The sequence below is a fragment of the Talpa occidentalis genome, unplaced genomic scaffold, assembly GCF_014898055.3.
Source record: "Talpa occidentalis isolate TD23 unplaced genomic scaffold, MPIMG_talOcc4v2.1 talOcc4.11, whole genome shotgun sequence".
Classification (NCBI taxonomy): Eukaryota; Metazoa; Chordata; class Mammalia; order Eulipotyphla; family Talpidae; genus Talpa; species Talpa occidentalis.
The window spans coordinates 71,750,061-71,894,239 of NW_023601104.1; the positions used below are offsets into that span (position 1 = coordinate 71,750,061).

Consider the following 144,179-nt stretch of genomic DNA (forward strand, 5'->3'; position numbering starts at 1 on the left):
AATGAACTCAATCACTCTTTGAGCTCCCTCCTGACTGAACTCTGATGCTGTTGAGGAACGTTGGTACTATCAGGAAATCCTTCAGAAGTGTACTGTCAGGAGAGAGCTTACAGGGTTTTGTATGCAGTTAAGTTCTAAGCCTCACAAACCAAATCTATCAGATTTATTTAAATGTCTGTGAGGCATAGAATCTAATAGGGCAGCATACAAAAAAGATGAGGCTGTTTGGCATCTCTCTCTTTTATTCTCTACTACCTACTATTTGATTCTTTTTTTTTTTTTTTTTTTTTTTTTTTTTTTTTTTTTTATAGAGGCATGTTTATTTATTTATTTGTTTGTTTGTTTGTTTTTTTTTGTTTATACATGCACTGGGTACAGTCAGAAGCGAGGGAGGGTGAGAGAATTCACCAGAGCCAGAGCGGGGAGCAGAGCAGGCAGAAGGACCGAAGTACACTGCTGAGGGGAGCAGCGGGCCGCAGGAGAGGTCTGCGCGCCATGTGGGACCCTCCTCCTGTGGCCGGGGAGCAGCCGGGGATTGAACCGGCGTCGCAGAGGCTGCGGGCAGGTTCGCAACCCAGCGCTCAACCGCTGCGCCACCAGGGAGGCCCTACCTACTATTTGAAATTGAGACATTTCAGAAATAACTTAGATCTGTCCTTTGTGATAAAGTTCGACCAGCTATTTCCCACCTACACAGAACAAGAGAATTACCATTTAATATATCAATTTTAATTTTTCTGGGGTTTTAGCTTTGTAAATTTTACTATTAAGAGGAGGTTAAGTTTGCCTACAGAGGGAAAGTTAGGGACTTTAAACATAGTTCTAGAACACTGACTACATGTACTCTGCTGGTTTTATGGACCAGAAAAAAAGTGAAAACTGTGCACTGAAAAATTATTTTCAAATGATTGTTAGAAAATTAACATCAACTCAGAGGGCCTAGAAATTCCTCTGACACTAAAGGTAGAAAGATAATTTGTATTTTATCATTTTCTTCTTTAAACTCACATAAACTTTGGTCATAAAAATCTCAAATAGCTTTCAAGGTTTTTAAAAAACACTCCCAATTAATGTATTAACACTGGGACATTAGACAACACAGGGCTATCTGAATCTGTCTCTGTATGCTTATCTATGTTTATGTATCTTACTGTTACGCTAAGATTTTTTTTGTGTGTCTGACTATACTCCCTTTTTAGTAAAAAATGAGGTGGTTCAAAGTTAAAAAATAAATAAAAACCATAAGATATTGTAGCGCTAGTAAGTAAAAAGTAATTTTAAGACTACTCATGATTTGGTATAGCTAGACCTTAAAATAAACTTTTTATACATTATAACTGTAGTTATACATTAAAATAACTATTGATTTCCTATGCGGCAGAAAATATTTTAAAATAATTCTCAGAAGGGCTCAATTCATGTGAATAGTTAGCCAAAAGTTATAGTCTAGAATATTCTTTAAAAAAGATTTCATTTATTTTATATTCAATTTGATTTTACTGATTATTCAACCTGGAAAAACCTAGAAATTCTATTAACTATTCACTCTAAAGTTCCACATTTCTACACTGATTTCTAAGTTACAATTTAATTTATGAAACATTCACAACTCCAACTGAAGGTTCACTTTTAACAGCCATGTATTAATATATTTTACAATAAGACCTAATATGTACATTTGTAACACTATGGATAATAAAAGCCAATAGAATGTGGGGAGGAAAATAATTTATAAATGAAAATATGCAGATGAATTTTCTATTTCAGAATTGATATAAAAATTCTGAAGGAGAAACTGCTATTCAACTAGGATAGTGTCCACATTTTCTTGTGTGAGTTCTGACTCTAAGGCACAAGATGAGTCTAACTGTTCTTGCGACAAACGAGAACTTTTTAGGGGGATATCAGACCAGCTGTCACAATAAGGTTGAAATCTCTGTGCTAATGCATTACCAAACCTTTGGCATCGATTATATTTATAAGGTTTACCTTTGTGTGTATACATGTGTTCTAGCAATTGGCTCTTTCGCAGAAATTTATGACCACAGATGGTACAGCTGATTTTTCTTTTCCTTGAAAAAGAAAAATTACAGTTTAATTCTACTGGTTCAGTGTCTTTGGAGATCAAAGACACTTGACTAATCTGCAAAGGTTCTGTGGTACCCCGGTTTGAGTGGTCAGGTTGCTGTTCATTCTCCTTGACGATGAAGGAGCTTAGCCTGCGGCATTCAAGAGCCTCACTGTTTTCATTAAGTGGATGCACTTCACCAAGGTCATTACTTTCCAAGATGGAAGCAGGGACACCAAATGGGAGGGATCCAGACACATGTGTATGGAGATGTTGTCTTAGGTTGTTACGGGAATCAAAACGTTCCCCACAGTAATGGCATAAGTGTATTTTGATGCTGCTTTCGGTAAAAGTAGAACCTGTCACTTCCGAAGAAGGTGAAGGGTGGCTCTGAGAGATCACAGATTCTGGGTCGCATCTTTCCTGCTTGATGGACACTGGGGGCTTCGGGTGCTCCTCCAAGGCCTGGGTGGCAGGATGGGCCCTCTGCTGGTCTGTAGTGCCATCATCCAGCCCAATTGCAAGAGAAAGCTGCAACTGGGGGTGGTCACCCTGAACAGCAGCTCTGTTTCCATTGTTACTGGAAGGAGCTTCTTTGACCTCTAGTCCTTGCTTGACAGCCGTTTTTTGGGTTGTTGAGATCTGAATGCCATACAAATTTGAGGACTGTACAGTCTCCGGTGAGAACACTTGATTCATTTCAGTTGCAATGTGAGAAAGGTAGTCCGCATGAAGAAATCGAATCCCTTCCTCCAAACGACTATGATCCACAATCTGTTTCGGCCCTTTCCCCGTGTACATAATGTGCAACAAATAGCTGAATATGTCAGGTTGGATGTCAGTTGGTTGTATTTTTATGCATTCACTGTTAAAAACAAACAAAAAAAGACCCACAGAAAATGAAATAACCCAGTTGGCCTTCTAGTTAACAGAATGGTCTTAGGCTAAAACAATTTCTTACTAGGAGGTTCAAACTTAGCAACCTGCCTTGATGAAAGAGAGCAAATAAAGCTTGAACTTTCATGGTATATCTGTTTTGTGATCCAGCAACAAGTCTTTATATATTCAATCTACCGTCTACAGTTAGGGAACACAGGCATTTTGATGAGCTCAATGACTCCTAAGTTATATGTATCATACTAGATGGCCAGGGGGCAGAAAAACAATGAATAGGTACCCTGTTCTTGAGGAACTTAACAATCTACTGCATATATTTATCAAAAGAATTGAAAACAAATACCTGTACACCAATGTCCATTACATTAGCCAAAAGGTGGGAACAACCCAGTTATCCATCAACAGATGATGTATAAACAAAATGTGGCACATATAATGGGGTATTATTCAACCACCAAAAAGAAGGAAATTCTGACACATGCTACAACATGGATGAGGCTTGAAATCATTATGCTTAGTGAAATAAGCCAGATACAAAAAGAAAATTTTTTCGTAATGCCATTTATAAGAAATATCTAGAACAGAACCAGAGGAAAGAAGCATGAGCTAACATGGCGGCGAGGAGACGCTGCGAGTAAGATCTCCCATTAAAAAAAGTTAATAGGGAGGAAAAGCGGCAGGTCCCAGTGAGAACTGGGACACGGAAGATAAACGGACGACTCCAGCAAACTGCCCGAAAAAGAAAGTTGCCATAAAAGAGGACGAGAAGGGAGGGAAGCGCAGAACCCTGCTCCCCTCCCCCGCCCACAAAGTCGGCACTCTCCGACCGGCAGAGAGGAGGAAACAACAAACCAAAACGGCCAACAAGAAAAACGGACACAGCAAGCGGGACTGTGAGTGGAAAGGAACTATTGCAGCCACCACACCCCGTGAACGGGAGCTGAGGCGAACTCTGCAGGATCCGCCGCGGAGGTGAGCTCCAGGCGCCATTAAAGAGAGCTCCGCCCAGGAGGAGACCAGCCCCAGCACACAGCCCCGGCCGCCCGGCTGCTTGAAACTGACAGATGACTCCTGGAAGAACCAGAGGGGAACAGAGAAGCCCACCCAAGATGCCGGCCAGTCCCAACAACACAGTGTCCCAACGCATACGGCAAATTAGAAAACAGACAGTAGGGAGGAGAAGAACCACACGCAACCTAGCAACTCTCCAGAGAAAAAGCACACCACAAAAAGAAAGCCAGCCCCCAGATTGCAAAGACAATAACTTGGAAGAATTTCTGAGCCTTCCAGAAAGAGAATTTAAAATTGCCGTGATTAAAAAACTGACAGAAGTCATAAAGGAAAACAATGATAAGGGAAAAATAATCAACGATCAGAAGAATGCAATTGAGTCCCTAGAGAGGGAAAACAATGGTCAGAAGAAAGAAATTGAGTCCCTAAAGAGGGAAGTAAAAGAAATGCAGGAGATCAAAGAATTAATGGAAGAACTAAAGAATTCTGGGAAAAGCAATGAAAGCAGAATAGATGAAATGGAAGAACGAATAAGTAATCTTGAAGACACAGAAATAAAAAGAACCAAAACAGAAAAGGAAAGAGAAGTACGAAGGAAAAAGAACGAAGAAAGACTTCGGGAACTATCTGACTCCATGAGGAAAGGAAATATAAGAGTTATAGGAATACCAGAAGGAGAGGAGAGAGATGTAGGAACAGAGAAAATATTCAAAGAGATAATTGAAGAGAACTTCCCAAATGTGAAGAAGGAGCTGAAAATTGATATACAAGAAGCAAGAAGAACACCAAACTTCCACGACGAAAGGAAAAATACAGCAAGACACATAATAGTAAAGCTCCCAAGAATCCAGGACAAGGAAAAAATAATGAAGCTGGCAAGAGGGAAGAAACAGATAACATTCAAAGGAAAACCAATCAGGCTGACATCAGACTTCTCCGAAGAAACACTACGGGCAAGGAGAGAGTGGAGGGACATAGTCAACAGACTCCAAGAAAACAGATGCCAACCAAGAATACTCTATCCCGCAAAGCTCTCCTTCCTCTTTGAAGAAAGAATATGGACCTTCCCAGACAAACAGAAACTCCGGAATTTCATTGCAACTAAACCCCCACTCCAAAAAATACTACAAGGAGTCCTAAAGCCAGAACCTCAGAGGGACGAATAACAATGAAAGAAGGCCAAAAAAAAAAAAAGTTATTAAAAGAATAAATAAATAAAATCAAAGGAAAGACAAACACAATGGCAAATACAGATGTTAACATATCAATATTAACTCTAAATGTAAATGGACTAAACTCTTCAATAAAAAGACACAGAGTGGCAGCCTGGATTAAGAAACAAAACCCAACCTTTTGCTGTCTCCAGGAAACACATTTAGCTACAAAAGATAAAAATAGGCTCAAAGTTAAAGGATGGAAAACAATCCTACAAGCAAATGGACCAAAAAAGAAAGCAGGAACAGCTATACTTATATCAGATAAAACAGATTTCAAACTCAAAAAGATAAAAAGAGACCCCAATGGTCACTACATTATGATCAAGGGGACAATACTTCAAGAAGAAATAACACTCATTAACATATACTCACCAAACGAAGGAGCACCAAAATATATCAGACAACTGTTGTCCTCTCTGAAAACAGACATCAGAGAAAACACATACGTAGTGGGAGACTTCAACACACCACTATCAACAATGGATAGATCAACAAGACAAAAAATAAGTAAAGAAACCAAAGCTCTAAATAAGGACCTAGAGCAATTAGGCTTAACAGACATCTATAGAACACTAAACCCCAAAAAAACGGAGTACACATTTTTCTCAAGCGCACACGGATCATTCTCCAGGATCGATCACATACTGGGGCACAAGACAAACATCAACAGATACACCAAGATTGAAATCATATCAACCATCTTTTCTGACCATGAAGGCATCAAACTAGAAATAAACCATAAAAAGAAGGCAAGGAACTTTCCTACCTCATGGAGATTAAAAACCACACTACTGGAAGACCATTGGACTAATGAGGAGATCAAAGAAGAAATTAAAAAATTTTTTGAATTGAACGACAAGGAGGACACTAATATCCTAAATGTATGGGATGCAGCAAAAGCAGTAATAAGAGGAAAATATATAGCAATAGAAGCTCACATCAAGAAACAAGAAAGAACGCAAAGAAACAACCTCATCTCGAAGCTCAAAGATCTAGAAAAAGAACAACAAAAAAACCCCAAAACCAGTAGAAGAAAAGAAATAATAAAAACCAAAGCAGAAATAAATGAAATTGAAACTAAAAAAACAATCCAAAAGATCAATGAAACCAAGAGCTGGTTTTTTGAAAAAATCAATAAAATAGACAAACCCCTAGCCAGGCTCACAAAGGAAAAAAGGGAGAAAGCACAAATAAACAGGATCATCAATGAAAGAGGAGAAATCACAACGGACACAGCAGAAATCAAAAGAATAATCAGTAACTACTATGAACAGTTATATGGAAACAAGTTTAACAATCTAGAGGAGATGGACAAATTCCTACAACTCTACAATCACCCAAAGCTAGATAAAGAAGAAATAGAACACCTAAACAGACCAATTACAATTAGCGAAATTGAAATGGTAATAAAAAACCTCCCCAAAAACAAAAGCCCAGGACCTGATGGATTTACAAATGAATTCTACCAAACATTCAGAGACGAATTAGTGCCTATCCTTCACAAACTCTTCCAAAAATTGAGAAGGAAGGGACAATACCAAACACGTTTTATGAAGCCAACATTACACTAATACCAAAACCGAACAAGGACAACACAAAAAAGGAAAACTACAGGCCAATCTCCCTAATGAACACTGATGCAAAAATCCTCAATAAAATTTTAGCTATCAGAATCCAACAATGTATCCATAAGATAATTCACCACGACCAAGTTGGATTCATTCCAGGGGCACAAGGATGGTTTAACATCCGAAAATCAATCAACGTTATCCAACACATCAACAAAAAGAAATATAAAAACCATATGATAATATCAATAGATGCTGAGAAAGCTTTCGACAAAGTGCAACACCCATTCATGATAAAAGCCCTTGAAATTCTGGGGATACAAGGAACATACCTCAACATCATAAAGGCCATCTATGACAAGCCAACAGCCAGTATCATTCTCAATGGTGAAAAGCTGAAAGCAATTCCATTAAGATCTGGAACAAGACAAGGATGTCCACTCTCACCATTGCTTTTCAATATAATACTGGAAGTCCTAGCCAGGGCAATAAGACAAGAGAAAGACATCCAAGGAATCCAAATAGGAAAAGAAGAAGTCAAACTATCACTATTTGCAGACGATATGATATTATACATAGAGAACCCCAAAAACTCCACAGAAAAGCTAATTCAACTCATCAATCAGTTCAGTAAAGTGGCAGGATACAAAATCAACACGCAAAAGTCAGTAGCCTTCCTATACACAAACAATAAATCTGAAGAAGAAGAAATCAAAAAGACCATCCCTTTTGTTATTGAAACAAAAAAAATCAAATATTTGGGAATAAATCTAACAAAAGAGGTAAAGGACCTATACAAAGAAAACTATAAAACACTGTTAAAAGAAATAGAAGAAGACACAAAGAAATGGAGAGACATCCCCTGCTCATGGATTGGAAGAATAAACATTATTAAAATGGCCATCCTACCAAAAGCAATATACAGATTCAATGCTATTCCAATCAAAATTTCAATGTCATTCTTCAAAGAAATAGAACAATTATTGATGAAATTCATATGGAATCACCAAAAACCCCGAATAGCCAAAGCTCTCCTGAAAAAAAAAGAAGGGAATGGAGGCATCAGACTCCCAGACTTCAAACTATACTACAAAGCCATAATCATCAAAACTGCATGGTATTGGAACAAGAACAGACATACAGACCAATGGAATCGAATAGAAAATCCAGAAATAAACCCACAGATTTATGGTCAACTAATCTTTGACAAAGGAGCAAAGAATATGCATTGGAGCAAAGAAAGTTTGTTCAATAAATGGTGCTGGGAAAACTGGGTCGCTACATGCAAAAGAATGAAGCTTGACCACCACCTCACACCATACACAAAAATCAACTCAAAATGGATTAAAGAACTAGACATAAGACCTGAAACCAAAAAAAAAATATATATAGAAGGAAATATAGGAGAAACACTACGTGATTTGCACATCAAAGACATCTTTACAGACACATCACCCAAAGCAGTGATAGTGAAGGCAAAGATAAACAGCTGGGACTACATCAAATTAAAGAGCTTTTGCACAGCAAAAGAGACAATAACAAAAACAAAGAGAAACCCCACCAACTGGGAGAACATTTTTGCACCCAACACTAATGATAAAGGACTGATCACAAAAATCTGCAAAGAGCTGATGAGACTCAACAACAACAAAGAAAATAATCCAGTCAAAAAATGGGCAGAAGAGCTTAAAAGAAACTTCTCTGAAGAGGAAATGCAAATGGCCAACAGGCATATGAAAAAATGTTCAACATCACTTGTCATCAGGGAAATGCAAATCAAAACTACCATGAGATACCATCTTACACCAGTGAGAATGGCACATATTAAAAAAACTAGCAACAACAAATGTTGGCGAGGGTGTGGAGAAAAAGGAACTCTTCTGCACTGTTGGTGGGAGTGCAAACTGGTCCAACCACTGTGGAAAGCTGTATGGAGATTTCTGGACCTACTAAACATAGAGCTTCCATATGATCCAGCAATTCCACTCCTAGGTATTTACCCAAAGGACACAGAAACATCAATTCCAAAGAACACCTGCACCCCTATGTTTATAGCAGCACTGTTTACAATAGCTAAGCTTTGGAAACAACCCAAATGCCCAAAAGTAGATGACTGGATCAAGAAGATGTGGTACATATATACCATGGAATATTACTCAGCATTCAAAAAAGATAAACACATGCAATTTGCAGCAACATGGATGGCGCTGGAAGGGATCATGCTCAGCGAAATAAGCCAAAAAGAAAAAGAAAAATACCGGATGGTCTCACTCATAGCAGGAATCTAGAAAACTTAAATAAGGGACCAGGAAAATGAATAACTATAAGAAAGTGAAAATCAAAATCAACAAAAAACTATGAACCAGAGACACTTTTAGGGGGGCGGGGGTGGGAGGGGAGGGATTGGGGTCAGAATGGGGGGGCTGCAATTGTATGGGGAATATAACAATAAAATTTATTTAAAAAAAAATTAAAAAAAAAAAAAAAAAAACAATGAATTTAAAAAAAAAAAAAAAAAAAAGAAATATCTAGAACAAGCAAATTTCACAGAGACAGAAAGCAAATTAGAAGCAAACAGGAGTTTTGGGGACAGAAGTTAATGGGCACAGTCTATGTTTGAGGTAATGAAAAGTTTCAGAAATGTACAGTTGTAATGGTTGCATGGCATTGTGAATTTAATTATCACCACTGAACTGTACAATTAAAAATGGTTAAAATGGCAAATTATGTTATATATATTTTGCCACAATAAGAAATATTATGAAAATGTAAAAGATCCCCTGAAATTGATTAATACTTAGAATTTAAATTATGATTACCTTATTTTGGCTTCCAAACTATATTGAAACATCTACTCTTTAAATCACAGATGAATGCAAGCATAACTTTGAAAAGCTTTAAGATAACCCAAAAGCCCAATTTTTACATATGAATTTAGAATTCAGATAATAGATGGTAGATATTATTATAACAAGAAATCAGGAAACACCCTACAAAATGAAGATTAAGTCTACCTGAGAAAGTGCTGGATGTCAAAGAACAATAGAATCAGTCAATGGATCTACCTTTCCTGAGGTAGAAGTTTGTGTCAATGCACCAGCATGAAGTGGGTGGCAGCATGCTGGCAATCCATTTCTTCAGTCCTGGTATCACAGGATTCCCTCTTGGGTTCCACTCTTAGTACTGAACCACCTACTTCCACGTCTATGGCAAGTTTTTTTTTTTTTTTTAAAATATATGTATCAGCACACAATTCTGTTAACTGAGGGGTTTTTTAGATGCTCAACAGAGATACCACGGAGCGGACCTGCCACTTCTGTACCTCCTGGATACAGTTAAGCATGGTGCCTGGTACACAGAGGGTGCTTTGATGGGAAACCAACTCACAGTTCTCGGATAACACTGATGTGAAAGTAATGTTTCTAATCCAGTTTCTACACTGACACTTAGGTTATACAGGAAACTCTTTTGCATGACAGAAAATGCTACCCATGGCCCATCCCTCACTCCAACCTCCTCTCCCCTTGTAACACATATTCAGCCATTCTAACTACTCTGTTTTCCAAATGTGCTAGTCTAGTTCATATCTGCATGTTTTCATGCATTTTTGTCCCCCTCTTTATGCAATGTACCTTTTTTGCATTTCCCTATACCTGAAAAATTCCTGATCCTTTAAGACCCAGGGCTGCTATAAAATTTGTTCCAATAGGGCTACCGACTCTCCACTCTACCTTGTATAACATTTCTATTATAGACTTATCACATTAATTATTAACAATAGCAGTTAACATCATAAAGTTCTATTCTAAGCATTTTATTCATTGTTTTTATTTTTAAAAGAATTATTTATTTATACAAGAACCGGGGTACAGGCCAGAGGGTGCGGGAGGGTGAGAGGATTCACCAGAGACAGAGTGGGGAACAGAACAGGCAGACTGATGGAAACACACTGGTGAGGGGATCAGCACGTGAGACAGGAGAGGTCTGCCGCGCCATGTGGGTTGCGCCGCGGCTGGTGGGGATCAAACCGGCACTGCAGAGGCTATGGACAGCTTTACAGCGCTGCGCTCAACCACCTGCGCCAGTAGGGAGGCCCTATTCTAAGCATTTTAATATTAAACCATCTAATAGTCTCAATATAATGGGGTGGGTGCAGTGTTTTACAGAGAAGGAGACTGAGGCACAGAGAGATCAATTAAACTACTATGAATTTTTTGAGGGCAGGGAATATAACATAACCTGTAAAGGAGATCCTGTACAAGGGATGACAAGTATGTACATAAAAAACATTTGAAGTAAAGAACAATTAAATAAAAATGTACAATGGAGGCTGTCTCTTAAGTATTTTATGTAAGGTCTTTAAAAAAAAGTGTTCTATCACTGTCAATCTAGGACGGATGAAAACTATTCTTACTATAAGTTCAGAATCTGAGTAACACTTTCTTGCCCTCTCTATATATACTTATCATGTTTGGATAACCCAAATTCAAAAAATTTTTAAAAAAATGAAACAAAGACCTATGACACTGAATATAAGGTGGGCAGAATTATGGTACTGAAATCTTCCTGTGAAAGTGAATACAATAGAAATCAACAACTTAGTGACTAAGAGCACAGACCTTTAAGACCATAAGACCTGCATTTGAACTTATTAGCTGTATATAACTTATTAACTGTATAATCCTGAATGGGTAAGTTACTTAACACTCATTCTTAGTTTCCTTTTTTCTAAAACAGAAAAAATTACAGGAGAATTTACATTAGGTAAATTCTTTACTGTGGGATAAGCGTTCAATAAATTTTAGTTGTGTTGTTTTCATTGTTATCTTCCACCATAGATCCTATACGCCTAGTTTAATTACTCATGTGTAAAGAAATTAATAAAAAATGTTTTGTTTATTAGTGACCCCATAACAAAGAATCCCCAAAATGATGTGTTATAATAGGCTAATAACACAATATTAAAAATACTTCTGATTTATAAAAGCACATCCTTACCTTGTTTGGTGAATAAATATCATCTTGAAATAGTTAGAAAAAGCAGCAAGCACTGCTCTGTGGGCTTTGAAATAAACATCTCCGATAGCAACTGTGCAATCACACAGAAAACCAAATTCTCGTTGCATGTTGAGCTGTTGCAGAAGGACAAGGCTATGGCTAGCTGTGTCCATTGTGGCTCTAAGAAAAAAAACAAAATACGTATTTTTTTGTTTTTGTAAAATTGGCTACAGTTCATACAGACCTAGAGTACAAGGAGATCTAGTTTTAAATGAAATCATTCAACAGTTTTCAGTATTGCTGATTTCAACTTATACCTAGCACTTAATCCATCATGACAACTGATATCAACTCTGCTTAAAATATAAAATATGCTCTTCTTTATCTGGTAAGAGGGTAACTTGATATGAGTGATATAAGGGAACGCCTGTCACTTTTTATCTACACAATTACAAAGTTTCTAGTTCTTAGTTTCCTCACTGGAAAAATAGGAATGAGATACTGATCACTGCCTCAGAGTTAAATGTGGTAAGTTACAGGAAAAGCACCTTATAGTGGAAACTCTATTCAAATATTAGCTATAAATGTTAATAACACAACAAAGTGTTCTGGCTGGGCTATGGTGGTCAGTGATCCTTACGGATCATCTGTGTAATCAGGCAACACCAGCCTTCTATCATAAAATGTCTCAGAAACTTAGCAGACACACTAAGTTCAGGAACCCTCAAAGTAGATGCTAAGCCTCATCCAGGGGTCTCATGGGAAAGAATCTAAATCCTGAATTAGACATATATAAACACGGAGGTTCCTGAAGGAAGCAGAATATAGGTTGGTACCAAATGGTTTCATGGGGAAAAAAATCATGCATGAGAAAGAACGCACAAAGAATTCTGCTAAAGTCTAGTGTGACAACCAATGACATCTAAGAGAGCCATGGTTTCAGGCAAATGGGAGGTAGCTATACTCACTACCCACCCATCCTGTGCAGAGAGCCCTGATGATTTAGGAGAGATGGGGGTTTTGGTATAAAGGGCAATAATGGATGGAAGAGGGAGGGTTGGGAGAACCTCCTCTGAAAAAGCAAATCCTAAAAAAATTAAATTTCCTCAGTAGACAGAGAGGCCAAGGTCTACAGAAGTCACTAATGAGAGTGTGGGGTTATTTGTAAGGAGAATGGCAGCAGTGTAAGCAGCAAACTGCTTGAGTGATTAATAATATAAAAACAGCTAACACTTGATAGTACTTCCTATGTGTCAGAGACTTTGTGTCATTTAATCTTCAATACAATTCTATGCAAAAGGAGGGCCTCCTGGGTGGTAGCGGTTGAGCACTGGGCTGCGAGGCTGTCAGCAGCCTCTGCAGCGCTGGTTCAATCTCCGGCCACGGGGTGAGGGTCCTCTCCTGCCGCCCGCTGCTCCCCTCAGCAGTGTACTTCATCACTCTGCCCATTCTGCTTTCCACTCTGGATCTGGTGAATTCTCTTACCCTCCCGCGACTCTGACTGTACCCAGTGCTTGCATAAATAAATAAATAAATATTTAAATAAATAAATACATAAATAAATACATAAACAATTCTGTGCAAAAGGGACTATTCAATGCATTTTACAGATGAAGCAATGAATCAGCACAGAGTTAATTTACCCAAGTTCACAATGCTAGTAAGTGACAGAAAAGGGGATTCAAAGCAAGGCACTGGGCTCAAGAGCCCAAATGTCCTTCCTCTCCACCTCCCAGAGGGAACATAACCCACAAACCAGAGGACCCTGTCTAGTTACACATCAAGGCCTCTGTAATATTTGGAAAGAGGAATCAGAGAGAAACCCAGGTTTCCTGCTGGTTAAGCAAATGTCACAGAGGAAAAAAATATACTTATTAGTGGATAGTCAAGAATATAACTGATAAAGATAAATGTAGTTATTACTAATAAAAACTTAAATATATTTTTATTGAAATTATGTATCTAGTATTCTGATATGAAATAATCCCCAAAATACATTAATTTAAAAAAGAGGGCCTCCCTGGTGGTGCAGGAGTTAAAGTCTCAGCACTATCAAGCTATCACCAGCTACTGTGGCATGAGTTCGATCCAGGGAGCTGACCCACATGGCACAGCACACTCTCTCTTGTCTTGCCTGCTGTTCCCCTCGGCAGTGTATTTCAGCAGATCTGCCTGTTCTGTTCCCCATTCTCTCTGGTGAATCCTCTCACCACCACCCCTCCTCAGCACCTTTGGCCTACACCCCAGTTCTTGTATGCATATATAAATCTTTAAAAAAAAATAATAATTTTAAAAAGTATACAATTGCATAAAAAGTACTGTTTATATAAAAGATTGGTTATTTTATTTTTAAAGGTGGGGTAAGAATTTATGTAAGAATATACTCTTGTTTATATATAGTTCTCTGGAAAGCTTCAGAGAAATGAGTAAAATGTTTGTTTCTGGGAGTGCAAACAGGGAGCAGGGTGTTAAGGGTGGGACTAACTATGCCGCTTGAACTAAAAAAAAAAACCCTTTTATTGAAGTTTAACATCATAAACCATAAACACATATTCCTTTTTCCCTTCTCATTTTTTAAAATTATAAAATATTTCAGACAGATAAGTAGGTTCAAAGAATAATGTAACAAATGTCCACACTTGACCACAGAAAGTAAACATTACAAATATAGCAGAGATCCCCCGACATCTCTTTCTCATTTACTCCCCTACCACCACCACCCATCTTGCCTCCCAAGGCAACCATCACCCAATATGTGGTGTTTATGGCTCTCCTATATATCATCACATCCTTACTTACGTTTATATCCTTTTTTTTTTTTTTAAATGCTCGCCATCTCTTTTTTTTTTCCTTTAATATTTATTTATTTATTTATACAAGCACCGGGTACAGTCAGAAGCACGGGAGGGTGAGAGAATTCGCCAGAGCCAGAGCGGGGAGCAGAGCAGGCAGAAGGACCGAAGTACACTGCTGAGGGGAGCAGCGGGCGGCAGGAGAGGTCTGCACGCCATGTGGGACCCGCCTCCGGTGGCCGGGGAGCAGCCGGGGATCGAACTGGCGCTGCAGAGGCTGCGGGCAGCTTCGGAACCCAGCGCTCAACCGCTGCGCCACCGGGGAGGCCCTACGTTTATATCCTTTTACAAGGTGTAAGATTATTTTGCATGTTTTAAAATTTTATGTGAATAACATTGTACTTGAGAAATTCTACACTCGTGCATTAATTGAAAAAATTCTACTCATTCAAACATAAGTTTCTCCTATTACTCCCCCACAAAAAACAAAACTTTCACATGTCATTCTAAAAGCCTTTAAGCAACAAAGAAATAAGGTAACAAAACCTAGAGAAACTTAAGACTATCTTCTAAAAATATAAACAAAAATCCAAATTGTTGGTATTGCTCCAAAAGGCCCTTTAACAAATTCACCATTTGTTGTATTTACCACATTCCCCAGACCCTAAGATACTACCAACTTATAGGGAAATTTAAAAAACCAAAATAAAATTCTATATTAGAGATTTCTGTCTGTGAAAAATGTGTATCTTAGACTCAGAAATGTTCAAATTGAAGTACCTTAACCTAGCCAGCCTTACAAAATTATGTTCAAAACCCCCATTATATCATAAACATTTCACCAGTTCTTTCCATGTATATGTTGTGTATTAGTCTAATGAACTACTGAACCACATGGAAGTGAGAAATGGCACACTAAAACGCTGCATATACAAAAATCTTGTGGCTAATGGTCTATGACTAATAGTTAAATTCTTCATTTATTGAACAAATATCTCTTGAAAAGGAATTTAACAAAGAAAAATCACTGGAGAACATGCACTGTATAAGGTACGGGGACAGAAAAAATTACATTGATGCTGCAGTCAAGATGATTACAGGCCAATAGGAGAGATAAAACATGAAACAGGAAGTAGAAGCGGTAAGTGCTGTAAGAGCAGTTCAGAGAACATGCTACAGAGGAAAGATAAATTACAGGCAACCCAATGGAATATAAACCATTTGAACTGAATTTAGATAAAGAAGGGAACACAGCATTCCCGGCAGGAAAAAATGAATAAAATTACAGGGAGGAGCATGAACATATAAATATCAGAAGAATTCCTTTTGGCATAGAGAAACAAATGGGAATAATGAGGGGGGGGGGTGTCAGCTCACCTAGGGTGCTGAATGTAAAAGTAAAAGGCACTCCAGTTGTGTTGACAGAATTATTTAAAATGTTTTCTGTGGGAGGGAGAACACTATAGTAGTCAAAGCTTAGACAACCTGGGTTGAAATTCCAGCTGTCATTTGAAAAACTGTGTTAACTTCACAAGATGCTTAACCCTCTGGTTAAGTATGGGTCTTGGTTTCATTTATAAAATATGAATAATTACAGTATTTACAGGTTGTTATATAGATTTAGTAAGATAATGCATAGAAACACGTAGAAATAGTGGGGCCATAGTAAGTGTCCAGTAAATACCAGTTATCATCTTCATCACCATTATCAGGCCTGTGAATCAAGACTGCTCTAGCAGCAACATATGTAAAAGATTAGCAAGGGAAAGACATGGAGAAAGGAGGACTAGCAAGATATCTACAGCAATATCCAAGCAGCAGCAGTGGGAAGAAGGAATACAAGATACCCTCCGACATGAATTGGCAGACTGAATGTGGTTGGCTACAGAGATCAAGTCAAAGGTGTCCCAGAATTTCAGCTCAGGTAATTCGAAGAATTTATTCTTTCCTTCAGGTCATGGCAGACTAACTGCCATGTGCTGGGTAATGAAATAAAGGGAGAGTTCCAGAATACCAGAGAAGCAGCATAGTAGCTGGCTTGGTAAGTGACATTTCAATTTGGACACAGTGAGTTCAAGGTATTTACTCTAGAATATCTGAGTAGAAAGGTCTAGTTATCAGTGGAGACTATGCAGGACTGGGGCTCCAGATAGTGCAGGACTAGAGAGGGAGGTGGCCCTCTGACATGAACCGACTGTAGAGTGAAATAAGAGGAAAAAGAAGCTAAGAATGAATCCTTGAAGAACACAGAAAAGATACAATAAGACAGAAGAGGGGAAATAAGTAAACAATAGTGTCACTGAATTTAAGGGAGATGAAGGAAAGAACTTTCGTCGGAGGTGGCAATGGTGTAGAATGTTACAGAGGATGACATCTATTACAAATAACCCTAAGTGTGGTGACTAAGAGGTTTCTGGTGACCTCTGACAAGTTTGGGAAAGCAGCAAGAACAAAACATATGACTCCAAGAAGACGTTAAAAAGTAGCTGCAGATAGGACAGTACACAGTGAGCTGCATATCTAAGACTCAGGCTCAGGAAGGGTAGAATCTCTAGAAACCAGAAAAAATACAATTAAAAGTTTAAGTGCAGCAGTTAGCCATGGAGAAAAGAGAGCTCTTTCGACAGTGGACAGGAAATGGCTGAGGTGAAAGAATGAGTACTATTTCAGATGGCATTGACTCACAACTATTAGGTCAGTCCACATGCAGGGAGAGGAGGTAAATTCAGTCCTCGAAAGAAAGCTGAAATAACCATCCCTGACACTAATATAGGACATTAAGGTTTATGGATAACTTGGTTGGACCAAATTTATTTGTATCAAATGATACAGTTTCTACTAATCCTTATTTTAACTGTCACCATCGCTAATCTATTAATCTGTTCAGTCTATTCAGTGCATTTATTTTAGGTATGATTTTTGGTCTAAATTTTCATTTCGCTTTTTTAAAAATATTTTATATAATTCTTACATCATTTTTCATTTTTGCACAATGTATGCATTTTCATTTTGGCTATATTCCCCATACAATTGCACCCTCCCTTATTTTGACCCTAATCCTTCCTCTCCCCACTCACCACTCCCCCTCTGCCCCCGCCGTAGTATATCTTTAGTTTACAGTTGCTTGTTGATTTTGATTTTACTTCGTATTAATCAGTCTTTTTCCTGGTCCCTTATTTAGGTTTTCTAAATTCCTGCTATGAGTGAGACCATCCGGTATTTTTCTTTTCTTTCTGAGTTATTTCGCTGAGCATGATCCCTTCTAGCTCCATTCATGTTGCTGCAAACTGCATGGGTTTATCTTTTTTGATTGCTGAGTAACATTTCACTTTTTTTTAGCATCTCTCTGTTGAGATTTCCTATCTGTCCATACATTTACAACCTTATTTTGTCCTAAATCTACTTTAAATCTTCTCCATTAGGGGCCTCCCTGGTGGTGCAAGGGTTAAGCATAGCACTGAGAAGCTATCTGCAGCCTCTGCAGCTCAAGCTTCATCCCTGGCTGGCCAGGGAGCTGCCCACATGGCACAGAAGACTCTCCTGAGTTGCCCCCTGCTCCTCTCAGCAGTGTATTTCAGTAGATCTGCCTGTTCTGCTCCCTACTCTGTCTATGGTGAATCTACTCACACCCCTCCCCCCCACATCTCTAGCCTGTACCCCAGTTCTTTTATGCATAAATAAATAAATCTCCACTGAATCCTACCTCTGAGTCATCTTGGGGTCAATCTCCATTGATCAGAGTGATCATTACTGTTTCTTTACATATCTAGTAGTCTTTTTGGGTCATAGCATGGACATTGTGATGACTACAATGAAGATTCTACATTTTTTAATACCCAAGAGAATTGATGCTTTTGCAGATACCTAACTTGGCTGGACTTAAAATTCCAGGCTCAGTATTTTTTAGCGTTAAGGGTGTTCTCTGGAGGCTGCTCAAACAAATGTGTGAGTTTAAGAGGTCAGCAAGAGATTTGATGTGAGTTTATATATGTATTTGGGGTCCAAGATTGACATTTTTTTCCAGAATTTTTCTCTTTACTTTCTAGCTGTGTGGTCACTCTAAACTCTCTCCTCTTCCTTAGGCAGGTAAAATTAGAGGTTATCATCCCAGTTTTAGGCATTTTGTCATGTCACCAACTGGAGCCTTCTCTTTGGCTCAAAGTCATACAAATGGAAATGCAATTACTGCTGTTGCCTTCTTCCAAGTGTGGACGGCATTCCAGTTTCTGCTGGCTATCTCTCCAATGTCCTCTGCTAGTTTAAAAAAAAAAATCCCCATTTTTTTTTTTTTAAAGATTTATTTCTTTATTTATACAAGCACTGGGTATAGTCAGAAGCACAGGAGGGTGAGAGGATTCACCAGAGCCAGAACAGGGAACAGAACAGGCAGACTAACGAAATACACTGCTCAGGGGAGCAGCGGGTGCGGCAGGAGAGGTCTGTCACACCATGTGGGACTCTCTCTGGGGGCCAGGGATCAAACCAGCACTGCAGAGGCTCCGGGCAGCTTTGCAGCCCAGCGCTCCACTGCTTGCCACCAGGGGAGGCCTTTCCCATTTTTTTAATCTGCAGAATTGTCCCAATAGGAACTACTCAGCAATTTATCAGCAGTTCTAAATGTTCTGGTCTTGAGATCTATTTACACTTTTAAAAAGATTTATTTCTTTATCCATAGAAGAACAGGGGTGTAGGCCAGAGGTGTGGGGCGGTGAGAGGATTCACCAGAGTCTGAGTGGGGATGTATAGGAGGATGTACTGAAATACATTGCTGGGGGGAGCAGGGGATGAGGCAGGAGAGGTCTGCTATGCCATGTGGGTTAGCTCCCTGGCGGGGGATCAAACTCATGCTGCAGTGGCTGGTGATAGCTTGCTAGCACTGACACTTTAACCCCTGAACCACCAGGAAGGGCCCGTCCTTTTAATATCTTGCTCTAAAAAGTAGAGCTAGGTTTTCTCTACTTCTGCTATTAAATTTGTTACCACATATTATTTTGATTCAAAAGATTTTGGCTTTGCAAGAGGAAGGTCCTTGCAGACCCACTGAAAGGGTTTCAGGAACCTCTAGGGGGTTCTTGGATCACACTTTGATGACCTGTGCCCTACACTATCTTTTCCAAATCCCGAGAGATAGTAAAGGAGGAATCGCAGGATCAAAAAAGTCAGGAAAGGCACCCAAAATTGTAGTCTACTAGGTATTAAATGGTATTGGTAGTATACTACTTCAAGTCTGACTTTAAACTTCGTGCCCTTTCTACAAAACCCCAATGTAGAACTTCCAATATATTTGTCAATTGCAGATTTTGCAGATATGTTGGATCAAATCGGGGTGGGGAGAAAGGTGCAAATTTTCCAAGTTTATAAAAAGAAACAAATTCAGATATGTTTAAAAAACACAACTTATAATAGGTTCATTAAACTCATTTACATAATAATAGGCCTTTGGTATTTTCATCAAATTTTACCTCAGGGCAATAGAGCCAATCCATCACAAAGTTAGTAAAAAGACTTTCTAATACAAACTACTTTGCAAATCATTAGCCAGCCTTTTTATGTAGCTTTTGCTCAGCAATTCTGTTTTCACTGGTAAGTGAAATAACTAAAATCTTCTATGCCTAAAAATCTTACAAGTTTGAGAACTTTTGGTGGAAATGTTGAGATGTATGAGAGGTTATGGAAAAACAACCTTTTTATTTTAATAATTTATAGTAAAATACCTATTAGAGCCAAAATATAAGAGTATTACATCTTAAAACTTCTTATCTATTATCAAAGTGGTATATTATAATAGGGCTACTGATGATATTTAAGAGAGACTACAAAAACCCTGTTTATTGACTAAATCAAAGTAACTGGATTAGCTCAAATTAAGTTAGGTAAAACAACTTTGTTTCTATATTTAACTCAATGTTAGCTTGATATTCAATATCTTTGATTTTTATTTTAAAAAATCTATTCTAGGGCCTGCGTGGTGGCACAAGGGGTTAAGCACTGCACTATGAAGCAATCCAAAGCCTCTGCAGCTTCAGAGCAGCCCACATGGTGCAGCAGACCTTTCCTGCCGCCCACTGTTCCCCTCAGCAGTGTATTTCGTCAGTCTGCCTGTTCTGTTCTCCGCTCTGGCTCTGGTGAATTCTCTCCCGAGCTTCTGACTGTACCCAGTGCTTGTATAAATAAATAAATAAATCTTAAAAAAAAAAAGACTATGAGACAGGAAAGTTGGCAGAGGGAATGTGTACAGCTTTTTTGAGATACTTACTCATGGCTATAAATACAAACAAATACTCAAAGTGCCATAAGATAAAAGATTTTTATACAATGATTAAAACTTTTTAATGATACTTTCATACAAGATTGTGGTATTGCCTAGACAAAAAATGTTTGCAGAAGCCATTTATGTGAATGGGGTTCTTATTACTGACTGTATTGTAAAGCTTTCCTTGTAGAGTTGTACTGATGTCTGAGTCCTACTCCAGACTAACCTAAATAGAATTGTTGGAGGTGAGTGTTTAAAAAATTCCTCAGGAGATTTGAATATGACGCCTCAGCTATGAAACACTGAGTGAGGAGGACACAAGAATATTTCACACACTAAAATTACAGAAAAAGAAGCAATGTTACAAGTCTCAAAACACGAGAATTATACTGATTACATTCAATGAAAAAAATCAACAACTATAATTTTAATTGTAAACTAAACTTAAAATTAGCCACCTTGAAGAAAGGAAGACACCACAGGCAGAGAAGGAACACACCATTTTCAGGCTTCTGTTTAAAAAGTAATTAGAATCAGAGGTATTTATTCTTATACTCCATTACACCTAAAAATGATATGGAAAATCCAAATCTGTAAATACTATGAGGTAAAATCGGCAACAACTCTAGGCATCTGCTTATGAAAATCACTGAGAATGTTAAGAAAAGAGGTTAACAAGTAGATGTGGTAGACGATACAGGAAGAGCAGTTATGCTCTAGAAACCCTTTACGGAACAGGGAAACATTAGGTTGTGGCCCCCTCCCTATTGGCAGTCAGCCTACTACACCTCTAACCCCCATCGAAACAAGAGGGATGCCGGATAAAACCACAGCAAGGCAAACAACAATGTTAACACCAGTGAATGTAAATTGCTAGTGGGTCTTAAAAAAAATCAGAACTCTGTGAAGAAGTATTTCTTCTTTTTGTCCACTAAAAAATAAAGATTGTATTTCTCAAAGGTCAGGAGAAAGACATAGAATACAATACAGACAGGAATGATTATAAGTGAATACAGGTGAGCCAATACTTCCTGTGCCACAGAATGTTGCAGAAATATGGGCTGAGAAAATCTTTTGCTAACAGTGCCTAGAATTTTTCAAAAGAAAAAAAAAGTTGTATGATTGATTTGTGACCAAGGAAGACATGAAATAGAAAAAAATTAAAAAACAGTAATTCTATAAACATTTTTTTCTACATATGGTTAAAAGAAAAAAAAATCCTTCTAGTGAAGAGAAAGTAAATAGGTTTGATCAATAATTCTGAAACTGATGTTTGCTTCATTTTTCCTCTTCTTCCACTCTCCCTAAGCAAGTTCAAGCTGCAGCCTTTCATATTCTAGATGTTATATGTTCTACTCCTTAGCGATAGTTACTATTTTATTGAGGAGACAATATGCAAGGCCTGATGTCAAGTGCTCTATGTACAGTCTCCTTTCATCCTCACTATGTTTCCATTTTACAGATGAGGAAAAACCTAGGCTTAGGACACGCTACTAGGAGATAATATAAAGTGGGTCTAACTCCATAGCCTATGCTGCTGGTAATCACAAACCGGAACAGAATTTTTCTTAGTATTCTCTTAAAAGAATGAAGCTCATATGTTATTTTGGATAAATAAGCAGAAAGGGGGCACAGGAAGTGGTGGGGAAGTACTTCATAGTTTATCAAGATAAGAGCACCTGCACTGCTTTTTTAACACAAGGAAAAAAACCTGTAATAATATAAAATCCCCAACTCTTTCTGGTCATTATTACTAAAATAGACAGATTTTTTCCCCAACAATATGGTCCAGCACCACCTTACAGACCATAGTAAATAAATCACTTTAGTTCAGTGGCGGGAGGGCATTACCCAACACTTCCCAGCATAACCCTCGCAGGATATTTTACAGCCAAGGCTCTTGGGCTCCTCCTCCATAGCCAGACAGCTTGGCTCCTTTGCATGCCCCTCAGGAGATAGGGTGGAAACACACAGCTCCACTTTCTAAGGCATAGAGGGCAGCTGAAAGTCCTGCTCAGCCTCTCTGGGCAACCACAGGCGCCAATAAATCAGCCACAGGCGATTCTCTCATCCCCATCCTGACTTCAAGTGGTAGCAAGATATAATGCAGAAGAGCACTGACTGGACTTGAGAGATAAATATCTAGGCTCAAATTCTACTGCAAATGACTGCATCTAAGCCAGGTAAATCACTGAGACCAGTTTCTTCATTTGTAACATGGAAACAATACTACTTCCCTATTGGCAATTCGAAATTCATCTATAAAAAGCAGTGAGTCTCTATAGGTACTCAACAAAGAGCAAACAAACCTCGGTAGAATCCATCTGCACTATCTCCAATTAAGACGTTCAGTCAGGGCAAAAAGGTATAGCAAATCACATGAGGCCCCTTCCTTCTTTCTTGTTGATCATCCCCGCAATGTTCCATAGCTTTCTGCGACAGAACTAACCTACACCATGTCCTATGCGATCGGTATTCTGTTGCCTATTTAGGAGTCGATTTCTCATAATGGATTAATAGTTCATTCTTAATTAAAACATCCAGATTGCTAAGGACTTTGATGCCTTAACTTAAGGAAGCAACCGATACTGCAAACATTGGTCATTCTTGCAGAGAACAGGGCTGAATCCGTGTGGTGACAGAGCTCCAAAGTCTATCAAGGAGGATCTATTCCACTTAGAAATCGTGCCAACCTCACTCCTTAAAATACCAGAGGCATCACACAGGCCAAGTCTGCTTTCTTAAAAGCTGAATATAATCACCTCTGGTGAACAGTCTCTACAGAGTGGGTCAAAATGGCACGGTAGTTCTGCAGTGTTGGGACTCAAAAAGACCAAGGCACCCGGAATCTGGCAACCAGTTCAAGACATGTAAGATCTCCATCAAGCTATGCGTTCTTTAGGCCTGGTGTCTTCATCTGTAAAATGAGAAATGAACTGGGTTTTCCATAAAGCCCCTTTTAGCTCTAAAATCTGTGATTCCCAAGTGCATTTTACACACTTGACAAAATCCAGAGTGAATCGATAGCTTTGCCAAGAGAATGATGCCCAAATTAATCCTCTGAAGGAAAACAGGCCTTAATTTATGAGACAAGTTAGCCGCCCTGACGTCGCAGGTACAGTATGCTAGGGGATGCCTAGGTCGCTTGGTGTCTCCAAAGAAAGAGTGCCAGGGGAAGACAGTGAAAGACGAAGCAAGTTTTAAAAAAAGATAAACTGGGTTTGCTTTAGATGCGATTAATATAATGTGAAAAATAAAGAAATGGAAGAATTGTGCGAGGACTGAAAAATAAAATATGCGGGGGCCATTAGACCAGAAAAGGGGTAATCACAAATTGGGATGACGGGAGGGGAGACGGCAGCCCGAGCACCTCGCGGGCGGCACCTGGAGACCCGCCCCGTGACTGGAGGAGTCGGCGCTCGAGCTGGGGAAGGCCGACGGCCCCGGGGGCTTCCCGCTCGAGGCCGCACCCGGGCCGGCAGCGGAGGGCTTCCAGCCCGTCTCGGCCCGTGCGGGCAGCGAAGGGTGGCTCTGGAGCTCCTCGGCCCAGCGCTCACTCAGGGTTGCCATTTTCCTCCGGCGCCCTGATTGACATGTCAAACGGACCAAAAACAACCCTCTCCCCAGCTACTTGCATCTAAGCCGCGACCGCCTCAGCTGCCGGCCGCCGCCCCGGGCGGCTGGCGGCGGGAGGGACTGAACCCGGAGCAGCCCACAAGGGCTGGGCCGCGTCGCTTACCCAGACGCCGCCGCGGCGGCCGGCCGGATCCTCCGTGCGGGAGGGGCGGCTCCCGCGCCGTGCACGTCACGCGGAGGCGCCGGCTCACGCACCCCGAGGCCCGCTCTCGCGCGGCTTCCCGCGCCGACCGGCCCGCGATGGGCCCACGTGACCGCGCGCCGGGTCGCCGGGGAAGGAAGGGCGCGGGGGCCGGAGTGTGCGTGCCTGCGTGCGTGCGTACGTGCGCGCCCGTCCGCCCGCCCGCTCGCTCGCTCGCTCACTCGCGCTGGTGGCGGGGCGGGGGTCGGCCCGCGCTCCGGGCGCCTCCGCGGCGGTCCCCAGTCGTGACTCTGTAGGCGGAAGCGTGGAGACCAGCTAGAGCGTCACTGGCGTCCCACACACAACCGCGTGACCCGGGGACTTTCCCCAGGGTGTGCAAAAGCACGGACACCCCCTCAGATCAGGGGTGGGGGCGGGGAAGGGTGCGCCCGCGTGTTGGAGGGGCGACGGCTGAGGGCGCGGGGCCAGGGCGGCCGAGCGGCGGGAGTCTGGGGGTGGAGGCGGGCGGCGCGGGGTGGGGCGCGGCGGGGGAAGTGACTCAGGGCCAAGGGGGACAGGCCCATGGCAGGCAGGGTGGGGGGGCGCGGGAAATGGGCGCCCCTGAGCGGGCGGGCCGCGCACGGGACGGGGCGCGGGGAGCGGCGCCCCCGGAGCGCTGGAGCCGTGCCGCGAGGGCGGGCGGGGCAGCCAGGCCCTGGGGGTCGGGGTCTGACATCTGCACGGAGTGGGAGCGCCGCATCCCGCCCTCGGGGCGTCGGGAGGAGCCGGGTCCTTTCCAGCTGTGCAAACAGGAGGAGGAGGTCCCGAGCCTGCCCTGGGGAGAGGGGCGCGAGGGGCGGTCAGGCCGCCGCCGCGCCGGCCCCGCGGTGCGGGTTGCGCCAGCCTCCCCGGAGCCCGACGCAGAAACTTGTTGCAACAAACAGGCGACCGCGGGTGCCCCTAGCAGCCAGCGGCGGAGTGGGTGGGCGGGCGAGAGGGAGGGGAAGGCTGGCGGACGCCGCAGCGAACTGGTGGGCAGACCCGGAGTCGCCGCGTAAGCGGGGCCGGCTCAGTGCGGTGCGGCAGGCGCGGCTGTGCGGCAGCGGAAGTCCTTTGTTGCAGCGCAGTCCCTGGCAGAGCCGGAGCCTCTCCGCGCAGCCCAGCCCGAGCGCCGAGCGCCGCGCGCCGCCGCCACTGCAGCCCGCGGCCCCTTCGCCTCCGCCCGCCTTTCCCGCGGCTCCTTTGCCTTAAACTCCCTAAAACCTCCGCAGCCCGGGTCCCCGCGGCGGCCGGTGAGTATTTGCCAGTTGTGGGGCTATTTGCGCAACTTTGGCCCGAGCCGGCGGGCCGCGGGCCTGGCGAAGTGCGGGGCCGGCGCGGCGCCGACCCGTGCGGGGAGCCGGAGCGCGGCGGGCGCGCCGCGAGGACCCGGCGACGGGCGGCTGTCGGGCCGCCTGCTCGACCCCGCCGCCCGCCGCCTGGGGCGAGCGGCCTCCTCGGGCCGAGGCGAAGCCCTCGCGGGGACTCGCTCACAAATTAGTTACCTTCTTTTCCCTTTCTTTCTCTGTATTTTTTTTTGGGGGGGGGAGGAGGGAGGTGTAGACGGGAGGCGGGAGGACCCGGGTGATTGACGTGCCCAGAGCCCGCTTCTCTCAACTTGCAGCTGCGGCTCTTCGGCGGGTGGGAGGGGAAGTGTCCCGGAGCCCGAGGCCGCAGACTTGGGCGCGCTCCGAGGGAGGAGGCGTAAGAGCCGTGCAAATTCTTGCCACGCTTTCCCACCCCCTCTTGCCGGCACACACGCTTTTTGTTTAGCGAAAAGTGATAGAGCTCGGGTTTGAACATTTTCTCTGGAAAAGAGCGGTTTCCTGGGAAGAAAGTGCTTTCAGTTCCCGTGGTGGGCGCTTCGTAGAAGTTCTGTTAGTGTCCGACGAATGTGTTGGGTGTAGATCTGGAGTCGTTAGCAGGAGAATATGTAGACTTGGCTCTGAGCTGAGCCACCCTCCCAGTTTCTCTTTCTGCCTAAGTAACACGTCTGTACGATCTGAAAGGTTAACGTGACAGCTTCCAAATTGGGAGCGTCAGGGAGAGGTTATTACGAGTCCTTGATGTTTTCTGGGGACAGTAGGGTATTTGTGTGTGTGTAATAATATTCCTAAATCGAGCTTGAGCTTGGTAAGCACGCGCAGATTCTCCACTAGCCGGAGTGTGTTTCCTACACAGTACATATCACGGCAGAGAAAACTATTCCAGGAACAACTTTCCCTTTGAACTCGAATTCAGGGAGTGGTCCTAGGCTTTTTGAAAAGGCGACTACTCAGAATCAGTTTCTTGAACTGAAGTTCAAGGTATCCTGGGGCAGATTTGGTGAAATATGCAGTTCTTTTAAGTTCAAAGCAGTCACGGCCTTCTTTTAAATGGAGACATTAGAGTCTGAAATTTTCTTAGTGCAAATGGATATGATGTGGAGAAAGGGGGAGCATTGGGGCGCAAAAAGATGAAGATTGAATGATGGCTGGCTATTAGAACCTCAGAATTTCCCTTTTGAATTAGTCGCTGGTTGTCTAATAAAGTCTCAGTAATAACTGAATGGCTTCAGGAACTAGGTGGGGCCTCACTCATCTTGAGCAGAGAATTGAAGCATAGGGGAGGTGATAAGACTTTTTCCCAAAGATTAATAAAGGGAAACTGCACGAGGTTTTCAATAAACATGCTCGTTTAAAAAGCAGGATTTCTCCATTATGACCACATATTCATGGTATAAAATAACTCAGATTGAGCAGTCTTTACTAAAGCCTTTCTATTCTTCCCACCCCTTGTATGATAAACTACTTTGGAGGGGAGGGGATAACCCTAGTATATCATTGTCAGAGAAAAAAGAAACCATATCTATCCAGGGCCTCCCTGGTGGTGCAGCGGTTGAGCGCTGGGCTGCGAAGCTGCCCGCAGCCTCTGCAGCGTGGGTTCGATCCCCGGCCGACTGCGAAGGTCCCACATGGCGCGCAGACCTCTCCTGCCGCGCCCGCTGCGCTCCTCAGCAGTATATTTCGTCAGTCTGCTTTTTCTGTCCCCCACTCTGGCTCTAGTGATTTCTCTCACCCTCCCGCGCTTCTGACTGTACCCAGTGCTTGTATAAATAAATAAATACATCTTTAAAAAAAAAAAAAAAGAAAGAAACTATTATCTCTCCAGGACCTTAGCAGGGTATGAACAGCCTCGACCACTTGCTTTTGATCTTGTGCTTTGATTTTGCTTTAACATTACTAAATTTTTGTGCTGCTTTCTCATTCTCCTTTTTTGCCAGGCTCTGATGAAAGTAAAGTTCATGGATCTTTTTAAAGGGTGTCTGTGTGTTCCTTGCAGCAGTATTTCCCATTCTAATGTGCAGAAGATAGGAAGTGCCTGCTTTCAGGCCTCTTCTCCAGCCAAGGAAAATGTTAAGCCTTTGCTGTTAACCTTCTGGCCCAAAGCGGGAAAACATTTGGGATAAGAATGTAGAAAAATGTGTACAAATTTTTATTTGTAAGGCACAGTGTGTTGTCTTCCCAAAAATTGAGGTATATTTGAAAAATATCTGCTTGTAAAGTTAACTTTGGCCTCTCTCAGATGTGTTCTCTTGATATTTTCTTCATATGCCAGTATTTCGTACCATAACATACTGAAATTAATTTGAGCCATATTAAAAGTTAATTCATGTCTGATTTTTCTCAAAAGGGAAGTAAAATCCATGCTTTGTAAAAATTCAACTGACAACTGAAGTACATAAAATAACAAAAATGAAAGCCCTCACTCCCACTCCCCAAAGAGATAATCACTGTTTCAGAGGAGAGAAGGCAACATTTGATCATAACTACTGCGGTGTGTCCCTCACCCTGCTTAGATATGGACTGTCATGCTTCATGGGCTCATGTTCTCTGTGTACTACTCAGGCTGGTGAGAATTAGCCAGGTAAAGAAAAAATGTTTTTTGCCTTTAGCTAGTTTAAAGTTCTAAGATTAAGGAACAGATGTGAGAGTTTAAAGCAGCTATTTTAGGTGTGTCCTTATGAAGTACTATATCTTGGTGGGCTAGTACTCATGTTTTTTTAATGTTAATGTTGCTGTCCAGTCTGATGGATTGATTTATACAGGCCAAACTCATTAAAACTAAACAAAAACCCTCACATTTGTAAAGAGCTTAATAATTTACAGTTGAGAAGGAGTGGGTGTATACTTCCTATGAAGACCACAGCCAAGATATCCCTGTGCTGGTAGGGGAATGAGGGCTTCCTCATATCAGTAATCAGAGGTAGAGTGGCCAACATCGAATGGAAATTAGAGAAGGGGATTAATGGCTGTTTTCAGCTATGGTGTGGAAGGACATGGTACATATTTTAGATTCTAAGTATACGTAGTTACTTGTAAGTACAAGCGATGACAGTCATACAGAATCACTCCTTACCCTGGTATATTCAAGAATGAGCTGTGAAGTAGTTAATATTCTGAAAACAAAGGCCCAAAATTTATGTGGAAGTTAATTACAACATTGGCTATTTGTGGGTGGTGGGGCATGAGTTTTTTATTCTTCACTGTTTGAGTTTATAATCACTTTCAAAATAAAATTGGAAAATTAAATCACCAACCAGATTTTGTTTTTCCATGTAAAATACACAAACTCCTTTTTAGACATAGGTGAACAGCCACATTCCTATTTTAAATCTTTAGTATTAGGGGAGGGCTTGCTCTAGTGGGCATGGGAGTCAGCAGGTTGAAGGAGGAGGTGGGGAAGAGAGGGTATTCTGCTTGCAACATGAGGCAGTGAGAATGGGGTAACTCTAGGATGCTTAGAATGTTCCAAAGGGACACTCCAGTCAACAGTCATTGCCAGAAAGGGTGTTATCTGTTTTATAAAAAACTGAAACTTAGGGTTCTCAAAACAGAGTCAGAGTTTGAATTTCATCTTTTGCTTACAAAATGAGCAGTTTGGGGCATACCCACCACTGACAAAAAAATTTCATTTTTCACAAAATGAAAGTAATAAAAAGCCCTGCCTCAGGACTGTTGTGAAAACCAGTTGAATAATGTGTGGAAAATTGCATGGTAAAAATTTGACCACCTGGTTGAAATAATGCAAAAAATTGATGCACAAACTAAAACTTGCCTACTGCAATATTTATTCATTCAAAAACTGACCAAATATCAACTGAATGTCAGGCAACTATTAGAGGCGTAGGAATACAGTGATGACTAAGAATGTCTTGGTCTAGTGCTTATGGCAAAGCAGGGGAGCCACATAATATAATCCCTTCCATGAGCGTGGTAAGAGATCTAGATAACATCCCAGTTTGGATGGATGTATGTATGTGCTTTTGGAAGCACAGAATAGGGGAAGTTGCCTCACTCTGGGATCAGAAAGGTGATTCTTTATGAATCATCTAAGGATGAAGTATGGATTAAAAGTTAAGCCAGTTGCACTCACTCAGTGCTGGACAATGAAAAGGTTCTAAGAGGGAAGAGCATGTGGGAAAGCAGGAAGGGTTCTGCTGTGTCAGATGCTTTAACGAGGGGGAATCTTCGATCTTACGTAGATCTAAGGTTTAGAAATGGAGTTGCTCTTAGATGAACATATTTGTGATATTTTTTTTTCCATTGGTTTCATTTCATTGACTTAATTAGACAGGAATGTGAAGTTTTCAGCATTTGGGTTAGAATTACTAAAAAAAAAACATTGCAGCCATAAAATTGGAAACAATGCAATTTCAAAACGTGACTCTACTAGGAGGAGGAATCTGGTGATCCCTCCCAGTGTAGAGCTGTCTCATCATTTAGTAAATGCTAATATTGCAGAGAAATGACGAAACCATATTTCTCCCTTTGAAGTTGCTCATAATCTACACCAACACAGAGATAATTGTGGTAGCTGATTCTTATTCAGCTTTACTTCATGACAGACACTATCTTTTTTTTTTTTTTTTTTTTTTTTAAAGATTTATTTATTTATTTATTTATACAAGCACTGGGTACAGTCAGAAACGCGGGAGGATGAGAGAATTCACCAGAGCCAGAGCGGGGAACAGAACAGTCAGAAGGACCAAAGTACACTGCTGAGGGAGCAGCGGGTGGCAGGAGAGATCTGCACGCCATGTGGGACCCTCCTCCGGTGGCCGGGGAGCAGCCTAGCAGCCGGGGATCCGGGGATCGAACTGGCGCTGCAGAGGCTGCGGGCAGCTTCACAACCCAGCGCTCAACCGCTGCGCCACCGGGGAGGCCCGACAGACACTATCTTGCAATAACTAAAGGCTAGGAAGGATTACCATTTCCATTTTCAAATGAGAGAATTGAGGCACAAATTGGTTAGTCAAACTGCTCAAGTCCACACTAATAAGCAGAGTTAGAATTTGAATCCAGGCAGACCTGTTAGTCTGTGGTTTACTACCGATTTTGTGTTGCTGTTCTGATGACTAAAATGTAGTGTGGTCAGTTTAAAATGAGATAATACACAGTAATATCAAAACCTGAAATAGTGGAAGAGGGTTTCCAGAGACTTTGTGGAGAAGATCTACTCTTAGATGACAGGCAGGCGGTTCAGACAGGAGAACCAATCAGCACTGAGTAAGAAATACAGGGTTGGGCGGGGGGAGGAGGAGGTCAGTTTATGTTGCTTGTTTTATGTTGCTTGAACACAACTTTTGAAGCAGGAAGTAGCTAGACAAAAGACTGGATGGGTGGGCTTGGAGGCCTTTGCCTGGCTTGCTGAGGGGTTTGTACTTTAGCCTGAGGCTGTTTGAAGGGACCCAGTGAAGGGTTTAAGCAGGAGACAGACAAGGCCTGATTTTTGTTTGTTTGTTTGTTTTTTAAGATTTATTTGTTTATACATGCACTGGGTACAGTCAGAAGCATGGGAGGGTGGGAGAATTCACCAGAGCCAGAGTGGGGAGCAGAGCAGGCAGAAGGACCGAAGTACACTGCTGAGGGGAGCAGCGGGCGAGTCAGGAGAGGTCTGCGCGCCATGTGGGACCCTCCTCCGGTGGCCAGGGAGCAGCCGGGGATTGAACTGGCGCCAGAGGCTGCGGGCAGCTTCGCAACCCAGCGCTCAACCGCTGCGCCACCGGGGAGGCCCAAGGCCTGATTTTTGTTCTTTATGAATCATCTAAGGGTGGAGGATGGATTAAAAGTTAAGAAGCCAGTTGCACTAACTCAGGAATGACGGTAGAGCCGTCTCTAAGGCAAGAAAGATAGGGATGGAATAGAGGGGTAGATTTGAGAAATATTTTGTAAGACATAATTGTTTTATTTATGAGGGAAAAAAAGTCCTTGACGCCCAAGTAGCCTGGCTAATTGGCGCATGGCATGCCCACTGAGAGAGGATACAGGGAGAAGAACAGTTTTAGATGGGTCCCAGACAATATCTGGATCCACACAGTGAGTACTTTACAATATAAGTGACACAAAATGAATCCTGAGAATATAAATGCCACGTGCAAAAAGGGACTTCCTGGTGAAGCAGCTTTTGCTGAAAGAAACCTCTGTTTACATTGCGCCCTCTGGTGGTCAGAAGATGCTATGTTCCCTCTAGGATGAGCCCATCAAAATGTAGAAACTACCTGGAGTAAGTACTTTTTCTCTTCTACTCCTGGAGAAAGAGGACTATTCCAGAAGCCACTATGTTCCATTTGTTTTCTCTGTGGATAAATTCATTTCCTACACATATAATACAGCTAAACTATAGAAACACCCCACTTACTCAAAAGTTACTTGGCTGGCAACAGCTATTCTGTTCCCTGGTCTGAAGCAAAAGAGTAAGGAAATTTGTTGCCTATGGACGATTAAAGTAGATGAAATAAATTTCAGGAATTAAAATCTTATCTTACTTACAGAGCCCTTCTCTAGGAAATTTTGTAGATTCAGTTTCAGTGAGTTTTTGACTAATTTCATAACCCATAACAAATTGAAATAATGGACAGCAGATCAGTAAAACCCTTTAAAAGGGACAGATGTTGGCTTGACCAGCCAGGAGATAGAAGAATACTAACCAACCAAGAAACAGCAATCTCCAATAGCATAACAGTCGGAGGCCCTTTTGCAAATAACCCTTACAAATTTGAACAGCTCCACTATTTCAGCAAAAATAATTGATGCAGAGGAGAAAGCAGTCAGGTGAGGCTGACTGTCTCCCAGTATACATTGAGGGTGTGAACAGTAGGAATATCCATAGACCAGGATAATCTTATCAGCTACTAAAACTAGATGTGACTTTGAGCATATCCCTTAACCAGCCTCAGTTTATTTTCTCATCTATAAAGTATAATAAGGTTGAACTCGATCACTTCTTAAATTCTTGAATTCTTAAATTCATTCTATATTCACAATGATGACATTCATATTTAAAATTGTTTTATGCCCAGAATGAAAAGACAAACATTTGTGAGGAGTATGATAATCCCTATTTTATTGATGAGAAAAGCAGGTTTAGAGAGGGGAGAAGTTTCTTTGTAACAAAATAAGTATCAGCTGGTATTCAAGTTTATCAGTGTCTGCTTAATTCTTCCATTTAACAAGCGAGCATTAAGTGCCAGCTATGTGGGAAGAGTGTGCTAGGCACAGGGAACACAGAGGCCATTAAGCCCCATTCCTGTTCTTGAGAGTTCAGTTGATAGGCATCGCTGTACTGTAGGGCTGCCTTGGGTCTCTTAGCATTAATGACACAAATAACACTACAGGACTAATAGTTCCAACTAATGTACAGTGACAAGAGAGTTTTTAAAGATTTGAGCGTGAGCATGGAACTGAGATACCATTTATAGCATTGTTTCTATGGGAATATGTGTTTCAAGTTCTAAATAACTAACTTAAAAATAAAGTTTTGAAACATAACTCAATTATAATTTCAGAACTTTCTGTACTAAGTACTGAATTTGCAGTCTAATAACTAGCCAGAATGCCTATTTGAAAAAGTAACATTTATAATCTGATCATGTCAGTCACTTAAGTGCTTTGAAGTAAAACCTTTTATCTTTAGGAGCCTCTGCCACTGGTCATTCCTGGAAGCATCAAGAATACCAAAAGAGTTTAATTAAATATAAGTGTATAGATAGGACTGTATACCCTGGAAAATGGTATTCTAGGAAAGCATTTTGCTGATGTCTTACTTTTATTTTTATTTTTTATTTTTTGAGGTCTTTTATAGGTAGAAGAATTGTCAAGACCATGATCTCAGACTCAAGAATTGTACTGCTTGTGTTCTAGTCCCAAGTCTTCTATGGCCTTAGAGAGTTTCAGTATGGATTGCTTCTGTTTCCTTATCTGGAAAATGGGACTTAAAATAGTACCTACTTTGTAGGGTTTAGTATGATGATTTATTAGATGGTAAAGTGATATTTATATGTATACATCCATGCATATGTATGTATAATGCATATATGTGAAATGTGTGAGGATATACACAGGGAGAAAGACTACTGCTTAGACTAGAGAGCCTTGCCTGTACAGTGTCAAGGTGCACGGGAAATGCCCCACCCCTGTGGGTTCTCAGACTGGTTGAGCAAATAAGTCAACACCAGATACCAGTAGAAGAAAAAGATCAAATTTAATTACATATGGAGGGAGAATTTACATGGGTGTAAATCCTAAATTAAATGGAGCAAACCCAGGGTTTATATCCTGAGTAAGGAATGGGATAGGAGCCTGGGTTGTCAAGGAAAAAGGAGGGTTTTCACATGTCGAGGAGATGATTTCGTATGACAAACCTTGCCTCTACATGTTTGCCCTGCCTGATAGGTTTCTTTGATAAAAAGCTTGTTTCTGGAGATGGACCTAAATCTAGGTGATCTGCATTCTTTAATGCAGTTTCTCAATCGGCCTGGACTTTGATTCACCTTACTTCCACATATCAAGATGACATGTATTGGGGAAAAGCCTGCTCTGAGCATTTAGGAAAATGCCTGTCTGGACATTTTTGGGGAGTTAGATAAATAATGTTAGCTAATTAACAGTTGTCATGTACTCTACCTTCTGTAACCTTCCATCTACCAATCTAGTAAAGCAGATCTACCTTCACTCCCATTATATGTCCAGGCTTTTGTTTATGCTGCAGTGTTCCCCTACCCAATTATTTACATACATACCTATACAAATGTCTGAAATGCCTTTCCCTTTATTTTCTCCCCGACTCATTTGTCAAGGCTTCACACAAAAGCCTACATCATTCCTAAAGCCTACTGTTTTAGTACAAGTCATGGTTTTTTCCCCTAAATACCTGATGAATATTATTCAATATAATTGAGCACTTAATTACTCTTAAATTGTTTTAAATTTAATGTGTCACGTGTAATTAGCTCTATTATATATCGCCCATCTCTACCCTCCACCTCAGTGCTTTATGTAGTGTTAGGAACATTGTAGATGTTCAAAATATTCTGATATTCTGATTGATAAACATGAGAGAAATCCCTTCATTACATTTCAGACTTCTTAAAAAGATAGCTAATAATCCTCAATTTAAATCCACATTTACATTCAATCAAAGACAGAAAAGGTAGGAAGAAATTAATATATACTTAAGTGTCCTTTTGAGATCCAGAGGTAATGGTAATAGTTCAGAGATTGGGGCACTGAATTGGTAGTCTAATGCCAGACTCTGTGGCAGTCTCTCAACCAGGCTGCTCCTGTTGTTGGGCCTCTTTGCAGTCTGTGACACAAATGGGGGTGGAGAGGGGATTATTTGCTTCCAGAAGGACTTATTCCAAAATCCCTTTAAGTTAATTTATAAACTTATAGACCTGTATGTGACATTTGACCAAGACTGGGGCAAAAGAAACTTCCAACAAAACTTATTTCCAGCTTAAGAGATTTAGCTATGAAGAAAAAGTATTTCTGGAAACCTTAGTGTGTCAGTGAGAAATTTACCGAAATAGCTTACACAGTGTAATTTAGGGAACAAGTTTACTGAATAAGACTAGATGTACCTATACAGATAACCATGTTGCTGATAGAGTTCAGATGGGGGTAGTCATCTGTGCAGCTAAGTGCTGAATAAAACAACTCCATGCCCAGTCCTTGTTGCGTGTTCTTTATATAAGGACACACTGCCTAGTATCAAGTGGTTTGTACCACCTGGGTGGTCAGGTGTCCTTGTTGTGTAGTCTTCTTACTTAACCACAGTTAGCTATAACCCGATACATTTTTAAATACCCATAGGTTTTTGCCCTGCTATGAAATAAGAATGTTGGACTAGATTAGATCTTTCTAAACTCTCTAAGTCTGTGAGTATCTAAATTACTCAATGTGCTTAATGTGCTTGGTGGCTGTTTTTAATTTGAGAGGAACTGGTAAATTTTTTCAAACTAAAAATTTTTGCCTCATCTAACTATTTCCTACTGGAAAACTACCTACGATTCTTCTAGGAGGACTCTTGGCTTTGATCACATTTGAAGTTTCTGCTCTCAGCCTCAGCCCTTGACTTCTAATTGTAATAAACTTGTTTTGCCAGTGATACAGCTAGTAACACAAAAGCAATTATAGGTTTCAATTGTAATTTGCATGAAATTGTCTAATAAAAATGAATTATAAACAAGCTAAAATCTCACAGAAATTTAAATCCCTTACCTCTACCGTATCTCCTGCCCTCTTTTTTCTTTCTTTTTTTTGAGGGGGGTGGGGGTGTGTTACTAAGCGTTCTGAATAACTGAATGAGGTATAACTAGAATAGGGGTTTCTGAATGAGGTATAACAAGAACAAAAATGCGGGTACTAATGTGTGTATTACAGCTGTTAAAAGTTACTCTGCCTAAAACCAGTTTTACTCAGAACTTGGATATTTGCATAATAACACTGAGGAAACTACAATTCTAGGTCAGCATAGAAGTTGTAGTGTTAGTATTTTATACACAGTATTTAAACTTCCAGCTCTGTGAGAAGAAAACAGAGAAACATGGAGACATGGGGTACAGACCTAGGCTGACACGGTGCCCTTGTTCTCTTCAGCACAGCATGATGCCTTTTCCATAGAGTCAGGTACTTTACTGGGTGCATGCAGATGAGAGCAATGATTTTTTTAAAAGTCATGATTCTGGGGCCTCTCTCGTGGCACAAGGGGGTTAAGTCTCAGCACTAGGAAGCTATTGGCAGCCACTGCATCACTGAGTTTGATCCCTGACAGAGCTGGCCCACATGGCGCAGCAAACCTCTCCTATCTCACTTGCTGCTCCCCTCAGTAATGTATTTCAGTGAATCCACCTGTTCTGCTCCCCACTCTGTGTCTGGTGAATCCTCTCACCACCCCACACCTCTGGCCTACACCCCAGCTCTTGTATGCATAAAAAAATAAACCTTAAAAAAAAAGTCATGATTCTCCTGAATCATCCTTGAGATGACAGGATATCCAAGCTATTGCTGATTCTCAGTACTTTATATAGTACCTGGTACACAAAAATACTCAGTGCTTGAAAAATAAGCACTAAAATGCCATCAATGCCCTTGTTTTAGTATTTTATGTTAACACAGAGTGTATGTACTTTTTGTGACTATAGCTCCAGATGTGCCAATCATGTTGGTTGTCTATCTAGTTGTATTAATTGAGCTTGCTGGCCATGAAGCTGCTAGTCATGTAGATTAGAAAAGTCCTTAAGGGTCTCCCCTGGTGGTGCAGCGGTTGAGCGGTTGAGCGCTGGGCTGCGAGGCTGCCTGCAGCCTCTGCAGCGCCGGTTCGTTCCCTGGTCGCTGGCGAGGGTCCCACAAAAGAAAAGTCCTTAAGCCGTTTTCAAAGCACAGGGTATTTATTTATTTTTTGTTCTTTTTTTAATATATATTTTTACATCATTGTTCATTTTTATACAGTGTCTGATTTTGATTTCTCCTCTCGGGTGTTGCCCCATGAAATTACCACCACCAAGACCCCATGAACTGTCACCATTGACACTTGTGCTCTTCCCTCCTGTTTTGATCCCTCCTCCTCCCCCTTCCCTGCTGAATATCTCCGATTTATAGTTTGCCTGCTAGATTTTTTTTTCCTTCTGATCCCTTGTACGGTTTCCCTATATTCCTCCTATAAGTGAAACCATCCAATATTTTTCTTTTTCCTTCTGACTTATTTCACTGAGCATAATCCCTTCCAGCTCCATCCTTCCAGCTGCCATCCGTTGCTGCAAATGGCAAAGTTTACCTTTTTTGATTACTGAATAGTATTCCATTGTGTATGTATACTACATCTGCTTGATCCAGTCATCTGTTTTGGGGCATTCAGTTTGTTTCCATATTTTAACTATTGTAAATAGTGCTGCAATGAACATAACAAACATGGGATATTTAAAATCTATAACTTTTTACAAAGTAACTGGTGGCTATCATACTGCTGGACTCCTGTTGGAAGGAAACTTTAAAGTTATTAGTAAAACTTACCTCCTGATATTTAAATAAGCATCACCACCACTTCTAGGGCACTGTCACTCCCATTAATTATCACATGCCAAGCACTGCCCATTTTACACATGGCTTCTATGAATCTTTATGCTTGATGTTATATGTTGTTATTATTTGATATGATATTGAGGTATTACTGTCCCCACTTTGACTGTTCAGGTCAAACATAAGACTGGAACTCAGATCAATCATCCAGTGTTATCCACTATACTGCCCTCAGTAGCAGTCCAGCCCTGCTCCATACAGGGCTCTCCTTATCCTCTGAGCCAGTTTGTTTCATTTTTGAACAACTCTTATTGCCAGAAAACTTTTTTGTGATATAATATTTATCCCTCTCTTTGTTTTTATTCACAAAGTTCTCTCTGAATCTTACATAATAACTATTGACCTAGAAATCTCATCCTCCATAGAACAGGCTTAGGGATAAACATTTGTATGTATGTTTCTTTTTTTCATCCTCTGAATAATATTTTGGGTTTTTTTGGATTTGTTTTATATACTTGTTGCATAATTTTGTATCAGGGTTTATTTACTTGACTTTCCATCCTGAAAACCTTTCTTAGTTTTCTTCTGTAATCTTCATAAGTAAAACATTAGTGGATATCTTTGTGCATATGGTGCATTTTGTGTTTAGGTACATAGTTAACATGATTCCTCACAGTTTTGGTACAAGTATCTGAGTTACACAGTTGAAGTATTGACCTATCTTACAGTCCTTGCAGTTTGCACACATTCCACCAGACCCACCTCCCTGGCTGTGCAACTTTTTTTTGTCTTTAGGCAGGAAAGCTGGGAAGATCAGGAAGGAGGAGACAAGATGGGTTTTTAGGTAGTGGGGAAAGGGTGTATGATCCACATGTTATCTGTGACAAATGGCTAAAAAGCAAGTGGAAATAAGTAACCTTATATACTGTCTTAATTATAGGGATTGAAGGGTTTGGGGATTGAAGAATAAACATTTCTCTGAGGAGTTTGTTAAAGGTTCTTTTTATGTTCAAATTTTATAGGAACTTGTTTTTAAGTAGAAGCTAGATTCTGAAGCTTAATGTATATAGATTATAATTGAAACTAAAAGTGAATTTTATTTTAGGTTAGTAATAATTTTTAAAAGTCAACTCCCTACATTAAAAATACTTAAGGGGGAAAAAAAATACTTAAGGGGCCTCTCTGGTGGCGCAAGGGGTTAAGACACAACCTATGAAGCTACCAGTAGCCACTGCAGCATGAGTTCAATCCCCAGCAGGGAGGTGACCCACATGGCAAAGCAGACCTCTCCTGACTCGCCCGCTGCTCCCCTCAGCAGTGTTTCCTCGGTCAATCGGTCAGTCTGCCTGTTCTGTTCCCCGCTCTGTCTCTGGTGAATCCTCTCACCTCCCCACACCTCTGGCCGTACCCCAGTTCTCACATGCATAAATAAATAAATCTTTAAAAAAAATACTTAAAATGTCTACCTTAAGAAAACTAATTTCATGTATGGGGAATATAACCAAAATGAAAATGCATACATTATGCAAAAATGAAAAATGATGTAAGAATTATATAAAATAAAATATTAATAAAAAACTAATTTCAGAAGGTATATTTAATATGATAGATCTGATTTAGGTTAAAAAAAAAAACATTTGCCTAACACATAGTAGGTTCTCAACACCTGTTGACTCTGAATGTATACATACAAACAGATCTGAAGATATATAGGTATATAATGCAGTGTTTGGAGTGGTTACTTCTGGAAAGAGCTGTGACTTGAGATGTGTTTTAATTTTATATACTTTTATGTTTGAATTTTTGCAATGAGCATGTATTCTTTTGTATACTTTTTAAAGGATTAACAAATGGAAGAAAAATGTGTGATTTAAGGATAAATAACTCCTCAAATAGATCTACTGCTTTATACCTAAAAGTGCATTGGAGTAATAGAATACAGGTATTCTGACTTTACAGAATTATTGCTTCTTCAGTAATCAAGAAGACAAAAACAATTATCAAACCTACTGGTAAACATTTTCATATAGCCTATTAAGGTTTTTTAGATTTCTTCTATGGAAACTTTCAAGAATACCAAAATAGAATTAAACCTGCCTCACAGCTTCAATAGTTATCAACACATGACCATCTTGTATCATCTATAACCTATACCCACCCCATTGGACTACTGTAACATATATGTTAGATACAGAATTTCATCCATAAATGCTTCAGTTTGAATATAAAAAAGATACGGACTCTTTTAACATCACCAAAATATCCTCTCACATTTTTTTAAAAAAGAAAGAATAATTCCTTAAGATCAGTCATCTAAGATGTTTTTAATACTCTACAATCTAGTTATTAACTTTCAGTTTAAGTTGCTATTTTACTTTCATTGTTTGTATCCTTTAGTCCTTTTAAACTACTGACGTTATTCCTTTAAAATTTAATATACGAATTATTTCCCTACCCCAAGCTGTAATGAAACCAAAATGATGGCTTTTGCTCTTAATATCTGTGCTTATATTTCTCAAAATTGAAATGAGAAGTTTGGCAGGGTATGTTCAACTTCAAATTGAAAAATGATTGAGGTATATATTACTGCATATTGCTACAGTAGAATGGAAAACTGTTCATACCTAGATTATAATAGCAAAGTCATACAAGTCACAAATCAAGATCAAAGTCATTCTTTTTTCAGAGCTTTTCTGATGTCTTGTCTGACTTTAATATTTCTGTTTCACATAGGTCTCTAATTAATAGAAGATGGCAAAGCCCAGCCACAGCAGCTACGTCCTTCAGCAGCTAAACAACCAAAGGGAATGGGGTTTTCTCTGTGACTGTTGTATCGCAATTGATGACATTTACTTTCAAGCACACAAAGCAGTTCTAGCTGCCTGTAGCTCCTATTTTAGAATGTTTTTCATGAACCATCAGCATAGTACTGCACAACTGAATCTCAGCAACATGAAAATCAGTGCTGAGTGTTTTGATCTCATTTTGCAATTTATGTATTTAGGGAAAATCATGACGGCTCCCTCCAGTTTTGAGCAATTTAAAGTGGCTATGAACTACCTACAGCTATACAATGTTCCTGACTGTTTAGAAGACATACAAGATGCAGATTGTTCTAGTTCAAAATGTTCCTCTTCTGCTTCTAGCAAACAGAACAGCAAAATGATATTTGGGGTAAGAATGTATGAAGATACTGTGGCTAGAAATGGCAGTGAAGCCAACAGGTGGTGTGCAGAGCCAAGTTCAACAGTAAATACACCACACAATAGAGAGCCTGATGAAGAGTCTTTACAATTAGGTAATTTTCCTGAACCACTATTTGATGTATGTAAAAAAAGTTCCGTGTCCAAATTATCTACTCCAAAAGAACGTGTGTCACGACGCTTTGGACGGAGTTTTACTTGTGATAGTTGTGGTTTTGGCTTTAGCTGTGAGAAATTATTAGACGAGCATGTGCTAACCTGTACTAACAGACATTCATACCAAAACACAAGGTCTTACCACAGAATAGTAGATATTAGAGATGGAAAAGACAGTAATATCAAAGCTGAGTTTGGTGAAAAGGATTCTTCTAAAACATTTTCTGCACAGACGGACAAATACAGAGGAGACCCAAGTCAGGCTGCTGATGATTCAGCTTCAACCACTGGAAGCAGAAAAAGCACGGTAGAGTCTGAACTAGGAAGTGAAGAAAAAAGCAGAGCAGCAGAGAGAAAAAGAATCATCATCAAGATGGAGCCAGAAGATATTCCTACCGATGAACTGAAAGATTTTAACATTATTAAAGTGGCTGATAAGGACTGTAACGAATCCACTGACAATGATGATTTAGAAGATGAACCTGAAGAGCCATTTTATAGATACTATGTTGAAGAAGATGTCAGTATTAAAAAAAGTGGCAGGAAAAGTCTGAAACCAAGGATGTCGATAAATGCTGATGAAAGAGGAGGTCTAGAAAACATGCGGCCCCCTAACAACAGCAGTCCTGTACAAGAGGACGCTGAAAATGCATCTTGTGAGCTGTGTGGACTCACTATTACAGAAGAGGACCTTTCGTCTCACTACTTAGCCAAACACATTGAAAATATCTGTGCATGTGGTAAATGTGGACAAATACTTGTTAAGGGTAGACAGCTTCAGGAACACGCTCAGAGATGTGGAGAACCCCAAGATCTGACCATGAATGGGCTAGGGAATACTGAGGAGAAGATGGAGATGGAGGAGAATCCTGATGAGCAGTCTGAAATTAGAGACATGTTTGTAGAAATGTTGGATGACTTTAGGGACAATCATTTCCAGATGAACAGTATGCAAAAGAAGCAGTTATTTAAACATTCTGCTTGTCCTTTTCGATGTCCTAATTGTGGCCAGCGTTTTGAAACAGAAAATCTAGTGGTCGAGCATATGTCTGGCTGCCTAGACCAAGATATGTTTAAGAGTGCCATCATGGAAGAAAATGAAAGAGATCACAGGCGAAAGCATTTTTGTAATCTGTGTGGAAAAGGGTTCTATCAGCGATGTCACTTGAGAGAACACTATACTGTTCATACTAAGGAGAAACAGTTTGTTTGTCAGACATGTGGAAAGCAGTTTTTAAGAGAACGTCAGTTGCGACTGCACAATGATATGCACAAAGGCATGGCCAGGTATGTCTGTTCCATTTGTGATCAAGGAAACTTCAGAAAACATGACCATGTACGGCATATGATTTCGCATTTATCTGCTGGTGAGACGATATGCCAGGTCTGCTTTCAGATATTCCCCAATAATGAACAGTTGGAACAGCACATGGATGTTCATCTGTATACATGTGGAATATGTGGAGCAAAATTTAATTTGAGGAAAGATATGAGATCACATTATAATGCCAAGCATTTGAAAAGAACATAAGTGATTTTCTACTGTACTAATGTTTAGTTGATAGCAGACAAAACACCAAAGCAAAAGATATGAGCTATTTAGAAATTGTTTTTATAAGATGAATTGTTGGAAACAATTTCAAGGCCCTTTTATCTTAAATATTTTTGTTTAGGATCTTAAGTATCTATATCTTAGGTGTTATTAAACGCTTATTCTTTTTGTTATTTCTTAATAGAATTCTTTGTTTTTAGTTTGTTTTAGCTATGATTAAAATTACTTTTAAATGTAGATTACAAGTGGTTGTTACCCCTTCAATGACTATTAAACTTTAGTTTTTTATCAATAAGGTGATGACTTCAATATTTCTAAGTGTTTTTTTAGGATTATGTGAAATTTTAAACCCAACATTGTCCATTCCTGACTAATTTTAAATTTTAAGTAAGTACACACTCCTATTCACATTCAACTTTTATTTTATTTTTTTATATGTTGAACAGTGATTTAACCACTGTTTATTCCCCCTGCTCAGTGAAATTCATATTCTTAAGTTGAGAAGCTTATTAGGCAGGTTAGGTGCAGTGAATCTAACCTTGAAGGTTGACATGGGCTCAAACTTAGCCTAAAACATTGATGGACCTAAGGAAATTCCTATAAATGAATATTTCCTATAATTGATAAAATATTATCATTTAATAATCATATTTAAAACTTATATTAAGTGTAAAACCCAATGACTTTACCCTACTTGAGGAATTAGTGGGGACAAGTCATTTTGCTTTGTGATGTTAAATTTAACTATGATAGTTAATTAAAAGACATATCTTGTATTCATTTAAAATAATTTAAAATATTCTGATTTCTAAAGTGTGTTAGTTTATCAATTATTTTTGTTTATAAATAGACTAATAGCTTTCTAGGAGTATGACATCTGAAGCAAACTGATTTTTCACCTTTAAAATTACATACTTTTGGAACTTACTTTGAGACTTGAGAAAGCTGCCGTGTATACTGATAAAACTAATAAAGAAATCAATTACAAATCTGGTTGTTCTATAAAAGTAGAGTGTGCAAAAAAATGTCTTGTGTTTTACATTATCTGAGATTTGGAGGAAATGTGTTGTAGCAAATTACAGTTTATCACCATGTCTTTTTCTTTTTCTATAAAGGACTACAAAATTTAAGAACTATAAAAAAAAATCACAGAGCATACAATGAAAAAGGTTTATCATTTTTTAGTGAAGTAGCTGACACACCGTTTACATAAATTACATATAAATTAACACACTGGCAATACTGACCCACCTATAAGCACATTTATTAACTAGATGCCTTTTAATATGAATGGCTAAATACCTTTCTCATAATGAAAGGGATTTTAAATAACTCACTTAGAAGTATAATTTTCTGACTATGAAGAGTAATTTAATAGTATTAATCTTTGTTTACATCAGATTTTTAAAATATGCAATTCATACTTTTGTAGACAATGTACATAAAAGAACAAGTTGCCGAGAAAATTGACTTACACAGATTTAGTTGAAAGAGAAGCGTTAGAAAAATGTGAACTTAGCAATTTATGGGGATACATTGAAGGTATTAAGAATAGAAATAGTACAGGAGCCAGTACAATATTAAAATGAGAAAGTACAGATTGGGAGAAACAAACAAGAACAAAATTGAGAAATAGAGAATTATTTTTAAGAACCCATGTAGCAGAACAAGCAAAAACAGTGATTCATCTTAGTTTTGGATACATTAAGTTATCTGAAATGCCACTTAAGATGAGATATATATACATTACTAATGGAATGATAAAAGTCCAGTAACCCAAAAACCAGCTACCAAACTATACAGTATCTTAGTGTATTCTTTGGATTTGTTTTTTTTTTTTCTGATGGAAAAAAAACCATCATGCCATCCTCATCAGAATGTATTGAATGGCTTTCCCACTTTTAGGGAACATATTTCTTCCTAAATACTACCTCTTTGTAGAAAGGATTATCTATTCAAATAGGAAAGGAGGCTTTAATTTAGTATTTTGATAAACATTAAACATTATCACTAGTTTTAGATAACAGATGTTTATAATTCACATACCACACCTCACATTTTCTCTAAGCTGTAAGTCCCTAATTCTTGCCCTCCAGTGCTGTGAAGGCAATGAAGACTCTCAGAGATTAATAAAGCACACATAAGTAAAATGGCTAATATTGGGGCCTCCCTAGTGGCCTATGGGTTAAGTCTCAGTGCTATCTCCCTATCATCACTAAGGCCTGAGTTTAATCCTTGGTCTGAGTTCGCTCCCTGGCCAGGAAGGTGCCCCACATGGCACAGCAGACCTCTCCTGTCTCACCCGCTGCTCCCCTCAGCAGTGTATTTCAGTCAGTCCACCTGTTCTGCTCCCCACTCTGACTTTGGTGAATCCTCTCACCCCTCACGCCTCTGGCCTAGACCCCAGTTCTTGTATGCATAAATAAATTTTTTTTAAAAATAAAAATTTGAGAAAAATATGGGCAAGATATAAAAATTTAAGAAAATAGACATTAAAATTCTCTAGGTGAGATGAATAGATGAGATGATTTCTTAGGTTAAAATAATTTAAGATGATTGAATTAGAAGTAGAAAATGCCTCATAGAACAATTGTTATGAACATACCAAGGATATGTCTAGATAATATACCAACTTTGTATTCTAAAACAGGTGGAAGAGAGGCTGTTGGTGGTTGGGAACTTTCTATCCAGTTAAACACGTTCTACATTAGTTAAGAAGCTTCCATATTTAATAGATCTCTGGAAAATCCCTTAAAGAACCAGTGTAACAACTATAATATTTAAACATAAAACTTGTCATTGTTAGTAAAATGGTAAGTCAGTACCAACCAAAAGAAAATCTGAATGGTAGGTAAACACATAATTGAAATTTGGTGTATTTTTTAATTTTTAACAATTGTATCATGAATTGCAATTCTTTTTCTTTTGCCATTAATCTACTTTGATCAGTTCCTCATCTTTCCACCCCACCCTCCCCACCTCCTCTGCGACAAATGCTTCTCACTGATAAATGCCTGTGCTCTGCTGGCATCCTGCGACTACAACTAGGTTTCCAGGGTACCAAAAAGCTTTGTGGGAACATGGCCTTGTGGAATGTCTCCCATCTCCCTGATACCTGAGGTGCAGCACAAACTGGGGTGGCAGGATAAATTCTAGGGAATGAAAGTAGTTATATTTGGTGTCAATAAGAACTTGAAGCTGGAAGCAGCACCGATTTGGAAACCAATGCCCCATTCATCCTAAGGGTCTCGGTTACCTCAGCATTGCACTCTATACATTTTTAAGTACTTTACACATGTAATTTTAATTAAATTTCACAGCCTTATGAGGTAAGTATCTAATTTTCCAGATGAGGGACTCATTTCAGAGAAATGAGTATTTTTCCTAAGATCACACAGAAACTAAATTATTAGACTGATTTCTACATTCCTGTACTTAGCCACTAAGCTATATACTCTACCTACCAAGAAGTACAAAAGAAGGGCCTTTTCAGCCTAGGGACACATGCAATAAAACAATCTGCTTCTTGGTCATCTGTCATCTGCTGTGCCTGGTAAGGTAGCTGTTACCTAATGAACATGTCAAATGTGAAATATCAGTCAAATACAAAACTTTACTTGAAATCGGTCATTCAGAATGATGTTTTAGAAATAAGTATTAAAGCTAACATGTTTTAATTTTCCTTTATTTAAACTTAAAACATTCAGTGGTACTGTCAGCCATTCCAGGATGTGACTCCCCCACTGCACCACTTTTTCCCTATTCCTGGCCTCTTTTAATCTCCCCCACCAATGATCATTCATTTCCTTTTATTGGGCATGAGACTGATGAATAACTGAAATCATTTGAAAATAAATATTTCCAAGGAAAACCAGGACCCTAGAAAAACATGCTGCTGCTTTTTGCTTTAACAGATGATGTGGATAAGAAAATTTTCATTTCCTTGGCTAAAAACCAAAATTCCTAATTACTATATTGTGATTTATTTGATTGAAGTTTATAGAGCACTATAAGTTTGCCTAAAAACAAAAGTTGGTTATTCTAGCCGCTTGTAATTCAATTTACCAAAAATACAAATTGCTAGTGTAAACTAAACTTTCTTAAACATGGTTGAGTGGTTTAAGTGAAATAACTTCCCTCTCGAGTGAATCTGATTTTAACTTTTCACATCAATTGCCTGATTTCTATGCTAAAGGTACCACTGTAATAATCTCTATCATCTGCCAAGTGTTACTTTTCAAGTAAGATTAAAAGAAGATGGTGAAGATTCCATGGATAATGTCACCATTTAGGTGGCCCTCAGTCATTGCCTACTGTCCAACTCAAGGACATTACTTGGTAACAGGGGTATAGTCCCATACAATAACCAGCTGGAATTCAACTATTGATAGTTATAAATTTATAGCTGGCAAGAAACAAAAATGCAAGGATATAGAATGTATCTCTGACTATTAGTAAATATTCATATTAATGACAATAGTGGCTTGTAAGCTCATGCTAATTTTGAACAACATATGCAAATGTTCGGTTGACTTTAAGTTTAAACTTTTTAAATATTTTACATTAAAAATCCAAGCATACAGAATTTAAACTATTTAAGTTCCTTATTATTTTCAGGAGCACCAAACACTGAGGTCCATTAGTACTGACATAATTGTTCATCCTTTCTATCAAAATCCAACACAGATCACTAGGGGGCAGGAATTCATTATAATTTCTCATCCTCTTATTTCAGCAAGATTGTGTGAAGATTACAATTCAGTAGTTGGTTTACAAGTGAATATGTCAGTCATGAGTGTAATAAAATACTGGAAACTCTAGGATTAAAGGAGAACAAAAGTATAAAAGACATGATTTCACTGTAAGAAATATTAATTTTACATGAGAAAATATACAAAACTTTCTGTATTTACCTATTTGAGAAAGAAATACAGCAGGTTAGACAATCTATAAAACTCCTTTTAAACTTTCAGAAGTTACGTTCATTTTATTCTTGACCCAACTGCTTATGCCAACCAAAATCAGCAACTCATTTCAGGATGAGGACTAAACATCAGGACTATGAAAGTAAAATTTTTTCCCAAATAGATTATATGTTCTCTAATGTGGGGAGAAATATTTTAAGAGATGATCTCAAAAAATTAAAGATCATTATTATAAGGATAAAGATTTGCTATAAAAAGTATTCTTATACCTAGAATAACGGGCAGATTAGGAGAGTTAAGATTCGGAGAGGTTTAAAGAGATTAGGCGAGGTTTGACATGAGGGAAAATTCCTCCTCCGTGTGTACTTTATTTTCATTTAAGTATATACAACACTTATTATTTGAAGAAAACATTGTGAATGGCTAAAGGCACTCAGTAAAAAGAAAATGAACTTTTAAATTTGTTAGATTTAGGATTCAATCATACTTGCAATTAGCTTTAAGTAAGTTACTTTGTACAATTATTTTATTTGAAGGAAAACACTTCTTAACTGTCTTCCCTAAACACTTTGTTTTACCTACTGACCTACCTATTTTATGTTGCATACTTATGTACCCTCCCCACTCCAGCTTGGATCAAGCAAGAAAACAGGGTCACAAAAGCTGAATAGTTAAATTAGTAGTAAGACCACCTCACATTTGAAGGGTACAGTAAGTTACACTGGGGAAGAAATTAAATAACTTTAAGTTCAACTGAACTATGCCTTTGATCCCATTCCTTGTTCTATTAACAGCATGCTGGCAGGGTGCTATATACCATGAAATTCTAAACTAAGAATTGTTTTGTCTTGTAGAGCAGTCAACTTGTAATATTATTTTTCTTGAGTTTTGTCTTTTTCTGTGTGGCAGTGGTGAAATAGGGCCTTCTAAACCTCTGGAGCAGTGAGATCTGAATTTGGAGAGGACATGGGGAAGAATCAATCTTCAACAGATAATCTTTAAGTCCAGACCCAGGAATATCAGATCTGAAGTGGCACCATCTTTTCTGTCCTCCCGACAAATCTCATCAACCCCAAAAGTTCCAGTTGCAAGGATCCAAGAAAACTCAGTAAAGATCACTTTGAAGTCACTCTGTGTGACAAAATTGATTCATGGCGACTCTCCTAGTATTTATGGAAAATCTGCCAAAGAAAAGTAACCAGATTATTTATGTGACATCAGTGATTAAAGCTACACTAAAATGAAACTTCATATGTTAATTATCTTCAAGGGTCCCTTCTCAAATAAAAGGGCTTGCTAGGTTACTGTAAATCCATTATAGAGAGAATCACATATCTGTGTAAACATATAATTTTAAGCTTAGAATAATCTGTTAGAGTTTACATATGAAATATAGTAGAACAATTAAAAACTATATACCAAAATCTGTAGCTTAGCATATAACTATAGAGGTAGGTAAAGAGAAAAACATTTAAGACCATTATTTTAATTGAGAAAAGAGAATCTAGTTATTATTGTAAAGTCACATTTGTCTTCCTTTTTATGTATATCAGTCACAAATTTAATTTTTAATATCAATGACGCTCTCTTTTAAGTCTGCTAACTTGAAGGGGAAACAGAAGTGGTTTTACTTCATTGGGATTTTTCACAAAACACAACCAAAATAAATGTATTTTAAGACACTGTTTTCTCCTGAATCTAACAATCTAATCTAATGAAGCAGAATGAGTTTTGTTAAACAAATAATATTCTCAGTATTAATGTGTAACATCATGCTTCTCAGCTTTCAAATTTCAAGACAGCATTCAACTAAGTATTGAATGAAACAATGGTTAACATGTTTTTAAAAATCTTTCATGGGGAAATGAAATCTTTCATAGTACGTTTTGGTTAATTCTGCACACAATTCCTTATTATCATTTCCTGGCAATTTCAAGGTGTTGTGCATTTTCAGAAATGCTTATTTTGTTTTTATGCTTATTTCTTCAAATGTTTTAATGAGGTATTGCACAGACATCTAAGAGTAAATGGGGTATGTACACGATGGGGTATGTAGAAGTTAAACCATTTAAAATCTCTAGTGATAACATAGGATGATAACTTGAATATTCATTGTAATCAAATTAACAAAAAAATCAGAGTTAATTGCAATGTGATAGTTGGTACGTGGGTGGAGAAGGGAGAAGAGAAATCCATTTGAAGATTCAAATTCATATGAATAGAACTACTTTAAGAGAAATAATACAGATTTAGAGAAATGTTAGATTCTTTCTAACAAATCTAAAATTAATCTCTTTTGGGAACATAAAGCTTATGGAAGTACATACTTCTAACAAATAGGATTTAAAAAATTAAAGAATATTACCAATAATTAAAGGTGCTAGATCAATATAATGAGTAATTTGTGATTGGTGGATTTAGACTTAAAAGAATATGGCTTAAATTTTGACTGTTCTAACAACATCAAATGTAATGAATTATAATTACAAGTGATATATATGCATTCTATAATGTGATTTTCTGTAAATCAGTATAAAATAGAATTAGTTATTGAATTATATAAAGAATTTTTGTTATATTTTTTAATTCATTGCTTTTATTTAATAAATTTCTTCCTCTATGTTCAGAACTTAAACTGTCTGTATATTACTTTTATATTTTTTTCAACCTGGCTCTTTCAAAAAATTATCTGAAATGTCATCAACTCTTTTCATTCTCTAATACCAAAATAATAAAGTATCTGACAGATAAATACAATATTCCTGGGCAGTTTAAGAAGTACACAAAGACAATTAACTAAAATTCGTATTGCCAAATTCTGATTTCTTTCAATATAGAATGATAGAACAAGTACTATCTCATGACAAACTACAAATTGGGTATCCTCATCAAATATTTATAAAATCTACTGATGTAAAACTTAGCTTTTTCAGAACACTAATTCATTCTCCAAAATGAAAAACAATTTATTCAGAGAAATAACTTTCTTACCAGTACAATTCATTTTATTTTTAGTTTAAGAGCTTAATCCCCCACCCCCACCCCAAAGTGATCAGCAATGATTATTCTCTTCATTCATTCAAGGTCAGTCCCCAAACTGCCACAATTTTGCAGAATTTAGTAAATATTAACAATAATGGCATACTGAATCAGACTGTCCATGTATAAGACAGTCTCACTTTCAGATTATTTCAGACTATTCCACAGGAGTCTATCCTCAAAGTTAGCACCCTATATAACTGATGTAGGCCCGGTTTGTCTGATACTGTCATAATTTCAGTTCTCATCTGGGAAAGTTTATTCCAGGTTCCAATCTCAACCTTTCATACCAGATAAGGTAGTGTTTTACCACCAGCTACTGTGTATCTACAATTTAACTATACTCTTTAAAGGCCATTTTTAAGGACTCAAAGAAACAAGTGGTACACATTTTCTTAGAATGACTGGTGAAGAGAAATATTTTGGGACAGGGTATTTCCAAAGAATTATAAAATGGCAGTATTTATAGAGATCTTAAATATAGCAAACTAGTTCAAGTCCAATTTGCTCATAGGTTCTCAAATTATAGGCTGCTACTTACTCCACCTTCTCTTCAAGCCAATATCATCTCCTCAAAATAATCCACTGCCTTTTTATGAAGGTTGTCTCTGAGTAGGGATTGAGAGTTTCCAGAAAATCCATAAATTGTGTGTCCTATTAATTCTGGAAAAATTTATTCTCACCAAGTTAGTCTCCTAACAACCCATGTAATTTTGGACCTAATCTTATTCGCATCAGTATCTCTAGTACAAATATTTTTAGATGAATTTGTTTCAACTTTTGGTTTCTATAGTGTTATTTAGTACAGAAATAAAACAGGGAGAGAATCTTCCTCTTACACAGGAAAAAATGAAGTTATTATTCACAGTGTTAAATAATGTGCCTCAGGTCCCTTTTAATAAACATTGAGCTAATGAATCACTCCTGTGTTCCAGGCACTTTCCTGGTGCTAGGGATTAATTAGAGATGGTTTGACATATGTTAGAGCTCTTCCTTTTTCCATAGTGTGTAGAATCTAAATCTCTGGATTTTAAAAGTACTTTTATACTCCCTAGTATTTATAATCTGCCAAACATATTTCACTTGTTGAAAATCAGAATTTCTGTGCAAAGTAGTAGAATTAGCAAACTTTGATTTACTGGATGTTAATAAACAAGTTTTGAAAATCCATTATAAAAGTATAAGGAAAGTTTAAAAAAATTGTTGATAATCCTACAATTGAGAGATGACCAGTTTTGATGTAACTTTCATATATGTAAGAAAATACCAAAGTCTTGCATCTCATATTTCCATTTAATTATATGAAGAAGTTTCCTATGTCATTAAAAATCTTGTAAACAATTTTTATTTCTATATAATTCATCATAGGATGTGCTACATGTAATCATTTTATTGTCAATGTTTATGTCATTTCCTTTGTATAGATTATTAACATTTATGTATTTCATATATTCTACCTACAGGTTCTATCATTAGGATGAATTTCACAAAGAGTAATGTTAAGTGAAGGGTATGACAAATTTAAGATAAAGAATATTGTCACATTGCCCTCCAGAAAAATTGTACTAATTTACATTCCCACCAGTAGGGTTTATCTGCTTTGCTGGAGCACTACTAGCACAGCTGAATATTATTTGATTATAAAATTGCTAATTTGGTAATTTTTAATGGGCTATGCTTTTAATGAATTCTGAGCTATCTTCAGCAAAGAAAACAGAACAAATTACTTTAAAAGTGAATACAAATAAAGAAAAATGTAAAAATTCCAAGAATGGTCAGTATAATATTCTAGAACTGCAAAAGCTTATTTCATATGAAAACACTGTCTTTTTAGAAAAGGTTCAGGTTATTATTTCAAACAATTCACTAGGTAAAAAGTTTGAGAAAAAAATATAGTTTATGAAAATGTAGATAAAATTGCTACTTTGGTTTCAGAAAGTGTGTTAAAGAAGAATGTAGTGGCTAGCTGCATATAGGTACACGGCTATTATAGTACTATGCAAACAAATTCCTTTCTGAAGCTCTAATTTTAATGTTTGTATGTCAGAATTTGGCCAGTTTGCCTTCTTGCAACCTTAATTTGCATGAGTTAAGTGAGGGCAGTGTGAATATAAGAAATCTGAAGACTTTCTCAGTTATTTATGCTATCAGTTGTAGCTGGGGCCTTATCTCTGACCATATTTATCAGTTGCACTGGCAATTTGTACTGCCTCTAGTCCACTAGTTCCCTTAAAAAAAAAAAAACAAAAAACCTAGGGCCTCCCTGATGGTGCATGGGGTTAAGACACAACCTATAGGGCCTCCCCGGTGGCGCAGCGGTTGAGCACTGGGTTGCGAAGCTGCCCCAGCCTCTGCAGCACCAGTTCAATCCCCGGCTGCTCCCCAGCTACCAGAGGAGGGTCCCACATGGCGCACAGACCTCTCCTGCCGCCCGCTGCTCTCCTCAGCAGTGTACTTCGGTCCTTCTGCCTGCTCTGCTCCCCGCTCTGGCTCTGGTGAATTCTCTCACCCTCCCGCGCTTCTGACTGTACCCAGTGCTTGTATAAATAAATAAATAAATAAACAAACAAATAAATAAATAAATCTTTAAAAAAAAAAAAAAAAAAAGACACAACCTATAAAGATATCTGCAGCCACTGCTGCATGAATTTTATTCAATCCCCAGCCAGGGAGCTACCCACATGGTGCAGCAGACCTCTCCTGTCTCACCCACTGCTGCCCTCAGCAGTGTATTTCAGTCAATCCACCTGTTCTGTTCCCCCACTGTGTCTCTGGTGACTCCTCTCACCGCCCCGCCCCCGCCCCCCCATCCTAGTTCTTGTATGCATAAATAAATAAATCTTAAAAAAAAAAAACCTACATAAAAGACAAGAACTTCCAAGAACAAATTCAAAAGATCTATACTCACAATTGAAGACAACTTCAATAGAAACTTTTTTGTTTTATCTGTTTTCCTGAAAAGGTTCCCCAGGTCAATTATTTTTCTTTAGCTTCTTTTATAGGAAAGGAGATGGGAATTTTGGTTAAAATGAACTGTTTAGCCAATAAGATTAATAATAGCAAATGTATTTTTTAAAAATTGGAAGTTACACACACTAGATAAAAGGAACTTCAACATTTTTTGATCATAGGTAGCTTTTGTATTCTCAGACAAAAACATTTCTCCAGCACTGAGTCACACGAAGTTGCTGTTACAAGTGCACTGAAAGGATGCCATCCCCGCTCACCGCTCCCCACCCCAACACCTCCGGAAAAAGACCATGGCATAAAAAACCCTTAAATATATCCTGTCCACCTGACCAAACTATTTCTTGCTCGCACTCCGCCTTCCGAGTGACACTAACCTGTATGGAACTTGTAGTTGTCCCAGCGCACACACCACTCTTACCAATGTTCCTCCTGCAGCCTCTGCAAATGCCTTTCCTTCCCTCAATCTGAACTGCACCTCCCCTGCGTCCCCACACACTGCTCTTTCAGGCTTCTCTGGAATTAGGTTTAACTCTTAGACTCCCAACACCACGCCACTTTATTTGTCTGCACTCTCTCACTTCCTGTACTCTCCACTAAAGCTCACTGAGTGACTGTCTCTGGCTCTGTCCCCCTACCCCTTCCCTCCCCGGCCCCCATGGGAAACAGCAAGGCTTTCTGGTTACAGGTTGGGCGTCTTCAGGAGCTCATTTAAAGGACTCGGTTTCAATATCCCATCACCTGGCTCCAGGTATGTTGGGGTTTATAGGGTTAAAAGCTCAGCCTCTACACCGCCCAACAGACCTGGACGGAGGTTTTAAACTGGGAGGGGAGGGGGGCCTCCCTTGTGGCGCAAGAGGGTTAAGGTGCAACCTGTGAAGCTACGGGCAGCCACTGCAGCACCAGTTCGATCCCCGGGCAGAAAGCTACCCACATGGTGCAGCAGACCTCTCCTGTCTCGCCCGCTGCTCCCCTCAGCAATGTATTCAGTCAATCTGCCTGTTCTGTTCTCCATTCTGTCTCTGGTGGATCCTCCCACACCCCCCAAGCCTCTGGCCTGTACCCCGGTTCTTGTATGCATAAATGAACTTTTAAAAAAATTAAAAATAAACTGGGAGGGGACACTGAAGAGGTACCCTGGGAACCCTGCTGAGGCTTTAGGCGGATGAGGGAGCCAGCTGACGGTTACTGAAGCAGTACCCAAGCAAGCATGAAAGCGCCGTGCAGCCCGTTGGGCCCAGTAAAGGCTGATGTTAATTTCAGAGGAACGCAGGGACACTTCAGGACCTGCACGTCAGTGGGTCTCAGCCAGCGCGGCTGTCTCTTAAACCTTAGCCTTAGCCGCCACACTCAGAGCGTGAAGTAAGAAAGAACCAAACTTTTTTCAGCGGCCAGAAGGGCACTTTCGCCTTCCACCTCTGCTTCTCCGCAGTAATTCGATAAATCTGCCTTTTCTACTTACCCCACTGTTCAGACACATCCTTCAGTTTCCCTTAAACACGCTGCTTTTCCCCTACCTCTCTGTGGGTTTATGCCTCTCACCCACCTTTAAATTCTACCCCCGAGGGGCGCACTCACCCACCTGCCTGGGCCTTAAACACCACCGCGCGCCTCCGCGGGGATGATCGTGCGGGGCGGGGCGCGGGGTCCCCAAGTCGCTCCTCAGCGCCGCTTGGAGAATACACACCTTCGCCGCGCACGCCAACACACACACACATACACACACACACACACACATACACACACACGGAGCACTGGAGACCGAAACGAGGAAAAGTCATGGTGGGAACACGGCGATGAAGCCGGGAGGTTTAAGCGGCGGGATGAGCAAAATGGAAAAGTGCAGGAGAGGAAGCTACAGGCGGGCGCGAGGGAGGCGTGGCAGCCGGTCCTCCGAGCCCCCAGCGGCCGCGGGGGCCGCTCCCCGCTCCAGCACTCAGGCAGTTTTTTATTTATTTTTATTTTTTCTCTTTTTTTAAAGATTTTTTTTTTTAATACAAGAGTAGGGGTACAGGCCAGAGGTGTGGGGGGTGGTGAGAGGATTCACCAGAGACGGAGCAGGGAGCAGAACAGGCAGCAGGACCGAAGTACACTGCTGAGGGGAGCAGCGGGCGAGCCCGGGGAGGTCTGCCGCGCCGTGTGGGTATCTCCCCGGCCGGCCAGGATTCAAACCCGCGCTGCGGAGGCTGTGGGCAGCTTCACAACCGCCTGCGCACAACCGCCTGCGCCACCGGCGAGGCCAGTCAGGCAGTTTTTATGGGGCGCTCGCCCCGCTGAAACGCTAGGAAGGCAAAATTCCAGGAGGCGGACACCAGCGCTAGTTTCCGCCCCCGCCGGGGGAGCGTCGCCCTCACGCGCAGGCCGCGCCAACGCCCCATGCCCTCAGTTCTCATGGCGCGGGCGGAGGGAAAAACCCGGCTGGGGCCTGATCCCTTCGCGCAACCAACTCGGCGTGACCTGTCCCGCCCCTGCGGGCTGGGTTATGTCGAACAATTGGCATCAAATCGCTTCGGGAATTCAGCGTCCAGCAGGGGCAGCGCTGCTCCCTCCCCGCCCCGCTCCCCGTCTCCGCGCCCTCCCCGCGCCGCGGACTTTCCTTCCAGAAGCCGCTTGGGCATCCGCGCTGCTCATTGGCCACGGGCACTGCCAATCCGGTCGACTCGAGCGAATCCCGCCTTAAGCAACGCCAAGCGCCAGAAAAGGCGCGCACCTGACCCCCGCGCGCGAGCCTAACGCCCCCTCAGCCGCACGCGGCGCCACAGGCGCGCGGCTCCCCGCAGCGAGGGGCCGTGGGCGGGCTCATTTGCATAACGACCGCCCCTCGCGAGCTCCCCGCGCCCCGCCCCGGTCCCGCCCCTCGCCCAACGCGAAATCTGTTGGGCCACGGGCGGGTCACTCCGACTCAGGCAAGCCTGTAGCGGGCGATCCCGGGAGCGGATTGGTTCTGGGAGTTTCCAGAAGGCGGCTGGGAGGCGGCTATAAGAGCGGGGGAGCGAGCGGGGGGAGCGGGGAGACGCTGGTGGCGCTCGCGGTGTGCGGTGCGAGGCGACCGTTAGTTGACGCCGCGGAGTTTCTGTCCTTGGTGCTCTCGTCTAACGCCCCTTGCCTTTCAGTCAGGATGTCCGCCCGCGGCCCGGCCATCGGCATCGACCTGGGCACCACCTACTCGTGCGTGGGGGTCTTTCAGCACGGCAAGGTGGAGATCATCGCCAACGACCAGGGCAACCGCACCACCCCCAGCTACGTGGCCTTCACCGACACTGAGCGCCTCATCGGCGACGCCGCCAAGAACCAGGTGGCCATGAACCCCACCAACACCATCTTCGACGCCAAGAGGCTGATCGGGCGGAAGTTCGAGGACGCCACGGTGCAGTCGGACATGAAGCACTGGCCGTTCAGGGTGGTGAGCGAGGGGGGGAAGCCCAAAGTGCAGGTGGAGTACAAGGGCGAGATCAAGACCTTCTTCCCGGAGGAGATCTCCTCCATGGTGCTCACGAAGATGAAGGAGATCGCCGAAGCCTACCTGGGGGGCAAGGTGCAGAGCGCCGTCATCACCGTCCCGGCCTACTTCAACGACTCGCAGCGCCAGGCCACCAAGGACGCGGGCACCATCACCGGCCTGAACGTGCTGCGCATCATCAACGAGCCCACGGCGGCGGCCATCGCCTACGGCCTGGACAAGAAGGGCTGCGCGGGCGGCGAGAAGAACGTGCTCATCTTCGACCTGGGCGGCGGCACCTTCGACGTGTCCATCCTGACCATCGAGGACGGCATCTTCGAGGTGAAGTCCACGGCCGGCGACACCCACCTGGGCGGCGAGGATTTCGACAACCGCATGGTGAGCCACCTGGCGGAGGAGTTTAAGCGCAAGCACAAGAAGGACATTGGGCCCAACAAGCGCGCGGTGCGGCGGCTGCGCACCGCCTGCGAGCGCGCCAAGCGCACCCTGAGCTCGTCCACGCAGGCCAGCATCGAGATCGATTCGCTCTACGAGGGCGTGGACTTCTACACGTCCATCACCCGCGCCCGCTTCGAGGAGCTCAACGCCGACCTGTTCCGCGGGACCCTGGAGCCGGTGGAGAAGGCGCTGCGCGACGCCAAGTTGGACAAGGGCCAGATCCAGGAGATCGTGCTGGTGGGCGGCTCCACCCGCATCCCCAAGATCCAGAAGCTGCTGCAGGATTTCTTCAACGGCAAGGAGCTGAACAAGAGCATCAACCCTGACGAGGCGGTGGCCTACGGGGCTGCGGTGCAGGCGGCCATCCTCATCGGGGACAAGTCCGAGAACGTGCAGGATTTGCTGCTGCTCGACGTCACTCCGTTGTCGCTGGGCATCGAAACGGCTGGCGGTGTCATGACCCCACTCATCAAGAGGAACACCACCATCCCCACCAAGCAGACGCAGACCTTCACCACCTACTCAGACAACCAGAGCAGTGTGCTGGTGCAGGTGTACGAAGGGGAAAGGGCCATGACCAAGGACAATAACCTGCTGGGCAAGTTCGACCTGACGGGGATTCCCCCGGCGCCCCGCGGGGTCCCCCAGATCGAGGTCACCTTCGACATCGACGCCAACGGCATCCTCAACGTCACGGCCGCTGACAAGAGTACCGGTAAGGAGAACAAAATCACCATCACCAACGACAAGGGTCGTCTGAGCAAAGACGACATTGACCGGATGGTGCAGGAGGCAGAGAGGTACAAATCGGAAGATGAAGCCAATCGTGACCGGGTCGCAGCTAAAAACGCGGTCGAGTCCTATACCTACAACATCAAGCAGACCGTGGAAGACGAGAAACTGAGGGGCAAGATTAGCGAGCAGGACAAAAACAAGATCCTCGACAAGTGTCAGGAAGTGATCAACTGGCTCGACCGAAACCAGATGGCAGAGAAAGATGAGTATGAACACAAGCAGAAAGAGCTCGAAAGAGTGTGCAACCCCATCATCAGCAAACTTTACCAAGGCGGCCCTGGCGGCGGCGGTTCTGGAGCCTCCGGGGGACCGACCATCGAGGAAGTGGACTAAGCTTGCACTCCAGTCAGCGTAAACCTCTTTTCCTTTCTCTGGTTTTTCCCTTTTGTTTTTGTTCTTTGAATGTCTTTGTGCCAAGTACGAAATCTATTGTAGGAGTCTTTAAGCGCTGTGTACGCATATGAAAGGAAAGGTGCAATAACTTAGTTTCATTATAAAAGCTTAGTTCTAAAGTTTGGTTTTTAAAAACATTATTTGAGGTTTCTCTTTAATGCAGTTTGCGTGTTTGCTGAATTGAGCATTTTTTGTTAGCTTAGTTTGTGCATGGAGATTTGTTTGAGATGAGTGAGAAACCTGAAGTTTGCACACGTTCTGTGGAAGCTTGGTAACAATAAAATATATAGAAGCTTGAATTGTTTATTTTTATGTACTACTTTAAGAGTAAAGTGAACGCAGCAGAATTGTTAAGGACAGGCATATCTTTTTGCAAACAAATGCATAAGTACAAACTTAAAGTAAAGCTGAAATTGATCTCAAAATTAGTCTTGGAGTCTTCAATTTCCCCTTCTCAATTTACCCATATAGGTCGTTAAATAAGATATTAGCATGATGTGAAATTTAACTCAATCTTGTCTCATTCCCAGATGAGGTTCCTGCTTTGAATTACCAGCAACTTAAAGGGAGAAGGTACGGGTAACCCCCCCCCCCAATCCTTTAATGCAGAACCCACACTTGGGTCTTCCATTGTATACAAAATCCTGAAGTTTGGCGTAAGTGTTCAAATGACATTCCACCTGAATATTCACAGAGTACAGCACAATCAAGCAGTATTCTGGGTCACTGTGTACAATGACACTTTCTCTTAACCAAAGCTGGGACAGGAGTTGTCTTTGGTAATTGCTCAAGGTAATGCGAAACAAATTGTAAGCAAAACAGAGAGGGAGAAAAGGCTAGCACCTGACCCTGGGGGCACAAGGTAATAAGAAACAAAAAACACAGGCCCTTGAAAAAAGAGCCAGAAGGCAAGCTTAAAAGCCTCTTGATACCAAGTCTCCAAATTTAGTCCAAGTTGTTTTAACTTTAACTTTCTAATAAAACAGCTCAACTTCTGAGCTAATTCAGATTTCATAATGGTGTGTTTCCAGCAGTTATAATTACTGTTGGGGGAGAGCAGACAATATAGATTTTTTTTCTGGTTTGAGGACCATAATGTTTGTAATACCAGCTTTCAAGTCATTTTTTAAAAAGACAAACTACAAGATAGTCCTGTGATTTGATAATACACAATTTATTTCAAAATTTGTACAGATAGGAATATTGGGATCCTTAATGGAATCCACTATCCTGCACTTAAGTTTTCAAATCCACATCTTTGGGAGAAGGGGTTTCATGTTTTATTTTTAGTGGAATGGCACTTCTGTTTTGTTTGGACTTCTTTAGGGGGAACTTGGGAGAAATTCAGTAATCCTGAATGGAAAATGAACAGTTAAACTAATGTTTTCACAGCACAAACATTTTGATACATCTTTCCATCTGATTTACTTCATATTGTTCACAAGATGATAGTGAATTATAGATGTTATATTTTAAATTTAGTAATGGGCCCTTTTGTTTTGTGCAGAGATTAATTTTCAAAATAATAGTATGAATCATTTAAAAGCTAGAGAACAAATTAACTCAAAAATATTGGACTTTGGTAATTAATGCCCTCTCACAGGGCCTGATTCTTAGGTACATATTTTTTTTTTTCTCTTTTTTAGCAACTTTCACTTGGATGGGAAGGAAGATAAGGCAATTGTGAAATTGCTTCAAAATAAACTTTAGCACATTGTAAAGGTAATTGCTATTTACCTTCTGAAAAGCTGAAGACAACTTGTGTTTTTCAGTGCTGGTTCCACGTTGGAGGCATTAGGGTGTTTCATTGACAACAGATAGCATCACATTAATATTTGACAAACTCCCCTGGTTCTGACAGAATCAGGTGAAGAGTAACTTAGAGATGTTTAACATACATCTTTTAACAAGATAATACCCATTCTATTAACCTTTTATTAGTCTTGTTAATAATGTTAATCCTTGCTCTGGTTGCAAAAAAAGAATGGCGTCTTTCTTTTTTTCTCTTTTAAGTGCAACTTGATATTGGTATGACTCATTTTAGACCTCACTTCAGAAGGATTAGTTTCTAAAGAGCCAGGAAAATGACCAGTGTTAGTCTCTTTGATCCCATGCCTGTCCTCTGATCACTTGCTGTAATATCCATGTAGATATTTAATTTTTGTTACCTTGAAAGTCATTTGTAAAACTACCATCCTCGTTGAGTGCTTTTTATTTAGTTTTGTCTTCTCAAATTTACCTATGTTTGAATATTACTAAGATAAAGCCACCAAAGTAGCCATTCATTGTTTGCTGGGTTGAATTGAAATGTAATCAGATAACTCCTGGGAACTTCTTTGCAGATGTTAGATCAGCCATAGTCGAATGACAATGGAAAAGGTATTTGATGTTAAGAGGAGGCTAAATTACAGTTTAAGAAATAATTACTGTAGCATCACTTGAACTTGAGGTAGAGAGTTATGCTAGGGACTAGTAGTGGTCCTGACTAAAGCAAATGCAGTAGGTACAGAATGCTAAGTGATTGAAAAGTAGATTACTTAAAATAGGAATTTAAGTTTTTACCTGAAAGTTTGATAACCATAATTGCTCCTGTTTTGAGGTAATAGACACCTCTCGAAAGAAGGCATAGTAGATTGTTCAGTGTTAGAAATATGTGAAATTTTAAAACCAGCTCAACTCTAAATTCTTACAGTATTTGATATGTGTAAAGGATATTCATTAAAACTTGTACATTAGGAGACATTAATACTACTTACATATTTAAACAACATACATTATAGATATTTAATGTATCACCTATTCAATATGTTAAGGAGACTCAAGAATTTCTTTAAACTACATAATATTAAGCAGGAATATAATTTGGCTGTCTAGCGAAATCAAAAGATCTCTGTGAAGTTCAAATACTAGCCTCATGATAAGGCATTCAAGTCACCTATTTTAAATTGAATGCAGTTTATAAAAGTTGTGTTGTGAGACATGTTCCCTTGCCTTTGGGAAATTCACCTACTTCAATTCACCTACTTTAAATTAAATGTAGTTTATAAAAGTTGTGAGGCATGTTTCCTTGCTTTTGAACATTGGAATAAAAAGAAGTTTTTTTTTTGTTGTTTTTTTTTTTAAAGTTGGGTATTTTTTTTTTATATATAGAGGCATGTTTTATTTATTTATTTGTTTGTTTTTTTGTTTTTTATACATGCACTGGGTACAGTCAGAAGCACGGGAGGGTGAGAGAATTCACCAGAGCCAGAGCGGGGAGCAGAGCAGGCAGAAGGACCGAAGTACACTGCTGAGGGGAGCAGCGGGCAGCAGGAGAGGTCTGTGCGCCATTTGGGACCCTCCTCTGGTGGCCGGGGAGCAGCCAGGGATCGAACCTGCGCCGCAGAGGCCGCGGGCAGCTTCGCAACCCAGAGCTCAACTGCTGCACCACCGGGGAGGCCCAAAAAGAAGTTTTAATATATCTCAAATCCATATATCAGAAGACAGTTGCTAAAGGAATTTTTGGTTTAAAGAGCAACAAGATTATTCATTTGCTTCCCTGTATTTATTTAGGTATTAGGAAACTATTTTGAAGGACTATCCTTAGCATTAAAATTAGATACAAAATTTCATTTCTTGAAGAAAAATTATAAATCTTTAGAAAACACAATATTCTTGATACATCTCTAGAAATGAAAATATTTTAGAATATATTTCTGAAATTTGATAAGGTGATGTTGAAATGTCTTTTTTTTTTAAGTCTTTTTTGTTTTTTTTAAGATTTATTTATTTATACAAGCACTGGGTACAGTCAGAAACACGGGAGGGTGAGAGAATTCACCAGAGCCAGAGTGGGGAACAGGACAGGCAGACCGACGAAATACACTGCTGAGGCCAGCACCGTGCTGCTGGACAGGTCTGTGCGCCATGCGGGACCCTGGCCCGGTGGCTGGGGATCAAAACGGCGCTGCAGAGGCTGCGGGCAGCTTGGCAACCCAGTGCTCAACTGCTGCACCACCAGGGGAGGCCCGAAATGTCTTTTTCTTAAATCAAGAAGTCATAGGCTCCTTCATCTCTTTGACTGTAGATTAGTTTATGAATTGAAGGTTGGGAAATAACCAAAAATGAAGTTACTAATTCAAATATTGGCACTGCTGTTTTCTTACGTGATGATTATTAAAGGTAGAATAATAACACTATAAAAACCTATTATGACATTTTCATAGTATAAACATGCATTATATACAACTAATGTGTAAGGACTAAAATCTGTGACCAGTCACTTAGTTATGTGCTCTTATTTACAGGAGCTTGGAAACTTTCTCTTAATTAGAAAAAAACAAAAAAACAAAAAAACACATTCCCTAAGAGCGTAATTGGAATTCTTGTAATTTTATCCCTACTTTATAACATCATGAACTTTTTTTTTTAAAGATTTACTCATTTATGCATGTGAGAGCTAGGGTGTAGGCCAGAGGTGGGGGGAGGTGAAAGGATTCACCAGAGACAGAGTAGTGAGCAGAACAGGCAGATGTACTGAAATACACTGCTGAGGGGAGGAGAGGTAGGGGAGACAGGAGAGGTCTGCTATGCAATATGTGGGTTAGCTCCCTGGCCACGGATCTAATTTGTGCTGCAGTGGCTGCTGATAGCTTCATTGTGCCACCAGGGAGGCCCCACATCCTGAAGAAAAAATTTTAAGGGAAACTTGTATTTCCATTTTAGGCTATGAGTTTCTGATGCCATTTAAAAAACTTAATTGGTGAAAAATCTAACCTAAGAAATGGATGGGTCACTTTTAAATAATGATTTAGAGCAATAAAAATCTCCCTCTCCCTTTTTGCTAAGGTGTGGTGACAAAGCAGTTGTAAGATGGTCCCTTCAGAGTTATCAAAGGTTTCCTTTATTACGTCCCTTATGTACATGTGAAGAACTTGTCATGTAACTTTCATGTAGGTTATTGTTTTGGGTTCTCCTGATCGTTAACTTAGTTTTGTACATTATCAGCCTGAAGTTAAACTGGTGAGGTATAAAAGACCTTTGTTTTTCTATTTGAATTTCTTTACCAATTAAGATAAATTGAAGCAGTTGACTGAAATGTGAATTCTGGGTTTCATCCAGATTCCTTGGTCTTTCTCAGGCATATTTGTAGCTTGAACTCATTTCTCCCCGATGTCTCTACCCCAAATTATATACACTGTTTGGTGAAATGCTGTTGGTGTGACTGGGATATTCTTAGTCCTCTTGAAGTGAGTCATAGTAAGTCAGCCTTGATACCACTGCCTCAACAGAGTGCCAGTTTCCATATAACTGCACCAAATGGAACAGCTATCAGCAATAGAGTCAAGTGAGTAGAACATGAATCTAGATGATTGCAATTTTTTGTCACGATAGCCTGTGATTTTGTATTACCAAGTAGTGAGACTGGGAGGATGGGGGTAGGTGGAAGCAGTGGGATGTCTATTGCTTGCTCTCTACACACATATTTTTAATGCCATTATTTTAAAGTTTATGGGTACATACTATGACTGTTTACTGAGCATTCACTGTCAAGCTGTGGGAATTAAAAAAAAAAAAGATGATGTAGGCATTCACAATCAGGTATCATTTATCATTGCTCACATTAGTGGTAGAAGGAAAACAACCAGAATCTGCATGTGAACTCAGCTGTAAAAAGGAGTTACAAAACACAAAATTCGAAAAGTGTAAATAAATGTAAAAAAATCAATTGAATATCCATTTACAGAAAGCGGGTTCTTTGCTTTGAGCAACACTAAATAAAGGTAATGCCTTACACATACCACTACTTAAAAATCTTCATAACCTCCATTTGAGTATTTTTCAGAGGCAGGATCAGTGTTGTCCTGATTTCCACAACGACCTATGTAGAGCCAAGCTTTCTCTGCTAACACTTCTCGTCTTCCCCCCTCAACACCCCCAAGGCCCAACCTGGATTTGAACTCAACCTAGGGCTAGCTGTCGAAGTTTGTACACATTCGTCTTCCCTATGGAACTGACTCAAGTTAATCCCAATCACAAAACAAAAAAGTGGTTTACAGCACGCTTGGAAGGCCCTGGAGTCTGGATTAACTCCTGGGCAGTTTTACTACAGATAAAGCCCCCGCAGCTTTATCCACAGTAAAGGTGGTAAGTCAGTGAGCGGACTTGGCAGCGAGGGCATCCAGACACTCCCCCGACCCCCCACCACCACCCCCGCTCCGGCGGGTCGCCCCCTCCCGCCCCACCCGCGGCGGAGGAAGAGTCGGGCTCCCCGTCTCGCCGCCTGTACCCTCCCCCGCCCGGCCTTGGGCCGCGTTGCCTCGGCGACGCCATGAGGCCGGCAGGGTGAGGCCATGTATCGGGTGCCAGAGCTTTATCCGTCGAGGAAGACGCGGGCGAACCGGCAGCCCAACCCCACGGCCGACGTGAGTGCAGCTCGGCCCCCCGCCCCCCGGCCCCGGGGCCCGCCTCCGTCCTGGCGCGGGGGTCCTCGGAGCGGCGGCGGAGCTGGGGGGAGAAACTCTGGAGGTGTATTTGGCCAGGGGTCCTTACAGCATTCTGGCTTCCTACGCAGATATTTAACTATTAAAGTATCACTTCACCTTCTCCAAGTGTTTGGATCCCACGGAAATAGTTGTATTGTGGGGGATCCCCTTCTGGGTGGGCTTGTGAGGCCGGGTGTCAGCCACGGGGGCGAAGGGGGGAACTTGGTTTCCTGCTGACTGCCCTGAAGGGCGGCGGCAGTGCTGGGCCTGGCTGCTCTAAAAAAGTTGAGGTCGCCCTGGCTTGGGTTTATTGTGGTCTGAGGCCAATAAATCGGTAAATTACTATGATGAACCCTGAGTTAGTGCAGACGAAGTGGTTTCTTTCTTTCCTTCCCTTCTACTGAAACTGCACCTGAAAACAGTCGAAAAGCAAAAAATTCTGGCTTCTCATAAAAAGAGATGCTTTAAGACTGAATCTTTATTGAATAAAGTACGACTAGTGGGAATTATTGTTAAAAATATATTGTGATATGTGGATTGTGAATTGAACTTTTAATTATTTTTGCTGCAATCATTTCATTTTACAGCAGTTGGGATTGCGATTAGGGATATGGTACTGGAAAGATGAAACCAAAACTCTTGAATTCAGAAGGTAAATTTTAACAGAATTTTATTATGGCTTTTGTAAAAATTACATTTGCTTAGGGTAGAAAAACTCAATGCAGAGAATACAAAGAATAAAAAATATATATCCACTGAAATCCCACTGTTTGTATATGTCTTTGATGAATAGCATCCAGATAACACTTTCTGGTAATATTTATTATTCGTTCCAATGTACCAGACACTGCACTATTCAGTTTACCAAACCTTTGAAAGCGTTTCATGTTAATTCAGTTTAGCAGAGGAGGAAATTGATGTCAAAAAGTTAAGCAATTTGAGTAAAATTTAAGTGACTTAGCCAAATCGCAGTTCAAATGTGACTAAAATGGTTTTAATCTAGGTCTAATGGCTTAGAACTCCTGTTTTGTTTTGTTTTTCCTCCAGAGTCCATACATTTAGCTACTTTATAAAATTGTCTCTGAGTTATAGAAGTACGGTCTTACATTAATGGGATCATGTTACACTTAGTAGTTGGTAAATTTTAGCAGGTAAAATCTAAGGTAAATTATTGGATTAGAAAAAATAATATTACTCTCCATACTACTCAATTAAATGTGTATAACTATACAATAATACTAGCCACTACTTGCTGTTGCTGTGCACTATTATGCTCCCTCATTTGCTTATTTTTCTTCTTTTTTTTTTAAAGATTTATTTATTTTATGCATACAAGAACTATGGTACAAGGCCAGAGGTGGGGGGGGGGGCGGGGGTGAGAGGATTCACTAAAGAGAGTGGGGAGCAGAACAGGCAGATTGACTGAAATACACTGCTGAGGGGAGCAGCGGGTGAGACAGGAGAGGTCTGCTGCTCCATGTGGGTCACCTCCCTGCCTGGAGATTAAACTCCTGCTACAGTGGCTGCAGGTAGCTTCACAGTGCTGCTGCTTAACTCCTTGCACCACCAGGAAGGCCCCCTTTTGCTTATTTTTCTGATTCTTACAACAGCCTTGGAATGTAAGCATAAGGTCCCCATTTTGTAGATGAACAACTAAGGCTCAGGGAAAATAAGCAATTGAACCAGTCATACAGCCAGTAAGCAACAGAACTGACATTTTGAATCAAAATTTGTCTCATGTCAAAGCCCTTCCCGCTGTGTATAGGTCTCCCTTGACTAGACTGGTAAGTGCCTTCTAAAGATGGTTCCAGGAACATGTCTTACTCATTTTCATGTTCCTGGAACCATCTTTAGTAGGCACTTACCAAATGTTTATAGAACATGTTCGATATCTAGGTGCAATATATTCAAATGTGCAATATATTCAAAGGTGCAATATATTCAAAGGTGCAATATATTCAATATATTCAAAGGTGCAATATATTCAAAGGTGCAATATATTCAAAAAAATATATTCAATATATTCAAAGGTGCAATATATTCAAAGGTGCAATATATAGTCATGGAACATGTTCCATGACTAGAGGTTGGGAACCAATTAAAGACTAGTTTTAGGAGGATTGCAGATAGTTATGCAGATAGGTAAGAAACAGTACGAGTCAGAACTAGTCCATGTTAGAAGGAAAAGAGAAGGTGGCGAATTAAATACTTAAAAGATGAGATCGGCAAGATGGAATTGATAGACGGGTGCCTGGATGTGAAGTTAGAGGGAGAAATAGGTGTCCAGGCTGACTCCCAGTTTTCTGGGACTGGGTGGCTGGAATTGCCCTTCACCCACATACAGAATAAAAGAACGAAACTGATGATGTGTTTGAGGTTATTAAGACAAACATGGAGCTAGAGGTTAGGAAAGAAGTTCCAAAGCAGATGTAATTTATAGTTATAATGGCATATTTAATGTCAAACATAAATATTTTAAAGGCTAAACATTAGAGTCAAAATCAAACATTTGTATTTCATAGAATCTTTATTTCAGTAATTCTGAAATCACCAAAGTAGTGATTTCAATTTCTGTTCACAGAATCTGCTGAGTAGCTTCTGAAACATCACACTCAGCGAGTGTGAGATAGGTAGTGAGAAACGCCGTAAGACAATTTTGGGATTGCATAGACAAGATTATCACAAGTGTCAAAATACATGCTAAAACTACAAGAGAATGTGGGTATAAATTTTAACTGCCAAGGTTTTCTTTTCTTAATCCTCATGTCTATTTAAAGGGTACCTTAATTTTCTCTTGTTATGATAAAAATTGGGTGATACTTTTTCCTTATTGACCGTCTTGTAAATGAAGTGACTTTGTAATATTTTCAAACTAATTTTCAGTATTAATAATAACTCACCCAAGTGAGACTATTTCCTTCTATGAGCCTCTTTAATAAATTTACAGATATTGGCTTCATACTACCTGTCATATTCATCAAGTGTTCATATTCATAAACTAAAGTTTCTTTTGGTTTTTTATTCTTTAAAATTTACTTGAATGATTTCTCCTTGAATGATTTCATGGAAACTACATGACTACACGACATTTGGAGATTATATGACATAATGTTAAACAATCAAGGTCAGACACAGAAATGTAAATACTGTATGATTCCATTTATATGAAAATTTGAAATAACAGGGAGTTATCAACTAGGAGGGACTGGGGAATGGTACAAGAGAAACTTCTAAGATGCTAGAAATGGCCTATATATTGATCTGGATATGGTTATGTGGCTACATACATAGTAAAGAATTCATCAAGCTGTGTATTTACTTTCCATATATTACTACATGTAAATTATACTACAATTTAAAAAGTTGAAAACAAGAAAAAGAAGCACAACCTAAAACCCAGACTTTGTGGAGTACACAGGTTGGCGGCAGGGAGGAGAGATGGGGGAAAGGAATGCCAAGGAAGAATAGATTAGGGACAGCCCAAGCTGGACTACCTTGGGCATCCAACTGCAAGGGACAAAGCTAAGGAAGAGGAAAGCAGAAGTTTGTATGTTTCAGGACAGAGTTAGTGCTTGGATTCGATGAACTAGAGGTACTGATTCCCTTTTAATGTCCAGTCATATCCCAACAAATTAAAATGTAGGTTTGAAGTCAGTGAGGACCTGCGAGCTGCCACTTGCTATTTTTTTCAGAGGCAATGCTGCGAAGACTTATGTCCTCCCAATTCTACTGATGAAACCAGCCAGAGGCAGAGAAGGGTGAGAGGAGACTGGCAAGCATGGGGCCTGCTGAGATGGACAGCCAATTCAGTCACTGTGCTGGTACCTAGTTCTGTTTAGTATCTCCCCATAAGCCTTACTCAGCACACTTGAAGGAACTGCATCTGTGCCCCTCCCCCAGTAGCATTGAAGGAGGAGATTGAAACTAGAGAGACAAGATGTGGTGATCTAAAGGAGAGGTGAGTAGGACTCAAATGGAGACTGGCAGAAGAGGTAAATCTGGCCTGTATGCAGTAGGAAGTTGCAGGGAAGAGACAGGAATGTCCTTTCCACTAAGTGGAGGATGATAGTATCCTTTGACATAAGAAAGGCTCAGGTTGTGGAGGAGGCAAAAGGTACAGAATATGGAGGTAACTACCTGTGAGGCTATGGACTCAAGAATTCAGCAACTGAAACTTGGTCCTCATGAGAGAGGCTGGTGTGCCATTAGAGTGGGAGGTGAAATGGTTGAGGCAGAATTCTAGGGATATTGGGCCCCCCTGGTGGTGCAAGGGAGGGGTTAAGCTTCAACACTATGAAGCTATCTGCCACCATTGCAGCACTAGTTCAATCCCTGGCCAGGGAGGTGACCCACATGGCGCAGCAGACCTGTCCTGTCTCGCCTACCCGCTGCGCCCCTCAGCAGTGTATTTCAGTCAGTCTGCCTGTTCTGTTCCCCACTCTGTCTCTGGTGAATCCTCTAACACTCCACATCTCTGACCTGTACCACAGCTCTTATATGCATAAATAAATCTTAAAAAAAAAAAAAAAAGAGGGAAGAGGGCCTCCCCGGTGGCGCAGCGGTTGAGCGCTGGGTTGCGAAGCTGCCCGCAGCCTCTGCAGGGCGGTTCGATCCCCAGCTGCTCCCCGGCCACCAGAGGAGGGTCCCACATGGCGCGCAGACCTCTCCTGCCGCCGCTGCTCCCCTCAGCAGTGTACTTTGGTCCTTCTGACTGTTCTGTTCCCCGCTCTGGCTCTGGTGAATTCTCTCATCCTCCCGCGTTTCTGACTGTACCCAGTGCTTGTATAAATAAATAAACAAACAAATAAATCTTTAAAAAAAAAGAATTCTAGGAATATTCCTACTTTTTAAACTTATAAAATAAGTTTAAACTTATGAAATAAGTTTAAAAAAATCCATTACTTTAAAAATCTAAAAATACCGTTAAGCAAAAGCAAGCAAACAAAAAGAACTTGCATCCCCACTGAGCAAGAGTAACTGTTAATACCTTAACATTTATTAGGGAACTTTCCAAATCTCCTTCTATATGTACACACACACATTTTTTAACTTACTGTTTCCTGATTTCCATTTTTTTCCCTCACTACAAAGTTGTTCATATATACTAAAAACAAATACATAAAGGTATGAAGTAGAAAGATATTCTAGCAGAGTTCCCCAAAGACCATACATGCATCAATGTTAACAGTGACCTCCTTATTTTTATTTATTTTTTTTATGTTCAGCATACTGGTTACATTTATTTTATATCCTGTGACTGATAATTCCAGTATCTAAAATCTTTGCAGGTCTGATTTTGTTGCTACTTTTTTTTCTTACAGATTTATTAAAAAAATTTAAATTAACTTTTTATATTGGAAGATTTCAATCATAGACATATGAAATTAGGGAAGTGGTGTAACAAACCCCATCGTACCCATAACACACATTCAACAGTTACCAAATTCAGATCAACTTCATTTCATCTATGCCTCCATCTACTCTCCCCCTTTATTATTTGGAAACAAATCCCAGACATAATACCATTTCATCTATAAATATATCAGTATCTTTAAAAAAAAAGAAAGCTCTCTCTTAAACAATATGACTCAATTTACTTGCCTAAAACTGTAAATAGCAATTTCTTAGTATTACATGATTACATGTTCAATTGGTACTCAGATGTCTCCCGTTGTCTAACATTTTTAAAATTTGTTTCAATGAGGATCCAGGTAATCTCCATTCATTACAGTTGGTTTGATAAATCCCTTAATCAGTGTGCATATTTTAAGCTTTTGATAGGTATCCTCTTATGGTTCTCAGGAAGAAGAGAAAGGCCAAGAGAGAGGGGGCTACCCAAAGGGGAAGCATGATTAGAAGGGTGGGAAGAAAAACCCTGAGACACATAGGCTTAAAGGTAATAGAAGTTTTCTGACAAAGGAGATGGGGGTGGGGAGGGGTCAGCAACCTCAGGTGCTAGGGAGAGCGCAGGTGGGGCAAGAGATAATGGGATGTTATAAATCTTGAGCAGTGACAAAGGGGGTGGCTGCTCAGGAGGCAGCATTGCCTCGGGGTTGAGCACATGACTCTGGCTGGAGGTCCTGGGCCTGACCTTGTCTTGGCACTTGCTAAGTGATCTTGATCAGGTTGCTTTATCTCTTTCTGAGCTTCAGCTTTTCTCATATGTAAGAATGGCAATAATAGCAATGTTTTCCTCATGGAATTGCTGTGGGGATTTAAATGAGATTGTGCCTAAAAGCACCTGGTGCATGACAGGTGTGCTTGAATCAGAAAATCTTTCCAAACTGAGCACAAGTGTTCTGTTTGCTGTGAAATTACTGCAACATTTTTCAGGTGGGAGTGTTTTGTGTGTGCTAGTGTTCTGGAGACTGCAGCACACTAGAGACAGAATGTGAAGTCTCAAATGTTAATCTTTTTCTGGGTGGTTGTCCCGTATGTAAATACATGGATTAGGTACTGCTGTGCCTCCAGTTCTCTTCAGACTCCTCTCTTCATAAATGCTACTGTTAGGGGGAAATGATGTCCTGAGCTAATCCCATACAGGCTTTGTGGACCCCACCCCCACTCCAGACTAAAGCCATCAAGACTCTGGGAAAGACAAATCCCATCACCACCAAGGGAGGGTGGCTGGGACCTGAGGGTGGAGTTGGGTAGCCAGGTTGGATATAAAAAACCAAACACGTGGGCCTTGGGCTCTCTCTCTGGCTCGCGATCGCTCGCCTCCTGGCTTCACCGCTCCTGGCTGGCGGCGAACTCTGAGAGCGCCATTTTGGGATTCCTGATCGGCGGATTGGGTAGGACTCATTTAAAACTTTGTCTCCCACTTTTCTCCCAGAGCTGTACATTTCCTCATTTCCCCTTCCCTTGTAAATAAACCTTTTATGAACCTTTCGCGTGTGCCTGCAGTAGAGCATTGATAAGTCCTTTTAAGCACGCGGGTGAGGACCCATAGTCAGGCACCCCGTTTTGTATCGGGGTTGCTCTACAACACTACTACTGAGATTACATAGGTTACAGTCACGATAGGATTAGTTTTTCCCTGGGAAAGGTTAAGTTCCTAATTTTCTCATTTCTTTTTTTGTTCTTTTTAAAGATTTATTTATTCATACAAGAACTGGTGTACAGGCCAGAGGTGTGTGTGTGTGTGTGTGTGTGTGAGAGGATTCACCAGAGACAGAGTGGGGAACAGAACAGTCAGACTGGCTGAAATACACTGCTGAGGGGAGCAGCAGGTGAGACAGGAAAGGTCTGCTGTACCATGTGGGTAGCTCCCTGGCCAGCCGTGGATCGAACTTGGGCTGAAGTGGCTGTGGACAGCTTCACAGTGCTGCACTCAACCCCTTGCACCACCAGGGAGGCCCTAATCTTCTCATTTCTTTTACAGTTTTACACCTACCATAGAGCCCAAGGAAAAAGGAAAGAAAGGCAAAGCAGTTCACTTTGCTGAAATTGATGGTCCAGCTTCAGAGAGGTAGTGTAAGTTCCCAGCACCAGTACCTCTTCCACAGAATGGCTTACACCTTTACAGAAGTGAGAAACTATCCTTCCCATTATCCAAGGGGGGGGGGGGCGTGTGAATGCCTATTACAGAAGCAACACACACCACTTCACAATTATGGTGGGAGTTCTAATCTTCCCTGTAAATGCATCCCTGTAGTAATTTGGCTGTTAATAAAATTCCAGCTTTTAGTACTTTAAAATCTGAAAATGGCAGCTACATCTACACAAATAGATTTTTTAAGTGCCCTATTTTGGCTGGAATTGGTGTTTACATTTTATGTCAGGCAGTATGCATTCCTCTTACCCCTAGCCCAGTAAATAATAATGTTGAATAAAATGCATTCTGAAACAGCCCTACATGAAATGAAACTCATGCCTGACATGCAGGCGCTCACCATGTTGTAGTAAAAGCTTCCTACACCTCAGAATAGATTAAATTCAACCAAAACCTTTCAGAGCCCCAGTAGCAATTGTTATGTTCCAAAACAGATTGACAGATAAAAGGTACACTTCAAGAGAAGATAAGTCACTGAAAGCCTCAGAGAAACGCGGTCAGCAGGGCAACGTCACACTGCACGATGCTAAGTGTAAGTGACCATTTCCTCATTCTTATGTTACCTAGTGTGAGCCACTAATGCAGCTCTTTGACTCTTTTTCAATGGCCCATCTTTTCTCCCTTCAGTTGTTGCTTTGCTTTTGCTGCAAGATACTGAGATGCAGCGAATCTGTTCTTTTACAACGTTTATGAGGTATGTGATGCTTCTGAGACATTTAGATCCTCTATCTTTTATTTCGAGATAATTCTATCTGGTAAATGATGACAAATCTGATGACAGTAGTGTGTTCATAGAGTAGGACCTTATATGCGGTTGCCTATGCTTTAGAAATTTTAGGAAACCAAACTCTTAACAATGGCTACTCTAGGGAATAAAATGGTCACAACGGGGTGAGAGGAGAGAGATTTTTACTTATACTTGTATTCATTTTTTATTTATTTTTTAAAAAAGATTTATTTATTTATGCATACAGGAACTAGGGTGCAGGCCAGAGGTGTGGGGGGGTGAGAGGATTCACCAGAGACAGAGTGGGGAGCAGAACAGGTAGATCTACTGAAATACACTGCTGAGGGGAGCAGCGGGCAAGTCAGAAGTGGTCTGCTGTGCCATGTGGGTTACCTCCCCAGCCAGGAATCGAACTCTTGCTGCAGTGGCTGTGGATAGCTTCATAGTGCTGCACTTAACCCCTTGTGCCACCAGGGAGGCCCCACTTATGTTCATTTTGTAAATAATGGAAAAATATTACTTGTATAATAGACTTTTTAAAACTGAAAGCTGATAAGAAAGAATATAATAATTTAGTGTATAACCTCCAAAAAATTTTTACAAATTCAAATTTCTTACATGTTCAACAGTATGGTAGATAGATTTTCAATGATATATTTAGTTGTGTGATAGGCAGGTATACTAGAACTTGTATTTCAACTTATTCTAATGTTGTGCCCATGTATTTTATTTTTATTTTTATTTTTTTGGTTATTTTTTATTACTTAAATTTTATTTTTATATTACCCATACTATTACAACCCCCTTATTTTGACCCCAAGCCCTCCTTTCCCCATCCCCCAACCTCCATAGAGTGTCTCTGGTTCATAGTTGTTGATTTTGATATTTTCTTTCTTATAGTTATTCTTTTTCCTGGTCCCTTATTTAAGTTTTCTAGATTCCTGCTATGAGTGAGACCATCCGGTATTTTTCTTTTTCTTTCTGGCTTATTTCGCTGAGCATGATCCCTTCTAGCTCCATCCATGTTGCTGCAAATTGCATGTGTTTATCTTTTTTGAGTGCTGAGTAATATTCCATGGTGTATATGTACCACATCTTCTTGATCCAGTCATCTATTTTTGGGCATTTGGGTTGTTTCCAAAGCTTAGCTATTGTAAATAGTGCTGCTATAAACATAGGGGTGCAGGTGCTCTTTGGAATTGATGTTTCTGTGTCCTTTGGGTAAATACCTAGGAGTAGAATTGCTGGATCATATGGAAGCGCTATGTTTAGTAGGTCAGGAAATCTCCACACAGCTGTCCATAGTGGTTGGACCATTTTTGTGCCCATGTATTTTAAAATTCATTTTAAAATTTATTTTATTTTCTTGGGGTAATGTTGGTTTGCTTATGTTTTAGAAGTACAGGGTCTCCCCTTTCAGGTGTTGTTACCACACTACCAGCAAACCACTCATAGTCTTTTGTGCTCCCTCCCCATTTTGTCATCCATATATATTTTTTAAAGATTTACTTATTTATACATACAAGAGCTGGGGTGTAGGCCAGAGATGTGGGGGCAGGGGTGAGAGGATTCACCAGACACTTAGTGGGGACCAGAACAGGCGGATCAACTGAAATACATTGCTGAGGGGAGCAGCGGGTGAGACAGGAGAGGTCTGCTGCCCCATGTGGGTCACCTCCCTGGCTGAGGATCCAACTCATGCTGTAGTGGCTGTGGATAGCTTCATAGAGCTGAGACATAGCCCCTTGCACCACCAGGGAGACCCCATATACTTTTTTATGAGAAGCTTTATGTTTGAAATGTTAGCGTTAATTTCTTTTTTTTTTTTAATCTCTCCATAGGAATAAGTGTCTTGACAACTTCCTCATGGCATTATTATACTACTTATCTTATTACCTGGAAAAAAACTCACTGGAAAGGAAACCCCAAAGCTATATGGTGTAAGTGGAATATTGTGGTGACACTTAAAGTCTTATCACTGCCAATATTAAAATTAACTATCGCTAGGAAAAAAAAATAATGGAGTGTTTCAAATTTTTGGTGTATACCAAAACATTCTACGGGAGGAATGTTTTTTTTTTTCTAATTTTAATTTTATTTTCATATTCCCCATACAATTGCAACCCCCTTATTTTGACCCCAATCCCTCCTTTCCCCACCCCCCACACCCCATTAAGTATCTTTGGTTCATAGTTGTTTGTTGATTTTGATTTTTACTTTCTTATAGTTATTCTTTTTCCTGGTCTCTTATTTAAGTTTTCTAGATTCCTGCTATGAGTGAGACCATCCAGTATTTTTCTTTTTCATTCTGGCTTATTTCGCTGAGCATGATCCTTTCTAGCTCCATCCATGTTGCTGCAAATTGCATGTGTTTTTCTTTTTTGAATGCTGAGTAATGAGGAGTACATTCTTTTTTAAAGTTTACTGAAAAATGTAAATGGGTATTCTGGTTTTGTTTTTTTTTTTTGTGGGACCCTCTCTGGTAGCTGGGGATCGAACTGGCGCTGCAGAGGCAGCGGGCAGCCTCGCAACCCAGCACTCAACGGCTGCGCCACCAGGGGAGGCCCATAAATGGGTATTCTGTTAAACTATTCCATCACTAGACCATCACTGCCCAATAGAAATATGAGAACCAGATATGTAATTTAAATTTTTCTAGTAGCCATATTTTAAAACACAGGTGCAATTAATTTTAATAACATTTTATTTAATGCAATGACTCAAAAATATTATCATTGCATCATGGAATCAGAGGGTTATCGATGAAATGCTTTTTTCTTCATTGTAAGTCTTTGAATCTCATCTCTCTCTCTCTCTTAAATTCCTTTAATCACCTATTTATTTTTGAGGTAACATTGCTTTACATTGTTTGTATTTTAGAAGTATACAAAATCTGTCCCTTTAGATATTGTTGCTGTGCCCATGAACAAAACACCCACAATGTGCCACCATAGTCCATTGAGCTCCCTAACCCCTGTTATGGTGGCGTCAGCTCTATAATCAGCTTTCTAGAATTCGTTCTTATTTGGCTTTATCTGGCTCTTTGTTTGGTTTCTGTGTATTCCACATATAAGTGACACCATCTGTCATTTGTCTTTCCCCTCCTGGTTTATTTTGCTTAACAAAATCCCCTCCAGCTGCAAATGGCATGTTGCTGCAGATGGCAAGAGTTTATCTTTTTTGATAGCTGAGTGGTATTCCATTGTGTGTATATACACATCTTCTTGATCCACTCCTCTGTCTTTGGGGATTTAGGTTGTTCTCAAAGCTTGGCTATTGTAAATCATGTTGCAGTGAACATGGGGGTGCATGTTTCCCTTCAAATTAGTGTTTTTGTGTTCTTTGGGTAGACACCTAGTTGTGGAATCTCCAGGTCATAGGGTAGATCTATTTTTAATATTTTGAGAAGCCTCCATACTGTTTTCCATAGCGGCCAGAGCAGTTTACAGTCCCACCAGCAGTATAAGTGGGTTCTTTTTTCTCTACATCCTCACCAGCACTTCTTGTTTCTGGTCTTTTTGATGTGGGCTTATCTCACAGGTGTGAAGTAGTATCTCATTGTGGTTTTTACTTGTATTTCTGTGACAATAAGTGATATGGAACATTTGTTTATGTGCCTCTTAGTCATCTGTATGACTTCTTGGGAGAAGTGCTTATTTAGCTATTCTGCCCATTCTTTAATTGGGTTGTTTTCTTTTAGTTGAGCTATATGGGTCTCAAATAGATCTTGGATGTCAGCCCCTTGTCAGAAGTATGGTGTGCAAATGTTTTCTCCTATTCGTGACAGTTTCTTTCACTGTGTGGAAGCTTTTTAGTTTGATGTAGTCCCAATTGTTTGTATTTTCTTTTGTTTTCCTTGTTGCTGGAGACAAAGCCCTACGGGCAGCTATGCTTGAAGCCTGTGTGGTGTAATGTTTTGTCTATATTTTTTTGTATGTATTTTATAGTTTTTGGCCTTACATCCAAGTCTTTTTTTTTTTTAAAGATTTGTTTATTTATACAATAGCTGGGGTACAGGCCAGAGGTGCGGGAGGGTAAGAGGATTCACCAGAGACTGAGCGGGGAGCAGAACAGACGGACGGAAGGCAGTGCTGAGGGGAACAACAGGTGAGACAGGAGAGGTCTGCTGCACCATATGGGTCTCTCCCCGGCCAGCCAGGAATTGAACCCATGCTGCAGTGGCTGTGGACAGCTTCACAGCTCTGCACTCAACCCACTGCACCACCGGGGAGGCCCACATCCATGTCTTTTATCCATTTTGAGTTGATTTTTCTATATACAGTGAGATAGCAGTCTTGTGTTGCATGTGGCTCTCCAGATTTTCCAATACCACTTATTGTATAAGTTCTAATTGCTCTGGTTTTGTAGATTAACTGGCTTCTTTTTCATAGCTTTACTGTCCTTAAAGGTGTGGGTTTATTTCTGGACTCTCAATTCTACTCCATTGGGCTCTGTGGTGGTTTTTTTTTTTTTTTTTTCTATCTCGTACCTCTTTACACTCACAAAACATCTTAATTCAGACTCACCACAGTCAATGCTCAATAGACACGTGTGCTTTGTGGTTCCCATATTGGACAGCTTCTATGTAGGTACTGTTTTTATGCTTTTGATGCTTAAAAAGTTCTTGCAAAAGGCTTTATAAGAATCAATGAAAGAAACTAAGAATAAAACTGATATGACCAAACTGCTATTCCATATCATAGAAGAGAAACACAAGAGTTCTTATGCTCCATATGAAAAATTCAACTGCTTTAGGCAGAGGTGACTGAGAGCTGTACACCCAGGTCAAGAAACTGGGAACTCAGAGTCCAGAACAAAACAATGCCTCTCAGGCATGGTGACCTTTCCAAAACCATGTAAGTTTCCAACTGCCCAGGCTGCCCTCTCCAGTACGTGTGGCAGCAACCCAATGACTTAGCTCTTAGGAATGCTGCCTGGCGTCACTCACTTGTTCCTGCAGAATGCTTTTTTTTTCTTCTTTTTGTTTTTAAAATGCAAAATCCTTGTAATCAAACAAGCAATTTGAAAAACATTTTATGGATAGATAAATTTATCTGGACATCAGCTTTATAAAGGACAAAATAAATAATTCAAATACAGCTGCCCTGCGAAAGCCATCATAATATGTACCATCCGTGTCACTTCAGGGCTGCATTTCACAGCAGGGCAGCCAGAGATCATCAAGTGTTTCTATGGCAGCAAGCACAGGGCTCAATCCAGCTATGGACTCAGAAGGTTTGAGGAGTTCTCATTATTCCGGAAAAGAAACTTCTTAGACTTTGGGGGCACATTAGCTTAGATTGTGTAGAGTTTTTTTCCTCTCCCAATTTGGAGAGAGGAAATCTGCTAATCTAACAGATTTGTATTATTCCTTAATTTATGAAATTAGATAACAGAAAAAAAAGTTTCTTAGTTACTTAAAAAATGCACTAAAATTTATTAGAATACAATAGTATAAGGTTGACTTTCTTCCAAGGAATAAGTTACAAAATAAAAATAAAAATCAGTCCCAGTCTTAAAGTTATTGGTTCTCTGGTATGAGTCCAAAAAAGTTATGCTAACTTTTCATTTTTACACTTTTATTTTGAGGTTTACTTATTATAGTAGAAGTAAATATAGATTGCAGTGAGATATCTGGACATAAAAATAGTAGTCCCCCTATTCCACTGTTTTGCTTTCTGTGATTTCAGTTACTCAAGGTCAGCTGAGGTCCAAAAATAATTAGTACAGTAAGATATTTATTGACCTATAGAAGTCAATTTTATTATAATATATTGTTATAATTGTTATTGTTTATTTCTTATTGTGCTTAATTTATAAATTAATCTTTATCATAGGTATAAATGGATAGTAAAAAACAGTAAATTACATATGTATAGGGTTGGGTACTAGTCAAGGTTTCAGGTATCCACTAGGAGTCTTGGACCATACCCCCTGCAGATAAGGAGGGGTTATTAGAACTTTAAGGGGAAAAAATTTATTTCATTCAAACGAATGCCGTGCTGTGGGGATAAGCAATAGTATCTACTTCATAGTTATCAGTGCAGATGAAATGAGACAATGCATGTTAACTTAGCACTTGGCACTTGGAAGGAAAATACAAAGTGTGAGAGCAGAAAGAGAAGTATAAGAATATCAAAGAGACACTTTGATGGTTTTATTATTTTTTAAAGATTTATTTATTTATGCATACAAGAGCTGGGGTACAGGCCAGAGATGTGGGGTGTTAGAGGATTCACCAGAGACAGAGTGGGGAACAGAACAGGCAGACTGACTGAAATACACTGCTGAGGGGAGCAGCGTGTGAGACAGGAGAGGTCTGCCTTGCCATGTGGGTTGCTCCCTGGTGGGCTGGGGATTGAATTCGTGCTTCAGAGGCTGCAGATTGCTTCATAGTGCGGTGCTTAACCCCTTGCACCACTAGGGAGGTCCCACTTTCATGGTTTTAGATTAAAAGCCCTAATTCCAGAAGAAGCTGCTTTATGCTCATTTTACAGATGAAGAAGCTATGGCTCAGAGAGGTTAAATAGCTGGCTGGAGATTACATGCCAGGTAATTAGTAGAGCTGAGATTGGAGCCTGGGTCCATCAGATTCCACAGCCTAGGCCTAAACCACCATGCAGTGTGCCCACCCCCTACCAGTCAACAGTGCTCTCTGTCCTGACATCATCCATTTATAATTAGGATTTATAGCTTCTGAACAAAGCTATGTGCAATCATGTATGGAGTTTTACACATCATAAATATTTTTCAAGTTATTACAGTCTTCATAATTGTCATTTTTAATGGTACCATGCTTCTTATTAAGCCAATGTATGTTATTGACTTACTGATCTACCTATTAAGAGTCAGGGTAGTATGTGGTTAAGGGGACTTTGGTGCCTGACTTAAATAAATCCCACAGGGAGTCTTGTTAGGTTAATAAATGTCAAGTCCTTACACAGTACCTGGTTGTATTACTAAAGCCTATATTACTAAGTCTTATCGCTCTATTTTATGTATTTTGGGAATTTTCAGTTTTTCTGATAGACAAATAGGCAAAATTGCATTGGATATTCCCTATGTTTCCCTCTAATTTTGGATGATTTAAAAAAATTAATTTCCAGGAGAGATTATTGTATAAGAGTTCATGATGAATTGTATGACACTTGAAATTACTATCAAAAATTTCCCCAGAGCCTAATAAAATGCCAGGTTCTACCCAGTACAGAATCTTGGGGAGGGCTTGACTTTGGAATTCACATTTTAGCAAGTACTCCACAGGTGGTTCTTACATATATTAAAATTCAAGAACCATCAGCCTAAAAGTTTCAAGGCATTTCTTGACTGTTTTTGTTTGGTCAAGAGTAGCACTAGCAATAGGCAGCTCTGGCAAAGCAGGAGTGAAGGGTGAGGGTAGGGATAGCTGAAGGAAATAGGAGGCAGGAATGGTAATTTAGGCCACTGGGGCACTCATGGGATTATGTTTGGGTTATATGATATTTGGGCATTTAAAGTTGGAACCCACTTTATTCCAGAAAGTCACTTTATTTCAGTGGCTCACAAAGTCTTCTCATTACATGTGGTCATGTTTTGTGCTTTGAAATATATGTATTATCCTTACCCCAGCTCCCTTCTCTCACAGCAGATCCTCAAGGATCAGTCTAAGTGGTTCATGTCAGAATGGGCAGTCATTTGTCCCTGTTGTTTTGAGTGCTTTTCATTTGGTTTAAATCTTTTTGAAAGTTAAAAGGCAGGGGGGGAAAGCTAGTTATATTTCACTTTTCAATAGCAGTACATTGGACTGCAAAAACTTCTAATAATAGGCTTCAGACCTGCTGTAACCATAGAACAGGTTGTCTTCTCAAAAGTTCATTTGCAATTCAATTGGGAGCCAAGAGACTTTGTGGGCCTCCCTCTGGCACAACTCAAATGAAATACATGAAAGGATGGGTGAGGTTTGTTGACGCACATGTATTTCTTTTACAATGGTTTATACCCTTGACTTTTCCTGAATTAATAGGGGCATTTGTCAAAATTAATCCAAGCTATCATTTTTCTTTTCAGGGGCCTTGTAGAGAAAAAAGAGATGGAGCTGGTTTTAAATAAGTTAGAAGCAGCACAGAAGTACTTGGCACAGAAGTACTGTATCCTTGTTCTGGGCTTGGGAATGCCCGATAAGCATCACATGTGCTGTGGGAAGTAAGTGTGCAGTTACGGTTTCTTTAGCGCTTCAGTTGTTTGTATAGCCACTTCCTTAAGACCCTTACATTTGACTTTTGGAACTGCGAGAAAGTGTTTCTTTTTTTGTTATGCAGGATAATTGGGCTCAGGTCAGACTTTGTCCCAAACATAGACTATGCCTCCATTGAGAGAGTCAAACATGTACATGAAGAATCCCAGAATCTAAGATGATACTTTAACAGCCACCCACTGCTTGAGTTTAAATGACCTCTATCCCAAGATGTGTCTGCTCAGAGGAATCTTGCTCTCAACCAGCAGGAATCCTGCTGGCAGGCAAGAGCCACTGGCTGCTTGGGCAGGAGACTGAGCATTGGGCCAGTGTTGAAGGGGACATGGGGTGTGTTCCCTGACCTTTTTTTTTTCTAAAAAGATTTATTTATTTATGCATACAAGAACTGGGGTACAGGCCAGAGGTGTGGGGGTGGTGGTGGTGAGAGGATTCACCAGAGACAGAGTGGAGAACAGAACAGGCAGACTGACTGAAATATACTGCAGAGGGGAGCAGCAGGTGAGAGGTCTGCTGTGCCATGTGGGTAGCTCCCTGGCTGGCCGGGGATAGAACTCGTGCTGCAGAGGCTGCGGATAGCTTCATAGTGTTGTGCTTAACCCCTTGCGCCACCAGGGAGGCCCCTGATGATGTTTGATAGTCATACACATTATTGCATTTCTGAGTTCATTCTGTTCATTACTGGGTTAAACTATTTACCTTTCTTAGTTTTTAGAAATAGGGTTTTAAAAAAAATATTTGAAATTTACAATGTTAGCTGAGCTATGGGTCTAAGATATTTTTTCTTTATTTTTGTAATCTTTAGCAGTAACCCTTACTAAATGGTTTGCTTTATCTGCATTTTAATGTTTTTCTTATGCATTTAGATTTCTGCCCTTCAGTACAGTGAACTTTACAACAATGGGATGTGATTAATATTTTTTTCTTTTTTTATTTTTCTGATTGTTGAAACCTTTTCCTTTCTACCTACAAAAGGAAAAATTAGGTTGGACAGAGACTGTTGAGTTAATAACTTCATTCTTTAGTTGAAGTAGAGTTTCTATTTTAGTTGAAATAGATTTTCTTCCATTAGGGTGTAAGAGGCAGGCCTATGTTCTCTCATTTGCCTATTTATAAAGACCTACATTGGTCTGTACCAGCAAGGATCTACATTAGTCTATAAAACTTAAAAACATATGAATATGAGGTTTCTCTAAAATGGGAGTTAAAATGTCTATCAATATGTTTTCAGTTCAGGCTCATTTTCTTTGTGTTTTGGTTACATTTTGGCATTGTTGGCCATTTCTCTAATCTTGCACCACCTCTCTTGTCCACAGTGGTAGAGATACTTGATTTACTTCCCATGTGCATGCTGTCTGTGATTTACCATGATTTAGGAATGCTCTCTTTTTTTTTTAAGATTTTATTTATTTATTTTAAAGACTTTTTTTTTTTTTTTTAGATTTATTTTTATTTATTTATACAAGCACTGGGTACAGTCAGAAGCGCGGGAGGGTGAGAGAATTCACCAGAGCAGGGATCAGAACAGGCAGAAGGACTGAAGTACACTGCTGAGGGGAGCAGCGGGCGGCAGGAGAGGTCTGCGCGCCATGTGGGACCCTCGCCTGGGTGCTGGGGATCAAAACGGCGCTGCAGAGGCTGCAGGCAGCTTCGCAACCCAGTGCTCAAGCGCTGCGCCACCGGGGAGGCTCAGGAATGCTCTCTTAATGAATCTCTACTGCCATTGATTCAGTTCTGCTATTTAGAGTTTATGTTGCTCTGTTCAGTTCTTTTCTAGAGCTGATAAGTTTAGCACTGTCTTCCAGTGTGGCAGTCATGAAAATGTGCCACTCAGATCTGCTTCTCTAGGGGGCATCATTGACCATTGGCCCCAGATACTGTTCTCTGAACGCATCACCAGTTTTGTGCCGAAGCTTCCCATGTACTGTCTCCAGGCAATCTCTGAGCATGAAAGGGGCAGAAAGCAAGCCCATTCCCACCCGGCAGGAGACCCTCTGATGGATGACTTTGACTTGAGGACTTCCCTTTGATCCTGTCAAAACTTTCTGAGAGCTGCCCTGCAGACTGAGCCTCTTCCTACCCAATCCTTCCCGGGAGTCACACCTGCATCACAGTGTGTCAGCTCTTGCTTTCTCCAGCTCCCTCTCTGATTTCTCTGTTTGTCCAGTAAATCTCTTGTGTGTCTTAGTGAGCACAGGAGTACGTATATGCCTTCAAATTAGTGTTGTTGTATTCACCAGATGAATACCTAGGAGTGGAATTGCTGGACCATACGGTAGATCTATTTTTAATATTTTGAAAAGACTCCATACTGTTTTCCATAGGGGCTGGGCCAGTCTGTATTCCCACCAACAATGTATGAGGGCTCCTTTTTTTCCCACATCCTTGCCAACACCCACTGTGTTTGAAAGTAAGCAATTACAACTCTGTTGAGTTGTAGCTCATTTCAAGGAGATGGTGATCTTTTTATCGTTATGTGCAACATCACCTGGTTATCTAGTAATTCGAAGAAAAATCAGTTTAGCACTTGCCATCACCATTCAGATAATAAATTCCATACAGCTGAATAAATGATATAGAAGAAAACAGATTGTAGCATGTTTTTGCTAGTAAAATTGGCCATGGGGTGGGCCTCCCTGGTGGCGCAAGGGGTTAAGACGCAACCTGTGAAGCTCACTGCAGCAAGAATTCAACCCCTTTCCAGGGAGCTACCCACATGGTGCAGCAGACCTCTCCTGACAAGCCTGCTGCTCCCCTCAGCAGTGTATTTCAGTCAGTGCTTGTTCTGTTCCCCACTCTGTCTCTGGTGAATCCTCTCACCTCCCACAATTCTGGCCTGTACCCCAGTTCTTACATGTATAAATAAATCTTTTTAAAAAATTGGCCTTGTATTTGGATTATATCCTTGAATGGAGTTTATGTTGTTCTCCTGTTTGTTTTTTTAAGTTTTATTTATGCATCCAAGAACTGGTATGTAGGCCAGAGGTGGGGGTGGTGGTGAGAGGATTCACCAGACACAGAGTTGGAGAGCAGAACAGGTGGGTTGACTGAAATACATTGCTGAGGGGAGCAGCGGGCAAGATAGGAGAGGTCTGGTGCACCGTGTGGGTCACCTTCCTGGCCAGGGATTGAGCCTGTGCTATAGTGGCTGCCAATAACTTCATTGCGCTGAGACTTAACCCCTTGCACCACCAGGGAGGTCCCTGGTTGTTTTTATCTAGGAGAAGATTAGACATTGTTTTTAACAATTATAAGTGGTTAACTGATTTTAATATATTTCACTTCCTCTGAACATGAATAATCGAATATTGTCATGAGAATGTTTTCGTGTATATATTCTGACTTTTCTCTCTAATATATTCACACTCAATATTGGACTAGAATACTTTAACTTTGGAGTTAAAGATTTCGATAGAACCAGCAATTTGGGGGTTGCTAATTTAGTGCTTTCATGTTTCTGGAGAAGTAGGAGGACATGCCTTTCTATTCTAAATGCATCTGTGAAATTCTGATATTACAAAAACCTTGGCAAAATTTTGATAAACATGTCGAGTAAAAGCTCTCTGTTTTCCAGGATAGATAAGAAAACCATCTTAATGGCAAATGCCGTAGAATTAGATCTGTTCTTTGGTTGTGGACTATTCTGGTCCCACCCCTACCTCTATCCTAGGATTTGTAGTCTCCTCCTCTGCTGCTAGTGCAGCTTGATAACAGAGAGGTGGACACTGGGGATGAGGTTGGGAGATAGGGGTCTCTTTGGAGCTTTATAATAAAACTGTATAAATCATCCTTAAGCCTCATACCCTAATGGTCTCTTTCCCCTCCTACTAGAGACATTCCTTTGAAATTTCCTTGCTCAGAGCAGGCCTTCCTCTGTATTTACACTGATTTCACCTAAAGAGGCAGGGGGAAGTAGAAATACAGTTTTTTTTCCTTTCCAGTCCAGAACCCTATGGGGCCTGTTCCTAAGCCTCACATCCCTTCTGGAATAACAAAAAATATGCTATACTTTCCTCATTTTGGTTTGGAGCTAGGAGTCTAAATGAAGCAAGAAGAAAAAAAATAATTATAACAGGCTACTGGAAGTCTCTAGATTTACCCCCAGGTTGGCTTTCTGCCTCTCTCCCCTCAAAGACAGAAAGTGCAGTGTCTTTGTGGACCAGCATGGTTGACACTTCTCCCTTGTGGCTGGTCCATGTTGTTAGTATAAAATATATTGTATAAAGAAGTTAAAATGAATAAAAGATCTCAATAATTTAAAAATTATTGAAATACTGTTGGGGGGGTTGGCTACAATAAACATGTTATTTAAATTAATCTCATCTGATTTTTTTTACAGAAAAATTAAAAATTTAAGACAAAATGAAAAAGTAAAAATTACATGTGTGACTTACATTATTTTTCTATAGGCTTGTGCTGTCCTAAGCCTTGTTTCAATTTGTAGAGGATTTGGTAGCTGGCATTTGTTACTTATACTCAGTAAATTTCTAAATTTATAATCAATTTATAGCATTATATGCTAATATAAAAATTATTTAAAAAAAAAAGGAAAGGAAGAAAAGTGATTCAAAATTCACCAGCCAGAAGTGAATTTGAAGATTTCAGCTATGAGCTTCTTAAGTGTACTCATTCTTTGTCTCCATTTTCTGGACTCATTTCAGTTTCCATTTCAGATACAGAGTTAAAATGGTGAGAAACAACCCACTATGTTCTATACTTGTTTCTGCAGTGTGGGATACATGGGTTTGTTGTAGGATTTAAGAAAGAAGGCCCAATTGTAAGGCAACTTGAGGGAGAAGGAAATTCATGCTACCTTCTCTTCTAATGTTTTTTAAAAAGAATGAAAAGAACTGGAGAGAAAGTATGTGCTTCCTATGCAAACTGTTCATTTCAAAACCTTGCCAAAATGGTGCTGGTTTGGGTGGTCAATTCAAGGGCTGCTCTAAACCTGCTCCCAGAATGTCAGCTGACTTGGTTTTCCAAACAGTGTGGCTAGCTTTCGCTTTGGCTTGGCTGTGTGCACAGTCTCTAGTTTCAGCTGGCGGGGACCATAGAAGGACGGAAATACCACATCAACATTCCTGTCAGGTGGAGGCTTCAGGTGCCACAAAAAGGTCATTGAGGCTTGTCCTGAAAACTTTCTCATAGGTTCTGTTGTTCAATATTTTTATCTGTGAAATATTCTAAAGAGGAAGCTTGTTTCCCCATCATGCTGGACACTTGAGGACAGACATGGAGATCTGAAAGTTCTGAGTTTTAGTACAGACTCTGCCCCTAATTAAATGTCTTTGGACTCTGGTCTTAATTTCAGGTTCCCCAGCTGTGGTATAGGTCAGAGGTGCGGAGGGGTGAGAGGATTCACCAGAGACAGAGTGGGGAACAGAACAGGCAGATTCACTGAAATACACTGCTGAGGAGATCATCAGGCGAGATAGGAGAGGTCTGCTGTGCCATCTGTTTGTCAACTCCTTGGCTGGGGATTGCACTCAGGCCATCGTGGTGATAGTACTGAGACTTAACCCCTTGGCCACCACGGAGACCCTAAATGCATTTTTGACTTGTGATATTTTCAACGTACAAGGAATTTGTTGGGAGGTAACCTAGTTGTAAATTGAGAAAGATCTGTGCTATTGCCTTAATTCTTTGTTGAAGACTTGCACACAAGACAACCAGTGTATAAACGAAGAATCTAGGAGAGAAGGGACTTGCCCCAGTAAGAGTTGACCCATCTGTTCAGTGTTTCCCCCAAATAAAGGGCTAGTTTGGGCCCATAGAGATTCTAGAGTCCCCATGAGAAGGTGGGAGGTCCTGAGGGTTTAGGTCATCTTCCCCAAACATGGGTGTTCAGGACAGTTCTGAAGAGCCTGCCACTGGGCCAATCCTAGCAGTCAGTTCCTTTAAGGAAGGCAGAACTCAAACCAAGATCAACGTTGGTGTGCCCTGGGTCAGGTCTCGGCCTCCATGACTGATCTAGTGACGATAAGCCCAGTCAACTCTCCAGTCCTTCCCAGACCACACCTGCTTTCCAAAGGTGGGGAATCAGAATAAGAATAGCCTGTGTCAGGGAGGGAGGCTCAGCTCATTGAGCGTGCCCCTGCCTGTACAGTGTCCTTCACACTGACTTTGTGTCAGGAGGTCTCCTGGGCCAGCACTTGCCTTTAAGTGACAAGGCACGGTGTGCATGTCTTGTGCAGAAGGAAGAGCACATGGCTGTCCCCAGCCTATTGTTTTTTTTGTCCATTTTGTTTCTGTTTCTTTTTGTACCCAGTGGCCATAACCATTGCTTAAGGTATTTTTCTTTTTCTCCATTTTAGACTTACCTCTACTTCTTTACTTCCGTATCTACTAACACCATACTTCTCCACTTTGCCACCTTTCCATTCCCCTCACTTCCCAAACATTCATACTATCAGAGGCATTTGAAATGATACATTTCCTCACTCACTGGCTTGTTTATCCTGAATCTATATTGATTATTTTTTCACCAAACACCATAAGAATTTGATCCTGATAACCTAGGATATTCAAGAAAAATATATTATAAATGCCTTTTGGTACTGTTTATGTGCCTAAATTGTCTTGGGGCTATACTATAGGTAATGACCCAGCAGAGGGGCCTTTTGAGTTCAGGACTTACCTATATCAGTGAAAAATTGAACTTCACTTTCAATCCATAGATTTTATTATATTACAGGGAGAAAATATCAGATACCCAAAAAGACTGGAAATTCTTTGAGGTGAGTCACTTATGTTTGGAGCTTTTCTCTTTGATGTAAAAGAAGTATAGCAGTATTACCACTCGCCACTTGATTTTAGTAAATATCCCTTTCTCCCTCCCTCCCTCCCTTCCTGCCTTTTTTAAAAAAAAGATTATTTATGCATACAAGAACTGGGGTATAGGCCAGAGGTGTGGGGGTTGAGAGGATTCACCAGAGACAGAGTGGGGAACAGAACAGGCAGATGGACCGAAGTACACTGCTGAGGGGAGCAGTGGGCGAGACAGGAGAGGTCTGCTGCACCATATGGGTAGCTCCCTGGCTGGGAATCGAACTCAAGCTAGCTTCATAGGTTGCATCTTAACCCCTGTGCCACCAGAGAGGCCTGACTATCCTTTCTAAAAAGAATGATAGTTAGGTAAATATTAGGTCTGATTTTCCTCCTGCAAAGGTGAGCACATGTATAATTCTCAGGCATTTGAGAAATAAGGCCTCTGGGTTTATGTATATAGACACTGAGCAACTTTCCGTGTCATCTGTATGGGTTGTGATTCTTGTCTGTTTTCTGTTGTATCTGTTGTAGTCCTTCTATACTTTCTGTACATACGTAGCTTGGATTGTCTTCCGGCGCCAACACTTCATAGAGATTGAGGAAGAAATTGGGAGGCTCTTTCGTACCAATTTGTTCAACATTCCTCGAAGGAAGCGAGAAGAGGAAGAATCAGGAGGAGCAAAGAAGCGCATGACTTTTGCACAATTCAGGTCTGATCTTTTGACTTTTCTAAGCTCAAGGACATAGAAAACAGGATGATATGCCCTGAATGTTGCCTATCACCCCCTCCACAGGAGAATGATGGCAAAACGCCCAGCGATTAAAAAAGCCATTAATATGCGCTCTCCAGTCATGTCCACTTTGCTGCCATCTTTCAGAGAAAAAGCTCAGAATGTCTTTGAGAAAAAGTGCTATCAAGTAGGCATCAAACTGTCAGACGAGATACACAAAAATCAGGATGAGCTGGACTTTGTGCCCATGCCAATGTAAGTAGCTCAGAGAGAAGGGGAGTGTTGCTTCCACTGTGGAGGGTAGGGTGGGATGGGGGAGAGGATGGGGGTGGGGTACCCAGGCACCAGGAACTTTGCTGGAAAGTGGAACAAAAATAAACGCACCAATTTCTAACCCATATCCTAGTCATCTCCACTTGCTTCCTTTCCAGAGCAGCACTGGGCGTGCTGGTACAGACTAGAAAAAATTGCTGGAAAGTTACTCTAGACTTCAAGTAGTTCTCATTTGAAGTAGGAGGTTAAGGCTGAGGTTTTTCCAATAGAAAAATCATCTTTGGGAAATGTGGGGAGGGCCAGCACAAAATTTTGCCATGGACAGAGTTTTTGGACCCATATTTAAGACCACACTGGTGGTTCAGGAAAACTTAAAAAAAAAAAAAAAAAAAAAAAAGACAGTGTGCGTGTGTCTATGTGTGTGTGTCTTAGCTTTAATATTGAGTATTTACATGGCACAATCACAACCACAACCACACACCTTAGACTGGCCCCACTGCTTTAGCTATACCAATAATTCTTTTCACAGAGTTGGCATCTTGGGGGAGCCTCGATGTTTGTTCAACCCCCATACCCTTATTCCCTATGACCCAGAAGAAAACTTGCAACAATCTGGAAGAAATTCTTCCCTGGTTGAAAGAAACGACATGAAGATTAAAGATACACTGGATATGGTCATGAGAAAGCTGTGTTCTCAAACATCTTTGCCTAAGTAATCCACTACATTCAATTTCTGTAATTAAGTCTCTTTATTTGAAGTAAACTACTTTGACTTAATCATTTACATAGGACTTACATTTGTCATTAAACTTTTGAAAGTATTCACATTTCATGAAAAGCTCAATAGACTATTAAAGAATTCCAGGAAGCGCTTGAAAAACTCATTTCTCTACACTTAAGAGCTTGCTTTAGTATTTATTTAATTCTTTGGCTCCTGTATTTCTATTCAGGGCATTGAAGCAAGGCATTCAACCAGTGTTCTAGTGGGAATATTGAAGAAGTAGTCTGTTTCCAAATTCATTTTTCCTTTATAGCACATTTGAAAATAAAACTTCACAAAAAGGCAAGTTAAAATATTTTTAACAGGAAGTCTCTTTCTATGGCTATATTACTGTTGGTAGTGTGATATAAGTATATCTGATTCATTTAAGGTTTTTTTTTATTTATACATACAAGAACTGGGGTACAGGCCAGAGATGCGGGGGGTGGGGGTGAGAGGATTCACCAGAGACAGAGTGGGGAACAGAACAGGCCGACTGACAGAAACACACTGCTGAGGGGAGCAGCAGGCAAGTCAGGAGAGGTCTGCTGCGCCATGTGGGTTGCTCCCTGGCCGGCTGGGGATAGAACTTGTGCTGCAGAGGCTGCGGATTGCTTCATAGTGTGGTGCTCAACCCCTTGCGCCACCAGGGAGGACCCTGATTCATTTAAGCTTTTTAGCATATATGTTTTGCTCATTCTTTGATTTTTTTTTTTTCACTTAGTAGTAAATATGTATGAAGCCCTTACTTCACCCAAAGCCCTTACTTCACCCAAAGCCTTGATGTAGGGCAAAGATCATCAAGACAAGAGACCATATCCTCTAGGTCTGGGTAGCAGAGAAGATAAGTATAAACTCATGCCTGCTCATAGTACAATACTGAGTATGGTACAATGGGGGAACACCAAGTACCCCAGTCAGACAGAGTAGATCACTCACTTCTGGGAGGACCAGAAGGCTTCTGATTGGAATTTGAATTTGCAGGGATGAGATGGCTCTAAATAGGGCCTTGTATTCAGAGGGAGGACACCAGCAAAGGCACAGAGATGAAATGTGTGCTCCATGCCCCCGCCAGGCACCTAGGAATGGCAGGAGCATATGGGGGTATCAGGGAGCTTCATAGGAGCAGGCCTGAGGGGGGCAGCAAGACTAAATTCCCAGCTAGGGGTACGAGTTGGGTCTCATTTGGTAGGCAGTGAAGATTAGGAGTTGCTAATGAAATGGTTCACATGGTGGAATACAGAGCTGGTGATTATATAATGTTGTCATTAAAAAAGGAGCTTAGTCAACTATCTAGACTAAATTTAACTTGCTGTGGTGATATGTTTATCCTCAAACTTCAAAATCATCCTTTTAGCATTTAGCTAAAAAATTCATCTATTACACACACACACAAATGGATGCCGTTCCCGGATTTAATATCAAGAGCAGAGTGACACCACTCCAGCCTGTTGCTAATGGGTGGCAGCTTCTGTTAAATGGGCAGGTTCTCCTCACTCTCTCATCCTTTGTTATTCAGGTGAGTACCTGGACTATGAGCTAATCCTTGTTGGATTTTTTTCTGTTACAGAGAATCCGGTTGTAATGCTCTCTAATGTAGCAAATTTTACGTAGAATATGTTGATTCTTTTTTATATATTTATATTTTATAAAATACAAAAATCTGGGACTTTTGAGGCTTTTGTAACTGTCTTTCCAAGGCTGAGGGTTTTTCTGCTTCCTATCTAAAGATTTGATAGACTTCACTTGTTAATTATCTATTCATTTTTTTCATTTAACAATGACTATATCCCCACTCTGTGCTAGGTGTCATTATTTGGTACTAGGAATTCAGTATGGAAAAATGTACCCTGCTCTGATATGGAACTGACAGTCTTTTTTTTTTTTTTCTTCAATTTTTTTAAGGATTTATTTATTTATTTTAAAAGATTTATTTATTTATTTATTTATTTATACAAGCACTGGGTACAGTCAGAAGCACGGGAGGGTGAGAGAATTCACCAGAGCCAGAGCGGGGAGCAGAGCAGGCAGAAGGACAGAAGTACACTGCTGAGGGGAGCAGCGGGCGGCAGGAGAGGTCTGCGCGCCATGCGGGACCCTCCTCTGGTGGCCGGGGAGCAGCCGGGGATCGAACCGGCGCCGCAGAGCCCACGGGCAGCCTCGCAACCCAGCGCTCAACCGCTGTGCCACCGGGCAGGCCAAGATTGATTTATTTTTATACAAGAGCTGGGGTAGTGGCCAGAGGCATAGGAGGGTGAGAAGATTCACTAGAGATAAAGCGGAGAGCAGAACAGACAGACAGACCAAAATACACTGCTGAGGGGAGCAGCAGACACCACAGGAGGGGTCTGACACACCATGTGGGAATATCCCTGGTGGGCCGGGAATTGAACCCATGCTACAGCCTCACAATGCTGGCTCAACCTGCTGTGCCACGGGGGAGGAGGCCCTGACAGTCTTTTTTTTAGTTGTTTTTCTTTTTAAGATTTATTTTTGCATACAAGAACTGGGATGTAGGCCAGAGGCAGGGGGATGTGAGAGGATTCACTAGAGGCAGAGTGGGGAGCAGAACAGGCAGACTGACTGAAATACACTGCTTAGGGGAGCAGCAGGGAGACAGGCGAGGTCTGCTGTGCCATGTGGGTTGCTCCCTGGCTGGCCAGGGATTGAACTTGTGCTGCAGTGGCTGGTGAGAGCTTCACAGCGCAGCCTTTAACCCCTGCACCACCAGGGAGGCCCGAAAATGACAGTCAACAGGAAACAAAATACTCAGTACTATCAATAATTGCAACCATTGAGAGTGCTAGGAAGAGAATGGATATGAGAGTGGATAGCCAGAGACTTGCTGGTGTGTGAGTGGGATTGTCAGGAGCGAGAAAGTGACATTTAAACTTGAGCCTTGAAGACATATAGAAGTTAGAGAGGTGGGAAGTGAGTTGTGGAGTGTTTCTAACTGTATTAGCTACCTACTGCTGCTTTAACAAGTTACCCCAAAACATAGTGGCTTAAAGCAGCAACATTTATTATCTTACCATTTCTGTGGGTCAGGCCTCTGGCTGCAGCTTAGTTGAATTCTCTGACTCTGGGTCTCTCAAAGGTTTCAAATTATCCACCAGGGGGCCTCCCCTGTGGCGCAGCGGTTGAGCGCTGGGTTGCGAAGCTGCCCGCAGCCTCTGCAGCACCAGTTCGATCCCCGGCTGCTCCCCGGCCACCAGAGGAGGGTCCCACATGGCGCGCAGACCTCTCCTGCCGCCCGCTGCTCCCCTCAGCAGTGTACTTCAGTCCTTCTGCCTGCTCTGCTCCCCGCTCTGGCTCTGGTGAATTCTCTCACCCTCCCGTGCTTCTGACTGTACCCAGTGCTTGTATAAACAAAACAAACAAATAAATAAATAAATAAAGTTATAGAGCACCATTAATAATTTAAAAAAAAAAAACAAAAACAAATTATCCACCAGGGCGGAAGCCATCTGTTCTGCTTTCAGTGTGATACAAGTAGTTGTTGACTCCATAGTTTCTCACAGGTTGTTAGACTGAGGCCTCAGCTTCTCAAAAGTTATTGGCCCAAGGGCTCCCTCAGTTCCTTGGACCCTGAGCCTTTCCATAAGTAACTTTTTAAAAAAAAAAAGATTTATTTATACAAGAGCCCAGGTACAGGCCAGATGCGCAGGAGGGTGAGAGGATTCACCAGAGACAGTAGGGAAAAGAACAGGCAGACCAACGAAATACACTGTTGAGGGGAGCAGCGGGCAAGACAGGAGAGGTTGGCTCGCCATGTGGGTTGCTCCAAGGCCAGCAGGGATAGAACAGGCACTGCTGAGACTGCGGACAGCTTCACAGCCCTGCCCAACCACCTGTGCCAACAGGGAGGCCCTCCATAAGTAACTTACAACAATGTCAGTAGCATCATCACACTGCAGGAGGAAGAGAGGCTGTGCAGGCGAGACAGAAGTTACCGGTTTTCAACCAAATGTTAGAACTGCTCTTCCATCACTTGCTCTTTTCTATCACCAGAAGCAAGTTACCAGGTGCAGCTCCCTCTCAAAGGGAGGGAAGCACTGAAGACTGTTTCAGGCCATCTTCAAAGTCAGCCTGCCACACTGGCAGAAGAAATCCTTGAGACTGGAAGCACATCTTCGAGCTACTGAGACGCAGCTTTTGAAGACACAGAGAGAAAGGGTAGAAAGATGAGACTTGACTAGAGAAATGGCACAAAAGTTTCTTTCATGAAAAGTTCCATAAATGTATTAAGGATACACTTAAGATCAGTACAGTTTTTCAAAATGCAATTGTGCAGTTTGTGTCTTCCGCAAAGGAACCTGTCAAAGGCAGGGGGTGGGCGGAGGGAGGGAATGGGGGCTGAAATCCAGCTACATCTCTTGACCCAACTCAGACTGGTCTTTAACATTTGATTTATAGGAAATTCTTGGAAAGAACAACATGTTAAATAATAATACAGGAATTAAATAAGAAATACGGAAAATTCAAAATGAGAAGATCCTAACAGAGAAAAATTACCCTATACTTCACCAAATAAATGGAGGTGGAGGGCAGAGTGGGGAAAGGAGGCAAGGAAGACTTTAAAAAGACTTAAAAGAGGGCCTCCCCTGGTGGCTCAGTGGTTGAGCGCTGGGCTGCAAAGCTGCCCACAGCCTTTGCAGCACCAGTTCGATCCCTGGCCACCAGCGAGGGTCCCACATGGCGCGACAGACCTCTCCTGCCGCGCCTACTGCTCCCCTCAGCAGTGTATTTCGTCACTCTGCCTGTTCTGTTCCCTGCTCTGGCTCTGGTGAATTCTCTCACCCTCCCACGCTTCTGACTGTACCCAGTGCTTGTATAAATAAATAAATAAATGAATGAATAAATAAATAAATCTTAAAAAAAAAAAGACTTAAAAGATTTACCAAATGGCAATACATAGACTTTGCTTGGGTTCTGATTTGAACAAACCAATATATGTGGTATAATATATGGTATTATTTGGGGAAATTAACACTAAGGAGATATTTGATAGTAAGAGATTATTGACAAATTTGTGAGGTGAAGTCATGTTATTGTAAGCCTTCTCCCCCCACTCCCTTTTAAAAGCACAAAATTAAATATTTACCGAAAAGAAAAAACAGGCAGGCAATGGAAAGGAAGATGAGAAAAAAATGAGTAGGTATTAATGCTCCATAACTTACCAGATGTCCCCAACCAATTCTTTTACTCTGCAACAGCACAAACCAAACCATGCATGAGAGTGTTCAATCAACAAAACACACCTTCCAGAAAAAGAAAATAACAAAATGCATCCAACCCCTAAATGCTCACACAACTGGAAGCAACTTCAGACTGTGACAGCAACAATGGGACTTCCTCCTCTGCCCCCTCTAACATGTAGAGTGCCCCGCAGCTGGATCTTTTCACATCTGGCAAGCGATTTAGTGGACTCCTGCTTGCAGAAAAGTGAGTTCCTCTGTGTGACTTCTCCAAGCCCACTGATACTGGATAAAGGCGCTGGTTCCTACCCAAACACTGTTGCTTAACTTGGGAATGATTATCTCCTCCCCCACACTCTTCACTCTTTCCCTTCACGCACATCCCTTACTGGGTGTTGATAATCACACACTTGCTGATCTAAAAGGCACAAATGGAGCATATGCTTGAGGACTAAGACTGTTGTGTCATTGCACACAAAGAATCAAGTGAGGGGGAGTCCTAAATGTCATCAGAGGACTCACACTGTAACATGTACCCATTAAAGAACAACTGGGTGGATTTTTAGAAGAAGGCCTCTTCTCCCCTTTAGTTCTCACAGCAAACCAGAAGTGGTGGTGGTTACATGGCTCAAGTCAGGACCCTGACAAACAGATGAGTTGTGTCCAATCTAGAATTTAGGTTTTTCTTACCAAATCATTGCTTTTTTGATTAACAAACATTTGCCATGTATCCACTGCTCTAGCTCCTAAGACTACCCCTTGCAAGGCAGTCATGAATGATGGTTCTCGTCCACATGGCTGGAGAGTGGAATGAGAGGAAGTTGGCAGAGGCCAGATGGTTGTGCGTTATGGGCTGTGGGCTTGGATCTTTTCTGTAAATATTTAATTTTGTATTTAATTTAATTTTGGGATTTTATCTAATTGAGGTGGAAAGCAGATGAAGGGATTCAGGTAAGGAGTGGCATGATCCATTTTATGCTTTACAGGATTACTTTGGCTCCTGTGTGAGGAATGGGCTGGGACAGGGAAATCAGTTAGACAGACATGACCCAGGAGAGGGAAGTCATGGTGACTTAGAAAAAGGATTGTTTCTGCATAAGGTATTCAGCAGACAGGATTTGCATACAGATTGGCTATTTGGGATGAGAAAAGAGAAAGGAAACTTCTAAACTTTTGACCTGAGTAATTGGGTATTTGGTGTTTCCATAGGAGAGATGGATGAGGAACAGATGAGCACAAAAATCTAAAGTTCTGTCTTGGACTGTAATTTTGAGATACCAGTCATTTGAGTAAAAATAAGTTGGCTTAGGCCTCCCCTGGTGGTGCAGCAGTTGAGCGCTGGACTGCGAAGCTGCCTGCAGCCTCTGCAGCACTGGCTGGATCCCTGGCCACAGGAGAGGGTCCCACATGGCACGCAGACCTCTCCTGCCTCGTCTGCTGCTCCCCTCAGCAGTGTACTTCGTCAATCTGTCTGTTCTGTTCCTGGCTCTGGCTCTGGTGAATTCTCTCACCCTCCCTCACTTCTGACTGTACCCAGTGCTTGTGTAAAATAAATAATAAATAAACCTTTAAAAAATTTTATTAAAAAAAAAGTTGGCTTTTAGATATTTACATCTGCAGTTATGAGGAGAGATTAGAGCTGGAAAGACAGACTTGGAAGTAACTGGCTATGTGCCTGGATGAGATCACCTAAGGAGATAGTGAAGATCATGGGGACAAAGCACCAACTGCAGGGCACTCTGCATGTTAGAGGGCAAAGGAGGAGCAAGCAAAATGCATCAAAACCCCTAAGTTGGCCAACCACTCAATTCAAGTTCACAATGTGCCGCCAGTCAGTGAGGTTGAAGGATAACCAGGCCAGGGAGAGGTCGTGGTGGAAAACAAGAGAAAAAATTGTGATATTGATGAGAAAACATATTATTGAGCAAATGAATATAATAAAGATTTCAGCAGAACTTCTGGCCCTAGGTGCAATAAACACTCAAATGCAGGCATAATTAACAAGTTTGCTTACTTACAGCTCCTTTCCTTTAAAGATTCATGGCAGGGGCCACAGCACTCCTGTCTGAACAAAGTTGCATTTCAGAAGGGTGGAGTAGCCAGTCAAGGGTGGAGGCCTTGCCTCTCCAAGGCCTTCTCCTGGTGTTTGCCTCTTCCCTCCTCTGTTTGTCCTCCCTCCCACCTTGTCTGGGGACTTTGCAGGAGATGGTTGTGCCTACTGAGAAACAATGCTATCAATGTAACAAATACGAAGACAGTTATGTATAAAAGGAACACTTTGTCTTTAAACAAGGTGCTCAGACTGTATGGGGCTACCCAGTTTGGGACCTTTTGCATGAGTAAATAAAGCTTTTCCTTACCTCACCATTCCTAAAGTACTGCTTGTTCTTTGTCTTCCTGGGTAAGAGGACAGAATTTCTATAACAATGTTAAGTAGAGAGTGGGCAGCTGGGAAGAAATGCTGCAGAGAGAACAGGTAAAATGACAACAGAGAATGCAGTATCAGGTTTGGGACAATGGAGGTCAACTGTGCAGACTTGGGGTTGTGGAGCTCCCTTGGAATGGATTGAGTAGAGAAAGCCTGGTGAGAAAGTGGAGACCAAGTGCAAGATTAGCTGTGAAGTGGAGGGAAGATAGGGTGCAGGTGTTAAGGGGAGACGGAGGGTCAAGGAAGTGTTGTTTTATTGTTGCCTGCGATGTTTTGGTTCTTACTTTTAAGAGATAGGAGAACACATTTATATGCTAATAAAGAGGAGCCAGTGGAAAGGGAAAACACATGGTTGGGGCTGAAAGCAGAGGTGGGGGTTGCCCTTTATGGGCAGAGGCATCTGCAGTCACAGGAGGAAAATCAGTGTGACACCTTTAAGGTGTGAGTCTCTTAGATGCACAGTGACCCTGTTTGCATCACTCAAGGAGGCCTAGTCTCTGAATTATCAATTAAAAAATTTCAAATAGCAAAAACTTAGCCAATAAAGTGCATTTTTATTTTATTTATTTTTTTTATAGAGGCATGTTTTATTTATGTTTGTATGTTTGTTTGTTTGTTTTGTCTATACAAGCACTGGGTACAGTCAGAAGCGCAGGAGGGTGAGAGAATTCACCAGAGGCAGAGCAGGGAGCAGAACAGACAGAAGGACCGAGGTACACTGCTGAGGGGAGCAGCGGGCGGCAGGAGAGGTCTGCGCACCATGCGGGACCCTCCTCAGGTGGCCGGGAAGCAGCCGGGGATCGAACTGGTGCCGCAGAGGCCGCGGGCAGCTTCGCAACCCAGAGCTCAACCGCTGCGCCACCGGGGAGGCCCTAAAGTGCATTTTTAATGGTGTAGTTTAGGTATCGCATAGGAAAAACAGAGCTGGACTATTGTATTGGCAGGATAGGCACAGTGCAGGTTTTCTGATCCAGCAGATGGGTAAAGGAGGGTCTTGGAGCCCTCCAGGGCTTTCTCAGGCTTTTATTGAGCTTTTACATGTAGTGTGGCAAACAGGTACAGGGCAGGCAGGGATGCGGTGGGGCGGGGAGGGGTTGGGCAGGAGGCCAGCAGGCCTCCAAGCCCCCAGCAAGTCTTCACTCTGGGATTCTCTGACTTTTTTTTCTCCCCTTTTCTCTCTTGCCTCTGCTTCTCTCCTCCGTCTCTCCTGGACTATCTCAATACTCCCCCCATGGCCCACAGAAGTAAACACGTCAGCTTACAACGATGTAATAACTGCAGGTGCCCCATCAGGCAGGGCAATCCTAATGGTGGGAGGGCAGAAAAGCCTGAGAACAGTTTACCCTACAACTGTAGAATGTCTTTTTATTTTGCCTGAAGCCGCACTGTTTGGTGTGATGGTCTACTCCGCTTTCATATAAGACCAGCTGCCAGTAAAGTTGTATCATCCCCTCTCCCTCCCCCCCCTCCCCAGGATTCTTAGCCAAGTCATGGATCATCAAGCATTAAAATGAACAGCTGAACTCTGAACCTGTTTTACCTCTGTAGACTTTATTTTGTACCCATGGTATATTTTAAGATGAAGTTTCTTTCCCTTTCATAATATTTTCCAGGGGAGAGATTGTTTCTCCTAGAAATTTACTATGACTACTTTCATCAGAGAACAAGAATATATAACCTGTCATGTTTTTCTCTTTTGTTGCAAGGAAGGAAGCACAGAGATAAATTTAATACTTCACCACAAGAGCTTTGTGTTTCTTATTCCTTTACTTCTTATTTCTTTAATTAAAAATTTCCTTTGGAAATAATGGCAGATTCGCAAACTTGTGAGAGGTAATGCAGAAGGATCCTGACACCCCTTTGTCCAGTTTCTCTCACTAGTAACATCTTGCAAAATTGTATACAATTTCCTAACCAGGCTATTGATGTTGATGCTGTCCAGGCACACAGCATTCCATTGCCTAAGAATCCACATTGGCCTGTTAAGAGTCACACACTTTCTCCTACCCCCGCTCTCTCCTTGACCCCTGGCAACCATTAATCTGTTCTCCGTGTCTATAATTTTGTCATTTCAGTATCATATACATGGAAGCTTATAGTTTGTAGCTTTTTGGCATTGGCTTTTTTTGATGAACATACTCCAAGTTGTTGTGTGTATCAATAGTTCACTTTTTCACTGAATAGTATTCCTCATGTGGATGTGCCATAATTTGTGTAATTTGTCCTTTGAAGTTCATCTGGACTATCTTCCAATTTTGGCTGTTATAAATAAAACTGCTCTAAGCAGGCTCTGTAGGAACATAACTTTTCATTTCTCTTTGTTTGTACCTTTTATGGTGAATTGTACTAGGTCTTTTTCTGTGAATAGATAGTATAATAATAAATAAAGACCATCTACTGTTTTTGTGTTGTGATTGTTATTATCATATTATTATTATTATTATTTTTTTTTTTTTTTTTTTTTTTGGGTGGGACCCTCGCCAGCGGCCGGCGAACAAACCGGCGCTGCAGAGGCTGCAGGCAGCCTCCCAGCCCAGCGCTCAACCGCTGCGCCACCAGGGGAGGCCCCATATTATTATTTTTCATCTTCAGTTTCCAGTCTCTAATTCCTCTTATGGCCCAGAAAAAGGGGCAGGTGAAATCTGGAAGTAACATAGTTTGCAGGTCTAGTGGAGCCTGGCTCCTGGCTGTTTTATGGCTATTAGGAAGACCACTGCATTCATAAAGTTTATTTTTACTTCTTCTCTCCAGAATGCTGGTATATATAAACCGTGTTTGATTTCAAGTTGCGGGTTTAGGAAAGGCTCGGAGAGGTGACTAGGCATTCTTTTATGCATGCTGACAATTAAAACAAAAAGGCCTGATGGATTTGGAAATGCAGTTGATCTCTGGACCTACTGCGTCTGGAACTAACATTTGAAATGAAGAAATTCACTTCATGAAGCTAAGGTTTTATATACATCTCTACTAAAAAAGAATGCTCAATTCAGAGAAAGAATAAATCCACCATGAAACCCAGCCATATGGTTTTGTTGAAATCACATCTGACAATCCATCACTGGAGGGGTGGAAAATGAGAAAGTGTGTGCATCTGTTCAGTTGCAAGCTTCTAAAGTGACACAGGCAGTTAAATACAGCTCTCACTCTCTATATATACATTAGTGTAATATTTAGCAGTGACTTCTATTTGCTCATTTCATTCAGCATTCTGTTCACGGACTAGGGTGAGGTTTGGGAATAGGGAGATTAGTGAGATGCCACTCCTGCTCTCATGGGGCTCACAGTCCAATGAGAGAGACAAAGAAATATTTAAAATGGTCATTAGATGACGTGCCAAGTGCTATTTGAAAGTCTGCCAGTCAGGGTGGTAGCAGCTGCAGTGTCTATTGACTGGGGTAGTAGCAGCGGTCTCATTGGACTGGCTCAATGTAATGCGTAGTTGTCCACTCTTCCTTTATTTGCACCTGTTTTCCAAAACTTAAGGTGCTTCTACCAGTATTCTCCCAGGAAATTCTCTTTCTGCTTAAATCAGTCAGTGTTGATTGAATGGCCATCAGTGTTAGATCTTTGGGAACCCTTCCAGAATTGTTATATGCATTTATACATATACAATGCAGAACTAAGTCTCACTCATTTATTTAAAATATTAAAATACTTGCATTTCAGTTGGTAAATAGACACTGCGCCTAAAACTCCAAGACCCCAGCCTCCCTGATTGTTCCTCTAGGACCCTTGCCTTTACAATACAGCATCTCAAAGTGTTACACCAGGCAGAGGCTCTGGTTTTACAGGGGACGTTCTTTCTGGTTGACAAGTGACAACTGAGCTGCTGGTGAGGTATCTGAGTGTATACAGTATGCGTACATAAAGTATGTACATAAATATATACAAGTATTCATGATGAATTCATGTCAGTTGGGAAGTTACTAGATATTCTATATGGCTAAGGTGAGATTTTTCCATACCAACACATGTAGATTAACTTCCATGTTCAAATGACTGCTTGGTGTTCCATTACATGGAGTTAACCATAAATGATTTTGTTATAGGACAGGGAGAGGGGCAGCCCAAACCCCGCAAACCTGCCTATTCTAAATGGGTTCTGCCATCCGCCGCATCAACACAAAACATATGAGACTTTAATGGGAAGGAACTTTAATAAAACTAGGAAACAATACAGGTAAGGCAAAGAGTCTAGTTTCTAAGTGAAGCACCCAAAGTTACCCGTCCCCTCGTGGGTAAAAGTCCATCCAAATGGGATCGGCCCAGAGCAAGGCCCCAAAGCCTGCCATGAGTCTAAAGCACCTTCCAGTGGGGACCCACAGCAAAGGGTCAGAAACAATCAGACAAGCCCAGAAGGAAAAGAGCAAAATCAACATCAAGATAAAAGCTGCCATTGTCACCTCCCCACGGGTCTCACCCACATCTGTGTCACCCAGTCCACGACCAAAAGACAAGCGCAGTTTCTTCACATGTCTCTAGGCTCCATGCGCCTCCTCCAGGTCTCCTGGCTCCATCCTGCTTCTTTCCTCCGTCTCTTCTGCAGCTTCTCCTCTTCCTGCTCAGCTCCACCCTCCCTTGGGTGGGGCAGGGAACCTCCCCCTTTCCTGGGGACCACCCTGTTGCAATTTAACGAATTGGGTCAGTTTTAAGAAGATAGAGATGCCTGATCTGCATGTCTCAACATGCCTACAAGACCTAGGAAGTGTAGGGAGGGGTGGCCCATATAAATTTTCCAAATTTCCCAGTTGTTTCTGATCATCAGCCTGGCCTGAGAGACATTGGCATAAGCGATGTATCAGATCAACCTACAAATGTGAAAGCAAACAAAAAGTTGACAAAGCTATGAAACCTTCCTGTTTCAAAAAGCCGTTTTCTCCTTTCTAGAACATAGGATGTAAAGTTTAAAGACTTCCAACAGTTTGGCTTATATTTGTCCTGGCTTGCCACCAGATTATACTCTTCTCTTCTTAGCAATAACTAAACAGGAATAACTAAAAGGAATGCCAGTCTAGAAGTAAGATGAGGGGCAGAGTCCTTTCAGTGAGTTCCAGATATCCAGACCAAGCTTTTGCTTCCAAAGAGCATTTCTGTCCCTCCTGTATTTAGAATAAATTCAACTTTGGTTGTTCTCCAGGACATGAGTGGGGGCCAAGTATCAGTATTTCTTGAGACTTGGAACTGAAGCTTGATTGTTTCTTCATAAATCTGCATAGAGCTCAGATAATCAACTGCAGTTCTTGGAAAGGATTAAAATGTGAACTCAGTTCACCACTCCCAGACTATCTGGAAGCCAGAAAAGCTTTACGGGAAAAAAGGTTTATATAAATACTTCTTCAGAGATCCACATGATACAGTTGAGAATAAGCATCTTGTGTTTGGTGGATGATACCAAATTAGGTGGAGCTGCTAACATCCCAAACAGGGAGAATTAAACTCAGTATGACTCTTTTTAGACTGGCTTTGGCAAATTAAAAAAAAAAATCCATACCACAAATACAAGAGGAGAACTGGTCTACAAGAGCTGTAGTAAAACATATATACATAATGAGATTGTCAAAGTGGGCAACTGAGTCACAAGTACAAAATTAGTCAGTAATAGAGAAACTGTTGGGAAGATAAAAGGACATGATACTGGAATATTAATGAGGAAAAAACAAGAAAAATGCCAAGTTATTTTTTCCCACATATGGCCTTAGATCAGATCTTATCTGGAGAATACTCCTGTCTACTTTGGCCCTTAATAATTTGGTAAGTTTGTCTAAAAAATTATGTGTTCTCAGCAACAGAAACTATCACTAAGACAAAAAGACTCCCTGTTGAATGCGAGAACGTATTTGCACATCATACATCTGACAAGGGACTGATATCCAAGATCTACATAGAAATACAACTCAACAAAAAGAAAACAAATAACCTAACCAAAAAATTGGCAGAAGAGCTAAATATGTACTTCTCCAAAGAAGACATACCGACGGCCAACCAACACATGAAAAAAAATGCTCATCATCACTTGTTAGGGAAATTAAAAAATGCAGATCAAAACTGCAGTGACATACCACCTCACACAGAAAGACCCATATCAATAAAACCAAAATCAGTAAGTGTTGGTGAGGGTGAGGAGAAAAAGGAACTATCCTAAACTGTTGGTGGAAATGTAGACTGATACAGCCCTTGTGGAAAACAGTATGGAGCTAATTGGAATTATTTAAACTGCAGAAAGAAAACTCAAAAACAACTTAAAGACTGAATATCTTTTTCTCTCTTCCACATAGTATACAACTGGAAATCAACAGGTGATAATTCAGATTAATGTAGAACTAAGGAAGAAGTTTTAATTCGAGGTGAATTAGGAGACAGCGTAACTTGGTATGTAATGTCTGGATTCCATAGCCAGAGCGCCTGGGTTCAGATCCCAGCTCTGCTACTTACTACCTATGAGGCCTTGTGTAGTGGCAGGAAGGCACAGAGCAGGATCTCTATGACTAGCAGACAGGGGTAAGGAGAGTCTTGGACCCTTAGAGACTTTCTCAGGCTTTTATTGAGCTTTTACATGTAGAGCAGCAACTGTAACAAGATGGTCCCCAGGAAAGGGGGAGGTTCCAGGTCTGGGCTATCCCTCTCCCTGCCCTGTAACACAACCAGGTACACGGCATACAGGGGTACATGGAGGTGGGGACAGGAGGCCCACAGGCCTCCAAGCCCCCAGCAAGTCTTCACTCTGGGCTTCTCTCTCTGCTCTTCTCTCTCCTGTTTTTTTTCCTGCCTCTACTTCTCTTGGTGAATATCTCAATACTGCTTCCATGGCCCACAGAAGTAAACAACACAACGTATAAAAATGTAACAAATGCAGGTGCCCCATCAGACAGGACAACCCTAATGGCAGAGGGAAGAAAAGCCTGAAAATCATTTACCCTACACTTTGGGTACTTACCCTCAGCTGCCTCAGTTTCCCCATCTAAGAAGTGGGGAGGTCAATAGTGTCTATCCCATGAGGTTGCAGGGAGGAAAGTATGAGATGATGAACGCCAAGAACCAAGAAGTGTGTGATTATTGGCCGGCCATTGAGGATGGTAAATCTTCTAGAATGGGTTACTTGAAGGAATCCTTAAGTCTGCTACAAGACATATAAAAGATTGCCTCAATTTATGGTTAAATTTTAGTTCTAATTTGAGTCAACTCTGTCAACAACACATGGTGTATACAATAAACATCTCACACAATAATTTGGTCATAACTTCAAAATTGTCTCATTCTATCACATTCTTTTTACATCAAATTTTGTTGGTTTGCCATCCATTTACATGACTGCATAATTTTGGGATACAGCTTCGCACCTCAACATGTACATATGCTTCACTCACCCTCCACCAAGGTCCAGTGCCAGACACATCACATAACACTTTCCATCCGCTCTCCTCTCCCCTCCCTCCCCTATGCAGTCACTATATTTTTCATAATTATTTTGCTGTGTTTTGCCAGTTTGTTCCCTTTGCTGTTCATGTTCCACCAATAAGTAAACCATCTGGTAAACTTGTCTCACTTTCTGACTTATTTCACTTAGTGTCGTCACCTCAAGGGCCATCCATTTTGTCCCAAAAGACACCATTTCATTGTTTTCAATAGCCGAGTTGTATTCCATTGAGTATATATACCACAATTTTTTTTAAAAAGATTTATTTATTTATTTTTAGGAGAATAGGGATATAGGCCACATGTGCTGGAGGGTGAGAGGATTCACCAGAGACAGAGTGGGGAACAGAACAGGCAGACTGACTGAAATTCACTGCTGAGGGGAGCAGTGGGCGAGACAGGTTGTAGGTTGACCTTCTGATTTGGTGGTAGTGTTATAGGGCAGCCCTGATACAAAACTGGGTGCCTGACTGTGGGTCCTCACCCGCGTGCTTGAAAGGACTTATCAATGCTCTACTGCAGGCACATGCAAAAGGTTAATAAAAGGTTTATTTACAAGGGAAGGGGAAATGAGGAAATGTACAGCTCAGGGAGAAAAGTGGGAGACAAAGTTTTAAATGCGTCCTACCCGATCCGCCTAATTCAGGAATCCCAAAATGGCGCTCTGAGAGCTGGCCGCGAGCCAGGAGCTGTGAAGCCAGGAGGCGAGTGACAGAGAGAGAGAGCCCAAGGCCCACGTGTCTGGTTTTTATACCAACCCTGGCTGCTTAACTCCACCCTCAGGTCCCAGCCACCTTCTCTTTGGTGGTGACCGGATTTGTCTTTCCCAATGTCTTGATGGCTTTGGCCTGGAGTAGGGGTGGAGTCCACAAAGCCTGTATGGAATTAGCTCAGAACATCCTTTCCCCCTAACAGTAGTTTCTTTTGCTGTACAAAACCTTTTTAGTTGAGTAGTCCTGTTTATTTATTTTTGTTTATTTTTTCCCCTTGCAATGGCAAGTCCCCAAAAGAGTTAAGTCTCCAAAAGCTTCTCTCAGGTTGATGTCCAAGAATATATTTCCTGTGTTCTTTTATGTATGTTATGGTTTCAGCTCTGACTCATAGCCATATCTTTAATTCATTGTGAATTAATTTTTGTTATCATAATCTTATATCACAAAATTATGATTCTTGTGCACACAGCTGTGCTGCCTTGCACACAGCACACAAATTTAATCACATGGACTGTGCGCCTGAGGGGTGGCTCAGGGGGATCTTTGCTCCTTGGCGTTTTGATATTGCAGAGATATTATCAAATAATCTTCATAACGTGCCATCGAATATTCATGTTGAAGTTTTGTGTTAATGAACCAGTTTAATTCGATTCAAATAAATTCCATTCAATTCAACTAACCATTATTGAGAACCTGTGCTAGATCCTTAGAAAGGCAAATGACTCCTATTTCCTGCGCTGAGATTTCACAGTCTAACAAGAAAAAGAAACAAAAATATTTAATTTTAATATCATGTGTTTGATGGCACTAATTTTTTCTTTATTTTACATTTTAACATGATTGGTTTATTAGGAAAAAGAGAAAAAGGGAAGCACCTGCATAACCACTGGTGGGCAGAGAGCTCGATAGATGGCACATTTTAGGTGCAAATGGCCTAAATGTAGCACGGAGCCCAGTGTATGAGTTTTGCCTGGGAATCACCAAAGCCTCATAGAAGCCCAGTGAGGCTTAAAGAAAGGGGAAGTGATGTACCTGCTCCCCTCCCCCGTCCCTTCTCCCCTCCTATTGTTAGGAATTCATTCATTCATTTTTTTGTTGAGGTAACATGGGCTTACAACACTATGCGATTTAGAGCTACAGGATCACACCCTTTTTTTTTTTTTTTACTTTTTTTTTTACTCTTTTTTACTTTTTTTACTCTTTTTTTACTTTTTTACTTTTTTTTTTTTTTTACTTTTTTCTTTTTTTTTTACTTTTTTCTTTTTATATTCCCCATACAATTGCGACCCCCTTATTTTGACCCCAAGCCCTCCTTTCTCCGCCCCCCAACCCCCATAGTGTGTCTCTGGTTCATAGTTGTTTGTTGATTTTGATTTTTACTTTCTTATAGTTATTCATTTTCCTGGTCCCTTATTTAGGTTTTCTAGATTCCTGCTATGAGTGAGACCATCCGGTATTTTTCTTTTTCTTTTTGGCTTATTTCGCTGAGCATGATCCCTTCTAGCTCCATCCATGTTGCTGCAAATTGCATGTGTTTATCTTTTTTGAATGCTGAGTAATATTCCATGGTGTATATGTACCACATCTTCTTGATCCAGTCATCTATTTTTGGGCATTTAGGTTGTTTCCAAAGCTTAGCTATTGTAAACAGTGCTGCTATAAAAATAGGGGTGCAGTTGCTCTTTGGAATTGATGTTTCTGCAGGATCACACCCTTTAGGTGCATGTTACCTCAAACACTTACCTCCAAGGCGGCAGCGCATTTCTTGAGAAACTGAGAGCAGAGCTAAGTGACAACTTCTGCAGGGTCCAGCGACTGGCGCTCAGTGTGGCAGCAAGAACACAGTGGTGCAGGGAAGAGGGTGCACACTGAGGGGCTAGGCCATTTTTTCCTTAGGCTGACAGCACTGAATGGCCCTTCCTGCCTCTGCTAATGGTTCTACTCTGCCTTGGGTGTGCCTCAGTCAGCATTCCTGGGTGTGGACTAGTTGATCTTTTCTAGTTCCTCTCCTGTCCTCTGTGTTAGAAAGATATTCATGTAAGTTACAGGGACTCCATATTTCCAATAGAGAAAATACTCCACATTTCCTAATTGTGGTCTTAAGAAAGTAATCTCCTCTGTATATATCAGGAAGAGTTGAACAAGCACTGCATTTGGAGTCAGGTTCTAGGCCTGGATTCAAGTTCCAGTTCTGCCAATTATTGATCACATGACTCAGGTAGGCTGTTCACACACACTCAAGTTTTCCCAAGAAGGCCTTTAAGGCCATGCTCAGAGGACCCTGGCGGGGATGAAATGAAAGCCAGCATGTGAAAGCTACTAGCATAAAGTAGACGCTCCACTGATGTTTGAGGGACTCTTTTTATTGTTGCCATGACTATTTTGCCTGAGTAATTTTGGCATAGAACTTTGACACGATGAAAACATGAACATGAAGCAAAATTTGAGGTGCAAGAACTGGGCTTAAGCTGTACTTTTTCTTTTTTTTTTTAGATTTCTTTTTATTTATTTATTTATTTATTTATACAAGCACTGGGTACAGTCAGAAGCGCGGGAGGGCGAGAGAATTCACCAGAGCCATAGCGGGGAGCAGAGCAGGGAGCAGAGCAGGCAGAAAGACCAAAGTACACTGCTGAGGGGAGCAGCGGGCGGCAGGAGAGGTCTGCGTGCCATGTGTGACCCTTCTCCGGTGGCCGGGGAGCAGCCGGGGACCGAACTGGCGCTGCAGAGGCCGCAGGCAGCCCCGCAACCCAGCGCTCAACCGCTGCGCCACTGGGGAGGCCCAAGCTGTACTTTTTCTTTATAGAAGGATTTCAAAATCATCACCGACAACTCAGAGAAAGCATCCTGGGGGGTAGTGTGAGTGTGGTGTTGGTGTGTATGTTTGTATCTGTTTATTAATATTTAACTGTCCTTATACATTTGGACCAAGATCATTTGCTAAATAGTAAAATGGTAAACATAAGAGCAGGATGTCCTGTCTGTGACAACTGGAGTAGAGGAATTCTTCCCTCAAACTCGACTTCTAAGGATTCTGGTTAATACCAGTCTACATCAGAGAAGTATGTTAGAAGCACTCATCCCAGTTTATGTCTATGTTTTAAATTAGTGAAAGTATAGAATAGTCCACAAGTAATGTAGGAAAATTCAAGACACTCCACGTCATACCTTCTTCCGTCCCCAAAGTCCTGAAGTTTCCCATGACAGGAGCAACAGGAAGAAATGACAAGAAAAGAGAAAAAGTGTCCTTGTGAACTCAGGCGTCTGCTTTATGCTAGTAGTTTTCACATGCTGGCTCTCATTTCATCCCCGCCAGGGTCCTCTGAGCATGGCCTTAAAGGCCTTGTTGGGAAAACTTGAGTGTGTGTGAACAGCCTACCCGAGTCATGTGACCAATTAAGGGTCCCTCTTAATCTCCAGCCATCAAGGTTACTTTCTCACTGATGTTTTCCTAAATAATAAGAGAATATCCAGGGCCTCCCTGGTGGCACAAAGGGGTAAGACTCAGCACCATGAAGCAATCCACAACCACAGTAGCACGAGTTCAATCCCCGGCCACAGAGGTGACACACATGGCTCAGTAGATCTCTCCTGTCTCTCCCACTGATCCCCTCAGCAGTGTATTTCAGTAGATCTGCCTGTTCTGCTCCCCGCTCTATCTCTGGTGAATCCTCTTACTCCCAGCACCTGTGGCCTGTACCCTGGCTCTTGTATGCATAGATAAATAAATCTTTAAAAAAAAAAAGAAGAGAATCCTATTATAAACCAGCCCCTCTGGGGTCACAAGAAGGTCAGTGGTGGTGCAACGGCCAGGCTGCTCCCCACCAATAGTATCCCAAAGGGACAAAGCTGCTTATATGTCCCTGGGCATCAACAAATCTCTGGATGTGGCAAACGACCCCAGCACCATTTACGGGAATTCTACCTTCAGGGCTGAGCTGGGGAGAGGCAGCTGAACAAGGAGTGTTCAGTGCTTTCCAGTGGACAAGGTCAAGACTTTTCTCAAAACAAACAACAAGTGACAGTGAGGCCCCAGGAGGATAGTTGGTGCCCATCATGAGAGGCCACGCCCTCATCACATGCCTTGGTCTGACTCAAATGAGACCAGATGAGCGGGTCCTGTGGCCCTGCCTCTGACCTTCAGCCAACAGCTCTACTTTCATACGTTCTTCTGTGGTGTCTGGTATCACAGATGCCAAACAAAAACCTCATTCATTCAGCATTTGGGATCATTGGAGCCGAACGAACTGAAGTTTTCCTTTGCAGTGCCTTTAGAGAAGGGCTTGAAAAGTAAATGGACATGCTGGGGGTTGAGGGAACTGACTGAGAAAGGGAACTTGGAATGGTGAATATTCTGTATCTTGATGAAAATATTCTGTATCTTGATTATGGTAGTGGTTCTATTACCTCAGTGGGGCTCTGTGGGTGGCCCTCATGTCCACCAGTCACATGGTATAAAGGGACCCTGGAATGTTGTTCCAGGGGGTGTATGACTCTGGGCTCCATTTTGAAGGGATGCTGTGAAAGCTGGCATCTCCAGTGGTCATCTCCTTCACTGAGCTCCAACATGTAGAGAACACAATTTTTCCTCTTGGGTCACTCCCATCCCCATTGTTCCTATATGTGAAGTTGCCCAATGACCATTTGTGCTGAATCAGGTCATTTTTATGTAGTTGACTTGCTGGGGTGAAGGGAAAGCAACCCTCTCCCATAATGGAGGGTGCCAATGCCAGGGCCAAGGGAGTGGGCAGGGCCCATGACCATAAACCTCTCTTCCCAGGGCTAGAAATCCCTCGATGCTCCTGTGTAGCATTTGGGAAAAGAGTGGAGTAGGCCAAACCCTCTGCTGGCCCAGATCAGAGCAGGCTTCCTCGCCCTCTTCCTGCCTGTGGTGCCTCTTCATCCAGGTGGTCCATTTTTTTTTCCCAGGTGAGTACGAGCCCCAGAGCATGTACTATGGCTTGGACCATGTTCATTAAGAACCAGTCATTCTGGGGCCTCCCCGGTGGCGCAGCGGTTGAGCGCTGGGTTGCGAAGCTGCGCGCGGCCTCTGCGGCGCCGGTTCGATCCCCGGCTGCTCCCCGGCCACCAGAGGAGGGTCCCACATGGCGCGCAGACCTCTCCTGCCGCCCGCTGCTCCCCTCAGCAGTGTACTTCGGTCCTTCTGCCTGCTCTGCTCCCCGCTCTGGCTCTGGTGAATTCTCTCACCCTCCCGCGCTTCTGACTGTACCCAGTGCATGTATAAACAAAACAAACAAAGAAACCAGCAAAACAAATAAATAAAGCATGCCTCTATAAAAAAAAAAAAAAAAAAAAAAAAAAAACCAGTCATTCTGGTTGAAACCTGGCCTGTCTTGCATAAATGAGCTTCACAGTGGTGCACTGTGTTGCCAGACCACGCTTTCTGGCCTTGTTCTGACTTCCCACGCTGAGAAGAGAGCTGAGAAAATTTGGCATTACTGAACCCTGTGGGCCTGCCACCCACCATGGGAAACGGAGGTGGCGCTGAGAAACCAGACTGGCCCAGCCCACAGCACATAATTATGGGCTTAATATTCGGATGGTCCAAGCCTGTGCCAGCTCTCTTGTACTTGTAGGAGCCAGGATACAATTCCCTGTGCTTTCTTCCCAAAACAACCCAGGCAGCCTTTCTTCTTTTCACTGATTTCCTTTGATGAGGTTTTCCAGGGCCTGATGGATGACTGTTCCCTCACCTTGGCCTCTAATTACTGCCCACACTTGCTTCCATGTGTTGTGGTTTCTGAGCTAGGAATGGAAATGCAGTTGGATGTTTCATCATCGCCTTGGAACATGAGCCTAGAAAAGCTCAACGTTCCCTGTAATTTCCACTGCTCTGGATTCCTACTCAGCATCGGTTTTTGCTGACACAGCATATAGGCAAAGAACAGGCAAGAAGTGGACTCCTCCCTGAGCACTACCTACTGCCCTGTCTTATCAGGAGTGAAATCGTTCGCATCTCTAATCAGGCGTCCCTCAGTAAGGAAGCGCACACCTACCACACAGGGCAAGGTGCCAAAGGGTGAGGGAGGTTCCCAGAGGTCAGGGTCAGGGCGTGCTCTCTGCCCCAAGGAGCTCTCGGTGCAGACTGCACTCAGAACTAGCTCTCCACGCAGATCCACGTAGCCAACCGCAAACAGGTCACTTCTCAGCCCAGAACAGGGCAATGTGTGAGTTGCTTGCATTCACAGTGACAGTGAACAAGCTCAGGGCACCTGGGGGTCACTGTGGACCGGGAAGGTCTGGGAGGGGACCTGGAAGAGGAGCCATTGGAAGTGAATCTTAGAAATCAAGGAAGAGTTATTTAGCTGGAAAGAGAAGGATAAAACAACAGTGCTCCATGCTGCATAAAAGAAAGGGGGATCCCAGCACTTGCAGGAATCCCCGCTGTGTCCTGCTTCTCTGAACTTCTTCCAGACTTTGTCCTGTGACCAGTTAAACTGAGTGAGAATTCTCTTAGGCTGCAGCCCTCGCTCTACATCAAGAGATGACTGGGATGCCCCAAGGAAAAGAAGCTCCCCACACTTGTCCCAAATAGCCAACATGCATATGTATAGGCAGGCAAGTGAAATAGCTAAGTAGGGAGCTGGGTGGTGTGGGAAGGACCAGGTTACAGAGGGAGATGCCACTGGGTGTCTACCACTCAGGGGATAGAAGCTGAGAGGGTAGGGAGACCCCAGAAACTGTTGCTGAGCTGCTGAAGGTTGGGGCCCAAACTCAGTTTTGCCATGAGAGGCCAGCAGCCAGGCAGCACTGTCTTGTAGGTGTGGGCACAGAAGCGACTGGAAGGAAAGAGCTGAGGGCTGTTTAGACACTGCCTCTGGGTTCTCTGTGGAGCTTTCGTTATCCAGCAAGATTTTTCTGTATCATCCCTGTCTGCCACTGCTATGAGGGATTTCATAGTCAAAAATCTGGATACAGAGGGGAAATACCAGGAAGGACAGGTTTGGTGAGTTCTGTGACCTTGGGTCTTTGGTTGCAGAACTTCTGCAGCACTTCCCTGTACCTGTCCAGGTTGCTTCCAATGTTAGGGGGAAAGGTATGTCCTGAGAAAACTCCATACAGGCTTTGTGGATGCCACCCCCACTCCGTCAAGACACTGCGAAGTACAAATCCCATGATCCCCAAAGGGAAATTGCGAGGACCTAAGGATGGAGTTAAGCAGCCATTTTCTCTGTCTGTAAATAAAACCAGCCATGTTAGGGGGGTCTTGGACACTTGGCCAGGTTTGGTCTCAGCGGGTCACTTGGGATTCCAGGTTGGCGGAATGGGTAGGATGCATTTAAGAATTTATCTCCCTCTTTTCTCCCTGAGTTGTACATTTCCTCATTTCCCTTCCCTTTGTTAACCTTTTGTGTGTGCCTGCAGCTTAAGTCCCCTTTAAGTGCGCAGGTGAGGACCCATAGTCAGGCAACACGTTTTATATCAGGGTTGCCCTGTAACACCAACATGGTGCCAGCCCTCCCCACAGCTGCCCACTTTGCCACCCTGTGCTCCCTGGTAGCACTTTCTCTTCTTGTGGCCGGCCGATGCTAACAGCAGCCCAGGCCAGAAAGCAGTGTCCAAGGCCTGCCCACACTCTTCCCCTGGTCAGGACCAGGGAGAAGGAAGAGAGTGGGAGGAAGCTGCTCATCCCATGGGATCAGTGAGCCCAGAGAAGGAAACCAGGAAGCCCCCGTGCCTGAGACTGGGGCCCTGGCACTGTCTAGCTAGGAGCTAGGGGTATTTTGGTTTTGGGGTGGAAGTAGCTTTTATTGCAATCCATGTATTCATTCATCTGGGTGCTCTTTACCACTTTGTTCTCAACAAGAGGCATGGCAATGGCATTGCAAGAATGAGGTGCTCCACGGAGTTTTCTTCAATGAAGAGAGAATATAAGCTTTGTGAGGTCAGGAGGTGCTGCTGTCTTGTTTCCTGCTATATCCTCAGTGATGTTACATAGAAGACACTAAATAAATATTTGTTTATAGAACGAATGAAGTCACCTGACCAAGACTGCATTAAATATAGGGAGATTCTGGGCAAAAATTTTGCAAAGCCTGAATTCAAGATGCATCCATCCACATATTGAACTCCTGTGCACCAGGCCCAGTGACAGATGTTTGGGATACAGAAATGAATCAGATATGGTCTATGGGTCACAGGGAACTGTAAATACATGAAAGTCATTTCATTTATGCTGGGGATGGGCAGAATCTGAGAGACAGTCCAGAAAAGAGGATCAAAGCTTGGGTCCTGGCCTCAGAAAGATTACCTTTTATTTATTTACTTATTTATTTATTTTAAATCATTGTTCATTTTTAAACTGAAAGGATTTTTTTTTGGTAAAAATTTATGTATTTATATAAGAACCGGGGTACAGGCCAGATGTGCGGGAGGGTGAGAGGATTCACCAGAGACAGAGCAGGAACAGAACAGGCAGACTAACTGAAATACACTGCTGAGGGGAGCGGTGGGTGAGACAGGAGAGGTCTGCCGCGCAATGTGGGTTGCTCTGCGGCCAGTGGGGATCGAACTGGCACTGCAGAGGCTGTGGACAGCTTCACAGCTCTGCGCTCAACCGCCTGCACCACCAGGGAGGCCTGAGATTACCTGTTAAATGTATCTCTAAGCCTGAATTTCCTTATCTGTAAATGGGGGATGGACTATAATCCTTCCTGTTTACTATAAGGGGTTGTCCTGAAGATAAAATGAGCTAGATAGAGCACAAAGCTCCATCAGCACCCCATTGCCTTGCAGTGGTACAGGGCACAGGGGGTCCCAAAGGGAGAGCAGTGTGCTTTACATAGGGGAGGGACAGTCACCACAAAAGACATCTCAGAGGACACTCAGGTCAGATCTCCCTGGATGAGTGATGAGGGCCAAGTGGGTATGGAGGAGGATGGGTCAGATGGATTGATGAGGCCCAGGGGATGAAGGTGCCCAGCAGCCAAGTGGGGAGGACCAATGCAGGAGCTGCCAGCATCACCCCTCACCCCCACACACCACACACCACCGGAAGGTTCTGCTCTCCTCTGTGGAATCTCTGTTGTGTATTCTATGCATGTGGGGACCCCCCAAAGCACTGCACTGACTCTCAGTTTTGCTTCAGTGACTTCCCCAAGCATAGAGAAGACAGCCATGTGGTTCACTTGGGGATGATCACCTGTGACTTATCAGTCTGCTGGAGCCAGAGACCACCTGGTCCCGCCTTGTGCCAGGCTCTGTTGTAAGCATGCTACCTCTATTATCTCATGCCACCCATCAACAAGTCGATGAGGTAGATGCCACTATTTGCTCTCATTTAATGGTGGTTAAAAACAGGGGTACCCAGTGGCTAAGTGATTTGCCTGAGATCCCAGAGCTAGGAAATGGAGGTGGACTTCTAACCCAGCAAAATGGTCTATAGTTGGTTTCAGCCCCCACTCTACATAGAAGCATAAGAAGGGGTAAAGAATCACAGTCCTTACTGTCTATTTAGGTGTAAAAACCACTTATACTTGCTTTGTCAGGCCAGGCTAATCCTTTTCAGTTCTACCAGTCTAGAGATTTCAAAAATCTCAACACTTTGTGGATGTTCTTCCACATGAACATGTCAACATAAAAACTGCGTTACAAATGAATTCTGGGGTTTTGTGGGTCCCCTGAGACCACTCCATAGACCATTACATGGTTAATGAGCTCAAGATTTCCAGTTTAGCCTAGAGATGGGGGCAGGGATAGGGGGTTGGGGATTGTCAGAGAAGCTGCAGCAGGTGGAGACTGGTTCTGAGGTGAGAACCAGGCTGAGCTGAGGGAGGGCATGGGTGAGGTGCTACTCGACTGTGAGGCGGCAGCTCAGTGTTGCAGCGATGAAAGTGTTTGCTTCAAAACTCTGAATCATCCGCTGCTATTTCTTTACATATTTTTGCAAGAGAAGAAGGCTTTATTTGGAGTGATTCACCAACATATTATAAATCAACAGACATGCAAAACAGACTTAAAGGAGCTACAGAAACTTACAGAGACCCAGGAGCTATAAAAATAAATGATTTCCAATGTCCTCATAGCAAGGCATGTAAACTCAATTCCAGAGAAAAGAACCAATGCATTTGACTAACTCAAGAGGTCATACAAATCTAGCTAAAATAATGCACAGCTATTTTCTTTCTAGAAGACTGAATCGAGGCAGCAAATGATTAAGATTAAAAAGTAAAAAATTGGAAAATGCAGCAATGAAAAGCATCAGCCCTGTCTCTCCCTACCTAGAGTCTTGAATCCTGAAGGTAACCACCTTTACCTGTTGTGTGTTTACTGCTTCTGGGGTGGGGGGGGGGGCTAGCTCCTTATCTCTAAATGTGCTTGCCTCTGTGTTGCATTCATAGGCATGATGGCCTCTGTCACCACCCCTACGACACCCCTCCCATTTCTTTATACTTAAATTGCTATTTCTCCCTCTATTGTGTTGGTTAACATTGTAACTTATAATCATCAACTTAATATTGTAATAATATATAATTAAGTCTGTCATTTATTGCTTTAACTTGTGACAATCTCTCCTTTTCCTATTTTACAGTAGGGAGAAAATGGCGTGCTTGAAAAGATGATCATTTTCCCAAGGCCATCCAGTTGGTGAAAGTGATACAGTTGGATACAAGCCCAGGTCAGCCCTAAATCCCATAGGGACTGCTGCGGCCCCACAAACAGTTCTGCCTGGCACCTATTACTGAAGTAGTAGTTGTTACTGTTAACACCTGTGACTGTGGGAGAGCACTGTCTTCTGAAGGACTCATCTCTGGGGGCTAGCAAAATGTCACATTAGCTAATGGAGGCCGGGTGTTTACTAAGTGACTCACCAGAGTACTAGCATTCAGTCCTAGAAGTCCGAGAAAATGAGCTCCTCATTCTTTTGAGACAGGGCGCGTGGTTAGAAGAGTTGTGGGGTATTTACAGTAACAGGATGGTTAGGGTGAAGCCAGCTCCCAGGTTCCCGAGTCAGCACTGAAATTCAAAGTGGCAACAGAGAACAAAGGCACTGAAATCATTTCTATTTGTTTCATGTCCTGTCCCAAGTCTGCGAACACATGGGTGGTCTCACTGGTGTCACCCTTTTGGGGATCTCCCCTGTGAAACTGTGGGAGACTGGATTTGTTCTCACGTCTCCTGAACAGTTTAAATTTCAAATAAGTCCTGGGCATGCCTGAACAATAGTTGTTTCTTACGTTTTTGTTTTTTTTTTTCTTTTTTCCCAATTGATCTGGTGCTTAATGATAACATGGATCCCAAGACCCATATCAGCACATAGGCATCTAACAACAGGCTCCTCTGGGGTGAGGGTGGGGCTTGTAGCATCTGCCAGTTTCCATGGTGAAAATACTCCTCTCATAGTTTATTCCAAGCTATTTCACTGAACATGAAATTGGGAAGAGATGTACCATAGCAGTTGATTTTATCAGTATTTATACTACACAGGTGTAGTAGATAAAAATAACCTCAAAAACACAGAAAATAGTAACATAAGTAGGTGGTCACTTGGGAGTATTTATTACCTGTATTATCAAATAAGCCTTTATTTGAGTATAACTTTTCATAATTTAATTTTTAATAATGTCTGAATTTAATAATTTTCTGAAATCCAGAAAATTCAATAACCAGCTCTTGTGAGCTGGTAAAAACCAGCTGTAGCACACAACTACTTGTAGGCAGGGCTAAAGCACAGAGTGGGGAGGCTTGGATTTATTATAAGACTATACATCATAGGTGACCAGCCTGGAAAACAGAAAAATATTCAGGAGGGTGGTCTCTGGTTGTTAGTGTGAGACCAGGGGCACCCAGGTACCTCAAACCTATGGGGTGGACACTCCACAACAGAGTCCTGCCATCCACCACATTAAGACAAAGGAAGCAGACTCTTAGTGGGAAAGATCTTTAATAGAGCTAGTGTGCATTGTAAGGGCAGGATGGGCCACTGAGCAGGGTATCTATGATTGGAGCAGACCAGGTAAAGGAGAGTCCTGGAGCCCTTGGTGGCTTTCTTAGGCTTTTATTGAGCGTTTACATGTAGTGTGGCAAACAGGTACATAGCAGGCAGGGGTGCTGGGAGGCCAGGAGGCCTCCAAGCCCCCACAAGTCTTCACTCTGGACTTCTTTCTCCCCTTCTCTCACTCTTGCCTCTTCTGTTTCTCTCCTGCCTCTGCTTCTCTTGTGAATATCTCAATACCGCTGCCATGGCCCACAGAAGTAAATAATATAACTTGTAACAGTATAACAAAATGCAGTTGCCCCATCAGTCAGGGCAATCCTAATGGCAGAGGGCAGAAAAACCTGAAAATCACTTACCCTACAGCATAGAAAGGGAAGAGAAGGGAGCATATTCCTAAAATAGTTTCCCAATAAAATACCCCAAACTACCCATCCCCTGGTGAGCAAATCCCAGCCAAACGGATGGCACAAAGCAGAATTGTTGAGGCCCACAAACTTGCCACAAGTCTAAGGCACCTTCTAGTGGGAGAGCACAGGCAATGGGCAACAGGGACTGGGAAAGTCTGGGACAAAAGAGGAGATGCAAGGATATAAATCAAGAAAACAGCTGCCATTGTCACCCTCCCTATGTGTCTCTCCTGAGTGCCTCCTTCACGTCTCCTTCCCAGCAGATGGGCTGCAGAATCCTGAGAGTAGTCAACCTGCCTTCGGTGTTAAATAGTCCACTCAGCTCCAACCCCTCGTCCCAGCAGCACAATGGGATCAGAAGTCCAGGGAGGCTGCATGGAAGTGGGGGCAGGGAAAACGGTGCCTGCTCACTGAGTTGCGATGCTCCTTCCCCTTTTACGGAGATGTCTCTGTAACTTGGTCACACTGAAAGACCAAGCCAGGGGAGGCTGGAATGGCTGAGAGGTTTGAATATGCTGCTGTGCTGCAATCTTATTCAGCACATTCAGGTGTGCAAAAGAAGTGCAGCATTTGTAATGATTCTTATCTTCCTCTACACCTCTATTACCTCTGGTAGGAGCAGAGGGATTCCACTTGTCTATGAAAGGAAACTCAAGAGAATTCATTAACACTCTCTCTCTCCCCATGTCAGCATTTTAAACATACCCAAACAAAAAATAACAAAATGTTACAAATTGTGTTTAGTACAGAAGGTTTTGAGCTTTCATGGTTGCTGCTAGCTTTGCTGACAATGAAGAGTCACACAGTTGTTAAAAAAAAAAAGTTTAAAACTACCATACTGAACTAAAAACAACAAATTCCCCCCCCAAACCCACTTCTCAGGCCAGCTGAGAACAGTAGCTTTTCCAGAGCTCAAAATTGCCACAGAATGGGATGTCACTTTATACAAAACAAGACAACCTGACGCTAAGTGCATGTCCCGAGCAGTGTCCCGGCTCAGCCTCCCAGCACCGGTCCTGAGCTGCGGCCCCTCCAGAAGGCACTGACCCGACAGCCTCAGCCCAAGCAAGAAACATCTAGAACTTATCTCAGTTGTTTGTTCTCTTTACAGACTACAGATATGCACAGTTGATAACTCAGGATTTCCAGCCAGTAACCATATAGTTAGCACCACCTTACAGATTACAAGAAGAAAATGCCAGAGAACACCTTTTGATGCCTTGTCACACCAACAACAAGATGCACAGGATGAGAACACAGGAGTCTTTCTATTTTAAAACTGTTGGAAAATAGGTATGATTTTGATATAGTTTCAGGGTGATCTGGACACCCCTGGCCTCTTCCTGCAAACCACTGCGCTATCCGAGGGTGCTTTTAGATGATCCAGTGTGATCTAGTTCCATGAGGGCCACAGACACGGCTCGGGTGGGAGTGGGGTCCCTAGGCTGCTCCCCACTCTAAGGTCACCAGGAGATAGAGAAATGGTTTTCAACATATCCTCCTTGCTGGACCCCTGGCGCCAGCAAACTCCTTTTGACATATGCTGGTCGACATCCTTTTCCTGTTTCTTTGCTTTACCCCCTTCTAGTTGTCAGGCTGCTTTTCACTGCCACTTAAGTCATTCCTCTTCTCACCCAGCTTCTTTGCCACGTCTCCAACAGAGATGCCAGGGTATAGATTTGACCTTGGGGCGGATTCCAGAACAACCCCTTTGGGGGGCACAGGGATCTCCTTTTGCTTCCCTTTGCTGGCCATAGTCTTTCATTTCCTGATCATAGCATATTTTATCTATGCTGTTAAAAGTTTGGGATCAAGGTTGAGAAAATTTGTGTTTTACATCAGTTGAACCATTTTAACATTTTTTCCCTGTGATTTTGATATATTTGCTATCTTGTTTTAGCCAATGCTCCAACTTTTTTTCTTTTGGCTTGCATAATGGACTATTTTTAAGTAATGAAACTGTCATACTGGACATTCATGGACAATGCTGCTGACTAATTGTTGCTTCTCTTACACACATTGGAACCCTGAAAAAAAAAAGACTGTCTCCTAAAATTACACCATGAAATCTGTGCCACCATAGATATGGTGGAATAAAAATTAAAAGGGGGGATTGTAACAGGGTGGTCCCCAGGAAAGGGGGAGGTTCCAGCTTCCCTGCCCCACCCAAGGAAGGGTGGAGCTGAGCAGGGAGAGAAGAAGCTGCGGAAGAGACTGAGGAAGGAAGCAGGATGGAGCCAGGAGACTTGGAGGAGGCGCATGGAGCCTAGAGACACGTGAAGAAACTGCGCTTGTCTTTTGGTCGTGGACTAGGTGACACAGATGTGGGTGAGACCCGTGGGGAGGTGACAATGGCAGCTTTTATCTTGATGTTGATTTTGCTCTTTTCCTTCCGGGCTTGTCCAGTTGTTTGTGACCCTTTTCTGTGGGTCCCCACTGGAAGATGCTTTAGACTTGTGGCAGGCTTTGGGGCCTTGTTCTGGGCCAATCCCATTTGGATGGACTTTTACCCACGAGGGGACGGGTAACTTTGGGTGCTTCATTTAGAAACTAGATTCTTTGCCTCACCTGTATTGTTTCCTAGTTTTTATTAAAGATCCTTCCCATTAAAGTGTCCTATGTTTTGTGTTGATGCGGCGGATGGCAGAACCCATTTAAAATAGGCAGGTTTGCGGGGTTTGGGCTGCCCCTCTCCCTGTCCTATAACAATTTCATCAAATTTAGACTTCTCAGACAGTGTCTTCCACCTATCTGATCACTTCATGGAAAATTCTGCAAAACTGACAGGAACCTCTGGATTTTTCTTACGTTCCTCTCTGCATGTCTGCACAAAGAAGGCGGAAGCAGACATCTTGCCCTTTGGTCTTGAGATCACCTTAAGCCCTCTCTTGTCCCCTCTCTCAGTCCCTCTTGAATAAAGGTCTAGTCTTACAGTTTTCTCCTCAACCCCCTGACTTCCTTAGCAGAAACGGCATATGCATTAGCTAGTGCTGCTATCGTAAAGAGCACAGACTGGGTTGCTTAGACTAGAGAAATTCGTCTCATGTTCCAGAGACTGGAAGCCTGAGGGGACGTATCCTCGGTGCTGGTGCCTTCTGAGGCCTGACAGGGACCTGTCTGCCCCAGGCTTTTCTCCTTGGCCACGAGAAGGCCACCTTGTCCCTGTGTCTCTTCACATGCTACTTTGGGAGCTACCTGGGTGCATCTGACTCCAAACTTCCCCTTTTGATAAGGCTATAGGTCTTATGGATGAGGGACTCACCCTATTCTTATATGACCTCATCTTAATGAACTCTGTATGCAACCAACTTATTTCCAGATAAGATCACATTCTCAGGCACAAGGGGTGTGCTTTTGTGATTTATATTAAGAAATATGTATTTGGTCTTTGTCCTGTTTCTGGTACAGAGCTCCTAAACCTTTGGAATTTCCTCAGTGACCAGAGTAGTTAGAATGACTTTTGTTAATGAGCTCAAAAGTCTTTGAGCTGCATCTAAACTTGGAGGCTTATTGCCTGTGGAACCAACCATATGATTAGAAGGCGGGGAGTTTCAGTCTCTTCCACCCTCACTGACCTGGGAGGGAGGGACTGGAGGTTGACTTGGTTGCCTGTGGATAGCAACTTGATGAAACAGGTAAGAAAGTCTCTATAAAAACCCAAAGGTTGGGGCTTCTCTGGTGGCACAAGGGGTTAAGACGCAGCCTATGAAGCTATCTGCAGCCACTGCAGCACGAGTTCTATCCCCGACCATGGAGAAACCCACATGGCACAGCAGACCTCTCCTGACTCGCCTGCTGCTCCCCTCAGCAGTGTCCTTCGGTCAATCTGCTTGTTCTGTTCCCCACTCTGTCTCTAGTGAATCCTCTCACCTCCCCCACCTCTGGCCTGTACCCCAGCTCTTGTATGCATAAATAAATAAATCTTTAAAAAAAAAATCCCAAAGGTTGGGGCCCTGAGACTTCTGGGGTCGGTGAGATTTAGGAGGATGCTGGGAGAGGCCGTGGAAGTTTTGCACCCTTTCCCCATACCTTGCCCTATGCGTCTCTCCTGTAAGTAAAATGTTTCTCTGGGTTCTGTGAGCTGCTTTAGGAAGTAAATCAAACCCAAGGAGTGGTCCTTGGGAACTTCAGTCTAACAGCTGGTGGGTCAAGAAGCATAGGCAATAACCTGGGCTTGTGGCTGGTCACTGGAGGGTGGGGCAGAAGGACTGAGCAGATAGTATGAGAACTGAGTTAAATTACAGGACACTCAGCTAGTGTTGGAGAATTGCTTGGGGGTCTGTAAAAATCCCCTCTGCACACATTGGAAAAGGTCGCATAAACATAAAGGGGTAGGAATTCAATGTGTGAGTTTTGAGGAGACACAATTCAACCCATAACAAGTAACATTTGGCTGTAGAAGCGTGTGGAAGAAGGGACAGGCACGTGTCCTCATGTGGAGGTTCTGTGCTCTTCTTGCTTGTCTTTCTGGTCTTTGCTGCAGAGGGCTTGTGCAGGCTGGTGTTTGGACACCCAGCGGCGCCTGCCCAGTGCTCACTCAGGTAAAGCTGGCCTCACCAGTCTGTCAGGTTCCTGCGTCCTAGTCCTCTGTGCCTCTGGTCCGTGGGTCCTCTCATTTTGTGGCTTCTCATTCTCCCTCAACTTTCTGTGATCTGAGGATTCACTCAAGCCCCTTGGGGGACTAGGCCATTGACTGCTGCTGTATTCCTGTTTTGGGGTTCAGCCTCTTTGACTGAAGGCCACCTCCTTGCAGCCCACCTACCTCTTAACTGTCTCCAGCCAGGATGCCCTGCGGTGCCTGAGGAAGGAATAGGGCCACACAACTCTGGGGGTTCCCAATATACCCAACAGAATTCCCAGCCCACTCAGGAGTGGAAACGGCCCCCAATATGCACACAGTTTGCTTCTCTGTCTCCCCCATTTTCTCACAGTGTAGGTGCTAGCTGCTTCCCCGTAGGTGAGTGGATGCTTCACAGCTTGTGGTAATAGTCAACACAGAGAACTCAAATCCGCACCCTTGATAGCTGAAGGGAGATTTTGGAATTCAGGGGAAAAAAATCCTAAAGCAAAATCTTGCTTTCAAATCATTGGCCTCATGATCATGCATGACTTTTTTTTTTTTAATTTTAAAAGGACAGATTCATTAGCAAAAGGAAAAAGGAAAAAAGATACCTGCATCGACAAAGGCAGGCAGAGAGCTGCTGCTTTGCCTGGTCATGCATTTCTAACAGTAAAAATATGTGAATATTACATATATGTGTGATGTGTGTACATCGTCCATGTCTTAGAAGTATCTATGTGTATGATTATACAAATATATTACTTGCTTTATAAAACATTCCTTCCAACACAGACACCTTATTTTAATTTTATTTTATATACTACTTACCTGATTTTTCATTTTTGCACAATGTATGCATTTTCATCTTGGTTAGAGTCCCCATACAATTCCCAACCCCCTTATTTTGACCCTAATCCCTCCTCCCCCCACCAATAGTGTGTCTCTGGTTTATAGTTGCTTGTTGATTTTGATTTTTACTTTATTATAATCAGTCTTTTTCCTGGTCCCTTATTTAGGTTTTCTAAATTCCTGCTATGAGTGAGACCATCTGCCAACACAGACACTTCAAAGGAGAAGATAAAAAAGTAAATGGAGTGCTAATATTTTCTTCTTGCACTTAGCCTCGTCCTTGGACCTGCCCCACCTAGAGGCCTCTGTTCGCTATAGTTGTCTTGCAAGGATCAAAAGAAAAAAAAAAAAAAAGTTGGCAGTCAAAGCCGAGCAATGACCTAGTTGTTCTCTTTGGCGCCTCCCTTTCCCTGCAGCGTGGAAACCTGTTGATTAAATGGGTGGAGAGTCACAGAGCATCATGTTTTAAGTGGAAAGAAAAAGAAACCTGTTGAATATATATTCAGAGGTACCACCCTTGTGACGTGGGCCGGCCCTGGTTGCCAGGGCCTGAGAGCAAACAAGCCATGTCTGTTGCATAAACAACATTTCCTTTGTCATTACTTATTGTCCGCTGCCCTGCCTGGACAGTTAGGGAGTCTGTCAGCAAGAGAAATGTGTGGGCTCCCACACCTGTGTATCTACCTCAGCTGAGTGGGGGCCCCTGGAGGTGGTTATGGAATTGGCAGGCGTGCTAAGGACCCATGCTGTGGACAAGCCAGGGCTGAGAATCCAAATCAGGGCTGAGAATCCAAATCAGGGCTCAGCTCTGAGGACCCTGGGTCCAGAGGCCGCCCGAATCCCCCTTTGAATAGTGTATTGTGTTGCCTGAAAGTCCCCACAAAAGAATGCCAGCTCTGGTTAGAGGGACAGAAATTAAAAATCCGTCAAAATGCAGCAGGTCTCACATGGGGGGTTTTAGAGTCCATGGAGTCGGGAGAACAGATTATAAGCACGCTGCCCTTGCTCTCCATAAATACCTGTCACAAACATCATGGGGACTTGGGGAGATTCCCAGTTGCTGGTCACTTTGCATGGTTTGTGATGTTGCTTTTCTCTGGCATGTCAAGTAGAAAGGGTGGGGAGGTCTTGAATCCAGGCTTGAATTCTTGAATCCTGGCTCCTGCTTATCAGTGTGGTGACCTTGGGCAAGTTAACTTTATGAAGCTTCAGTTTCCTATATAAGAAATGGCCCAATGCTAAATAAAATAACATACACAAAGTGTTACATCACGTAGCACATGACAGGCATGTAACAATCCTGAAAAATAATGATAATAGGTAAAGACTAGACTTACTAAAAGTTCTTCCTCCAAATTTCCTAGTATCTCCTGTGTACCTGACATCTGTTTCCCCAACTAAACTCTTAGGCAGATTTTAAAAAACAGTGGCATATTTTAAAAAGCAAAATTTCTAGGAATGTTTAACTTCCTGATTAACTTTAAAATGAACACGGTGTTTGTCTAGCAAAATGTTTTACATTGTCATCAGGAAAATTACCGAAGACTTTCTTACTGTGTTTCTCTCACTCTGCCACATTCCCAGTTCCCCTGATCTGACCCCTTTCCTCCTCATAGTGTTTAAGCCCCAGTTTGACACCCCCGACCCCCCATGCTACATGACATGCTACATGACATTTTTTGTAGGAAGATTTTGAAAATCTGACCATTAAAAAAAAGTCTCCAATACTGAGACTTTAGGCTGTGAGAGAGCCAGTCCAAAGAAATGCTTATCTGAAGCTCTTGGCGAGGGGGAGATGCTTGTCCTAGAACTTGAGCTGCTGCCTATTGGACCTGCAGGCACAAATCTGGCCAAAGCCTCTATCCATCTAGCGGTGTCTTCCTCACAGCAGACACCTTTGGTTACTCCTTTGGGCACCAGGATTTCCCCAGGTGGCCTTCCTCACCAGCGTCTCCAGGAGTGCACTTGGCGCTCCAGGGAGAATCATCAGAGAAAGGCAGGGCTGAATGGCCAGAGCCAGCTCACCTCACACACTGAGCTGGCCTGCAAGGAAGTGAGGCAGCCAGTGGGCAGGTAGGTCATGGGGTGGGAGGACAGATGGGTGAAGCTGAGGACTGCAAGCGTATCCATGGGAAGGATTTGGAAGGAGGGAGTTTTAGGGAGCATCGCCAGCAGGGGCTGGGGCAGCCAAGGGCAGCTGGTGATAACACAAAAGTGGCGCCAGCTCTTTCAGGAAAAGCATACTAAAGCATACTAAAGCATTGCAAAACCAAGATGTAGAAAAAGTCATATTAAACACAAAGGTATGACACAGGCAGGTGTACGGTCTTTCTGCCCACAAACTTGTCTTCAGGAGTCCTGGAGTGCTCAGTGCAAACCTCGGTGGGAGCCGCTGGCGTGGGAAACACTGCCACCTGCTGGGTATTTTGAGAATAGCATTGGGCCCTGCCCATCAAACAAAGTCCCAGACTTTCCTGGCGCCCTAAGCCTCAGACCTCGGCTAACAGAGCCAGAACCACACTTCAGCCACCCCAGCCAGGCCCAGAGAATGTTTTTCAGTAATTCCCCGAAGGAATTACTGAGCTGGTCAGGATACAGACATAATCACTTAGACCTCTTTTTTAACTTTTGAGAGAACTTTATTAGAATTCTAACACTTGCCTCTGAAGTGATCTAATCTGCCCTACACATTATTACATAGACATTAATACAATGTACTGCATTGGAGTAGATAGTGAAACTGTTCTCTTCCCTAGCTTCACCCTTACCCACTGTGGCACAGAGAGGGAGCTTCAATTCAATGATAGTATCTACCCTATAGGGTTATTATAAGAATTTAAAATAAGAAATCAGTGAATGCTTACAAAATGGGGGCTCTTATTCTTAATTTGGTCCCAAAATTCTATGAAGCCTAGAAAGGTGGTAACATACTAACCCAATACCTTTGTCAGAGAATTTTTTTTTTAATCTAGGCCTATTTGTTATTTATTTATTTATTTTTTAATAGAGGCATGTTTTATTTATTTATTTGTTTGTTTGTTTTGTTTATACATGCACTGGGTACAGTCAGAAGCACGTGGGAGGGTGAGAGAATTCACCAGAGCCAGAGCGGGGAGCAGAGCAGGCAGAAGAACCGAAGGACACTGCTGAGGGGAGCAGCAGGTGGCAGGAGAGGTCTGCGCGCCATGTGGGACCCTCCTCCAGTGGCCGGGGAACAGCCGGGTATCGAACCGGTGCAGCTGAGGCCATGGGCAGCTTCGCAACCCAGCGCTCAACCGCTGCGCCACCGGGGAGGCCCAAAATCTAGGCCTATTTGATCTCCTCAATTGGGGTCCAGTCCTTATTGGGACATAGATCGTGGGGATATTCTACCGCAGTCCTACCTATTCTGTTATTCCAAGGTTGCCCTGCTCCACCACCCTGGGTTTCCTGAAAAAAACAAAACAAACACTCTCCAACACACATGTCTGCTGAGAATTCTGCCCAGAATGTGCTAAGAAGAACTGTAGTTACACAGTGGAGGTGGGCTAGAGCTACCAGGGTTTTTCTCTTGGGTCCTTGGCGGCCACTTTGCCTTTGGTACTTCCATCCCCTATTTCTGGCCTTAAAGTTTTAATTTAAGTCACTGATTAAACCTCAAATGTGAGTCAGAAGCATGGGGTTGGAGGTTACCTTAGAAATATATTGACGGGCCTCCCTGGTAACGCAAGGGGCTATGAAACTATCTGCAGCCTCTGCAGCATGAGTTCGATCCCCAGCCAGGGAGCTACCCACATGGCACAGCAGACCTCTCCTGACTCGCCTGCTGCTCCCCTTAGCAGTGTATTTCAGTCAGTCTGCCTGTTCTGCTCCCCACTCTGTCTCTGATGAATCCTCCCACCCCCCAACTCCGGCCTGTACCTCAGTTCTTGTATGCATAAATAAATAGCAAAATCTTTAAAAAGTATATATTGATGCTGAGGGGGGTCAATCTGATTGTGTGAGGGGCACTAGAATGCGTGGAGATGTGAACTGCACTTCCAGAGCTTATATAGCATTATAAGCTAAGGGCAAAGCAATACAATTTTAATTAAAAAAAGAAATATAAGGAAGCAAAATGAAACAGAAATTGAAAGGCCATCTAAGGAAAAAGCCCTTTGTGCTGGGGGTTAGGGTGGGGCTGGAGGAAGGGCTGTGACCCCTGATAACGTCTGCTAAGACAGCTTGAGAGGAGAACTAGGTGGGGGGGAGAAAAAGTGAGAATAAAGTACCCTGGAACTGGGAAGGTAGCTTTTGAGTCCAGGTCTTTATTCTACAGAATTCCCTACCCTCCTTCTCCGGGCTAGACTTGGCAGGTTCTGAATCATAACCAGATATGGCTCTTCTGCAAGGAAACGCAGAGTCCGTGACGGCTCCCTGGAGGTTGAAAGCAAGATTGTACCTGAGCCGCAGACCTGATAAGCCTCATCCAGCTCTGTGCTGGGCTCTGTGGAAGCGGGCAACACTTTCTTCCTGCTTAAGTCTGTCCTGTGTGCACAGAGCACAACCTGCACAAGACATGAGGGGAATGTGTGTGTGTTTCCCGCTGTTGCTTAAGGGGAGACACTGTTTTGGGGAACCCCAACTTTGGAGTTCTTGACATTGAATAAACAAATTATTCAATATTCAATAAAAATTTTCTATGTAAAATATTAAAAAAGAGCTCATCTGATCACTTAACTGTTGTCTTCTCATGAAGGGCACTGCTGACAGACACCCTCAAGTTCAACCCATCAGGACATGGCAATGTGCCCCCCCCCCAAAAAAACCCCAAAACCAGTCATTCATGTTCATTGTGATAACAGGATCATATGGAAAGTCTATTTTTTATTTTTTGAGGAATTTGCATACTGCTTTCCATAATATCTTCTCCACTTTTGTGCTTCTTTGAATATTTCCATGATGTAAAAAGGTTCAAGTGCACAGAGGAGCTTTCATTAAAAGGAAAGGGAACTGGAGGGGGCGGAGCAACATGGCGGCGAGGAGACGCTGCCAGTAAGATATCCCATTAAAAAAAGTGAATAGGGAGGAAAAGCGGCAGGTCCCAGTGAGAACTGGGACACGGAAGATAAACGGGTGACGCCAGCGAACTGCCCGAAGAAGAAAGTGGCCATAAAAGAGGACTAGAAGGGAGGGAAGCGCAGAACCCTGCTCCCCTCCCCCGCCCACAGAGGCGGCACTCTCCGCCCGGCAGAGAGGAGGAAACAACAAACCAAAACGACCCACAAGAACAAACGACACAGCAAGCGGGACTGTGAGTGGAAAGGAACTATTGCAGCCACCACACCCCGTGAACGGGAGCTGAGGCGAACCCTGCAGGATCCGCCGCGGCGGTGAGCGAACGGCTCCGGGCGCCATTAGAGAAGAACAAAGACCCCGGGAGACGCGCACACAGCCCAGGCTGCCGGTAAGCTGGCGCGGAAACGCTGCGCGCTCGGTGCACTTGAAAAGCAAGTGCAGACCTGGATCGCGGCTGCCCAGGTCCCCGCGCCTGCGACCTAGGCTTGCGGGGAGACGACCTAGGCTTGCGGGGAGACGACCTAGGCTTGCGGGGAGACGCGCGGAGGTCCTCACTGAGGTGAAGGTCCCTCCCTGAGTGAGCAGGAACCAGGCGCCCAGGCACGGGAGCTGTGCAAAAGGCGCCATTCCCGCGCCACTGAACTGGGCTACAGCCCGCGTCCTGGAACTGAGGGCTTTGAACTGAGACCTGGGGCACGAAAATTCGGGGCGTGGTTTCTCCACGACAGTGGGGCACAAGGCAGACACAGCACCCCAAAGCTGTTGAGGTGAACCCTACCATTCCCGCTCTGTTCTCTGTCCCACGGGGTGGGGGGAGGCGAAAAACAGCCCCCCAAGGACAATAGGAGAGATCTCTGGCGCCACCTAGCGACCAGGAAAAAAAAAGTCACTAACACCCTATAAAACAGGACATTTCTTAAGACTGCTTGAAAAGGACAGAAGGTTTCTGGAGGACCCAGTGGCCAGCCGGGAAGTTATTCCACGCCAGGCCCCTTCTGACCAGCAGTCTGAGCCCACAGAGGGAGCAGGCACCCACGTCCGGGGCAGACCGGGTGCGCAGAAGAGTGTGCCTGAAACCGGAGGCGCAGGGACTGCATCCCGCTTCGCCATTTGAGAACAGGGACATTTCTTCAGTAAAAACTGCCTAAAACCAGCAGAAAGCTCCCCCAGAAGACAGAGATGGCTCCTGGAAGAGCCAGAGGGGAGCGGAGAAGTTCACCCAAGATGTCAGTCAGTCCGAGCAACACAGTGTCCCAACGCATACGACAAATTAGAAAACAGACAGTAGGGAGTAGAAGAACCACACGCAACCTAAAAACTCCTCAGGAAAGAAGCACACCACAAAAAGAAAACCACTCCCCAGATTGCAACGACAGCAACTTGGAAGAACTTCTGAGCCTTCCAGAAAGAGAATTTAAAATTGCCATGATTAAAAAAGTGATAGATCAGAAGAAGGAAATTGAGTCCCTAAAGAGGGAAGTAAGAGAAATGCGGGAGATCAAAGAATTAATGGAGGAACTAAAGAACTCTGGGAAAAGCAATGAAAGCAGAATAGATGAAATGGAAGAACGAATAAGTAATCTTGAAGACACAGAAATAAAAAGAACCAAAACAGAAAAGGAAAGAGAAGTACGAAGGAAAAAGAATGAAGAAAGACTTCGGGAACTATCTGACTCCATGAGGAAAGGAAATATAAGAGTTATAGGAATTCCAGAAGGAGAGGAGAGAGATGTAGGAACAGAGAAAATATTCATGGATATAATTGAAGAGAACTTCCCAAATGAGAAGAAGGAGCTGAAAATTGATATACAAGAAGCAAGAAGAACACCAAACTTCCACGACGAAAGGAAAAACACAGCAAGACACATAATAGTAAAGCTCCCAAGAATCCAGGACAAGGAAAAAATAATGAAGCTGACAAGAGGGAAGAAACAGATAACATTCAAAGGAAAACCAATCAGGCTGACATCAGACTTCTCTGAAGAAACACTACGGGCAAGGAGAGAGTGGAGGGACATAGTCAACAGACTCCAAGAAAACAGATGCCAACCAAGAATACTCTATCCCGCAAAGCTCTCTTTCCTCCATGAAGAAAGAATATGGACCTTCCCAGACAAAGAGAAACTCCGGAGTTTCATTGCGACTAAACCCCCACTCCAAAAAATACTACAAGGAATCCTAAAGCCAGAACCTCAGAGGGACGAATAACAATGAAAGAAGACCAAAAAAAAAAAAAAGTTATTAAAAGAATAAATAAATAAAATCAAAGGAAAGACAAACAATGGCAAATACAGATGCTAACATATCAATATTAACTCTAAATGTAAATGGACTAAACTCTTCAATAAAAAGACACAGAGTTGCAGCCTGGATTAAGAAACAAAACCCAACCTTTTGCTGTCTCCAGGAAACACATTTAGCTACAAAAGATAAAAATAGGCTCAAAGTCAAAGGATGGAAAACAATCCTACAAGCAAATGGGCCAAAAAAGAAAGCAGGAACAGCTATACTTATATCAGATAAAACAGACTTCAAACTCAAAAAAATAAAAAGAGACCCCAATGGTCACTACATTATGATTAAGGGGACAATACTTCAAGAAGAAATAACACTCATTAACATATACTCACCAAACGAAAGAGCACCAAAATATATCAGACAACTGTTGTCCTCTCTGAAAACAGACATCAGAGAAAACACATATGTAGTGGGAGACTTCAACACACCACTATCAACAATGGATAGATCAACAAGACAAAAAATAAGTAAAGAAACTAAAGCTCTAAATAAGGACCTAGAGCATTTGGGCTTAACAGACATCTATAGAACACTAAACCCAAAAAAAACGGAGTACACATTTTTCTCAAGCGCACACGGATCATTCTCCAGGATCGATCACATACTGGGGCACAAGACAAACATCAAGAGATACACCAAGATTGAAATCATACCAACCATCTTTTCTGACCACGAAGGCATCAAACTAGAAATAAATCATAAAAAGAAGGCAAGGAACTATCCTACCTCATGGAGATTAAAAGCCACACTACTGGAAGACCACTGGACTAACGAGGAGATCAAAGAAGAAATTAAAAAATTCTTTGAATTGAATGACAAGGAGGACACCAATATCCTAAATGTATGGGATGCAGCAAAAGCAGTAATAAGAGGAAAATATATAGCAATAGAAGCTCACATCAAAAAACAAGAAAGAACTCAAAGAAACAACCTAATCTCGAAGCTCAAAGATCTAGAAAAAGAACAACAAAAAGACCCCAGAACCAGTAGAAGAAAAGAAATAATAAAAACCAAAGCAGAAATAAATGAAATTGAAACTAAAAAAACAATCCAAAAGATCAATGAAACCAAGAGCTGGTTCTTTGAAAAAATAAATAAAATAGACAAACCCCTAGCCAGGCTCACAAAGGAAAAAAGGGAGAAAGCACAAATACACAGAATCATAAATGAAAGAGGAGAAATCACAACGGACACAGCAGAAATCAAAAGAATAATCAGTAACTACTATGAACAGTTATATGGAAACAAGTTCAACAATCTAGAGGAGATGGACAAATTCCTACAACTCTACAATCACCCAAAGCTAGATAAAGAAGAAATAGAACACCTAAACAGACCAATTACAATTAGCGAAATTGAAATGGTAATCAAAAACCTCCCCAAAAACAAAAGCCCAGGACCTGATGGATTTACAAATGAATTCTACCAAACATTCAGAGACGAATTAGTGCCTATCCTTCACAAACTCTTCCAAAAAATTGAGAAGGAAGGGACAATACCAAACACGTTCTATGAAGCCAATATTACACTAATACCAAAACCGAATAAGGACAACACAAAAAAGGAAAACTATAGGCCAATCTCCCTAATGAACACTGATGCAAAAATCCTCAATAAAATTTTAGCTATCAGAATCCAACAATGTATTCATAAGATAATTCACCACGACCAAGTTGGATTCATTCCAGGGGCACAAGGATGGTTTAACATCCGAAAATCAATCAACGTTATCCAACACATCAACAAAAAGAAATAAAAACCATATGATAATATCAATAGATGCTGAGAAAGCTTTCGACAAAGTGCAACACCCATTCATGATAAAAGCCCTTGAAATTCTTGGGATACAAGGAACATACCTCAACATCATAAAGGCCATCTATGACAAGCCAACAGCCAGTATCATTCTCAATGGTGAAAAGCTGAAAGCAATTCCATTAAGATCTGGAACAAGACAAGGATGTCCACTCTCACCACTGCTTTTCAATATAATACTGGAAGTCCTAGCCAGAGCAATAAGACAAGAGAAAGACATCCAAGGAATCCAAATAGGAAAAGAAGAAGTCAAACTATCACTATTTGCAGATGATATGATAATATACATAGAGAACCCCAAAATCTCCACAGAAAAACTAATTCAACTCATCAATCAATTCAGTAAAGTGGCAGGATACAAAATCAACACGCAAAAGTCAGTAGCCTTCCTATACACAAACAATAAATCTGAAGAAGAAGAAATCAAAAAAACCACCCCTTTTATTATCGAAACAAAAAAAATCAAATATTTGGGAATAAATCTAACAAAAGAGGTAAAGGACCTATACAAAGAAAACTATAAAACACTGTTAAAAGAAATAGAAGAAGACACAAAGAAATGGAAAGACATCCCCTGCTCATGGATTGGAAGAATAAACATTATTAAAATGGCCATCCTACCAAAAGCAATATACAGATTCAATGCTATTCCAATCAAAATCTCAATGGCATTCTTCAAAGAAATAGAACAATTATTGATGAAATTCATATGGAATCACCAAAAACCCCGAATAGCCAAAGCTCTCCTGAAAAAAAAAGAAGGAAATGGAGGCATCACACTCCCAGACTTCAAACTATACTACAAAGCCATAATCATCAAAACTGCATGGTATTGGAACAAGAACAGACATACAGACCAATGGAATCGAATAGAAAATCCAGAAATAAACCCACAGATTTATGGTCAACTAATCTTTGACAAAGGAGCAAAGACTATGCATTGGAGCAAAGAAAGTTTGTTCAATAAATGGTGCTGGGAAAACTGGGTCGCTACATGCAAAAGAATGAAGCTTGACCACTACCTCACACCATACACAAAAATCAACTCAAAATGGATTAAAGAACTAGACATAAGACCTGAAACCATAAAATACATAGAAGGAAATATAGGCGAAACACTACGGGATTTGCACATCAAAGACATCTTTACAGACACATCACCCAAAGCAGTGATAGTGAAGACAAAGATAAACAGCTGGGACTACATCAAATTAAAGAGCTTCTGCACAGCAAAAGAGACAATAACAAAAACAAAGAGAAACCCCACCAACTGGGAGAACATTTTTGCACCCAACACTAATGATAAAGGACTGATCACAAAAATCTGCAAAGAGCTGATGAGACTCAGCAACAACAAAGAAAATAATCCAGTCAAAAAATGGGCAGAAGAGCTAAAAAGAAACTTCTCTGAAGAGGAAATGCAAATGGCCAACAGACATATGAAAAAATGTTCAACATCACTTGTAATCAGGGAAATGCAAATCAAAACTACCATGAGATACCATCTCACACCAGTGAGAATGGCACATATTAAAAAACTAGCAACAACAAATGTTGGCGAGGATGTGGAGAAAAAGGAACTCTTGTGCACTGTTGGTGGGAGTGCAAAGTGGTCCAACCACTATGGAGAGCTGTGTGGAGATTTCTGGACCTACTAAACATAGAGCTTCCATATGATCCAGCAATTCCACTCCTAGGTATTTACCCAAAGGACACAGAAACATCAATTCCAAAGAGCACCTGCACTCCTATGTTTATAGCAGCACTGTTTACAATAGCTAAGCTTTGGAAACAACCCAAATGCCCAAAAATAGATGACTGGATCAAGAAGATGTGGTACATATATACCATGGAATATTACTCAGCATTCAAAAAAGATAAACACATGCAATTTGCAGCAACATGGATGGCGCTGGAAGGGATCATGCTCAGCGAAATAAGCCAAAAAGAAAAAGAAAAATACCGGATGGTCTCACTCATAGCAGGAATCTAGAAAACTTAAATAAGGGACCAGGAAAATGAATATAAGAAAGTGAAAATCAAAATCAACAAAAAACTATGAACCAGAGACACTTTTTGGGGGGTGGGGGGCGGGAGGGGAAGGATTGGGGTCAGAATGGGGGGGCTGCAATTGTATGGGGGAATATAAAAATAAAATTTAATATTAAAAAAAAAAAAAAAAAAAAAAAAAAAAAAAAAGGAAAGGGAACTATTAACCTTCAATCTTCTCTGTCTCCCTTATTTCCTATAATTTTGCCGTCTTTTTCTCAGGTCTCTCTCTCTCTCTCTCTCTCTCTCTCTCTCTCTCTCTCTCTCTCTCTCTCTCTCTCTCTCTCTTTCTTTCTTTCTCACACCCCCACACACAAATATCTATGTATGTATGCCTATATTACTTTGATACATTTTTTAATCAAATGACAGCCTGTGCTGCTAAGCAATGCAGCAACTTTCCATAGCAAATCGTTATGGTGGGATCTCAAGTTCTTTCCCAAGAGACTCACAAGCCAATTTCCTTTCAGAGTTTTATACCCTTGTAAACACTTTTCCTAAAATGGAGATTCCAGGACCCAGGGCTGAAGCACACTACCCTTTGGGAAGCACTGTTGTTTTCTTATTTCTCAGCAGGAAATGGGAATGTCCCAGGGAGAATTAGAAAATGACCAGCCGGTCTGGTGCAGGGCTGGGAACGTAAATTGGAAGTTGGAATCTGGTCAGAACATCTGGGAGTTCAAAGAAAGAAATGTGAAGGCATTCATCAAGCTCCATAAATTCTCTTAAAAGTAGATGATTATGAAACAGAACACAATAGAGCATGTTGTCAGAGGAGAGGAATTCCATACATCTCACTTGAAACTGCTTGAGTGTGTAGGTTGAGCCCATATGTCATTTCAAATCACGGGCCACAGGTCACTTTTGGAAAGAAAAGCCTTAACCCTTCATTCCAAGATTATTCAGTGGATGCCAGGGGCGGCTGTAAATGCTGCATCTAACCTGTCTTCCACCTGCAGGGGCGTGAGGGTCTCATTGGGTGCTCCCTCAGCGTGGGTGTCCCTGGTGACTTACCCAAGCCCCACCTCCACTTCAGTTTCAGCTCTCAGAGGTGAAAGACCTTCGCTAACAGCATATCTCCCGGTGGTCTCTCTTTGCGAGCTTCTCTAGCACATTTTGAAGGTTAATACTGCCCATTTATCGTTTAATCGCACATTGCACTATGGTCACTGCTGGAACAGTAACTACAGATTCTCCGTGACTTGAAAAAAGTCATTTTCACTGATCACAATACAAAGTGGGTGTTCCTGGCCAAGACAGCATTCATATGATCATTCAAAGACCCCAAGCCCTCTCTGTTTTGAGGCTTCTTTTCTTAGAGTCCTTGTCAAGATCACATCAAGACCTAAATAAGATTCACACATTTGGTTAATGTGTTTCCTAAGTATCTCAATTTTTAAAAATTTTATTGAGATTATAATTGATAGCACTAGCCAAGTTTAAGGTGTACTGCATAACAACTTGACTTATATGTATCTTAAGTATCTCTAAAGCCACTGTCGTTTCTCCCTCAACCTATCCCTCTCCCTCACCTATCCCCTCACACCTTCTTCTAATGACCTTTGGTTTTTTTTTTTTTAAAGATTGATTGATTGATTGATTGATTGATTGATTGATTTATACAAGAACTGGGGTACAAGCCAGATGTGCGGGAGGATGAGAGGATTCACCAGAGACAGAACAGGGAACAGAACAGGCAGACTGATGAAATACACTGCTGAGGGGAGCAGCGGGTACAACAGGAGAGGTCTGCCGCACCACGTGGGACCCTCGCCGGCAAGCCGGGATAGAACTGGCGCTGCAGAGGCTGCGGACAGCTTCACAGCGTGGCGCTCAACCGCCTGCGCCACCAGGGGAGGCCCAATGACCTTTGTTTTTTTAAAAGATTTATTTATTGGGGCCTCCCCTGGTGGCGCAGCGGTTGAGCGCTGGGTTGCGAGACTGCCCGCAGCCTCTGCAGCGCCTGTACAATCCCCGGCCACCGGAGAGGGTCCCACAAAAAAAAAAAAAAAAGATTTATTTATTTATGCATACAAGAGCTGGGGTACAGGCCAGAGGTGCAAGGGGTGACAGGATTCACCAGAGACAGAGTGGGGAGCAGAACAGGCAGATGTACTGAAATACACTGCTGAGGGGAGTAGTGGGTGAAACAGGAGAGGTCTGCTGCACCATGTGGGTTGATCCCCAACAGGCTGGGGATCGAACTTATGCTGTAGAGGCTGCGGATAGCTTCATAGTGCTGTGATTAATCCCTTGAGCTTCCAGGGAGGCCCTGACCTTTACTTGTGGAAGGAATCAGAGCACTTGTCCTATAGTACCCCCATATTCTGGATGTGGCTGACAGTCCTCCACATCCATAGTGCCTTTCTGTGTGTGAGTTGCATGAGGTGATATGGGAACATTTTATTGCCTTTTCCATGGGAGTGTGAAAAGAAGTGTGGGTTGAGAAATCAGGCTAGTGAGACCTGAGACTTACCCTCTGGTATGTGGCAAAGAGTGTCAGTTACAGCTGCATTTAAGGTTCTTGGAATGTTAACCAGACCCAGGGAGGAGTCAAATGTGTCTTAACCCAACTATGTCAGAGTTGATATTGCACAAGTGGTGAGAACATAGGGACACCCATAGAGTATTAAAAGAAACAGAATGCTATCTAGAGTGGAACATCATTTATAAATATTAAAACTACAAAACAAATCAAAAGAACTCGACCTACTTGGCAGGGGCCAGGCCCATTCAAGAATCTGCAGTGAACCCTTGCGTGAATGCTATGGAGAAGAGGTAGGCCTGGGAGAGGCCATGGATGAGGAAGAGGAAAAACCAAAAGAGGAAAAACCAAGAAAGAGGGAAGTGGAGAATGCACTGACCCTTGATGCTGGGTCGCCATGAACTGGAGACAGCGAGGATCTCAACTTAGCACCAAACAACCAAATCCCTTTCCTTAAAGGAGACCAGACTGTGTAGTTGTCAAGAAAATCCAATGCTTGTTTCGGAGGGATTTGTCAAGTTTTTTTTTTTTTTTTTGGAAAATAGTGAGCAGATCTGACACACATCTGGTTGATGAGTTGGAACTGAAGTGGGGTCCCCCACTTGTTGCTGTCTCTCTGGAGTCACAATGCTCAACAGAGTGGCCTTCAGTAGCAGATGGCAACCCCCCATAAGAAAATCCTCCCAGGGGCAAGGACAGGGCTTCTTGGGGTCAGGAGTAGGGATAAGGAGCCCTGGACCAGGGGACATGGAGAATACAGCTACCTTAAAAGAGGAATTTGAAGTCTGGAAAGGGAAGAAGAGAAAGAAAACAACTCTAGGGGACAGACTTCTTTTTGAAGGTCTAGGTCTACGGCTGCTATAAGTTGAATTGTTTCTTTCCCCCAAAATATATATTGGTGTCCTAACCCCCAGTACTTCAGAATATAACCATAAATCTGACCCTAAATAGGGCTTTTACAAAGGTATTTAAATTAATATAGGGTCATTTGGGTGGGCCCCAATCCAATATGACAGATGTCCTTCTAAAAGGAGAAATTTGAGACACGTATGCAAGAACACTGTGTGAAAACTGTAGTTTTACGGGCGCGAGCCAAGCAAGTAGAGAGAGGCCTGGAACAGACTCTCCCCTGGGGACTTGAGAGGGAGCAGGGCCCTACTAACACCTTAATCTTGGAGACTTCTAGCCTCCAAAATTGTGAGACAATTGATTTCTATTGCTCTAAACCACCCAGTTTGTGGTACTCTGTATCCACAGCTCTCGGAAATCAACACAACACTTTCTTTCGCCTTACATTGATTGAAAGGCTGACGGCGTTGTATACGTTGTATAGATAGAGCCTCTGTTCTTCTCGTGCCGTCCTGCTCTTTGAAGAACTACCTGACCCACCACAGACGATTAATAGGTGTCTGTCTGGAACCTGAGGAAGATGGGCAGAGCAGTTAGCATGCAGAGAATACATCAGGCATCCTGCTGGGACAGTGAGGGAAATTTCACCGTAGGGTAAATGAATTAATCAGGCTTTTTGTACCACTGGCCTCTATAGCTATCATCTGTGGTCTTGATCTTGTTGCAGAAGGCACTTGGGAGCATGGGTGTGGGGCATGTGGAGTGTGGTGTGGGCATGCTTAAGTGTGCACACCTGAGCCTAGAGGGCAGGGCTATAAGTGTGGCATCACTCAAGGATGGCTACCCAAAGATGAGTGGTGTGACTCCAGAGGAAGTAAGACCATGAGAGAATGCCAGAGAGAGCCCAGAGAAAGAATAAAGGCTGGTTGCCTGTCTGCCTGCCTCCCAGCTCCCCTACCCTGCTGCCCGGCTATGTCTGCCTCCTTGCATGCCAGACTCCCTGCCTGGTGTGCCTGTGTACCTGGTTCCCTGAAAGAGCACTTGTAAGGGGCAGGACAGGGCACAAGGCAGGTTTTCTGATCCCATGCAGATCGGGTAAAGGAGGAGTCAGAGTCCTCAGTAGTTTTGCAGGTTTTTTATTTGGGGTTCACCAGGCATATGGCAGGCAGGGGTGCTGGCTGGGGGGCTGGGAGGCTGGCAGGCCTCCCAGCCCCCAGCAAGTCCTCACTCTATCTGGGCTCTCTAGCGTTCGTTCTGCTGCTTCTCGGCTTCGGCTGCGGCTGCGGCTGCTGCTGCTGCTGGTGCTGGTGCTGGTGCTGCTGGCGTCCCCCCGTGACGCCGCCCTTAAAAGCACAGTCTTAGCTCAGCTGAATCCCATCTACCTATGCCCACACCCTATTCCAGGTGCCCACCATCAGGCATGCATTCAGGACAAGGATCCATCATCTATCCTGATGGCGGAAGGGCAGAAAAGCCTGATATTTTCTTTACCCTACAGTCCACCCCCTCAGGGTTTTCTGCCATACAGTCTATACATATATACACAATTTTCTAAGCAAACAAACAATGCAGCCATGGCCCACAAAAGCAAATACATCAAATAACAAAATACAACATAACAAAATACAACAGAACACAAATAAGTCCAGGCAGGGCACCAACCAAGTGCAAAAGACAATTATTGGTACCAGCAGATGAGCCACCAAATCTGCTGCCGAAGGCACTGCTCATACGAGGGAGGGGAAATCACACACGGCATCTGCTATAACACACCAGGAGCCGTCAGGCTTCCTGGCCTTCTCTGGCTGTAGTCTCGGCTACAAGGCACACACAGCATCCACCCCCAGGATGCACTAGCTCTGGGATTGGCAATTTTATTCTGTTGGGGGTAATCGCCAACCCTCAGGGTTTCTGTCTGCAGTCGCTCCAACACTCGGCCTTCACAGCCACCCATGCGACTCACAGACCCCTGCTCTCAAGCCAACCCACTGCACAAGCACATGGGTTGGGGATCCAAACTTTGCATTTGGCTTGGGCTCCACCCCAAGCCACATTCCCCACCCGTCCCCCAAGGACGGGCTCCTCAGCTCCTCACCCTCACTCAAGAATGAGCAGGGCATCACCCACAGGTGATTTTACGAGACTCACAGGGCTTCAGCATACCCAGGCTGCTTAACAGCCGCTTAGGGCTTCTCAACTTAGCATCAGTACCAGCTTTTGCCACCTTAGTTGGCTTTTCTCCTCCACCTGGCCACTGGGCATACACAGGCTGCTTTTGGCCATCTAGGCCCACTGGCCACCCCCAGTTTCTCAAAAAATAAACATAACCTGCTAAGGTCCTCCGCCTTCTGGCGGGATTGTCAGTCCAAAATCATCAGTTCATCAGTCTATCAGTCCATTGGCCTCTCCCTGCTTCAGCAATGGCCTGCTGCCTCAGGGGTCATTGGCTGGTCCTTTCCGGTGTCGTTGGCTGGTCCTATCCGGTGTCGTTGGCTGGTCCTTTCCGGTGTCGTTGGCTGGTCCTTTCTGGTGTCGTTGGCTGGTCCTTTCGGGCGTCTCCTTCACGCCAGGTCTCATCCTGTAGCTCGTGGACGTATCCATCTTCTATACCGCCATGGTGCCTCCAGCGTCGTCACAGGCAAAGTCTGTTCTCCTTAGTCCCTCCAGGTCTTCGGAGGGCTCCAATACCCGTCTGCATGGATCTTGCCGACATACGCCAATTGTAAGGGGCAGGACAGGGCACAAGGCAGGTTTTCTGATCCCATGCAGATCGGGTAAAGGAGGAGTCAGAGTCCTCAGTAGTTTTGCAGGTTTTTTATTTGGGGTTCACCAGGCATATGGCAGGCAGGGGTGCTGGCTGGGGGGCTGGGAGGCTGGCAGGCCTCCCAGCCCCCAGCAAGTCCTCACTCTATCTGGGCTCTCTAGCGTTCGTTCTGCTGCTTCTCGGCTTCGGCTGCGGCTGCGGCTGCTGCTGCTGCTGGTGCTGGTGCTGGTGCTGCTGGCGTCCCCCCGTGACGCCGCCCTTAAAAGCACAGTCTTAGCTCAGCTGAATCCCATCTACCTATGCCCACACCCTATTCCAGGTGCCCACCATCAGGCATGCATTCAGGACAAGGATCCATCATCTATCCTGATGGCGGAAGGGCAGAAAAGCCTGATATTTTCTTTACCCTACAGCACTACAGCCTGAAAATTCCACTGAGAGCTCCAGGACTCTCCTTTATCCATGTGCCTGAATCCAGTGAATCTGCCCCGTGCCTGCTGGCACTACAGTCACCTCCCACGAGGATGGGCTAGATTCTAGACCCAGCCTTCAGGGGTCATTGGTAACCACAGCAGGACCTCTGGGGTTATGGTTGCTGTCAGCAAAGAAGAAACCCCCTCGGTCACAAGAAGAGCAGTACCGATTGCCCACCTCAAATTTACAAAGGATGAGGTTGGAGGGGAGTGTTACGTCAAGTGCTAATACCTGTACCCCAGCGTGGCTGCTGAGGATGCCACAACGGGTCTTCTCAAGCAGAGGCACAGGTGGGGATCGTGAATCTATGCATGATTTTTTAATGAGTTATGTGGGAGTGACTTGGGGGAAGTAGGGGCACGCATTGGGGTCCAGGGAAAGGAAACTCAGAGAGGGACACTGCGGGATGCTGAGTGGCAAGATGAAGTAGAAGGTGCAGGAGACAGGAGAGTCTGACTCTTGAACTAGCTCCTAAGGGGGGAGACGTTGCATGAGTTTTCTAATACTCTCAAACCTTCATATCACTTGTAAGGTAAGGTAAAAAGTATCAGGCTTTTCTGCCCTCCCGCCATTAGGCATAATGATAGATCCTTGCGGTCCTGAATGCATGCCTGATGGCGGGCACCTGGAGTAGGGTGTGGGTATCTGTAGATGGGATTCACCTGGGCCAAGGCCGGGGCTTATAAGGGTGGCACAGTGGAGTGCAGTGTGGTGGTGCCGTGCAGAGGATAGAGGAGTGCAGCGGAGAATGGGGGAGCATGATGGAGTACAGTGACAACGAACAGTGGAGAGCATGAAGACAACATGGCTGCTAGAACCGGTAAAGAACCTACCCGAAATGGGTTGTTTGCATTACATCACTCCTGCCGCACCTCCCATCTGTTACATAGCTCAGGTCAACCTCGCTCAATTCTCAACTCTCTTTTCCTTGAAGTCCCAGGAACCAAACAGCCCATCATGAGCACTCCTGAGTGGGATCAGAGAGTGGAGGAAGCAGGAAGCCTGGAAAGAATGATCGTTAACATTCTGTGTGTCACATTCATACCCCAAGTAGCTATTATAGAGCAAGAACATAATAGGTGCTCAATAAGTGTTGAAGTAAGGGGTGGTGACATTTAACAAATTCTAAATGAAAATACTAATTGTAGGGTAAATGGCAGTGATCAGGTTTTTTCTGCTCTCCTGCCATTAGCATCAATGATCCATACCTGTGGTCTTACATGTGTGTCTGGCGGTGGGCACCTGGAGTATGGTATGGGCGTGAATAAGTGGGCACAGCTGAGCTGAGAGACTTGGTATATAAGGGTGGCAACAGAGGCCTGTGGGGCAGAATGCAGTAGAGACCAGCAGAGTGAAAGTGAGAGAATGCCAGAGAGTCCAGAAAGCGTAAAGATTCACCCACAAGCCTCCTGGCCCCCAGGACCCTGCCTGCTTGCGCCTTGTTGCCTCACTACAAATGGTGTAGAAAGATCATTAAAAGCCTGAAAAAGCCATTGAGGGCTCCAGGACTCCTCTTTTACCTGTCTGCCCGGGTCTATAGAGAACCTGCTCTGTGCCTTCGTGGCAGCTACACAGATACTCAGCAGCAATGCTCAAGTATCAAGTTTCCCCACGGAACACAAAAACAGCATGGAATTCTCTTTAGAGATGCTGACGTAATGTTGCTACTCCCTATGTATTGTTTATCTTCCCTGAACAAGCCTCTTAAAGTAGGACCTGTGTTCCATTCATCTCTGTGTCCCCAAAGCCTGGCAATGCCTGACTTGGGGTAGGTAGGAGTTTTGTAGATCATTTAGTGAACGTTTGCCACATATGTCAGACATTTCTCCAGGACTGATGCAGATATAATTCTCCCAATTCTCACGGTAACCTAATGAGATGGATTATATATTATCCCCTTTTTCCAGATGAGGAAAGTGAGGCACAAAGAGATTAGGAAATTACTGGAAGGCATGAAGCAAGAGCTGGATTTGGACCAGGGCAATCTTGCTCTAGACTTCTGTCACATCTATAAGGTATGTGGAATTGAATTAAAATTGGATGAGGAGATTTGTCAGACATCTTCCAGGGAAGTCCTATAAATAAATGTACACTGGGCACATCTATTGATAGAAGAACATTGAGGAAGTTCCTGGAAACCAGCAGTGAGCTTTAAGGTGACTCATGGAGGGAAGAGAGGAACTTGCAGTGCCTTTGAAGGTGGCTGGTTAGAGAGGGATGAAATATGTCTGAAAAATCAATGAACTCACAGAAGATTTTTCAGGGCAGTGAAGATACGCAGTATAATATTATCATGGAAATTTTTGACTAGGCATTTGTCCAAACCCAGAGGCTGCACAAAGCAAGAGTCAGCCCTAATGTAAGCCAGGATTTGGGTGATAATGATGTGTCAGTGTAGGTTCATTGATTGACAAACATGCCACTCTGGTGGGGGATGTCGACAATAGGGGAGGCTATGCATATGTGGGGACAAGAGGTGTAGTGGAAATCTCTATTCCATCCTCTTA

The 144,179-nt window shown here is 42.3% G+C and overlaps 4 protein-coding genes across 11 annotated transcripts; 3 read left to right on the forward strand and 1 right to left on the reverse strand.

Moving 5' to 3' along the window:
* Positions 1–1,716: 1,716 nt before the first annotated feature.
* ZBTB25 (zinc finger and BTB domain containing 25) lies at positions 1,717–24,721 on the reverse strand. Of its 3 annotated transcripts, none has more exons than XM_037503494.1 (3): positions 24,544–24,721; positions 11,760–11,939; positions 1,717–2,933 (listed from the first exon to the last, which is right to left on the reverse strand). In XM_037503494.1, the coding sequence occupies exons 2-3, from the start codon at positions 11,930–11,932 to the stop codon at positions 1,799–1,801; spliced, it is 1,308 nt and encodes a 435-aa protein (XP_037359391.1). In that variant the 5' UTR covers positions 11,933–11,939; positions 24,544–24,721; the 3' UTR covers positions 1,717–1,798. The 3 variants fall into 3 exon arrangements, with proteins under 3 accessions (XP_037359391.1, XP_037359392.1, XP_054547004.1); XM_037503495.2 differs by lacking the exon at positions 24,544–24,721 and adding an exon at positions 23,114–24,213; XM_054691029.1 differs by lacking the exon at positions 24,544–24,721 and adding an exon at positions 18,255–18,781.
* A 764-nt stretch (positions 24,722–25,485) lies between these two features.
* On the forward strand, positions 25,486–50,263 carry ZBTB1 (zinc finger and BTB domain containing 1). Of its 2 annotated transcripts, XM_037503492.2 has the most exons (3): positions 25,486–25,853; positions 40,671–42,583; positions 48,683–50,263. In XM_037503492.2, the coding sequence occupies exons 2-3, from the start codon at positions 40,689–40,691 to the stop codon at positions 48,717–48,719; spliced, it is 1,932 nt and encodes a 643-aa protein (XP_037359389.1). In that variant the 5' UTR covers positions 25,486–25,853; positions 40,671–40,688; the 3' UTR covers positions 48,720–50,263. The 2 variants fall into 2 exon arrangements, with proteins under 2 accessions (XP_037359389.1, XP_037359387.1); XM_037503490.2 differs by lacking the exon at positions 48,683–50,263 and having other exon boundaries at positions 40,671–48,676.
* Positions 50,264–56,612: 6,349 nt separating this feature from the next.
* Positions 56,613–59,290, forward strand: HSPA2 (heat shock protein family A (Hsp70) member 2). The gene is made up of 2 exons (XM_037503496.2): positions 56,613–56,685; positions 56,893–59,290. The coding sequence occupies exon 2, from the start codon at positions 56,898–56,900 to the stop codon at positions 58,803–58,805; it is 1,908 nt and encodes a 635-aa protein (XP_037359393.1). The 5' UTR covers positions 56,613–56,685; positions 56,893–56,897; the 3' UTR covers positions 58,806–59,290.
* Positions 59,291–65,159: 5,869 nt separating this feature from the next.
* PPP1R36 (protein phosphatase 1 regulatory subunit 36) lies at positions 65,160–90,670 on the forward strand. 5 transcript variants are annotated; one of them, XM_037503497.2, is made up of 12 exons: positions 65,160–65,269; positions 65,917–65,981; positions 69,022–69,087; positions 72,714–72,800; positions 73,319–73,416; positions 73,512–73,578; positions 75,453–75,551; positions 81,658–81,792; positions 88,536–88,578; positions 89,141–89,319; positions 89,404–89,595; positions 90,143–90,670. In XM_037503497.2, the coding sequence occupies exons 1-12, from the start codon at positions 65,198–65,200 to the stop codon at positions 90,327–90,329; spliced, it is 1,290 nt and encodes a 429-aa protein (XP_037359394.1). In that variant the 5' UTR covers positions 65,160–65,197; the 3' UTR covers positions 90,330–90,670. The 5 variants fall into 5 exon arrangements, with proteins under 5 accessions (XP_037359394.1, XP_037359396.1, XP_037359398.1 ...); XM_037503499.2 differs by having other exon boundaries at positions 65,920–65,981; XM_037503501.2 differs by lacking the exon at positions 81,658–81,792.
* Positions 90,671–144,179: the final 53,509 nt, after the last annotated feature.

Excerpts from the sequence above, each read along its gene's own strand:
- ZBTB25 (XM_054691029.1), bottom strand. The coding sequence starts at position 18,283 with ATGGAGATTGACCCCAAGATGACTCAGAG. Across the intron at positions 11,940-18,254 it reads GACCCCAAGATGACTCAGAG|AGCCACAATGGACACAGCTA; the intron begins GTAGGATTCAGT and ends TTTTTTTCTTAG. Across the intron at positions 2,934-11,759 it reads ATATTTATTCACCAAACAAG|TGAATGCATAAAAATACAAC; the intron begins GTAAGGATGTGC and ends TGTTTTTAACAG.
- ZBTB1 (XM_037503490.2), top strand. The coding sequence starts at position 40,689 with ATGGCAAAGCCCAGCCACAGCAGCTACGTCCTTCAGCAGCTAAACAAC.
- HSPA2 (XM_037503496.2), top strand. The coding sequence starts at position 56,898 with ATGTCCGCCCGCGGCCCGGCCATCGGCATCGACCTGGGCACCACCTAC.
- PPP1R36 (XM_037503497.2), top strand. The coding sequence starts at position 65,198 with ATGTATCGGGTGCCAGAGCTTTATCCGTCGAGGAAGACGCGGGCGAAC. Across the intron at positions 65,982-69,021 it reads AAAACTCTTGAATTCAGAAG|AGGCAATGCTGCGAAGACTT; the intron begins GTAAATTTTAAC and ends TATTTTTTTCAG. Across the intron at positions 75,552-81,657 it reads AAACCCCAAAGCTATATGGT|GGGCCTTGTAGAGAAAAAAG; the intron begins GTAAGTGGAATA and ends TTTTCTTTTCAG.